The sequence below is a fragment of the Stegodyphus dumicola genome, chromosome 10 (genome assembly GCF_044657685.1).
Source record: "Stegodyphus dumicola isolate Sdum_Otavi_A_Nest chromosome 10, ASM4465768v1".
NCBI classification, from domain to species: domain Eukaryota; kingdom Metazoa; phylum Arthropoda; class Arachnida; order Araneae; family Eresidae; genus Stegodyphus; species Stegodyphus dumicola.
In genome coordinates this window covers 10,535,686-10,679,864 of record NC_140777.1, presented here as the reverse complement: position 1 = coordinate 10,679,864, position 144,179 = coordinate 10,535,686, and the positions used below count along the sequence as shown (strand labels likewise).

General features: G+C 33.5%; 2 protein-coding genes across 2 annotated transcripts; one reads left to right on the top strand and one right to left on the bottom strand.

The window, feature by feature from the left end:
• Window positions 1-10,521: 10,521 nt before the first annotated feature.
• On the bottom strand, window positions 10,522-20,842 carry LOC146994897 (uncharacterized). The gene is made up of 2 exons (XM_085824620.1): window positions 20,655-20,842; window positions 10,522-20,538 (listed from the first exon to the last, which is right to left on the bottom strand). The coding sequence occupies exon 2, from the start codon at window positions 13,872-13,874 to the stop codon at window positions 12,756-12,758; it is 1,119 nt and encodes a 372-aa protein (XP_085680746.1). The 5' UTR covers window positions 13,875-20,538; window positions 20,655-20,842; the 3' UTR covers window positions 10,522-12,755.
• A 35,753-nt stretch (window positions 20,843-56,595) lies between these two features.
• Window positions 56,596-143,346, top strand: LOC146994896 (uncharacterized). The gene is made up of 16 exons (XM_085824619.1): window positions 56,596-56,761; window positions 73,540-73,635; window positions 81,420-81,542; window positions 101,226-101,254; window positions 111,695-111,761; window positions 113,057-113,088; window positions 119,048-119,120; window positions 124,357-124,391; window positions 125,764-125,818; window positions 129,108-129,139; window positions 132,299-132,377; window positions 132,768-132,814; window positions 136,113-136,160; window positions 141,355-141,417; window positions 142,161-142,203; window positions 143,143-143,346. Exons 2-16 carry the CDS (start codon window positions 73,551-73,553, stop codon window positions 143,226-143,228), a joined length of 897 nt encoding a protein of 298 aa, XP_085680745.1. The 5' UTR covers window positions 56,596-56,761; window positions 73,540-73,550; the 3' UTR covers window positions 143,229-143,346.
• Window positions 143,347-144,179: the final 833 nt, after the last annotated feature.

The following is a 144,179-nucleotide window of genomic DNA, read 5'->3' as shown; positions in this document are numbered from 1 at the left end:
CAGAAAATACGAATAAAATTCTGCTGACTTAGCTTCTTTCGCTAGGCGCCCAAAGCTGAAACATGCATACTGTTCATGAACTTTGCAGCTGCTTTTTTAAAACACTTCCAAGTGAAGTGAATATTATGAGTCATGAATTTCGTTACATCTGCTTTTTCGTTTCGAGTGTTTTCATAGTAGCTAAGGGTTGCCATATTCTAACTGAGACTAATTAGAGGAAAAAAAAAGTACCATTTAGAACTGTGGTAGCTACTTTGAAAATGGCTAAAGTTTCTTGCACATACAAAGCATATTGATCGGAAATCGTATCTAATAAAGATATGCGAATACGAACATTGTATTATAATTTTTTTTTACTCGTATTTACTGTATCAGCCCACAATGCAAACGTCGAGAGAATATTTTCCTTAATGGTCCTCAATAATCGGATAAAAGTAACAAGTTTTCTGTGGAGACAGTTGAGGCAAATTTATTATAATTTTATAACGACTTGACCTCAGTTTTATAATTATGTGAAATAAGAAAGAGATATAATTAAGGAAGTACAAATCAGTATAAAATATAACTGACCACAAAAAGGATGAGTCTTGCATCTTTTTTATTATTCACTTTTTAGATTCCACGAACTTTACTGATCTTTTTATCAGAGTAAAATTACGCAATAACAATTACGCCAATTCTATTCATAGCAGTAAAATGTTAGCGTAGGAAGTTTACCAGCTGCCGAGCGGTAAAGTCACTGAATACTGGTAGTTCGGACCGGGGTTCGAGTCCCGGCGACAGGCTGACTGCATGAGTGTTTTCTCCGTGTCTAAACATGTATACGAGCCAATTTCACTTCGGATTTTAACCAATGCAAGCAGTTTTTCTTTTTAAATACGAGAGCTTCCAGATTTTATATTAATCGCATATTGGATTGTTTTTCATTTACAAACACACATTTCAAAAGCATTTCGTCTAACGCAACGCCGCTTTGGGTTAAAAATGTTTAAAAACGGCATATCTTAAGAATTCCCGATAGAAAGTCTCGCAAGCTGGCGATAAAAATGTTTTACTCCCTACAATGTTGCCACTACTCGCTTTGAAATCGTTGAGTTTCTTAATCAAAAATTCCTTAAATTTTTACAAAATATGGAATAGACGATAAAACAAATTCTTATTTCTTGCTTCCTGGTGCCCATGTTCGGGTGAAGAATTATGTTGTTCAAATTTTGTCTCTAGGTACCGTTTTTTTTTTCACAATGCGAGAAACATGCATACATTCATGCAGATTCTTCATTATTTAATTTCTTTAAATATAATACAGGGCGGTAGTATTTGGTGGCAACAATTTAAAAAGTGACACGTCTTTTATAGTGAACCGGCACAAAATGCCTTTTCGAGACTGACAGCCCTTCTAGGCTAAAGCTCCCTTGAGCTTTTTTTTAAAAATTTTTTTAAAGAAAGCTAAACTTCAGTCGGCTTAAGGTAGTTTTTATTAGAATTTACGATTACTTGGATTTAGTGTCAAAATGTGCTTCAGTTTATAATTTTTTTTTGTTATTGTTTATGTCGCGAATATTAAATAATAATAATGAAAAATCTGAAAGGGACAATTTTAACAATCATCTAGAAGGGCTTTTGTTTTAAGCAGAGATTACGAGCAGAGATATCCCATGTGGAATATTGGAACATTTCAAAAAATGTTACATGAATATGCATTTAGACTAACACGGGAACGTTCTGCATCTTTTGTGTATTTAAAATGTAAAAAAATTACAAAATAAAAATAAATACAATTCTATATAATTAGACATATGATGAATTAAATCCATTTTTACTTAAATCAAACATATTTAAATGTAAATAAAAGAATAGTCTTAAGAACTGCATCTATTTCTTTTAAAAAGCTTAGCTTGTTAATTAATAACGGATAAATGAAAGAATAATATCTTACGTTTTTCCGAAAAGCAACAGACTCGAATGAAGAGTGAAACAACGAAAAATTGTCTTTCCCTGACTAAGAGCCCTTTTTGGGCCAAAGAAAGTCAGTGTCACACAGAAAGACAGAGGCAAGACAAAACGCGCCAAACAATTTTCTACAGAAAGACTAAGTTTCAGCTAAGGTTAAATTTTTCTAAATTAAGAATTACATACCTTTGAGTTAGCTGTTACAGTAAACAAGTAATGAAGTAGAAATGAGACTTTCTAAAAAGTTTCAATTTTTTTTTTGGGGGGGGAACTATTTAACCTTGGTAAAATTAAATGAATGTTAATTGGTTAAATTAAATTAGTTGGATTAAATGGAGAAAATATTGGCCCGTAATGCGAAAATAAGAAATAAAAAAGGACAATTTTTTTTTTTAATTCAATCTTTTTCTTAGTCTTTCCCACACCCCACCAGTGCCCGCTCAATACCGGTAGTTCGAATAAAGTTGCAAACTACTCGAACTAGTTAGCTACATTACTACTTCTGGTAGTTTCTCACTTATCTGCAACATGAATATGAGCTAGTTTCCTGAGAAAGTCCTCCACGTATCCGATCCACGGGTCCGATCCCTGAGGCTGATATCCCTACTGTGCTGTGTGTATTCAGTTAACGTAACCTACTTTTTGTAACCCAAATGTGCGGTGCGAGAAAGGCTTAGTTTCAAAACGTTTTACTATGAACGGCGAATCACTTTTTAAATTGTTGCCACCAAATACTCCTGTATTATATTTATAGAAATTAAATTATGAAGAATCTGTATGAATGTATGTATGTTTCTCACATTGTGGAAAAACGACGGTACCTAGAGAGCCATCCAGTTTTGATGTAATGCTCTACCCGAACATGAGTACTTGGACGCCTGAATTTTGAATTTCGAATTTGTTTCATTATTTGTTTCCTACTTTGTAAAACGAATTTTTGAGTAACAACCTCAGCGTCAGTTGCGGAAGAACCTCGGACCACCCCACGGCTGTTCTTCGTTAAAATTGGGGTTGAAATAGAAGTCCAACCTTTGGGGAAAACAACATCACGCAAACTATCCTGTTGCCAGCCCATTCGATTTTGTATTTATGTCACTTAACCTTATCGTTTGGATACTGTTATCGAATTGCCGAAGTCCCTCCAGTTTGTATGCAGAAGCATGAAAAATACATCGGTTGACATGATCAAAGTATTACGGAATGCATTTTTTTTTAAAAAAAGGGTTCTTTTAAATTTTAATCAGTAGAGTTTATTGGTAGAAATGGGTCAAGTGGAATACAGACAGAATTTAGAAGATATTAGATGAATATGCCTTTAGACTAACATAACATATTTTATATATTTGAAAATATATTTAATGTAATTCTGTAAAAATATTGAATGTTTTTTATTAGACATATCATTAATTAAAAGCAATTTTTTAATCAATCCGATTCATAAATAAAAAATTTGAAAAAATCTGGATTTTATATTACGTTCAAAGGGGTGTTTTTTTAACGTTTTGTGTATTACCTTAATTTATTAAATATCAACTTCTTCGCACTTAAACCATAAAATTCAGTCCGAGAGCTATATCGCAAAATATTTAAAAGAACAAGCGTATCTCTAGAATTTTCGATACACAATCTCGCGTGCTGGAGATATTTTTTTTTTCCCCCCCATGTACAGTGTTGCCGTTTTTCGCTTTGCAATCGTTGAGTTTCTTAATGAAAAACTCATAAGTGCTTTACAAAATATGAAATAGATAATGAAACGAATTCCAAATATGGTCTTCCAGACGCCATATTCGGGTGGAGACGAACGTTGTTCGAAATTTGATAGTTCTAAGTACCGTTGTTTTCTCACAATGCAAGAAACATACATACATTTATGCAGTTCTTCATTATTAAATTTCCTTCAGTATAATAGAGATCGATAATATTTGGTGGCAACAATTTCAAAAGTGATTCGCCGTTTATAGTGAATCGACGCAAAATGCCAAAACAAAATTAATAGCCCTTCTGTGCGAACGCACCTTTGGGCTAAAAATCTATTGATGCATCTATTGCATATATTATCATTAAGTTACATCGATGCCAGGAACGGGAAAAATGGGCAGTGCCCTCGTCGGGATTCGAAATCCGGACCGCGTCTTCCGAATACGCGTCGAGCATGCTTCCAGCTACACCGCGAACACACATGCTCAGAGCAGGAAGAAAATATTTTATATGCTTTTAAATACTTTACATTGTTAGTTAATAACAGAAATAATAACTAACAGAACAGAATTAATTAATAACGGAACGGAAAAACGACTGTTATTAAATAACAGTCGTTTTTCCGAATGACAACTGACTCGAATGAAAAGTGAAACAACGCAAAATCCTGTTTCGAGACTAAAAGCCTTCTTGAAACCATCTAGTAAGGTCACAGTTTTTACGTTATATTTTTACATATATATATATATATTCAGCGAGGGATGCCGTCCGAATAAGATTTGGCACACTGCATCGACCAAATAATTTCCAGAAACGTATGAACCCTACATAAATGCGGACAGTCTTTTCCTATTTAAAATTTTACGTAAGTACCTGTTTATATAGTTCTGATTTCTGTTTTGAAGGGCAATATTTTTCTTAGTGTTCAGTGTTATCATTCGGTTAATGTTACCAAAATAGCCATGGACAAACATTGTTGATGTGACTGATTTCATTTGTCTGACAGTAACATCAAAACAAATCCAGGAAATTCATCGTGGCAAGGAATGCCAGATTGCGCCTGTCGTTGGCAAGAGCTTTGAGCACCATACAGGCGACAGTACGGCTCAGTTCCGCCCCCAGTTTCGAAGGAGAGCACCCCTCGGGACGTATCCGGGGTTTCCCACTCCTCTTCCTCTACTTACAATCTTTCAAGAGGCCTTTCGGCTCGCCGCGTATTTAAAGTGACCTCCATGCCGCACAGACACTATACATTTACAAACATCCATGCCTTCTTCGGAACTCGAACCCGGGTCTTTCGGTACGGCACTCAGAGTCACTAACCACTATCCCGGTTGGACAAATGTGATCACATTTAAGAGCGTCTTAGCGTATCTCGGTGGAACGCTGTTTGGACACAACAGGGTGCCTAGGCACTGTTGCCTTAACACTTCTATAACAAGTTAAAAATTCCTAAAATTGTGCACAACATAACTAGATATAATTTACATATGTGTATATATATATATAGAGAGAGAGAGAAAGAACATGTTTTAATTCTAGTTTACAGTACACACAGGATTTGGCGACATTACGATGAAACAGTAAACGCAATAGTTATGAGCAGTAAAGTCATTTTGGCGACAGTTTTCAAAATCGCGCCAAGGCTGTACCATATACTAGGATTTTAACTAGACCATAAATGATATAAAACAGTGGAAGGAAAACTCAAGACATAGAAGTCCAAAAACAGTATAAGAGAATAAAGTAAGCAAAAAATATACTAAGTTTCAGTAATAAAACTTAGGTTTAAAATGGCCATATCTTTAAAATCATAATTATACATTCCGAGTTCAATATTACTAAGATTTCTTAATTTTAAATGAAAGTTTCTTGCCAGGTGGGAATAGAACGTTTTTTCCCGGCCATTTATTATATGTTTGCTACAGTAAAACTTTCTCCCTTCCCAGCTAATCAAATTATTTCTTTTGTCTAAAACTATAAAGTGAAACTCGTGTCAATCTCTAAAAACATCTGTCACAATGTTCACACTTCTAAAACGAAGTGTTTATTTTTAGGGAAAAAAACCACCTGCCTTCGGTTCGAATTTGCTGCTTAATAAGCGATACTACTTTATCCAATGAAATTTTACAGATATTTTTAACCAATTTTTCTAATTGGCTACAAAGTGCGCAATACTATGTGATTGGACATTCTGAGTGATTCCGAGCGATTTCGGAAACGCAGAAAGAATTCCCGCTCATTTCTAGTTCGAACACTGAGATCAACTAGGGCGCATTTACTGATTAACTTTATTATCTATTACTTTACTTATTACTTTATAACTTATTACTTATCATATATTACTTATTTTTATATTATATATATAACCTGATTATTTAACTAACTTTAACTACTTTTTACTAACTTATTTAACTGTATATATTATATATCTAACATTTATATTTTACTTATTTAACTCTATATATTGAACATTTTATATTTATTTAACTTTATATCTTGTATTTAACCTTTTGCTTTATATTATATTTAATTTTATTCATTTATAAGTATTTTAAATTTTTGAGTATATTTAATAAATTTTGGATTGAAAATGAGCGCACTTAGGAGCTCCTCAAGGTAAGGGAATTTTTATCTATTACGTATTATCTATTACGTTGGTGTATTTAGTTATTTCGTTTTATTTGTTTTTTCATCGTTACCGGTTACATATTTCCGAATTCTATCCCTCCTTTTCGAATTTAAATAAAATCGTTGCTGTTTCGTACCGTTTAAATCGTTACTGTATTTGGGTAAAGTGCAGAATCGCCCACTTATTTGTTTGGCGCTTTTTACCAGAGTAAGAAGAATTGAATTTTTGTCAATTTTCTTTGACTTTTTAAGTGAAAATAGCAGAAGCGTAGCTAGGGTTTTCGGCGCCCGGGGACAAGTGACGATTTTGCGCCCCTTTCTCTGTGCGAAGAATGGAAAAGATTTCATTCTAAAATTTCGTAACATCAATTTGGCGCCCCTGAATGCTGCGCCCGGGTACAGACATGGCCAACTACAGGAGTCGGCCATGGTACAGATGTCCCCCCTATCCCCACCCTAGTTACGCCACTGGAAAATAGGTCGATGTGTACATCGATAAAGCCAAAGGAGTGGGCAATGCCACTTTTGTGCAATTCTGGGATTTTTTTTTTAGTGCAAATAGGTCGATGTGTACATGGACACCGAGTACGTGCAGCTCTTCAAAACAAGCAGTGAATGATTCTGGACTCCCCCCCCCCAGTATCTAATAAACTCTTCTTGATATTTACTCAGATTTTTATTACAACTAAAAAGAAGAAATTTAATTAGATGTTTGGCCATCATTCCCATTTTCATTTCATCAAACATCCAAAATTACTTTGAAATGCCGTACATTTTTTGTTGTCAAATAAAATTTTTTCGAATATAGCGATCCGCAAAAATTTGTTCGCCACTCCCAGTTTTCATTGTTTCTTTGTATTCATGTAAACCTGATTAATTCTAAAGTGGTTTAAATTTTGTAAAAAAACATTTTTTTCAATTGCATTTGAAAAAAATAATTTCAGACTTGTCTTTTTAACCAAACAACATGCAACAGAGTATTTTCAAAACGGGAAAGTGCGACTTAATGTGAAAAGCTGTCCAATGTGAAAAATTAGTGTCAAGTGAATTAAGGTATAATATATTATGCCCATAGCTCATATATGTTGATTATTAAACTAAATAGAGACCGATCTATTTCTTCAAACTTCTGTCTTTTACGACTAATTAGTAGACCAGCATATTTAGAGCTTTTCTTGAAAATGACTTTTTTTGGTAAAATCCTAGTATACGTTGCAGCCGTGGCGCGATTTTGAAAATTATCGCCAACACCAAAAATGATCCAAAGAACGTCTATATACTATACACTATATACTATGTGTGTATATAACATAATATATACTATATATAACTATATTTTTTGAATGACCCATTTACTGCTCATCGTATATGTCCCGTTTTTACTGCTCATCCTAAAGTCGCCAAAAGTAGCCAAATCCCGTGGGCACCGGAAACTAGGAAACTAGGATTTTTTTTGTCAAAATGACTGTGTAGAGACGTTAGGTATTTTTTGATAGCAGGAAAGATGGAAAATGAGCAACGCCTTCGCCGGGAATCGAACCACGGACCTTTGGAATACGCGCCCATGCTAAGAAAGCAGGAGAAATATCTTATAACTGGATAGCTAGGAAATGTTGAGAAAATGGTACTGTTCCATTCAAAATAACACATATAATCAGCTTATTTAAATTAAAGTCGTATTTTTTTTTTTTTTTTTCCAGTAAGCTAGAGAAGTGCTGATAACAAATTCACCATATTGAGAAAGTAGTATAATATTTTTAAACAAAATGTTACTGCATATTGACCTGAAATATCAAAGAATGTTTTAAATATTATTTCTATTCGTAAATTTTCTATTTTAAAATAGATTAACTATAATAAAATCAAAGTTTTTAGTTTTCTATAAAAAACATTTCGTAAAACATCCCATGAGATTTGGTGTTTGGTTTGATTAGCTAAAATATTTTGTCCAAAAGCATGTTTTAATTTTTTTGAGATTCATTTAAGTTCTTCATTGCTCGGTCTACCAGACTGTATTTTCTTTGCTCCTGCTCTAATTTTTCTTCTGGACTCTGCCATTGATTGCACTTTAATGTTACCAGTTTTTTTAAGATTTAGTTTATTGGCGTACAAAGATAGAACTTGCTTTGGTGTTGATATTTTATCAAGATGTACATTAATTTTAGAAACAGCATTTAAGAAACCTTCTGAATAATTTTCATTTGCAACTTTAACAAGTTTAGAGAAGTTTGCATTCAATTTTTTAATTTCTGAAGAAAATGCAGAATGGTTTTTCTCTGCTATAAATAAATCTTGAACATGCTTTGATGCATTCATTATCTTGTACTACATCTATGTACATCTATCATGTACCTGTAATTTTAAATGCATCTAATTGACAGTTTTGCACATGAACATTTTTGGCAAATGAGGTATCATCTGATTCAGGAATTGGTGTATTTATCATGCTTTTGAAAAATTCAGGTTATGTATACCCCATTGCCCCATCGAAATCTTTGGGAAGCAGCTTTGGCAGATTTGTGAAATTTACATTCAGTTCCATATGTGCAGCCCAGAGATGTTTGCAGAATTTTCCTTGAGTTCCAGTAGCACAAGTGCACATTTCCATGCCTTACAACAGTATAAAATGTCTTTTCATTTCAGAAGCTGACTCATAGTACATGTTTTGATCAATGTGGTAGACATCTAAGTACTTAGCATTTGCTTTTAATTTAGAAGCCATACAAGGAGGTTTCGTGATTTGATGGTTTGTAAATTCTAGCATTATTTTCATGTAATACTTTCCATAACTAAGCATGCAAATGAAACTAAAGAACACATTGTTAAAAGCTTTACATTTTTCTAGTACAGTATCTTTAAATATCCTTATGAATGATTTAACCATATTGTTTGTAAGAAGAAAAGAAGCCCCCTTTAACAAATTACCCTTTCTCATTTTCTGTTCAAAAGCATTTCAATGAGAGCAAAGTTCTCATATTTAGTAGCAATTGAATTAGATTATGAAGAAATGTGGAATATTTTTCAGTACATGCAAGTTCATTGGGTGCTTGTAAAATATTTCTAAAGCGTACTTCTTTTCCTTTTTACTCCCTAATACGAAGTAAAAGAAGTATTGTATTCTTGAAAAGTTCTGGATATCATATTTCGACGAAAATATCTATTTTGACCACTATCGAAGGCAATTCAATGATGATTCTGCCTGACATTTTGTACATAAGCACAGAATAAAGGACTCTTTTTCCCCAAATCAATTATAAAAATTTATTCAAATTGGTTTCAGGGCAGATTTTTTCATGACATAATGTATGTATGAATGTAACTTGCATAACTCAAAAATGAGTGTCCTCAGAACGTCGAAATTTTAATATAGGACTGCTATAACATGTAGCTGTGCACCTCCCTTATGTGCACAACCACAGTAAGGGGTGTCTACTGTGATTAATCCTTACTTGGAATTTTATCAGCATAAAAGTGTAAGAAATTACAAATGAAATAAAAATAACTTTCAATGTATATTGAACTCTGTGAACGTAATAACAATTACTCGTGGACTTCAACATCATGCTTATTCTTAGCATCATTTTTGAAAATTCCTACAAATTTTTTACAGTGAGGTTTTATGTATTAGCTTTTGTTAAGTTTGTTAGTTTTCAGGTTTGTCAGAGTTTTATTATGGATTTAGGTGAGGAAAATCATCAAGAACTTTATAAAGTCTTAAAAAAAGTTAGAAACTTGAAATGGATTAAAATGGCGTTATCTCATTTTTGACTTTTCCAGTGTTTTAGATCTATGGTTTCTAGACCGTGGATTAGAAAATTAATTTGGTGGGCCCCAAAGCATTTAAAAAAAATTCTTTTTATCTATATAATTGCATATATTTAAATGTAGGATTTGTTAACTAATTTATTTTTATAATTGTTAATGAATTTATATTTCTTTTTCAGTTTATAGTTAATCATATACGGTCTCAACTCTTGATTAATCAAGTCTTGTCAAAATTTTACCATAAAAAGTGTAATTATTGTTGACATAAAATCTCAATTTTCATTGAGACAAAGCAAGATAAATGGAATGAAATGAGAATTGTAATTTAGTTATGAAAGCAGACCAATAATTCAAAAAAATATATTTTATTGTATGCATTCATATTCTTGTCTATAAATATGCAACAGCATATTTATTATTAACTATTGGTAACTATAAAAATATTTGTAAAAATATATAACAGTTACTCATCTCTTAAGAACACGAGTAATTGTTTTTAGGTATAACAGTTACTTACTCAAGGAATTGTTATAATTTGAATATTATGTTTTTTTAATTAATTTAAAATTTTATTAAAAAAATTACGATTTCCTTTCACAATCATATTTTTATTCAAGTGAATACTTTGCAATAGATTCAAATCATTTATTAAAATGTCGTGAAATTTCTCACGAGTTGGTCAAATTATATTTTACCCTTAATACAGATTTTAATGTTTTAATGTTCAACTGCATTTTTTCAATTGGCCATATTTTATCGATACTAGAAAAAACACTTTCTGTTGCTACATTTGTACCTGGAAGGGAGAGTGCGTGTTCTATAATTTTTCAAAATATTTTCATAAGGAATATTATTTTGTTTAAAATGAAGGAATAATTCCGTCCATTTTTTTTGTCTGTGTCCACATTTGCAGACAACCAACATTTATTTTTTTCTTCAGTAACATATCTTTTTACCAATGACACCTCATCAAAATGATCATTTTTGCAAATATTTTTTTTTTTAGAAAATAGTTACTATTATATTAAAAAGATTTTAATGCTATCCAATTCTTTTATATTAGATTTCTGTGCTTTCACAAAAATACTTCAAACTTTCAACATGCACAATATATACATAAAAGTATGAATAGATTTTTGCGATAATATTTTCAAGATCCATTGGAAGTATTGAATAGTACTGTGTAGAATGTGTGTTGCACAATCTACCCCAATAATTTATTGATTCAAATGTTCGTTAAGCTTCGTAAAAACATTATTGATGCCTCTTCTAGTTTTTCCACCAACATTTGCATTAGTGTTATCCTCACAATAGGCAATAATTTTATTGTTTAAATTATTCTTTTTTAAAATAGTACTAATTGAATCAAAAATTATTTGTGAAGTTTCACCTGGCAATGAATCAAAATCTAATATTCTACTTTTGATCCCTGTTTCTGGATCAAAAAGTCTTAACAATTGTGGGAAATAATTTTAAACCTTTGTGGTTGGAAGCATCATAACATATGGATATAAATGTTATCTAATTTTTTCTGAAATTGTGAAAACGAATACAGTGAAAAACATTACAAATAATTGCTTCAGTTTTTGTCCTTGCACATGCAAATTTTTTGTCGTACAATGTTTTGATCATATTCCTTGATGAGATGTAACGACAATGATCGAACACCACTGAGTAAATCTAACTTGTTACATCGCTTAATTTAGTTTACTCTGCATGCATTTTATGTGTTTTTTATTAATGTATTTTTATTTTTATATATTTACTATAATAACTAATAAATAATAGGTAATGTATCTTTACAGTACATTTAAAATAAGGAATGCAGATGTTTAAAAAAAAAAAGTGGGATATTTTTAAAAATCGGTGGGACGTGGGACAGTCCTCCAAAAAGCGGGACTGTCCTGCCAAAATCGAGATGTGTGGCTGTCTATGATGTATGTGCTTAGAGTTGGCCTTGTTTGTAATATTTTGGGTACAGTTCCATTATCAAGACTATAAAAAATCACCAAACAATTGTTAGCAATTACACCAAAAATAGTTATGGTAATTTTAACACAAATAATGAAGTATAATAGTAGAAAAAATTGTTTAGTTTCATATATTACATTTTTATTACAATCCATAAAAAAGTGAAATTGCCAAACATTATTGAAATTAAACATTAGGCACCAAATATTTCATATCTTCTAACACTGCAGAGAATTTTTTGTTTCTGTAAATGTCTCCATATAAACAAAGATAATGGAAGGGCCATGATGGGATTTATTTAGCTCTGTTTAACAGGTGCACTATGTTAACTTCCTTTTGTAGTTAAATTAATCACTCGTAAAATGGTTGTAATAGACAAACATTTAAAGATAAATCTTAATAACCTACATGTAACGTATTCGTAAACGTACATAACATAACAACGTACTTATTGCATCGTACCATTAAACATTTCAAGCGTACATCATCTCAATATCTTTTTTTAAAATTATATCGAACAACATCCAGCAATTAGCTGTTGCCATTTTTCAATAGATATTTTGTCTAATAACAATTAAATAATTTACAATTGTGCTTAAATTCGACCATCCTGACTTTTCAATTGTCCTCAATTGAACCAAATCTTGTCATACATTAAAGCAACAAATAAACAACAAAATATAATAATAGGTAGGAAAAAAATAAAAAGAAATATAATTTAAAAAAAAATTCTATAAGTCTTATACAAAGTCTCTATAGCGCAATGGTTTGTGCACTGTTCGCATGGATCTTTTAAGTTCATCATCGTCTGCGTCATTATCGTCAACGTCTGTATTTCTGGAAATGATAACCTCCAAAGATCTGTTTTTAGCACGTGAATCAGCAACCCATTTTTGATCTGTAAAGTGGACAAGATCTAGATCCTTGACCGCGTGGCTGCTGTTCTTCGTCATTTGCTTCAGTATCTTTACTAGTTCCTTCTCCTTCCATTCTACTTTGACTGCATTCAGTGTCATTCCTATGATAGTGGGTTTTGCTATTAAAGCACCTTTGATAAAATCGTCTAGGATTCCAGTGATTGTCTCTTCCACCTCCTGAAACTCTTTCTTCGTTTTTTTTTTTTTTTTTCTTTCATTTTGTTCATCTTCACTTCCATCACGTCCAACGTTTCGTGGAAGTCCTGTGGATAGATAACTACAATATTGCCTGAAGTAAGGATGACGTAATTGCCTTCGTACGGGCCTTTGAGGTTGTAGTTGCTGCTTATCATCTACATTCTCTTGGCTCTGACTACCATCACTTTCGTCATTTTGTCTTTGCATTGGCATGAAATGGTGTTTAGAAAACAGTTGGCAGTGTCGATTTCTATTTGCAGCTTCATTTCCCTTTTCTCGAACAACTTCAAATGCACCTAATTCACCATATCTCACACTTCGAACGGCACTTTTTGTATTGCTTTTCTTCACTGCAGTTTGGAGAACGAATATATCTTCTGTAGTGTCCATTTTTATGAACTCAGTGCACCTGAGTTCTGAAATATTTAGTGCAAAGCTATCTCTGTATTCATTTGAAAGACGCAATAACTCTTGCTGATGATTAGCGTCGAGATCCGAGCCAATTTTAACTTGGCTTAAACTTATAGGAACTTTTATGTTGTTAATATTTTCCGTTTTTGCTAAGTTCGAGCTTAATTCAGAAATTTCAGTATTTAAACATAGTTCAACTTCTTCTGCTCTCCCAACGCATTGATCTTTTTGGAGCTTAACACTTCTGTCACCATCGTTAATCACTGGTATACAAGTTTCGCCATTTTTAATTTCTAATAAACAGCCGATACCTTCGGAAAGATTTTCTATCATAATTAATCCATTATCTACAGAATCTGTTTGAGAACTGACAAGACTGATTGTATTTTTCTCTAATTAATTTGCCTCAAAAGCTTTAAGGCAGACTCGATTTATTTTTTCACCAATTTGGATTTTACTAAATAGTTCATCTTCCTTATACCCGAAGTGAAATCTTTTTCCTATTCTGACATAAGCGATGTGAGGAAGATCAAGCCATGTCCGTCTGATGATTAGATCAACTGGCTGTGCATTATCAGGTACAAGGTATATATTTATGCCTTGGCCTTTTACATTATCAACTTCAATATCGGCTTTAATCATTGCTATAGAGGTCACTGCAGGCACCCTTTGATTTCCAAAACCGTGCAATTCATTCATAGCAGGTTCTGGTTTCACTTTAAGTTTCTGAGCAACTGAAGTCCTTAAGAGACAACAAGAATTCCCCGTATCAATTAAAGCCTGTACTTCTACAGAATTATTCAGTTTTGCTTTTTTTCAAATATGAATTGTTCTCTTCTAAATTTTCACCAACTTACTCGACAGAATAATTTTTATCATTTAAATGATTATTTTCAGCTTTAGTAACACATTTTTTAGTTTTATGACCTGTATTGTTACATTTTTGGCATGTTACTACTGTTTTGGGCAGCGGAAAGTCCCTTGAGAGAGTGTCCAAAATATTACAGCTGAAGCATTTTGGTTCACCTTTTTCATTATGTGTGATACCGTAGAGTTTTTTCTTTTCGTTGATTGTAGCGACTGGACCATCTTTAAATGAATTTTGTTTGTCGTCAGACCTTTCTTTACGCGGTTGTTTATCGTTGAAAGTTGACTTCAAGGTATCATAATCATCTAGTTTTTCAACTAAATCAGTTGGTGAAATCAACTCAGACCAGATGTCAATAAAATGATCTTTTGCTTCTGGAGACACTTTACGCTTTATCTGATCCGCTACAATAAGGTCGCTAAGTTTCTCAAAAGTATCTACTTTAATTCCGCTTATCCATTCATTAAAAAAAATTTCTTAACTCATACACAAAATTCTTCCATGTGTTTCCTACACTCTTATTGTGCGTAAAAAAGTTTTGGCGAAATTTTTCAGGTGTCATCTTGTACCGTTTTAATAAGATCCTTTTAACTTCTTTATAATCGTTTGCAATCTCATCGGTTTCTCTGGCGATTAACTGAGCAATATCATACGGCAATAAGCCAAACAAATGAGTAACCCATGTATTTTCTGGTATTTCAACTTGTTTAGCCAAACGTTCAAACATGATTAAATATAAACTGATATCATTCTCGTCAGGTTTAAATTTTTGCATCAAACAATGAAGCTCTAACTTTGGATTCATGTGTATACCACTAGCATTTTCATTGGTGCCAGAATTTTTAGATCTACTTTCTGCTTCAATATGTAGTTTTTGCAGTTCAAATTCCATTTCATACTGTCGTTTTCGTTCCTCATATTTTTCTCTGTGCCTACGTTCATCATCTTGACGTTTTCGTTCTTCAATTTCCTCTCTTCGCTTACGTTCTTCAATTTCTTCTTTACGCTTACGTTCTTCAATTTGTTCTTTATGCTTACGTTCTTCAATTTCTTCTTTACGCTTATGTTCTTCAGTTTCTTTTTCTTTTCTTTCATTTATTATAATGTCTAACCATTCTTTGGTGCATTCTTCATTGTACTCTTTGCTAGCCAAAATAATCTTTTTCAAATCGCTCATTTTATGACTCTCATTTATATCATCTCCCAATTCTTCAGCTAATATTCTTAAATCGCATTTCTTTGCCTTACCAAAAATAGACATTTTCGTACTCATTAAAATGCAAATTATATATATATATGCTATTATTATTAACTTCCAGTTAGACAACTTAGTAGAACACAGTTATTGGTATTTTATAAGTTTGCTTGATGTTCTAAATATATTTCAAAATTTAAAGAAATGAAAAAAAATGAACTCTCGTTCCAAAATGATAAAAAAATAACAAAATTAAATTCTATAATAAGTATGTTACATCAATCAATGCACATACCTTGAAATTCAAATTCTTTTCAATTTATTTACGTGTAGCAAATTCTTGTAGCTTTAGGCTTAGGTTTCAGAATAATCCCACTTCTGATTTATGTTAACTTCCTTTTGTAGTTAAATTAATCACTCGTAAAATGGTTGTAAAAGACAAACATTTATTTAAAGATAAATCTTAATAACCTACATGTAACGTATTCGTAAACGTACATAACATAACAAATGTACTTACTGCATTGTACCATTAAACATTTCAAGCGTACATCATCTCAATATCTTTTTTAAAAATTATATAGAACGACATCCAGCAATTAACTGTAGCCATTTCTCAATAGATAGTTTGTCTAATAACAATTAAATAATTTACAATCGTGCTTAAAACTATGACACCCATGTTTGGAGTCCACTAAGTATATTTGATTAACAGTAAAATATTTAAAAATCACCATCTCATAATTCATCTCACATACAGCGGCTCCCAAAAGTGTTCGTACACTTAATGAAATTCAGTGAGATTCAGTGATTTACCATTTAATAAAAATAATATTTGAGAATAGGCATTAATAATATCTAGTATAAATTTCTCTTAAAAATACATTAGTTATTTTATGAACGTAGTTCAAGTTTTTTTGGGGGCGGAATCAATAACAAAGAAATAACAGAAAAGTTGCCTCACAAAAGTATTCATACACTTTAAAGAAATCTGCACATATTACTAAATATTGTTATACTTCTGTTAGTATTTTGTAGGATATCTTTAGGCATTTATGATAACTTTCAAAAGTCTGGGTATAGAGCTCAACAGTTGTTTTTCTAAAAATTTCTACATCATTGCTCCTCCATTCTTCCATCATTTCTGCTTTTAGGTTCGTTTTTCGTTTTTGTGTGTCGTCCTACTCTAACTTCTGATTCTCTCCAAATGTGTTGTACTGGGCTTTAATCTAGTGACTGAGGGAATGTTTTTAGAATTTATGGACAATATAGTGACGCAAAAGAGGAATGTTGAGGGCCACGTGTTTAGAATCTTTATCCTGATTAAAAAAAGTTGTTCTAATAACCAAATTTTGAACAGATAAATTTAAATTATCTTTTAAAATATTTTAAATATTACAATTTTTATGAATTAGAATATTCCTTTGTTCATAATTTTATTGTATGCATTTGGAGTGCATTCAGCTGTCCATTTAATAGCATTATTTCTTAAATCATTTAGTTTGAATGAAGGCTTGATTTTGGTATTTTGAAGGTTCTTTGAGATTATTTCCAGTAGTTCCTCTGGTGTTGTATCTCTTTTTATGTTATTGATGGTCCATTTAGAAGTTCTGTTAGTTTGAATTTTAAGGTTGATGATTTGGTTCAGATTATCATTTTTTTCTAAGAGCTGTGTTAATTTTGTGAATATCTTCTTTATTTTCACAAGAAATTTACTATACTTTCTTCAGGTGCGTAATTTTGTTTATATTAACTTCGATCTTGGAGATTAGGTGAAATTTTTCAAGATTTTCTTGTAGTTGGAGATTATTCATGTTATTCTTCAAAAGGCTTGTTAAGGAAGGAAGCTGTTATTCATGTTATTCTTCAGAAGTCTTATTAAGGAAGGAAGCCGTGTTTGTCTGTTTGGAACATTTATGGGAGAGGTGGCCATATTACAGCAATCGAATGATAATGTGATGGTGGGATTTGGCCTTGCACAGATGCAATTGCTGGAAAGAATTCTAGATTATTGTTAAAGTGTTGGTGCTCTTGCAATATTTTTTAGCTGTTGAGGATGTGTTGTTGAGCTGTTGAGGAAGAAAAATCTAATTGTTCAACATAATCTTGAGGGTTGTGGTAATAATGACATATGTTCTTCGTGAGGATGTTCATTGTTTACGTTATTAAGATATTCCTTTTAATGCTTAATCTTTGAGAAAGTCAATTATGCTTTTAATTTCTTTGTACAGGTCTTTTGGGAGGTACTTTTTTTTTCCTACTATTAACACTTTTGAAGAAATAGCAACAGTTATTGTATTCTAAAATTTGTTGCATCTGGTCTACTTTGGTTATCCATCTTTGGTCATTCTTTCATTTCGAGCAAAGAGGTGGACCAGAGTTTGTTGTTAGATATAAGCATTCGTTTTCTACTCTTGGTTCCAGGGTTAAATATGAAGTAACATCAGAAAAAACTAGTGAGGATATTCTTGAAAGATCTAGATGAGATTTTGGCATTGAGAGGCAACTTCCGAGATATATATAGTATAATTAATGTGTTTAGTGATTATCGATTCTAAAATTAAAATAAAATAATTTGGAGTTGGTGCTGTAAGAATATCTATTAAGGGGGGGGGAATTATAAGGTGTTCAAGAACTGGTATTGTTGCAAATTAAGATTTATCAGTATTTAATAAATGGAAATATTCAATCAATTATTTCAAGCAAATTTGATACTTTATCAGTTACATTGTTGACCATAAAATAAAATCTTGTTAATTTCTTAGCCGTAATATTATGTTAAGTTAGTTGTATGTTACTATATATATAATTGAAAAATAAAGATATTGTTCTATCAAAAATAAAATTAAGCTTAAATATTCTGCATCTGCAAATAATTAAAATTTAAGTATCCTCATCAGAAATAAAAATATATTTCTATGGAATTTGAAATATTAAAAAAATACAATATAAAAAGTTACTAAAATATTAATAACTTTATCAATTTTAAATATTTCAATTTGAAACCTATATACCTGAATAGACAAAAATTTCCTCTGCAGAACTATTATAAAATTATTTTAGTACAGGGTGTGGCAGAGAAACGTCCTTATTTGAAACCCTCGCCATCTAGCAACATTTATTCCAAGAAGGAAGGGGTGGCGCTCATTGAAAAGAGCAGTATCTAACGTTTTATATCATGTAGGTTTAGTACCAATCATGCAGTGGACAAGAGAGGAGCGCTCGTTCCCTGTGGAATCGTACTTTTCAGCGTACTGCATTTTCATCCATATAAATTGGCAGTGGTGCAAAAACTTAATCCATGCGAATTTCTTTCACGAAAAAATGCATGGAAAGCCATTGTTGACAATACGCGTTATGATGCCCTTGTGTTCTTTAGCGATGAGGCTCATTTTCATCTTTCCTGTTGCTGCATGCATTAAGTAAAACATGCGATAATGGAGTGGTACGAATCCCCGAGAATTTCGTGAGCAACCCTTCCATACAGAACATGTGACTGTTTGGTGTGCATTGTCCAGAATGGGCATCATTGGACAATGGTTTTTTGAAAAACATTTCCTTGGACACCTTATCTCCTTACAGAGCGATTGTCAGTGGACAGCACGCTCACCTGATTTAGCCCTGTGTGATTTCTTTTTCTTTTTGTTTGGCTATCTGAAATCTCTAACGTCCAAAAACCCTGGCTCAACTGAAGAAAAATATTCAAGCTGCTATCGACAACATACCTGTTGATATGCTGGTAAAAGTGGAAAGAAACTTCAAAACTTGACTATCTCAATGCATGGACTGGAACAGAGGTTAGTGAAAACGAAAAAATTTCGATTGACAAGTTTAGTCGGTATTCTCGGCACAACAGTTAACGGGACTTGAACAGCAGAACTTTGTAACTGAACAAGAAATTGTGTCTGTTTATAGAATTAAAGAGAAAGTATTATCACATAAAACGAAGCAACTTAAAACAACTTACATTGAAAGAAATACTTAATAAAGTAAACAAATAAATATTAAGCTTTTTTTTTTTTTTTTTTTTTTGTAAATTTTGATACTCTTTAGATTATAATTGTTCTTTATTTCATAAATTAAGGTTTCATATTTTTAATTTTAGAATTTCTGCGTGCCATCTTACGAGATTTAAACTGATGATCTATAATCCGGAAAAATCGATAATCCGGAATCGCCGAAGTCCCGACGAGTCCGGATTAACGACTTTTGACTGTATTACCTAAATGTTATTCTGAATTTTTAATTTTGAAATGACATGCCAAATCATTGATAAGCCACTTCAGCACTAAACATTATTGTAAAATCCAGCTTGGAAATCTTCAATCTTGAAATATCGATGTCTTTTTAGTTGTTGTTCTCACAATCTTGATGTTTTGATAAAAAAAGAGAAAGAAAAAAAAAACTTTCTAATGCACTTTCAGAAGATATAAAACTTGGTTTGTGAAAACTAATATGTAAACAAACACTTAAGAGAAATTGACGGAGCTCAAACTACAGCAAACTTCTTAAGTTATAGCCATAATAATACTTCCTCTATGACATACACTAAAGTTTTCACCAATAGATTTTGAATAACAACAAAAAAAAAAATCATTTGATTCTTTGCATAATCCACCAAAAACCCATTGTAGCCAAAGAACACTCTTGTCATTGTTTTTACGTTGAGTGAAAGCGTCTTTCCTGTGATTAAATAATTTTGTCATCTCTACTTATTTTCAACATAGGCCGGGCAAATCAAATATGTGGCACACACCTCACGCATGTGACCGTTTCAGTTTACAGGTCTATAGTTGTTCATACTCAGTTAGAGTTTAACAAAATTCAGTAGATTTCATCTTATGACATGAAAAATTCATGAACCTCATGTCCATATCCCAGTGGCGTAGCTAGCATAACTGGCGCCTGGGGCACGATACCTTTCTGGCGTCCCCCTAAAAACATATAGTAATGTAATATATAGAATATACTTGTAATAAGAATATAAGACAAAAATAAAAGGTTACAGTACCTAGCTTAAAATATTCTCTAATATATTACGAATACTCACTGCAAGTACTCTTCTACAAAATACTGTTCTGTTTTTCGAGATATATAGGGACACAGGCTGAGGTTAGGCTTGAGATAATTTGAGCGAAAAGAAATTTAAATTTGAGGCAAAAGAATCTTGTTAAAAAACCAAGACTAGAATTGGTTTCGGAAATCTGTCTGTCAGTAGAAAAATCGGACATACTGTCATCTAGAATAAATTAAAGATGTTATTTATTTAACATAATAATTTTTTTAAAAAAAGTACAATTTTCAAACAATTTAAAAGTTAATATATATAAGGTCGCTATATTTAATAATAATATTATAATAAATTAATACAATTAATTATTATGTATACAGTCAAAAGTCGTTAATCCGGACTCGTCGGGACTTCGGCGATTCCGGATTATCGATTTTTCTGAATTATAGATCATCAGTTTAAATCTGGTAAGATGGCATGCAGAAATTCTAAAATTAAAAATATGAAAACATAATTTATAAAATAAAGAACAATTATGATCTAAAGGGTATCAAAATTTACTTTATTAAACATTTCTTTCAATGTAAGCTGTTTAGGTTGCTTCGTTTTTTATGTGTTAATACGGCTTCTTTGCACCCAACTGCATGACCTCTCTCAAATTCTGACATTTGCGCATATCGTTCGTGCATTTGTATATGAAGCATAGTTACTGTCTACCAGAATACACGGAATGAAATTCGTCAAGAATTTATAACCTGGAATCGTAATTTCTCCTCTTAAATACCCTGCCAATTGAGCAGATCAGATGCGCTGTAGCGACAACCGTTTATTCATTGGCAGCCAAAATGTAAAATTTTGCATTTCCCGTCGAAACCTGTTTGCATATCAATTTGTGTCCAAGATGCTTTATATCTTCTCGATGCCTCGTGGTTCGTCGTTTTTTTTTTTTTTTTTTTTTTGTTGTCTAAGAGCTCAAGGTCGAAGAGTTATGAGATTGTACCATTTTTTATCGTTTTAAAATAAAAAGCAGGAGCTATACATGCATTTCATTTAAAAAATTAAAAACATATATCTATTTTAGAAGAATAAAGTGGTCAGAAAAAACGTTTTGTATACGGAGATATTTGATTGATGTACTGCAAGCATAAACATTTATTACACATTTTATCAGACAAATTAAGAAAATAAATGATTGTAAATACAATAATTATTAATTTTAAATACATTTTCCAGAAATCGATCAAAATATAAACTGAATTTTTTTTGAAAAATCTTGTTTGGAGACAATTTTGTGCCCCTCTGCGAGCGGCGCCCGAGTAATCATACACCCCCTTGCCCCCCCCCCCCCCCCCGTCGCTAAGCCACTGCCATATCCTTCAAACTAGTTCTGTGTTTTTAATACTTTCGTCTCATTTTAAGATTCTTCTCTGCAGTGCCATTTCACTGTCCAATACTTGATAAAACTCAGTTTCATCTCCTGGCTCCTTGAGTCTAATATGATGCCTTTTCTTTGGAAATATTGGAAATATTTGGAAATATTTCATCTTCAAGATTTCCAATTAATTTCAAGATTCCAAGATATTATTTTCAATTCAAGCGGTTTCCAAATAGTAAGATCCATAATTAAAATAGCATTATAAAAAAATCTAAAAAAAAAAACCCAATATTTTAGTACCAACTTAAAAATTTAGAACTATCTAAATTTGCGTGCACCATACATTCATTTGCATGCAGAGAAATCTAAATTTATGTGCAGTTTGTTATTAAACATGTGCATCAGATTTGGTGCCATTTGTGCATATACTGTGGCTGGGATTTGGTATGGTCCCAGTAACGGAATTGCACATATGTTTCTTTATTATAGAAAACTTCAATTTTTATTAATATATAATATGGAACTATATTTCTTATTTGTAATACCCCACAATTTTTCTCTTTATTCATTTAGATTGAGCCAGAAACGGGCTATGGATATGGAGGATGCCAGGTAAGATTTTATCCTTTTTCACTTTGCTTGTCTTTGCATACATTCAGTAGAGTTTCCATTATCCAGATTCCCAGCACCTGGATAAGAGAAAATCTACTGAATGTAAATAAATATAAAAAAAACTCAATGTTAAATTTGTATAGAATCTTAAGTGAGGCTTGCTCATGAGCCAGGAAATATGAAATAATAAACATTAAAATAAGTAATGTATTCTTAACATGTACATACTTGCACATGTTGTGCACCCTGTTCTTCGTTATTGCGTGGGATAATTACATAGCTCGAGTTAGTAAAAATATTTCAAATGTGAGTTTTATTTTACCAAACAACAAAGGGCTTACAAATTATGTTTGATGAGTACAGTTCATAATAATTCGATGATTGATGTTGGAACATGGAAAAGAACTGTAAAAAAACCAATAATTGTAAAAGATTACAACATAATGGGAGGAATGTTGACCGCCTGGATCATATGTTATCAAATTATCCTGCTAGAAATAAGCAGAGATATTATTATTTTTCCATTATGCTTTATTTCCTTATAATTTTACTTAATATTCATTGACATTCACCGACTACGAAAATTATGATGTACAAAGAAAACAACATTACATGCTACGAAAAACAGACAGCCGCTGGGGAGAAATTTTCTCAGACAGAGAGGATGGCGAAAGAATTAATAAACTGATGACTAAAATTTAGATGTGCAGAAATAAATATAGTTTTTTTGCAGTGGTAATAAATAAAGATTACATTGTGATGAACGTGCCTTCCCAAACTACAAATCTGCAGAACACTTACATAAAATAAAGTATTCAACTTTACTATAAGTAACAAAATGAAGGTATCTTTCCTGAATGCTTTACTTTTGTATAAAAATTTTTATTCTTCATAGCAGAATGACATTACCATAACATACTGATATTATATTACCTCATAATTATGGCAGAAAGCTTGATCAGAGATAACAGGAAAAATTAAATCATTGGATACGAAATGATTGATTCAAAGTGTCGTCGTCTTGTAAGTGTTGAAGAATTTATGAGTAGGAACAATAGAAGAAGCTTAATTCTGTAGTGTGGTTTTTCAGTCAGAAATATTGTCCTAGCTCTGCAACATTTATCACTGCTGTAAAGAAAACTGATTTTCGATAGAATTCAGATCTATGATATGTGACACTCGCATATCATCCTGAAGGCAATACACTGACTCATGAAAGATAAAAATACTTGATTTTTGGCAGTGGCAACACATTTCTTAAAAGTCGCTAGGTTTGTAGACTAAATTGAAAAAAGAAAAAGCTTTCAGATTTTACATTATGCCCAAAAGGGCATTTTTTAAGGTTTTGTGTGTTACCTTTATTTATTAAATATTTATGTTCTCCACACCTAAATCATAAAATTAAATTCAATGGCATTATAGCAAAACAATTTTAAAATGAGCTTTAGATTTTCTGATACACAGTCTCGCACGCTGGAGTTAAAAATGTTTTTTTTTCCCACATGTTGTGTCGCCATTGCTTGTTTTGAAATCATTGAGTTTGTTAATCAAAAACTCAATGATTTCAAATTACTGAATGATTCATTGTGTTACAAGATGTTAAATCAATAATAAGACAAATTCTAAATTAGGGCTTCCAGATGCCCATATTCGGTGGAGGATTATGTTTTTCAAAATTGCATGGCTGTAGGTACTGTTGTTTTATCATAGTGTGTGAAATATACATATATTTACGCAGATTCTTCATTATTTTAATTTCGTTAAATATAACACAGAGTGATAATATTTGGTGGCAACAATTTGAAAAGTGAACCAACATTTATAGTGGAATCAACACAAAATGCCAAAATGTAATCAATAGCCTTTTTGGGCTAATGCACTTTGTGCTAAAAAAAAAAAAAAAAGAAAGAAGAAAAATACTACCTTTCTGAAATAATATGACTATAATGCTTCCATGAATTATATAACTTCTTGTAAAATAAATCTTAAAATTTGACAGTCTTCAAATATTGAATTGTTCTTGAAAATCAAATTTAAATCACTACATTATTTTATTATTTTTGCAGTAAATCATTACAGTAAAATTTTACTTCATGAATAAGAGAATTGTGCTGCTAGCAAGGCTACACTTAAAGGAGCTTCGTAGGGGTCAAAATTAATTTAAATAAGCTATTTGTGTGGTGCAAGTATATTATTCGACCTGTGTTAATGCTAAGTTTAGAATTAGGTCTGATTTTTGGTCTTTGTTTTAATGGATATACTAGTAACAGATTAAATATATGAACAACATTAAATGCTGCATATGATATGTTTCGAAAATTGAGAACTGCAAATAACATGCCACAATTTCTTTTCTAATTTGAAAAGTTCATGCCAAATTAAGTATTAGAATTATGCCTAGTTATTTAAAAAGTATGGCTGTTGATTATTTGATCATAATAAAGAATTATAAAGAAATATATTAATGTACAAAATAATTACATAAAAAGAATAAAATAATACCAGAATAATAAAAAATTATTATACCCATTTTCAGGCATCTTGTAATTTAATTCTTATAATTGTAATTGAATCACCTTATAACTGTAATCTCATTAGTCTTTCTTTTGGGAAAACAAATCATTAATGTAATTTTTTTTTGTAAAATATACTGTAAACGATGTCAGTTTCATGCAAGTGTAGTCTAATTTTATTGAAAGTCATACAGATTTATGAATCATTTCATGTGTATTGAACACTTGTTAATGTTTTATGCATCTCTTGCTGAATCAGTTTACTTTATACATGACAGGAAGCATAATAAGTAATTGCTGAGATTCTGAAGTGAATATTTACTTTCATCGTATACAACGTAAATAAAACCAGTTAAAAAAAATATGCTCAAATTTGTCTTGTAAAAGTTATCAGAACTGCAAGGAGACTGAAAATCTATTTTGAATTCACTGAAGAGTTTTCTCAAATTTAGAACCACAAAGTTTTAATTTGCTTACGGTATAACAAAGAATGTTTGAAAAGGTCTCTGCAAGCTTATTTTATTGCATATTTATTCTTGCATATACATCCAAACATGAAATTCCTTAAAATAAATTATATAACATTATGAAAATGGCTTTTGGGTAGTAATGAGGGTATTTAAAATTCTCCTGATTATAAATGTCCCTTACTTCTGTAATTTGTTGTTATTTAAATTCAGTTTTTTTGAGGGGAACCTTGGTTTGACTCTAATTACACTTACTCATGCATGAAATATAAATGCATATGGGGTGATTCAAAACTATATGTCAAAAATGTAAAGGCAGGTAGAGGGGACCTAAATGAGCATATTTCGTATAGGAATGTGTATGCAGTAATGGTTTCTTGAGCGGGCAGAGAGTGCTAATGATCGTGGCATGTAAAAGCTGAATTCTTCATTTCCTGCACAGATCTCAAGCAAAATGCATTGTTACACCAGTAAGGAGCTTGCTGACATGCATTTCATGTATGGAGCTACTTAAGGAAATGGATTAGCTGCTCAAAACATGCACAGGGCAGTTGGATCGTAGAACATTTGAGCATCAGCATCGGGAATTAAGCATAAGTGGATTATTTTATGTGTCCAGGAACATCAGAAATCACTTGGGCACTGTCTACGGCCAGCATTGGATAGGACGGGACCAGTGGCGTAGCTAGGGTGGGGCAAAGGGGGACATCTGTCCCTGGGCGCAACATCCAGGGGGTGCCAAATTGATGGTACGAAATTTTAGAATGAAGTGTTTTGCTTTCCTGCCACACAGAAGGGGGCGCTGGAAACCCTAGCTACGCCTCTGGACGGGACTGACCAGTTCCCTAGCATTGTGTGTTCTCCTGATTTAATCTGCTTGGATTTCTTCTTTTGGGTTCACATTAAAAGCCTTGCGTACCAGAGTCCCATCACATCTGCAGAAGTTCTTGTTGCCTGCTTGTCTGTTGCTCTGGATATTTGCTCAACATGCCTGACGTCTTTTCTAATGTACGCCAATCCAAGTGCCGCTGCTGTGAATCTTGTCTCGCTGTTGGTGGCCGCTTTTTCGGGCAACTATTGTAAACTTTTTAATAATTTTTTCTTTTGTCTTTACACGTGTTTTCAGTTTCCTATGATTCATATTGCTTTACATGGTAGCGCTTTAATGCGGTATTACTGCATGCACATGCCTATACGAAATCTGCTAATTCAGGTCACCTCTGCCTTTATATTTTTGCATATAGTTTTGAACCACCCTGTGTAAATAGTCTTCTTAAAACAAAATATTAATGGAAAATTTCAGACAGTAGCTTTATAAGAAGCTTTTAGGTGATATTCTTATTTAAATTATTATTTATAATTATCTTATTATTTGGCCTGTATCATTATGAAAAGCTTCCATTGGGTCTTTTCATTTTTTGGAAAAACATTCATTGTTTATGTAAGATAGCTGATTGTTGAAATAGCCTTTTATATTTTTGCTGATTTGAAAAGTGAATTTATAAACACAGTCAAAAGTCTTAAATCCGGACTCGTCGGGACTTCGCCGATTCCGGATTATCGGTTTTCCGGATTATAGATCATCAGCTTAAATCTGGTACGATGGCATGCAGAAATTATAAATTAAAAATATGAAACTGTAATTTATGAAATAAAGAGCAATTATTATCAAAATTTACAAAAAAAAAAAAAAAAAAAAAAAAAAAAAAAAAAGCTTAATATTTATTTGTCTACATTACTAAACATTTCTTTCAATGTGCGCATGCGTAAAGCATACATTACACATAGTCAAAATTAGAAAATTGCAACCAGAAAGCTATTTGATGTGTATTCCTGATATTTATAATGATGAGAAATTTGATTTAAATCATATCAAAGACGGAGTACATCGAGATAAAATACTACATTTAGTAAGGAATTATAAGCTGAATAAAACAAAAACATCTACCCTGAAGATGAGGATAGTGCTGACAGATCAACTTCCAGTTCATTGCGCACCGTGATGTCCCCCCCCCCCACAGAGCGGCATGAAATTGATAAACAGATTTCGGAATGGTTAGAGAAACAAAGGATATGCCTTTATCCATTTTTTGCAGCAATTCCACTTTTTGTTTGATGGACATCGAAACATGCTTTCGCTTTGTAGATCCTTTGGCACCTCCAGAATCAGAAATATCAGAAATTCTTTTTGACATAATCGAAGTTCAAGTATATTTTTATAAAATTGCTCTAACAGTCTACAAAAAATAATAAGCCGGATCCAATTAGAATATTAAGGAACAACGCAATCTGCAACTTTAACTGAAATAGATAATTAAATATCTTAGGTGAGCTTGTACCGTCCGTTATACATTAAACGTGCATGCGTAAATGTATTATGTGCGTGCATAAACACATATGCGCACACGTAAAGGTATTATTCGCATGCGTAGATGCATTATGCATTTACACATGCGCAGAAAGTTTGTGTTATATATGTTGTTTCATCAAGCATAGATAAATTACTGTTTATTTATAAGATTAAATTAGATTACTTTATACATAAGAGAGACATTGACGTTACATAGCTGGCGGCAAGCGACGAGAGTGTGTCGCAGCACAAATACCGTGCACTTGCCTAGCTAGTCAGGTTAGAGGCACTGCCATCTATCGGCAAGCAAGGTAATTAATATCTAACATGCCCTTTTTATTTATAGAACAAGACTAGTGGATGTTACTAACTTAGTACAATAATTATTTTACATCATTACTTACTTAGCAGTTAACTTAAGAAAACATTTTGACATTAAATTATTGCTTAACAGTTGACATTAGAGAACATAGCAAAATTACATACCTGGATGACTCACTTAAATCTTTAAAATTGTGACTTACTAATTAAACTGATATTTTAGAGTTCTGAACAGATCATTAAATTCCATAATTAGTCTATAAATAAAGTATAAGTTTTTAGCATCAATAAGTTCTTCCTAATTGTCTCTATATCAAAGAGGTTTTATTCTATTTCTACTTGATCGTCTTAACATTGGTTCAGTGGACACATTTCCTGCAATTTGAGAATGTTTAATAGAATCATTTTCCTGGTCCTTAGGTGGATCCTGCCTATCATTATCTACAAGAACAGGTTGATCCAGTGTTGATTGATCAAGTCCAAACAAATCTTCTGCTGTCCTGTTCCACTCTGTCATTTCACATGTAGACTTGTCTTTACGAATGTGATGTCGGTTTCTCCTATACACAGTTCCATCATTCCCTTTTATGACATAAGATCTTGGTTGAGGACCTGTCTTCATGATCATACCCTGTTTCCAAGGCCCTTTTCTATTTGAACCACACTTTATCATTTTCATGAAGTTTTGGAAGCTGGATTGCATGTTTATTGGCATATTTCTTTTGCACCATCTGCCTTTTTTCTAAGGCTCTACTTGCATCTTTTATTTGAAATTTTGGTTGCAATGCTTTAGGATGTGATGGCAGAAAAGATCTCAGTCTTCTTACCATTAATAATTCAGCCAGGAATGGCAAATCTTTTGCACGTTGAATTCTATAATCTAGCAAAACAATATACAAGTCATTTCCTTCTTCCACAGCTTTGCTCGGAGACTTCTTGAGAGTTTGGACTGATTTTTTAATTGGCCCATTTTCTCTAGGAAAATGTGGTGATGTGATGTTATGCATAACACCCCATTCTTCAAGAAATTTCCGCAATGCTTCCGAGTTGTACGGTGGTCCCCCATCAGTGATGAGCTTCTCTGGTATTCCATGTGTTGCAAAAATGGACTTCATAACGGTCATTACAGCTTGAGCAGTTATACTTTTAATTGGTTTCAGCTCTACATATTTTGAAAAGTAGTCTATCAGTAACATATTTTTGTTCTTTCAGGTAAAAGAAATCACAGGCAACTTTTTGCTAGGGCCTCTCTGGTAGATCACAGTCTAAAAGAACTTCTTTCTCATTAGCGTGTTGATATTTCTGACATATCGCACATTTAGAAACATATTCTTCCACATCTTTGTTGATGTTAGTCCAGCAAAAATATTCTCTAGCTTTACTAGAAACTATACCTTTGTAAGACACATGCAGTTTTTTCATAATTTCATTTCTAAGAGATGCTGGCACAACTAGTCGTTGTCCTCGACAAATTATTCCATCCTTTGTTGTATAAAGCTCTTCTTTGCAATGCCAGTAAGGTTGTGCTGCTGGACTTGTTTGCTTCTTTCTGCCCATCCATTTTTGTATGTGAAATAACACATCTTGCAATTCAGGGTCCTTTTCTGTCATTTTTACAATTTCCTGCCATTTTGTTGGAGAGGCTTGTGTTAAATTAACAGTAGGTTCTTGGCTGAAGGTGTCATCAAAGATGTCAACAGTTGACAGTGCTCTAGACAGGGCATTGGCTTATGGCAGGTTATTTCTGCATATTCACAAATAAGCTAGTTATTCAATCAATCACATTTATTTACAATTGACATAGCTAAAGAAAAGAACATTCTACCAAAACATATCACGTCGTGTTTATGCACACTAGAAATAACAGCACAGGCATGAGGAAGACTAAATCACAAGAATCAGTTCACTTCACTTGAGAAAAAAGTACAGAATTTAGTTTCAGCACTGCTATACATGAAAACACAAACAGTTAACATTTAATTTAAAAGTTCGTTGCATGGTTGCTGCAGGCTATTAGCAGTTCTTTTCCTGGGACATATTCCAACTTCAAATCATACCTCTTCAGTTTGAGGAGCATGTGCTGTAGACAAGGTGAGATTGAATCATAAGGTTTCTTACTAAGGCCTAGAAATTGTTTGTGATCAGTCTGCACTGTTATATGTCTTCCGTACGTATAGTAGTTGAAATGCTCTTAACCCATATACAATTGCTAATAGTTCTTTTTCAATCTGCACATACCTTTGCTGCATTTCTGTCAATGATGCTTGCTGCGTTTCTGTCCATGATGCTTATCCAAAAGCAACAGCTTGATTATTTTGTAGAAGAACAGCTACAATTCCATATATACTGGTGTCTACTGACGCAGTTACAGGTTTGCTTTTCGTCAAAATACTGTAAACATGAAGCTTGCACAATCATCTGGTTTAGGTGCTCATAGTCACTTTGGATGTTTTCATCCCATAACCATTCGCTGTCTTTTCTCAAAAGTTGCCTTAACGAATGAGTTAGATTTGACAACTGAGGTGTGAATTTTGTCACCTTTCCTAGAAATCGCTGCAAGTTTTCTTGGTCTTTTGGTTCTGCAAACTTTTAATTGCTTGGATCTTCTTCGGATCATGTGGAATACCTTTATCAGACAGTACATGTCCTAAATAAGTCACAGAGGTCCGAGATAGCTGTGTCTTCTTGATGTTAAATTTTAGATTAGCACTCCTGGCTATCGTAAGTGTCTTCCGCACCAACTTGCAATGTTCTTTGACAGATGACAATCCTAGGGCTAAATCATCAAAATACGGATTTATCTCATACTCATTGCGAAAAATCTCCTCCATGGCCCTTTGAAATTCCTCAGGTGCATTGTTCAGACCGAAAGGAAGAATAAAAAATCTGAATCTTTCCCAGGGCGTTGTAATGTTGTCAAGTATGAAGATTCCTCATCAAGCGGTATTTGCCAAAATCCATTCTTAAGATCCAAAATATTAAATATTTTACATCCTTGTAGTTTTGTCAAAAGGGCTTCTGCTGTATGAATTGTCTTTGAATTGCTGTAGTGAGATCTTTGAATAGCCTCTTTAAGGTGACTTGGATCTAGACAAATGTAACTTTTTGTGTAGTTTGTTGAACTTGATAACTTTAATACTTTCAAAGTAGACTCAACTAATGAGTATATCTCAAGAATTTAAAGTTTTATTATACATTTTTAAGCAGTTCACATGACATTCAGCTAGCAGAGTAACATGTGCATCACAACAGCGGAATCGCATAGCATGAACACCATTAAAGTTATAGTTATTTACAGTTATAGTTGTAGTTATTTTAAATATACATCACATCCCTTCCTCCAGTTTATAAACAATAATAAAAATACCAAATAATATCAATGCAAGTAAATCCACAATATGGCATACAAGAACAAAAAAGTTACATAAAAATGATATATGCAATACATTACATTATTTTATTCTATGACAAAGTCTCTATATCTTGAAGGTTGTCTAATCAACCGTCCACTTCTTGTTATTGTATTATTGGATAGATTATTCTGTTGATTTCGTATATTAACAGGCACGGAAACATTCTCAGGGTTCCATTTGAATTTTCCTCTTTATTTAATACTATATCATCATATCATTTTTAACTTTGTAAGGTGATTTTGAAAATTTTATATGGCGTCTGTTTCTTCACAATATTTCCCCATTTGAATTTCTTACAATATAGGATCTAGGAGCTTTATGTTATGAAATTATTTCACCTTTATCCCATTGCCCAGTTCTAAAGTTGAACAAGGTTATGCTATCTCCAGGTTTTAACTCAGGCAGTTTCTGTGCGGTTCTATCATAATAATATTTTTGCCTAGCTTGAAGTGCACGAAATTTAGAATAAGGTTTGTTTATCTTAGTATTTAACAATTTATTACTGATAGGTAATTTTGTCCTTAATCTTCTGTTAAGTAACAGTTGTGCAGGAGACAAATTTATTCCACTAATTGGGATATTTCGATATTCCATTAAGCCTACACTTATATCTTGCACTTTCCTCATGATATTTTTCACTATTCCCACAGCTTTTTCAGCCAATCCATTACTTTGAGGATATCTGGGACTACTAAATTTAAGTTCAAAATCCCAATCTTCAAGAAATTTCTTAAATAAGTAGCTATTACAGGGATTATTGTCGCAAACGACTTCATTTGCAATACCATACCTGGCAAAGATGCATTTTAACTTTATCATAATTTCATTTGCTGTCTTATCTTTTATGTTAGAAACCTAAATCCATTTAGAGTAATAATCGATAACTACTAAGTAATTTTGATTACCAAATTGCAAGATATCAAGGGCAATTTTTTCAAATGGTTTAGTTGGAATTTCATGTTGCATTAGAGGTTCTTTTTGATTTCTATTTCTGAACTTTTCACATATTTCACATTTGGAAACAAGCTGCTCAATGTCATTTGTCATACCTGGCCAGTAAAAAATTTCACGGGCTCTACTTTTACATTTCTCAATTCCAAAGTGTGCTTCATGAATTAATTGCAACATATCTTTTCTCAAACCATAAGGTACAACTAATTTTTCATTAATAAATAACAAGTCGTCATTAATATAAAGATCATTTTTAACTTTAAAGTATTTACACTACTATCTACTTTTTTGTAACATTTAGGCCAACCCTCTTTAATATATTTCATAACTATTTGCAAATCTGGATCTGATTCAGTTTCTTTCCTAAATTGCACCACTCTTCTTTCGCTCATAGGCAAATATTTCGAAATAATGTGAACAACATTTAGCATTTCAGGATCATCACTGATAGTTTCATTCACAGGATATGCACGTGACAAAGTGTCAGCAAAAAGCATTTGATTACCTGGAACATAATTTATCTCAAAATCATACTTTAGTAATTTTAAGATCATCCTTTGCATTCTAGACGAGATTTTATGCAATGGTTTCTTAACAATTGCCATTAACGGTTTATGATCACTTTGTATTGTGACTTTCTGTCCATAAACAAAATTGTGTTACTTTTCAAAAGAAAATGCTATGGCCAATAGCTCTTTTTCGATCTGTGCATAGTGTTTTTCACTGTTAGTCAGGCTGCGAGACACAAATGATACATTATTACCCTTTTGAATTAAACACGATCCTAGGCCATCCTTCGAACTATCACACTGTATAATTATATCCTCATTACCACTGAAAACTTTTAAAATTGGAGCTTTGGTTAGCAGTTGTTTGATGTTGTTAAATGACTTCCTGAGTTTCTCCCCAATTAAATTCTACCTTTTCTTGAATGATTTCTCTTAAAGGAGCAGTAACTTTAGATACATTAGGTATGAGTTTTGACAGAAAATATAACATTATTAACACCCTCCTTACTTCCGTTTTTTTATTTTGGTGTTGGCATATCAATAATTGCTTTAATATGACTAGGATCAGCTTTTACACCTGACTCAGAAATAATTTGGCCTACATATTTGACTTCCGGTACCCTATATTGTAATTTATCAGGATTAAATTTTATATTTAGAGACCTAGCTGTTTCAAGAACTGTAGAGATAATTATATCATGAGTAACCTCATCAGATCCTGCAATTATGATATCATCAAAATAAACTTCCACACCCTCAATATCACCAAATAATTTTTGGTTTCTTTTTTCTGAAATATTTCTGGGGCAGAGGATATTCCAAATGGCATTTTATTAAATCTATATCTTCCATAAGGAGTATTAAATATACATAGTTCAGGTGGTACATAGTCCTCATCTAGTGGTACATGCCAAAATCCATCTTTTAAATCTACAACTGAAAATACTTTTTTTACCTTCTAACCTACTAATTATATCATCTGGAGAAGGAATTTGATAGTGTTTCCTTTTAATTACTTTATTTAGATCTCTAGGATCCAAGCATAATCTCAGACTCCCATTAGGTTTTTCAACTATAACCAAACTTTGAACCCAATCAGTTGGTTTATTTACTTTCGATACTATCCCTTCTCTTTCAAGTTTATCTAAAGTATCTTTTAATTTAGGCTGTAAAGCCTGAGGAACATGTCTTGAGGGGTGTATTACAGGTATTGCATCATCTTTAAGGGTTATATGATATGTTTCGTCAGGAAATTGCCCTGTACCTGTAAATACATCTTTATACTGAGCAATTAAATCATTTTTATTAATGATATTGCACTTTAAGGAATCAATCCTTTCAATTAGCTTTAATGCAGAACAAGCTATTAACCTTAATATAGGCTTACATCTTACACCAAGAACATAAAACTGTAAAGGTACATTCTTAAGCCTTTTAGTTGAACAATTAATTATAAGAGTACCTTCTGGTTTTAACTTAAAATTACCATATGCAGTTAAGAACAAATCAGTTAAAACATAAAGGCAAAATATTTACTTCTGCACCAGTATCTAACTTAAAATCAACCTTGAAAGACTTATTATTTACATACATTGTAATACTTTTCACCCATGTTTCACTTACCTTGTGAATATCCTTATTTACTTCATCAATAGAATTTGTTAGATCTTTGATTGATTTTGCACTTATTTTAAATTCACTATGCCCGTTTACTGGTGGATCTATCATTACAGAGTCAACAAATACACTATGTTCATTATATATACTAAGTTCATTATTTGGTATTCCAACTTCATAAATGTTCTTGGGACATCTCTCGGCAAAATGGTTCTTTACTTTGCATTTCGCACACGTCTTTCCGAAAGCTGGACAGTCCCGATATTTGTACCTTCTTCCGCACTTCTTGCAGTCATATTCTAGTGCTGATTGCTTCTGCTGCGACAACAATTTCGGTGGCACTGACTATTTTCTATATTTCTTCACGTTGTTCACAGTCGCTGGATCATCTTTCATGTTCCAGAGTTGCTCTTTGCTTGTTTCAGCGGCACAGACTATTTCTATAGCTTTTTCTAATCTTAGGTTAGATTCTTGAAGCAAACGTTTGGTCAGACTCTTATCCCGAATGCCCAATACAATACGGTCGCGAATCAATCCATTTTCTTGTTCAGCAAACTCACAAGTTGATGCTAAAGTCTTTAACTGAGTGACATAACATTCAGTTATTTGTCTTTCTTGCTGGCTACACAAAAAGAATTTGTAACGTTCATATACAATATTCTGCCGTGGTGAACAATAATCTTCAAAAGACTTTAAGACCTCTTCGTACTTCTCCTTATTCTCAGGTGGCTTAAATCGAAACATGTTATAAATTTCGAGTCCTTCAGTACCGAGTAAATTCAAAAGGATTGCAATTTTAGTCTTATCTGGCTTGGCATCTTTTTCCGTTGCAAGTAAATAGTTTTCTAGCTCTTGCTTCCATTTTTTCCTCTTTTCTTTAACATTTCCGACAGAAAATGTTAGCGGAGCAGGTGGTCTGAAATCCATTTTGCTCCTGACACCATGTAACTTTTTGTGTAGTTTGTTGAATTTGATAACTTCAATACTTTCAAAGTAGACTCAACTAATGAGTATATCTCAAGTATTCAAAGTTTTATTATACATTTTTAAGCAGTTCACATGACATTCAGCTAGCACAGTAACACGTGCATCACAACAACGGAATCGCATAGCATGAATGCCATTAAAGTTATAGTTATTTACAGTTACAGTTATAGTTGTAGTTATTTTAAATATACATCACAACAAATTTTCAATTTCTTTGACGTATTTATCACAACCATGTAGCTCACCCATTCTGTAGGCTCATCAACTTTGGCTATGATGCCAATTTCCACCATTATGTTTAGCTCCTGTTTTACTTTTTCATGCAAAGCAAGTGGCACTGGCTATGATGCTAGTTTCAACATTCTATTTACCTCCTGCTTTATTTTTTCATGCAAAGCAAGTGGCATTTTATGTGGTGCTGCAACATGAGGTGTGAAATTTTCTTTTATTTTTATCTTTACTGTGCAATTTAGTTTTCTCACACCAGTAAACACATCTGCAAATTCCCACATCACTTGCTCTAGTGTCTCTTCATTTTGTTTCGTTTCCTGCTTGACTTGATACACCCTTTCAATCAGACCCAAGTCTATGGAGATTTTGTTCTTGCTCATTTCAGTGGCTTGTGCTTTGCTATGTTGGCCGCCTTGAATTCACTGATGATATTCTGCAGCGTCTTTTTCGCTCTATTTGTCTCTCATATTAGCCATTCTTGAAACCCTTTATCTGAGAGGCCTTGCACTATTTTATCATGGAGCATTCTATCTTGCGCTTGCCCATAGTTGCAATCTACTATTGCACATCGTAGCCTTGAGTAAAAGTCCTGGAATTTCTCTCCTTTCTCTTGCTTTATTTCCAGGAACTTGAATGATGCATAAATCTCATTTTGATAATCTGCAAAATATTTGTTGAATTCTTGTAGCACTTGTTTCAAGGACACTTCACTGCTGCCCACTTCTGGCTCCAAATCAAACAATCAATATTGCTTTTTTAATTCGTCACCGCAAACATGTAGAAAAAGCACAGTTTTTGTGCTTTCTGACTCTTAGCTATATCTTAATGCCTCGATATAGTCCTTGAAGTCTTCCTTCCAGTGTCTTCAAGCTTCAGAAGAGTTTGATCCAGCGTCAAATGGTGACAATGTGGGCAGGTTGTGCACCATTTTGATTCCAAGTTTTTCAGATGCATGTAATCCTTAAAATATTAATTTATGCATTAAATTTGTGAGCAGGGTTAATTCTGACGCCACCTTTTATATGTTAACTCGTCAAACACAGATAAATTAGTACTGTTTATATATAAGATTAAGCTAGATTACTTATACATAAGAGAGACATTGATGCTACGTAGCGGTGGCAAGTGACGAAAGTGTGATGCAGCACAATCACCATAAACTTCCCTGGCTACAGTAAGGGTAGAGGCACTGCCATCTATCGGCTAGTACTGTAATTAATATCTAACAGATGCTTAAATATTTTTTTTATAAAATTATATACACAAAAACTAGTATTGAAATTAATGTGCATCAGAAGTTATAAACCATTCAAGTCTGACAACTGGGGGAAAAAATGAGAAAAACTTTGAAAGTAGGAAATATGAATAGAAAGAAAGATAAAAAAGAGATCATAATCTTTTTCAATTTTTTTTCTTACTGAACCATTATCATGAGTTACATGTAAAAACATTGTGTAGCCAAGTTTTCAAACAGGAACTGGCGTGAAATATACAATGCTCATAAGATGGAGTAATTTTTACCTCAGCCAACTCGCTCTTTTTGCTTTTATGAGTAAATTTTACATGTGGCTACAACATAAAGTTTTTTCGTAAAACTAGAAATTCTAATGGACTTCAGGCTTTTGACTTCCTATACCTTCATTTTTGCCATCTTTGTCATGTGCTTGCCTTGAGAATTGCAGAACTTGTTCACACAATAAAACGGGGAAGAGTGTGACGTGCCTATAACTAATGGCTTGAGAGCTCTCATCTAGAGGGGAGTAAAAACAAAAGCATACATTTCTTTTTGTTTTCTGCTTACTTGAAGTTTGGGTGTATGCAACACTGAATTCAGCTGTTCTATCTGCTTCTATCTGCTGTTCTATCTGTATGATATATGTATATACAAGGTAGAGAAGGGCCTTAAAAACTTAGAAGATGGATTTTATTGTATGTATCCATCTTATTTTAAGTTTAAATATATAAATATAGTTCAGCAAGATATTCAAGCACCCCCCTCATGCGACAGCATATTTACGCCACTGTCTGTAAGGTTAATAATTCGCTGAACTGACCTTTGCAAAAGCCAAATTGTTGATTATTTTGATACGTCAATTATCAAGAAAAAATTGCAGCCTGCTGTGTATAATTCTCTCAAAACCTTAACCAGTAGGAGAGAGGAGACTGATAAGGCAATAATTTTGATATAATTTGAGCTTTTGCCAGATTTTTTTCATGAGAAGTATAATGGGAATTTTCCGGCATTTTGTATAGTAATCTAAATCAAGACAACTGTCAAAAATGTTGACCAAATATTTGATGCAGTTTCGAGGCAGCACCTTGAGAGATTTATTGTTGACATTGTCATAACCAGGTGCTTATCTTTTCTTGAGATTTTTTATGATACTGCTTACTTCATTAATATCTGCATGAGAGATGCAGTCAATGTAATTTTGTGATTTCAGGTTAATAATTGTTTCTATGACTTCCCTGCGAGTTTCTTCATCTTCATTTTCTTTGGAATTAGTAAAAACGTGTTCTGAGTAGTCAGGCATTAGTTCAGATTTGTTCTTCTGAGTAAATAATTCCAGAACTTGTTTCAAGAGAACAAATGGAATTAGTAGTGGATCTAATGGCTTTAGAAGTGACCAAAACTGCATTTGGATCTTGATTTATGTTATCAATGCACAGTTCCCATTTTTCATAATTATGGTTTTAGATAAGTTGTCTAATTTCTTTATTTAATCTGTTGAGCTGGATTTTTATCCTGGGGTTCAGATATCTTTGACATTTTTTTCTTATTCGATTTCTTGTTTTAATTTTGTTTTTGATATTGCAGGGAAGGATAGTTGTATTTGTTGACATTAATTTGTCTGGTAGCATTGTTAATGGAATTATGTATATCTTTAAAGATACTGATATTATCTTTTATTAATTTCATCATTTATTTCTAGATTTTTATTAATTTTTGAAAAATATTCCAATTGATGTAATGTTTATTTTTGAAGTAATTTTGGTAGAAGTAATGTAGACTGTAGTAATTGGGAAGATGGTCTGAGTTAAAATCAAATATTTCATGAAGACTAAGATAATACGAGGGCTATCCAGAAAGTAGATTACGTTTCCGTCTGTGTCCGCTAGGGGCGGGGCTAGCGCGGCCATCTTGGGGTCAGAGCGTTGCGCAGCTCAGTCTGCATCTAGCCGTGCTAGTGAGAGGTTCGTGCTGTGCTCCGTTCAGATACTGTGACGGTTTGAAATGTCTGCGTTAATTGAAAATCCTGCGAGGTGCGCTCAGTAATAAGGTTTCTGACTGCAAAAAACTGTAAACCGATAGAAATCTATCGGCAGCTTCGTGAAGTGTATGGGGACAACATTATCACTGAAGGTGGAGTGCGTCAGTGGGTCATAAGATATCAAAATGGCCGAACCAATGTTCACGACGAAGATCGAAGTGGGAGACCCAGCATAGTGACCGCCGAACTTCTCGAAAAAGTCGATGCTAAAGTCCGTGAAAATCGAAATTTCACAATAACGGAACTTTCTTTGAGTTTTCCACAAATTTCGCGAAGTTTGTTGCACGAAATCATCAGCGAAAAGCTTGGTTACCACAAGTTTTGTGCAAGATGGAAGGCAAGAAGAGGTAACGAAGTGGTTGAAGGCGCAGGCGGCCGAATTTTTCGACGAAGGAATTTCCAAGCTCGTACATCGCTACGATAAATGCCTTAATTTGTATGGTAACTATGTAGAAAAGTAGTATTTGAGTGTGGCTTTCATCTGTATATAATAAAATTTGTTTCCTATACTTTGTTTATTTTTTTATTCCAAAACATAATCTACTTTCTGGATAGCCCTCGTAGATAGACTAAGATAAGACTTTTGTTTACCAGAATATCTGAATATTAGTTGTATTATTAGCAGCTAGGTGGGTTGGTTCATCCAGAGACAGAGAATAAGACTAGTTTTATTATTTTGCAGGATATAATTTTGGAGATGAATACTACTGTGATTCGATTTTTGACAATACTATAAACTATAAACTTGGAAAACTATAAATGATGAATCAGATTTCAAATTGTTGCCACCATCATGCCCTGTATTATATTAAAAGAAATTAAATAATGAAGAATCTGCATGAATGTATGTATGTTTCTCATATTGCGAAAAAAAATGGTACCTTGAGCCATTAAAATTTGAATAACGTAATCTTCCATAGAATATGGGCATGTAGAAGGCCTAATTTGAATTTAAAATTTGTTTTATTATCGATTTCTTATTTTTAACACTTCAAAAATTTTTAATTGAAAGCCTAAATGATTTCAAAGCAAGAAATGGCACACTGGGGGGGGGATTATCTCCAGTGCCTGTATCAGAAATTCTAAAGATATGCTCACTTTAAAATTATTTTGCGATATTGCTGTTGAACTGGATTTTATGGTTTGAGTATGTAAAACATGATATTTCATAAATAAAGGTAGCACACAAAACTTTAAAGAAAGCCCCTTTAAACATAATTTAAAATCTGAAATCCTTCAGATTTTTATTTTTTTTTTATTTTCAATATTTAGAACACTTGTTTGGATGATTGTACATAGAAATAATGAGAATCAGTCTAATGCTATTGTTGTTACTATAAATCAGCACTCCAATATTCCTGTGTCGTTAAGTGCTAGAGAATTTTATATACTTTACAATGAAAATGGTGCTAACACCTCTGATATTATGTAGTATCTTTTCTCATGATGATGTAGTTTTTAAAGTTGTCAAATGGATTTAAATGTGACTCGTTATGCACATAACATCAACACTGCGAGTGCTCAAGAACTTTTCAACTTTTTTTTTGTCTTTTTAAACAATTAGCTTTGAAGAAGGTAAAATCTGTGTATCTGTAAACAGCACTGTTGTTAAAAATTTGAGACACCATTAAATGCGCTCATTTGTGAAAAATTGTCAAACATGAATTCCTGCCTGCATTTTTTTTTAAAGTTCATACCCAAGTAGCACGGCAATGTCATAACGACATTGCAAACTGGTCGGGAGTCATGTTGAAAAAACGTTGCAATATGTCGTTTTAAAGACGCCCAGATGTCCGCAAAACTCCACTGTTTTGCAACTGTTGCAAAGGCACTTTTATTACGTCTTTGCATATAAGGTTTTTGTCTCATAGACGTCGTTATTGCGTCTTTCGCAGGTGATATTTTGGTAGTGAAAGCATCGTATCACAATGTCTTAACGATGCCTAAATATTTGCAAAATTCCACCTTTTTGAAAGAGTCCTTGAAATCAGATGAATCTTGCTTATTTGTTTGTCTCCATTCCTAACGCCAGACTTCATCAGATTATGGCCCCCAGCATGCTATAACTGCACGGAAAAAGTTGATATAAACATTAGCAGCAGTTCGTAAGCCTAACTCGGCAGTTCTTAAGCCTTACTTCAGTCGGCAAATTAGTTCACAAAAATGGAAGTTGCAAAGATATCAGTTAAGCCATTATGCAGAAAAAGTGATAGGCCTATTTGGAAATATCGAATTAAGTTTGTATTAAATTATCACAAAAACGCTTTAGAAGTCATGGAAGGAAAATTGAAGAAGGCAATGGAGCCTGATCATGCGGCCGTCGAAGAGATTCGAAATGGATTGAGATGACATAAAGGTTTTTAGTAAAGAAAATAATTGTGCTATGATGGTTCTTATGAACTCCATGACTGAAGATACTTTACAAAAGGTAATAAGATTCGACAGCACAAGAGACATTTGGCTGGAACTTCACAAAGTATTCAAAGATTTGTCCGATAATCAACTTTATAACATATGTTTACAGTTCTTCAAATTCAGTTGGTTAAATGATGATATGGCAGCTCACTTATCAAAATTGAAAAATCTATTGAATGAACTGAACAGTGGACTTGAAAATAAGGAATAAAATAGACGGCCAGAAATGCTGTTGATATTATTGATGAAAATATTGGATACTCTTCCTCCCAGTTATCATACTTTCAAATCAAGTTGGTTACTTCTTAGTGTGGAAAAGAGAACTTTAGACGAATTAATCACACAATTGTGCATCCATGAAAGAGAACTAAGGAAAGATTCAAATTTTTTAGAAACTTTAGATTAGGAAGCATTGATAGCAAATTCGGAATTTAAGCTGAAATCATCTATTAACAAGAAAAACAATAGCAAGTGCAATTATTGCCACCAGAGAGGACATTGGATTAGAACATGCAAGAAATGGATAGCTGATGGAAAACCACCAAAACCTAGTCCACATGCAGGGCCAAACAAAGGAAGGTAAGAACAGTGTTGCTGCAAATATGATTGGTTTATTGATAATGGAGGCCTCAAGAGCATGTTATGAATAACAATCACTACTTTCTAGACTTTGAAAAATTTAAGCTTCCCCATAGCATCACTGTAGCAAATGGAAAGTCATTACCAGCAATTGGAAAAGGCACTGTCAAGATAATGACCATTGTAAATGGGATGAATCAAATCAGAAATCTTGAAAATGTCTGGTATGTTCCAGAAATAAGTAAATATCTATTTTCCGTGTTAGCATCTCAAGATAAAAACAAGAACAGTGTATTTAAATCAACATTTAAGGATTGCTATTTAAAAATAGATGGTGAAATAGTTCTGCATGGTACAAGAAATGCTGATGGGGGCCTCTTCAAAGCCATGATGAAGACCTTAGTTCCTGAAACTCACATTGACATAAACATGACTGAGAATAATGAATCAACTCTCCAACTTTATCATGAACGTTGGGGGTCACCCAGATGAAAAGCATGTAAAGGCCATTGTTGAGAAAGAGTTGAATATTAAGTTTGATATGAAATTATGTGAAGCTTGTGTATATGGAAAAGCCCACCATTTAAAGTTTGGAACCAGGAAAGAGTTACAAAAGCTGGAGAATTGTTCTCGACTGACATTTGCGGGCCATTTGATCAATCATTTAGGAAATACTGTTACTTTGCAATCTTCAAAGATGCCTACACCAAATTTCGATACTGTTTTTTCTTAAAGCATATATCAGAAGTAAAAGATGTGCTTAAAAATTTTCTATCTCATGCTAAGAACTTAGGACATTAGGTTAAAGAAATCTTCCGTGACAATGGTGGAGAATTTGACAATTAAGCCATTCAAAAGATCTTGAACAAGTATGAAAACTCCCAGAGGCTCACTGCTGCATATACAGCAGTACAGAATGGCAGTGCTGAACGAGAGAACAGAACAGTTCTAGAAATGGGCAGAACTCTTAAATACTCAAATGAAGAAGTGGACTTTCCAGCTTCCCTATGGGCAGAGTTTGTGAGTACTTCAGTTTATATACTGAATAGCACAGGCAAGTCTTCAGTTCCTAATTTAAGTCCTTATGAATTATGGAAGGGAAAGAAACCCAGAATAAAACACATGCGTATCATTGGATCGATTTGCTGTGCTCATGTCCCATTTCAGAAGAGGAGAAAGAAGGAAAAAGGCAACTAAAGGCTATCTCCTTGGGTATGATGGAGATGAAAGGTACCGAATTTACATCAACCAGTACATAACCAGTACAGTTATCTGCTCTTGAGATGTCATATGTAAAGAGAAACCGTTCATAACAGGAAACATTATAACATTGCCCTGCAACAGGTTTTTGAAAGAAACTTGTCTCAAGATGGTGGAGCTGAAAACAAAGTAATAGACAAAGGCTGTCAACAGGAAAAGAAGGAAGTGGAGGATACACCAGAAAAGGAGGCTCGACCCAGAAGACAAATTTCAGTATCTAAGTGGACAAAGGATTATGTCATGGAAAATTCAGAGATTTATGAAGAAATTCCTCTAGAAATAAATGGAATTACAAGTGGAAAGCAGTGCAGCTGACAATCTAAGAAACAGAAATATGAAGGCTCAAGAAAGCTTTCCAGAATGATGCTGAAACTTTAGAAGAGGCATTAATTAGTCCAGAATGCAGAAAAATGGTAGTTAGCCATGGAAGAAGAGTTGGAAAATTTAAAATGAAATGACTCTTTACCAAAGTGTCTATGCCAGTGAGCTCTTAGAAACAACTAATATGCAAGACGCTAAAGGAGCATCAACACCATTAGATCTAGGCATGAAATATGTAACAGCCACTAAGGATAACATGCTGAAGGAGCATTAAAATATAGGCAGGCTGTTGGAGGACTCTTGTACCTACCTAACAGGAGGAACAAGGCCGGATTTAGCTTTTGTTACTAATTACATGAACCAATTCAATAATTGCCCAAGCAAGGAACATTGGGCTGCCATATAACATATCCTTCGTTACCTAAACCAGACCAAGGAATTAAAGCTGACTTTCCAAAAGACTGAAAAGGATTTGGAATTGTTCTGCGATTCTGATTGGCTGGTGATAAAATTGATAGACAGTCATTTAGTGGCTATGTGGTATTACTAGCAGGTGGAGCTGTCTCACGGAGCAGTAACAAACAACAGATAACTGCAGTGTCAACAGTTGAAGCTGAGTACCTCTTGATGTGCCACACAGCCAAGGAAGTACTGTGATTCCAAAAATGTTTAAAGGAAAATGTGGGAGAAAAATTTTAAAATTTTCCACAAAACTTATTTGTTGATAATCAGGGTGCCATTTCTTTAGCTAAAAATTATGTCACTTCATAGTGTAACAAATATATTGAACTCAGGAATTTTTTCTTGAGAAAGAAGTATTTGAACTTTACCTATGTGCCTTCTAGTTGAAATGCAGCAGACATGTTGACAAAGAGTGTGCAAAAGAAAGCCTTGTTAAATCAAAGGTTCAGTCAAGGACTGAGGGAAATTTAATCAAGGGGGATTGTTGCAAATAACTTTTAATTTGTGATTATATTTCCCATTTGTATTTTGCAACGTGTGTTGCAAGACAATTTTTATTTTCTTGTTGTTTGGCAACGTTTTCAGTTGTCACCTGTTTGCTTTACCATGCTTACCATGTAACATTTACTATGCATATAATGATTTTTTATTTTAATATATGTTAATCCAGATGAATCTCTGCTTATTTATTTGTCACCATTCCTAACACCAGACTTCATCAATTATGTCCTTGTGTTACATATTGATTTACACAGAAAAATAAGCTTAATAATTAACCTTTTGAAGATGGGATGGCCATTATAGTGTCCATAGAGTCCTCTGTTTGAAATGATGGTATTGTCCACTTTAGTGGCCATGTCTTTTCCCCCCATTTTCCAGGCTGAAGGAGTGGGTGAAATGTCAAATCTGACGTCCCTGGGGTTTTAACCACTTATCTCTTTCAGAGGTCTTTGTGTTAAGAATCTAGTTTTTCCCAATTTTTCCCTTTTAGTCCTTGTAGCTACATAGCTACAGAATTTGCGATAACTGCGTTTGTAAATTATAAACAGAGCCTTGTGTTGCTTTAGAATTTTGCATATTTTCGTAAGTTTTTTAGGAATTATTTCACATTTTTCTAGCAATATGCCGAAAAGGGAAAGAGGTCTGACTGAAGAAGAAATACGGAAACTTCTTTAAGAGCTTGATGATAAAATATATACACATACATATATCTGTATGTTTATACATGCAAACACATATATATAAATGCATATGTGTGCCTGTGTGTGTACATGTACGTGTCTGTGTATACGTTATTTCTATTTAAGGGCATGCATGCTTTCCGCTTTATGTGCATATCTGCACTTATACCATATTATATCATTGCAGACATACCTACTATATGGATATGTAGGTATACATTTCCATAAACAAATATAAATTCCCACCTACTTGTATAAATGTACAAGCACTTTTTCTCCCATCTTATCAGTTCATTCTTAACAGTTCTGTCTGTCTGTATTTTCATATACTATATCTGTTTATGCTGAAGTGAACTTTGCACACGGAAGTTTGCTGTGATGGTATTGTTATTCAAACAAATCACAAGAACATATAGATTTTGTGTCAAAGAAACAACAGTAGTTTTACAATTTCAGTCTGAAACCTGGAAATCGTAAATACACTAAAACTAGTCAATCAGTTTTAAAGGTCATCTCTAGCCATTAGATTCCAGATGTACTGATGTACTGTTATTTTAAAATGTACCTCCATATCAGTGTCTCGATTTCGCGGTCAAATAATTTTGAAGTAAGATGTTCAGAATGTATTAGAGTAGCATTTGTGAAATTTCACTATCCGTTGAGCTCCGAGAATACAAACAGGATGTAAAAGCTCTCGAATAATGTACAAATCATTGTTCTAAGACAACTCAGGTTCCCCATCTGAATTTCTGAACCTTGACCTTTTAAGTGATTGAATTGTTCTGTTTCCATATCGACATCTACAGGTGTAAACACTGATTCAGAAACAGATACTTGTGAAATTGTAACTAAATAAATACCGAGCAAACTGAAAATAATACCTCTTAAGAGTTTGTTAACTTCACCATTCTTTTGTGATCATACAAGTGAAATTGCATTGTGTATTAAGCATCCAGGACCGTGCCGTGAGAGGATTGATAAACAAGAGGTAAATGCAAAATACAATAAGAAAAACATATAAAAAGATATAAAGAAAACATAAGAAATAGGTTTCCAGATTAAAATACAAGTTTATTTAAGTTCCTGAACAATTAAAATTAAATTTCACATCCTAGGAACTCGATACTCAATTTTCTTATTTCAGTTACACATGTGAACTAATCAATTTATATCATTTACACACTTAAATCAAGGATTTGCAAATCTACTTTAAGACCCATTTAATTTATCTTGAACTACTGCTGTAATTTTTAAGATGTTAAAAAAAAAAAAAAAAAAAAAAAAAAAAAAACATTATCTGAAATTTAACATCTATACTAAGGATGATTTCACAATGATTTCACAAACAAATGATATTTTTATACCATAATTAACTTATTAAGATTTTCATTTTTGTTCCTTTAAGAAAGGCAGGGAAAAGGGGCGATGATTTTTAGCCATTTAGAATTAATTTATAGATTAATTTTTAAATTCAAGAGAAAGTTTCTGGAATGTTCTTAAGATCATAGGAATAAATAAAAACACAAGAAAAACTTATCTTTAAGTAGACATCTTGAAGTGAAGGAGAACTTTAACTCTATCCTTACAACACCTGGCAAATCCACACCACAGAGAACTCGAACGGCACGACAATAAATTGCATCAGCTACACCGTCCATTCTCACGCCTGCTACTGGTTTCCATAGAAGAAATTATTCCCACTGGAAGCAAGAGAACAGCTTGCACCACACGGCTGTCTGCCTAGACTCTCAGCTCCACCAAGGAAAACGTAGACAGTTAAGCTAGGTATTTTAGAGAACGGCTAACTCAGGTTTTCATTTGTCTAAGGTGACATAATTCCTTCTGTTTTCAAGTCGAAGTTCAGAGGACATCGTCCTGACCTTTGCCGACACAGACATAGACCAAAGTCTCTGTTAATTTTAGTTATTCGCTCAACAGTTTTTTTTCCCCTCACATTTTTGCGAAAACCCGCGGCCGGGGAGCATAAATGCCGCTCCCCGCCGGAAGCACTGCTCGATGATGAACTACTTTTTCTCCTTTCTACTGCTCATCCCAAGTTCGAAGTCCAAGTCTTAGTCAAAAAAGTGAGTCCCAAAGTGATTCAAACTCGAATTTTCCTCGTCTCCTTCTCAAACACGGGCTCCCACAATGGCTTCATTTATCGCCCCCTTAATTTGGACAAGCTTTTGCCACATCTTGCTTACTCCCCAAATATTGCCCCAAGTGATTTTCACTTATTTCGTGCCTTACAAAATTTTTACTTGGAAAAAAAAATTCTAAACGGGATGTACACTATTAGTAACTTTAAAGTTTTTTTGCATCAGAACCGGAGTCTTTCTACAGTAATGGCATAAAAAAGCTGCCTGTAAGATGGCGAGACATTGTAGATAATGGAGGAAAATATATAATTGATTAAAAGGTTATATTGTGTTTCTTTTATATTATTTAAAAATTTACCAAAAAATGGGCACGAACTTGTAGTGTCGTGTGGCGTCAATTTGTCAGCACCTGTGGTAGTGACTGCTACTAAGTGTAAATTTACACAGACACGTAAGAAGGGTTTAAAGCCCTTTTTATTCAACTTTAAAAATAACAGCTGCGTCCACTTGACGCTCACAAACTACTCCGACCCGGCGGTTAACTGAAACAGAACATAAAACTGAACAATAATGACTGGATGAATAAAATAGCAAGATCACTATCCACGAGGCTCTGAGATCTTAAACTAACCTAACCGCGTTCTAAAATACCACTGAGATTCAATGAGCTTACTAATTAACACTTTACCAACCGGTAGCAGTTGAAACATACTATGCCCTTTCACCGCCCGCTCAGCCGCAGACCGTCTGAGACACTGGCTCGGTTTCGGCCTATTTATTACCTGACGTGCGGGAATATATGTGCTTTTCTTAAACTCTGGTAAAATTGTATGCTTCGTGTTATTGTAGGGTAACAAAATTGAATAAAATCTTTTACTTTAATCATTAGTGTTAAACAATATTTATTTTATCTATTACAAACGTTTTCAGTTTATTATTTACGTAAAATATACCATAATCCATATAACAATATTTGTTGACAAAAGAAGTGGTTTAATAATTTTTTAAACTATTATAGCGCTCGAAACAGTTACCTTTGTGTAGTGGGACGTTGCAGTATTTACAAGCGAAACCTGTTCTGCTTAGTTTTTTTTTACTTGCACAAACTCTGCATTGTCGTAGGGGTTGTTTACATTGACCGCTGGTCACTATATTTACTAGTTTATGCTTTCCGAAATTTGCTAGTCTTCTGGGATGATCAAATGGGGATGTGGTTCTTGTGTGTTCGAAATTAGGTAGATCCTTACCTTGTTCTTCAGTTTCGCAGTCTTCTATCAATGAAAGTGCCGCTTTGTGCAGAAAGTTTTTATATGTAATCTTCTGTCCGTTCAGAGTTGTATCTACTTTAAAGGAGTTAAAAAGTGCACAATTGATGAAGAACATTACGACACGTTTCGTCCATTTTTTTTTGTTTTCCTAAAAATGGAGTAATAGGACAGATATTGATTTGCATGATCTACGCCCTTCATATATTTATTATAATCTATTATTGAAATAGGCTTCTGTATGGGGCAATCTGATCTCCTGCTTCTGTTTCTAGATTCCGCCATTTGTGCAGAATGTATTGTCGATATCATGTTTACATTCCTTTTGCCATTATTCCATACTTGTAATAAAATATGGCTATTTCTAAGAAATTGATGTTAGTCTGTTGAAAGCTTGACCGTTTGAAGTATTTGAGGAAGACCTCTGTTCTTTCGAATCATCCTGCACACTCGCAATTTATTTTTTAAAAAATTTTTAGCTATGTTGACACTATTATAATAATTATCTTGATATATATGGTGCCACACGTTCTTATACGGTCCAATGACCGATAATACTGTCTATTCTAATTTTTTTCCATCAGCAGCATACACACAAAAGTTGGATACGTATCCTGTACAAGCTCTAACCAGTATTCCATATTTTGTAATTTTTGCCGGATTATATGTTTTGATTGACAGTCTACCTCTCCACGGAATTAAACCTTCATCTAGAGACAATTTTTGATCTGGTTTATATACGTTATTAGGTTTTTTCTTGAAATAGTCAATGACGGGCTGGACCTTCACCAGCCTATGCAAATTGGGAGAAATATCGTTATTATTACAAAAATGCCAGCTTTGCATTATTTGTAAAAATCTGTTCCTGCTCATAACCTTCGAGAAGAATGGCATTTCAATAGATGGGTCTGTAGACCAATAATCGTAGAGAACATCCTTCTTTACTTGTCCCATGAGAATGATCAGGCCCAAACATTTCTTCATTTCAGTCACTGTGACATCTTTCCATTTTTTTCGTTTTTGATGTAATTCTATATTTTTCCACAATTTGATAATGATATTTATTAGACCCCCTCACGAAGTGCTCAATCAGGTCACTTCCAATGAATAAATTCACAATATACATTACGCTTTCGGAGGAACTTGGCACAATTTTTACGCCAGAGCTGCAGCCTTCGAAAAGTTCCAAAATTGTACTCTTGTCGTTCATTGACCATGTATGATTGTTGTCTTCAACATTATTATTCATGTCCTCATCTTCTGAATCACTGTATATTAACGGTACAGGACGTCGCTTTTGAATGGCTATACTACTGCTATCACTTTCGTCATCAGTACTACTTGCTGAACGGCAGTCAAGACAATCTGACAGGTCGTCGAGAGAAAACTCGCCGAGACTATCCTTTGCATTCATTTCTAAGGGCTAAAGCTTACAAAAAAGCACCGATTATCTGAATAAAGAATGTGAAATGCTTGCTGCTTGTCAATCTAACCTAACCAAATCTAACAGAAAGATCAAAAGTCGATTAATCGACAACCAGTCGGTAAGCGCTGGGGATCAAAAGTCGATTAATCGATGACTGGTCGGTAAGCGCTGGGGAGCAAACGTTGATTAATCGATGGCTGGTCGGTATGTGCTGAGAACAAAACGTCGATTAATCAACGGCCGGTCGGTAAAGTGTTAAGCAGTTGAAGATTCAGCAAAAACTGCCGAGATAGGCACACAGGCCGAAATGCACGGTTCTTAAATTTCTACCTAGCAACCTTCACATTCGCGATTCAAGAAGCACACCTACAATCTCGTTTACCTTCTATTTAAACTCAACTTACTTCTGCTAAAATTTGAATATACTGCGTGCTCTACTACAATTTACATACTCTAGCATTGGCAATTCTAGGGGAAAGTGAAGGCTTGACAGGAAAGATAGTTTAAACTTAAAATAAATGTTAGTTAAAATAAATATAAACCCTACAAACTTAATAACTTTATAGATTATTTCCATTTTTAAATATTTTGCTATAATATTTATTAGTTTTTAGTTATTTTAACAAAATTTTAAACAATTATTTAGCACATATTTTTAGTACTAATTAAATTTAATAAATCAAAAGTATTTATATTAAATTTATATTTCACTGGATAAATCTACCTTAGATTAATATATTTAGATGAAATAAAGTAATGAAACATTGCAAAATAAATCTTATGCGGACTTCAGGTTCTTGAAAGGGCAGATTTTAGTCTTCTTTCATTCTAAAAGTTATGCTGATGAACTATGAAAAAAATGCTAACGAGGTCATATTATAATGTTTCAGCAACGTCGACAAATTGCCAAGATGCAACGGCAGATATTATGCGTCTTCGCAACATTGTAAAGACGTCGCAAAAGTTACCACGACCATTTTGCAACCACTTGGACCAGTTTGCAACGTCATGTGCTACTTGGGTACGAGCAATATCGAACTCTTATAATAACTGCTTTGAAATACAAGTACTTGGAACCAGGTGATAACATCATTGCAGTTGTTTGCTTTTTCGTGTGAGATGTTTGGACTTTGTTTAATCATCCTTCTAGAAATGATTTGCATTTTTGGTGGTTTTATCTTACAGGACTGTACAAGTTTCAGGATTCGTGGATAGCTTATAGATCTTAAAGCATTCTAACTGGCATGATCAGACCATGATCTTGACGGGCTTTTGGTTCAAGAATTGACCTTGCCCGATGGCAAGGTAATTCTCGAAATTGGGAATTATGGTTATGTACTCGACTTACAGGTTATCCATATGGCAGAAATGCAAATGGGGGCACCTATATCTATGTGAAATGTTTGATCTTCTCAAACAGCCGATTTCAATGTTCTGGGAGCGACAGTAACCAAAATTTGCATTCAAATTTCTTCTCCACTCACTAATAGCTGTTTTTGCTTGCTTGCCTCCACAATCAGCTGCATGTGGAAGGGCTATTTTTCTCGTTAGTGATTTTGACAAACTGTTAAATGTTAACATTTACAGACAGTGAAAAATCTGAAGCTTAGCTGACAGCCTTACTATACAGTTCACATCAAGTAACAACATCTAGTGTAGTTTTCTGGTTATACAGGGAAACATGCATGCAGGTGTTGAAAAATTTTTAACTCAAATTCATGTGCCTGACGTAAGGCCTACTGATCCCATGGTGGTTCTAGAATTTATTGAAAAACTGAAGTGTAAAAAGGCCCAGGCATAGATTCTATTTTGAATTGCATGATCAAAAACTTTGCCATAATGTTTATAGTTTAGATCTACTTTCCCGATTGTTGGAAAATTGCAACAGTTGTCCCCATTCCTAAACCACGACAAAATTTAAATGTACCGCTCTATTACAAGCTAGCTCAATTACAACTTTTTTTTTTTTAAATTCTCGTAAATGCCTGAATGAATTCAGCTGTGATCAAAATGTGATTATTCTGGAAGTTTGGCTTTCGATCTCAACTACACCACGATCTCAACTACACCACGGTACACCAGTTACTCCACGTAGTTGAATTCATTCACAAAGGCTTTCGTAAACAAGAGAAAACTGGAATTGAATTGTCTATCTTAACATAGTCAAATGCCTTTGATGTAGCCAACGCACAAATGTGAAGGTTGGTCTTCTTTAGTTATGGTACATTTTCAAGTGATTTTCCCCGTATTTTAGGCAGCATTCCGGGTTGTTCCTTGAGTGTCGCCGAATCTTCGGCATCGGAAGCATTGCTAGGTGAATAAGTCTGTGCTGGTAGCTAGATGAATATACATTTAAACTAATATGGGAACATTAGGTATATCTGAAAAGTGAAAAAATATATATTATAAATTATTCTGTGTGAATGAAATGTTTTTAATTTTTTATATCATGAATTTTTATTTAACTGAATCAGATTCAAAAGTAAAAAAAAAATTAAGAACTGCATCGTTTGCTATTAAATATCTTAGCTTATTCATCAGTAACAGAGATTAACTTTAAAACATAAATATCTTATATTTTTCCGAATGAGCATGCACAACACGTTAAGGTGAAGCAACACAAAATTTCAAGACTATTGGTCCATTTGGGCTAATAAACTCATCTCTAATTTCTAAAGTTTTTCAAATTATTGATGCTAATAACTCTTTTTCTTGATCCATTGAATATTTATGTAAGAAAATAGTATATAATAATGTTATAATTTATATTGTAGTTTTCATAATTGCTGAGCAGTATTCTTTATAAATTCTTCTGTTTAAACAAATAATAACCTATATTCTGTTACTTAGGTCCTCAAAAAGACTTTGCACGCTGCCCCGTGCACCAATATGCACGCTGACCACATTTCAGCAGCCGGAAGCGAGGATCCGAGGGAGGGTGATTCGCACCCTAGACCCCTCGGAATACCCCGTGGCGCAGATATGCTCCCTGTCGAGGCATTTCCCAGGTAAAATTAATACTTTATTGTATAATTTTTTCTAAATATTGTTGCTTGCATACAGGTTCATAATAATACAGAGTTCATACAGTCCTTAAGAGTCCTTAAAAGTCCTTAGATTTTTTGGAATTGATTTTTGGTCCTTAAAAGTCCTTAATTTTGGCCAAACTCGGCAGAAGGTCCTTAATTTTAATCATCTGAAATTTATGTCTGGTTTTACGACTGCCATTTTGAGTGTGAATTAGCATTTTGGAGGAATATTTTTGGCAATTCACCGACATATATGATTATCTTTTGAATGGGTTCATGGGTTATAATTTGTTTCTATTTCTAATATAAATGATAGGATACTCGAGTTTCTAAGCAAGAAATGAAACATAAGCATTTCGAAATTCGTTTACTAAAGAGCTTTTAAACAACTTTTCACTTTTGGGGATGTGAATTCTTTTATTAAACGGTTCTAAATTTTGCGACTTATCAATATTTTGGCGATTTTGAGATCAGTTTCTATAGGACATTTTTAGTTCCGAGATCTGAGAAATTTTCGACTATTTTTTTTAGAACATTGTAACATTGATAAATATCATTAAATAATGGTAATGTATTGTAATTATTTTAAAGAAATAACATTAAAGTAAAGCATTTTTATTTTTCGCTTCCGTATTATAAATTCCATTTTGGCCACTTATACAATATCTTGAATCTGAAAAAATAAACAAGGTATAATGTTATAAAGCACAATTTACAAAACATTTCTTAGCAAAAGGAAAATAGCTATGTAATTAATTAAAATTTTTTTCTTTTTAATTTTTTTATGGTAAGAGTTTTCCCATGTTATTGTCTCATATGCATCAGTTTTCTCTGAAATTAATTTTACATTTCCCCCTCTGATTTTTTTCTCAAAATATTTCTGGATCTTTGTTGTTATAGAATTCGTAGGAGTAATTTTTGACATTGCAGCTTGGAAGGTTTAGAAGAAAGCAAGATTTATAGACCCACAATTCTAGAAGATTCGAGAAATATGTGACAAAATTTGAAATGTCTCCATGGTATCAACATGTAATGGATGCATTTTACAGAAAGTTTGCAATGAATTTCTTACTTTATGGAGAACATCTGGAAGAACAATGAAAACATATATTTGAATGTTTTACTTCTGATACTAGAATCTTTTAACATGTTTATCATCCCTTTATTTTCTCTACTTTTCACTAGACTCAAGCATGGAAAATATTAAAAATGCTTCTAATCTTAGCACATGGGCAGGCATTACAAAAAGGGATTTTTTTATTAACAAAGAAATTGAAAACTTACAATTTAAAAGATTCATCTAATATGTCCTAATGCATCATACATATAGCTGGCATTAGGCATTTTCCCACCTGATGCAATCTCTGTGGATCCTAAATTCTGCTTCCAATGCCTCCTCGAAATTCTAAAAGTTCTGCTATGTCTAGATTTTGTTGTTTGGTGTGCCACTAAATTCTAAAAATTCTGCCACATCGGCTCTGTAATCGGCCTTTACCGTATATATTTCATATTTCTTCTTAATGTTCATATTACTAAAGAAATAAAATTAGCCACTTTTTCTATACATTCTAAATGCATTTAGTGTTTTTTAGAATAACAGAAATCCTTAATTAAATCCAAAAATTCTAAAATGAAAAGGAAACATGTTGAAGAAAGAAACGGTATACATAAAGAAAATTATTCTTCTAAGATATGTGCAGTTATTATTATTATGTAAATTACCCAATTGTTTATGGTCTCAGCTTTTACTATATTTTCCCGTTTCTGTTTCCCTATATGATAGAGTTACTGAGCCAGATTAAATTAAATTGTATAGTCTTTCACCACTACTCCACATTATTAGGCCCACCAGCGGCCGAGCGGTAAAGACGCTGAACACTGGTAGTTCGGTCTGAGGTTCGAATCCCGCGAACGGGCTGGCTGCTTGGGCGTTTTCGTGGTTTTCCCCATGTGTAACGTGTATACGAGCCAGTTTCCCTTAGAAAGTCCTCCACGAAAGGCATCCCTCCCTTTAGGCAGATAGCCCTCGTGTGCTTTGCCATAATTAAATACACCACACCACACCACATTATTAGTTTGACTGTTCTTGTTTAATTATCTCACCATGAGCTGTACTTGATTTTGTTAGCATCAGAACGTGCCTTTATGTTCTAAGTTCTTTTTAAATAAGCCTCTTATTTAAACCGTTGTCTGATATTGTAGTTACTTTCAGACATAGCGATAATATGCTTCACATCTGCCGGAGGTTTGGGACTATTTAACTTTTAGCAAATAAAGTAAACCCTCGTAGGTACATTATGGAGAGGTTGACAAGTTAGGAGGTAAAGCATGCAGAAACTAGCAAGGGCAGTGGTTTGCATATTAAGACAAATCTCTAAATGTTAGAAAAGATGCTTAAAGCGAAGGAAATCAATATAATCTAGCCAAAATATTTGGGAAGGCTTTAAATTAAAACGACGAATAAATACATGGTTGCCACGCTACCTGGAAAACCGGGAAAATCGGAAAAAGTCAGGGAATTCGGAAATTGACCAAAAAATTCAGGGAATTTAAGTGTTTTAGTCAAAATCTGGAAAAGTCAGGGAATTTCATACAACGATCCCGCCAAAAAAGGCGAGTTTTGCGCCGACGTCGGAAGAGATAACTTTTTTGGCGAATTGTGTATCACGTGAGTGTCATTCGGGCAGCTGGCATAGAGCCAATTTTCGCAGCTCCAATTTGATTGTGTTTTAGAAAGGCAAATCAAGTTTCCCGCAACTTTTGGTTTTCAGTAACCTCGAGAATCGCATGTGCAGTGCATGAACTAAAGAAAGTACCTGTTCTCGTATAAAACAAAATGGGTTTAATCCTAGTATACGGTACCATGAAGGTTAGAATAAAAAATATGTATTGTAAAGAAAGAAAACCTCTCTGCAACAGACGTGGCTCCGTTCCATCATAGAGGGAAACAGCTGTGCGTGCGCGATATATGTGTCGCCAAAGCTCGAAACCGGTGTCGAAGTTCGAAGGTCACGTTATCAAGAATTCATAAAATGAATATCGTTTAAAATTTCTTTAAACTCTAATCTAAAGGAAAAGAAAATATCTTTTGGCGCAAGTAAATTAATTCATGGATTAGTTATTTTGAGGAAAAAAAAAAAAAAAAACTACGAAAATCCGTTTTTAAAATTATTGCGAAAAATCCAAGAAAAAATGTTCTTTGATAAAACGTTTCTTCTTGGATTTTTCGCAATAATTTAAAAATGGATTTTTGTAGTTTTCTTTTTTGTCAAAGAACGTTTCTTCTTAACACGTGTTTCTCAATTTCCTGTACACATCGGGGAGAGGGAAATTCTGGCCGCCAGGTTCCGTCGCTAAATCCCTTGGCAAATTTTCTCTCCGCTTTCTAGCCGCGTAGTAGCATTTACGTGTATGGAACCTTTTCTTTACATAGACGTTCTTTGGTTAGAATAATCTCCATGTATAGTACAGCGGGATTTGGCGACATGATGGTGAGCAGTAAACGAGTCATTTTGTTCTTGGCGACAATTTTCAAAATCGTGCGAAAGCCGTACCGTATACTAGAATTTTACCGCAAAATCTTTTTTTTTTTCTTTTCTTTTTAATAAATACCTTGTCATTTTGCAGTAAAATAAAAAAAATAGTAATCAGTCATCTAGGCTAACCATGTAATATAACTATATTTGCTAAAATATCGTTGATTATTCTAATTCAATTTTTAAGCAGTTATCTTTATTTTTATGTTATTCATATCATTTAATGTTGCTTCTTCCCTCTAAATTTATTTATCATTAGTAAATAATATTTCCAAATTTCAAGAAATTTTCTCTGGCGCTTAATCCTGAAATTAATTCTAGCAGTATGATGACATCACGAAATTTAATAATGCACATATTTTTTCCTTATGTATGCTGCGAAATAAATATAAAATACCTCAGTTTAGTAAAAAAAATATCATTAAATAGATTTCTTTCTTTCATTTAGCTGCAGAATGTCTGCAAAAAAAGCCTTATTTTATTCCAGATTGGGAAGATTCTAATCTCAATCTTCAGTGGAGAAAACAACTCCTATTATAATTATATTTGTGTTTTCAAGTGTTAAGGTGCCTTTTAAGAAGACACCAACGCAAATTAAATTTACCTAAAATCTAACCTAACTTTTAGCATTGCATTGTGATTTATAAGAACCGGATTAGCCTCGTGTTGAACTGATGATGATCATGAGTAATAATTAAATAAAACGTACAATTGTTATCCAATGTATATATCTTAAATTTTATTAAGTTTCTTAAGTGGAAAAGTAAACAAAATTATCAAACAAAGTGTACTAAGAATAATTGAGAATAAATGTCCTCTGAGATTTATTGAATAATTAAGTGAATTTGCTACACAGTACAAGTAATACCATAATTAATTTACCTCTTAGCACAGCCAACGTACATTACACGGATAGACTGGAATTTTCTCGAAACATACCTGGAAAACCTGGAAAAGTCAGGGAATTTCATTCTCCTGTTTGAGTGGCAACCCTGTAAATATTTTGTTGAGTGTTTTTGTTACAAAACATAAATGTTTTGTAACTTTTAATGTGTAATAATACTAATATCATTTAAGAATCAATGCCATAAATTACATGTATTTTAAACTATGAAATTTTATTAAATTTTGATTTTAGTAGGGCTTTTTTAATAGATTTTGTTCAAAAATAAAATTTAATAGTAGTCATGTAAATCCATAATGACTAAGGGTATCAAACTACCTAATTTAATCATTTATAACTAACTACTTACCCTTAAAAATTATCTCTACACATTGTCTCATATGCATCAGTTTTCTCTGAAATTAATTTTACATTTTCCCCCTCTGATTTTTTTCTCAAAATATTTCTGGATCTTTGTTGTTATAGAATTTGTAGGAGTAATTTTTCTTTAGGATTTTAGACATTGCAGCTTGGAAGGTTTAGAAGAAAGCAAGATTTATAGACCCACAATTCTAGAAGATTCGAGAAAATATGTGACAAAATTTGAAATGTCTCCATGGTATCAACACGTAATGGATGCGTTTTACAGAAAGCTTGCAATAAATTTCTTACTTTATGGAGAACATAATATTTGAATGTTTTACTTCTGATACTATTAAGCGAGTTATTGCTTTTCATTAATACCCACTGTGGTCACAAGGTAAAATACAAAATGTAAAAATTTGAGTAAAACTTATTCTTTGCATCTAGTGAAATTAAAATAATACAAAATAACTTATCACCTCTGGTGCTTTAATGGCTTATTGGAACCTTTAAGTATATTAACTGGGTTATAATCCCTGGAACTCTACACGAACCTATGACACTAACTGCATTAAACAGAGCCTGACTAACTTTCAACACTTGCTAACCATGCCTAGATCAGGCCTTTCAGGTTTGTTCTAATCAGCAGGTCTCTCTCTAAACAAGTAGCAGTGGTGACAACATTCAGTCTTTTGTTATGAATCATGCTGATTTTTATGATCTTACTTCTCATTTTAACCTATGCCATTTGACATAAAATCTACGTGCTATTTACTAAACCTCTAGACTGACCAAGTGTGTGACATAATGAGACATTAAAAAAAATCAACATAAAGCTTAGTGTTAGTAAACGTAAATGTCACTTCTTTCAAATATGTCCAATAAGTGTAAAATATTTACTGCGACTTGATCAGCTGTTTAAAGTTTATTTTATTTTCAAACTTATTAATAATTATGTTAATTCATGTGTAGTAATAATGCACACTACTTAGGGATCTATTTATTTTTAGGATGTTATTACAAATGTGAAATGCAGGCATCAATAATATTTTTAATTGAATTTATTCAGTTTGCATTTGCTCATGGGTCCTTAATTTTTTTCATTAATGGTCCTTAAAAGTACTTAATTTCTGTGTGCAGAAATGTGTACGAACTCTGTAATAGATGGAGAGTCCACCAGCGGCCGAGTGTTAAAGTCACTGAATACTGGTAGTTCGGTCTGAGGTTCGAATCCCGCGAACGGGCTGGCTGCATGGGTGTTTTCGTGGTTTTTTCCCATGTGTAACGTGTATACGAGCCAGTTTCCCTTAGAAAGTCCTCTACGAAGGCATCCCTTTCCTTAGGCAGATAGCCTTAGTGTGCTTTGTCATAATTAAATAAACCAAAACCAAACCAAACCATAATAAATTGAATGAATAAGCCCGATAGAAGGTTAATAAAATTTATTCTTATCAAAAGAAATGTAATAGATTGCTCAAATTTTCCTTAGAGATATTCGTACAAGTGTTCACAGTATCACGCAGTATAATCAGTCGTTATACTCAGGGCTGTGGAGTCTGTAGGGAAAATGACTGACTCTGACTCCTGGAATTTTAATGACTCTCATTCCTTCATATATATATATATGTAAACATATAACATGGGTTACAGCTTATTTTTTTAATGTAATAGAAGTAATAGATTCTACAGGAAAAAAAAATTGAGCAAATCATATATATTAAATAACATTTATTATGAAATGGAAAAACTGGCATTAGTTATTTCTAAGAAACAGTACAACTTCGGCAAGATTTTCTTTGTTGGAGGGCCATAGATCAGATTTGATAAACTTCAGAGCTGAGAACTTTCCAGACTAACTTGAGTAGGAGGAAGAGCTATTACTGTTAGGCCTACTTCTTTTAACTTTTCAGGATAGATTTTTATATTTCTCTATTTCTTCAAAGGCCATGTAGAAATCTTGTTTGTATTTTTTCATTTTTCTATCTAAAGGCTGTTTTTTTTTTTTTTTTTTTTTTTTTTTTTTTTTAATTTTTATTTTCATTCGCTTTGCTTAGCCTTTTAAGTATTATCCAAAAATATTTCTCAAAATCTAATTTATCAATGGAAAAGAATGATAGAGACTCAATTGCTACTTTTGCAGTTTGACTGTCCTGATTCGAATTCTCCAATTGTTCTAAGAATGATTTCATTCTTAATGAAAGTTCATAGATGACTTTTTTGCCTTTTCACTTCCTAAGAATGGCATCAATTTTAGGAGTTGTTGCTCCTATTGCTGCTTACCTAAATTTAGCAGTGAGATTTGTAATTAAATGGACCAGTTTAATCATTAAGAGCAAATATCACATCCATCCTCCTCCCTTATATTTATTTATTAATAGGTCAATAAAATAGAAAATAACCATTTATTAATGTATACAGTGCATAAATAAAAATAACTCAGCTTGTCATTAATTTTTTTCAATTCATTTTAATTTTATTTCGAATTCAAACTGTCCAACGAAAACTGGATTCATAGTAGACCTGATTCTAGTGACAACAGTTCCGACTCCTTTTACCCCAAAATCTGCCCGACTCCGATTCCGACTCCATGACTCCACATCCTTGGTTATACAGTCAAAACTCGTTAATCCGGACTCGTCAGGATTTCGGCGATTCCGGATTATCGATTTTTCCGGATTATAGATCATCAGTTTAAATCTGGTAAGATGGCATGCAGAAATTATAAAATTAAAAATATGAAACCATAATTTATGAAATAAAGAACGGTTATGATCTAAAGGGTATCAAAATTTACAAAAAAAAGCTTAATATTTATTTGTTTACTTTACTTTCTTCGCTATCGGAAGCGAATTGTAATGATGAGGAATTTGATTTAAATCATATCAAAGACGGAGTACATCAAGATGAAATACTACATTTAGTAAGGAATTAAAAGCCAAATAAAATAAAAACATCTGCCCTGAGGATAAGGATAGTGCTGGCAGATCAACTTCCAATTCATTGCATGCTGCGGCGTCCCCCTGCGGCAGAGCTTTGTGAAATTGATAAACAGATTTCGGAATGGTTAGATAAACAAAGGATATGCCTTTATCCATTCTTTGCAGCAATTCCACTTTTTGTTTAATGGACTTCGAAATATACTTTCAAGCTTACTTTTATAAAATTGCTCTAACAGTCTGAAAAAAATAATAAGCCGGATCCAATTCGAAGATTAAGGAACAACGCAATCTGCAACACTAACTGAATTAGATAATTTTAGCTTAGCTTATACCATCCGTTATACATTAAACACGCATGCATAAATGTATTTTGGGCCTGCGCACACGTATATTCGCAGCTGTAAAGGTCTTACGCGCATGAGTCAACACGACACATGCACAGAAAGTTTGTAGCTTTGAGGTTCGGATTATGGATGTCCGAATTAATGAGTTTTGACTGTATGTACGAGGGCCATCCAGGAAGTAGATTACGTTTCCGTCTGTGTCCGCTAGGGGCGGGGCTAGCGCGGCCATCTTGGGGTCAGAGCGTTGCGCAGCTCAGTCTGCATCTAGCCGTGCTAGTGAGAGGTTCGTGCTGTGCTCCGTTCAGATACTGTGACGGTTTGAAATGTCTGCGTTAATTGAAAATCCCGCGAGCTGCGAGGTGCGCTCAGTAATAAGGTTTCTGACTGCAAAAAACTGTAAACCGATAGAAATCTATCGGCAGCTTCATGAAGTGTATGGGGACAACATTATCACTGAAGGTGGAGTGCGTCAGTGGGTCATAAGGTTTCAAAATGGCCGAACCAATGTTCACGACGAAGATCGAAGTGGGAGACCCAGCATAGTGACCGCCGAACTTCTCGAAAAAGTCGATGCTAAAGTCCGTGAAAATCGAAATTTCACAATAACGGAACTTTCTTTGAGTTTTCCACAAATTTCGCGAAGTTTGTTGCACAAAATCATCAGCGAAAAGCTTGGTTACCACAAGTTTTGTGCAAGATGGAAGGCAAGAAGAGGTAACGAAGTGGTTGAAGGCGCAGGCGGCCGAATTTTTCGACGAAGGAATTTCCAAGCTCGTACATCGCTACGATAAATGCCTTAATTTGTATGGTGACTATGTAGAAAAGTAGTATTTGAGTGTGGCTTTGATCTGTATATAATAAAATTTGTTTCCTATACTTTGTTTATTTTTTATTCCAAAACGTAATCTACTTTCTGGATAGCCCTCGTACTTAACTATTAAAAATGTTACAATACAATGCAATGCAAAAAGAAACCTAATCCAATCTTACGCTGAACAGCTAACTAAACAGTTGAACTGAGATGTTCTGTCTCTGGCATTTTTTAGCATTTTAATTGGTTACGAGAAGTTTCGAGTAATTTCTTTGCTTCAAGAAGCAAGAATCTTAAGAAATCTCAAGAGATTTCTAGAAACTACCAAGAGGAATTACAGTTGAAGCTAGCATAGTACAGTCAAAAGTCGTTAATTCGGACACCCATAATCCGGACCTACAAACTTTCTGGGCATGCGTCGCGTTGAAGCATGCGCGTAAGACCTTTACCGCTGTGAATTTGCGTGTGCGCGTGCGCAAAATACGTTTACAAATGCGTGTTTAATGTATAACGGACGGCATAAGCTAAGCTAAAATTATCTAATTATCTATTTCAGTTAATGTTGCAGATTGCGTTGTTCCTTAATCTTTGAATTGGATCCGGATTATTATTTTTTGCAGACTGTTAGAGCAATTTTATAAAAGGAAGCTTGAACTTTCGATTATGTCAAATAGAATTTCCAATATATATTTACTAATATGTAAAGGATATACAAAGCGAAAGTATCTTTCGGAGTCCATTAAACAAAAAGTGGAATTGCTGCAAAAAATGGATAAAGGTATAATCCTTTGTTTATTTAAACTTTAACGTTTGTTTATCTAAACTTTGTTTATCTTTAACGCCACGGCACTATGGCTATAGCAAGGCGCTAACCTGTCGCAATGAATGACTTTAGGCTCAGAGATCGATGACCTTACAGATCTGAACCATGACGTCGCTCAGCCTGTTTAGGACTGTGTAAGGACCATCCCAAGGTGACTAGTTTAGGACCGAGTCCTTTCCATTGAATCAGATTCCACAACCACACCATGTCTCCTTTGTTGAATCGATGTCCTGTAGCTCTGGTGTCGCATCGGTCTTCATCTTCTTCGTCACCAAGTTGACTTGCTCTTGACTAGTGCTCAAAATTGTGCATCACTTCAAGCTGTGCCTCAAGATCTTGGATGTACTCTTCGGGTGATTGAAGGCACATCCTGAGGTGGTGACCAAACAAGACATTGCAAGGCAGACGAAGGTCATGACCAAAGAGCATCTGAGATGTGGAATAGCTGGTAGTCTCGTGGACTAGTAGCTAGGATCTTCTGGATAGAAGAAAGCTAATGCATAGGTGCAATAATACTATTCAGAAGATTTCTTCTGGATATCCAGAAATATGATGAACATGAACTTACTTCCTAGGTGGCTGTCTAGGGGCTTGAAATGACTAATCCAACTTTGTATTTCTGGTACAAGACACTTTTGAATATGGAATGAGTCTCAGAGTGCTCAATATTGTTTTGTTCTCGGACTGTAGATCACACTTTTGTTTCAGGTAGGTTTTGTGTTTGAAGACTGCATTTAAGTCAATTATGGGTTTAATTTTGCCATTTTCTAGGTGGATTTTCCTGACTTCTTTGTCACTCCATGGGTCTCAATTAGCCAATGCTGATGTTGTAATTTGTCTTGTGACCGAATTAAGCAGAAGGATTTCTTCTGATGGTGGATAGTTATGTCCTCAAAGGCTGAATGCAGTTTGTTATTTTTAAAGAGAAAGGAAAAATTGCATTTCCTTAGAAAGTCCAGTTCGAGTATAATGATCGCCACATATACCATGTGATAGTAGGCAGCATTTCCAAACATGATGTTTACATTTAACTTCCCATCTATGTGTATTTTATCACCAGATGCCACATATAGGAAAGCTTCTAAATGAGGATCAGGATGTATCTAAAAGTACAGAATGGTGTCCAAATGAGTTCATCTTTAAACTGTTGAGATAAATCTTTCTGAATGAGGGTAACATTTGCTCCTGTATCGATCACCATTTTGGAAAGAACTCCATTAATATGGCCCATGATAAAAAGTCCATTTTTGCCACCACTCACTGCAGAAATCTGAAGTGCTCAAAAATGTGGCTTCTCATGATCTGGCAACCTCCACCCTGCGAGATGGCCACCTCCCGTCTTTGGGTGTTCTGATCAGTGCTGAAACGTGGAGTATAATATCGACTCGGAGCTTTTGTGATGGAAAGTGACATGAACAGTTCCATTAACTCTTTAGCCGCACACCTCTGTGGTATTGAAAGCCTTTCACAGGTATAGCCATGGCGAACTGCCACTTCAACTCCAAAGCAGATATGATAGATTCGTTTGTGTGCTCCGCTGAGTTCTTCAGGAGAATGGTGCATTCATTTCCTCTCGTGTCCTGGCTTTTACAAATTGCATGAAACAAACCATTCCTTCACACTGTTAGGTCTGTGGGCAGGGATGAGTTACAGGCTGTAGGCTGAGATATGGTTACTGCCACTAGCTAATCTTCGTCCTTGACCGGTTTCAGGCATATGGCATTGTTGGAGAGTTCTCTTGTGATAGAACGTACCTGAACCTTCTGAAACCATATATGAACCATGCATACAGTGTTCACTTGTTCCTCCTCATCATCTCATGCCTAGGTTAAATCAAAGACTTCCTCAACATATTTGTGAGCCATACTGTTACGCCTTGCACAAAAGTAATAAAGATTGAAATGCCAATTTTTTTATTTGCATTTTATGCAGTAAATTCTCTGAATTCCCACAAAGGCTGACCTCCTGGACCTAATACCATGGACAATGTAGTGAGTTTTACTGCTACCAAAAGTATGAACTAAGTTTCCGTGCATTTGAAATAAACGAGGGGGTTGTCGTAAGACAGACGATGTTCAGTGGTCAAAATGACCCCTACCGCCGTTCTAGTGTTAAATAATGTTTGTATATTTTTCCTCTTAATTTATGATTTCTTTCTTACTAAACAATGTAGCTTTATATCAAGAAACAGTTAGGAATTTTATCAATAATTTTCGGTATTTAATAGGACCTTAATTATGCTGGTGCGTTGCCAGTTGTCAATTCTGTAAAGAGGTCCATAAGACCTCTTTTCTACTTATTAGAAATATTTTGTAAAAGTTGAAAAAGTAGAAAAATATCAGATTATCAGAAAATGATAGGGAATGTATGTATTTTAGCATATGATTCTCACAGCATAAAGGAAAGGGGAAAGGTGATAATGAACTTGACGGAATTCATATGTACTGAAATATTGATTTGGGATTACCAAGAGAACATCTGTCCTAACTGTTATCATCTGCAGTAAGTAAAATACATCTATAAAATAAACTATTTCTGAAAAAAAAATAAGCATGAAAAAGACTGCATCTACCTTCTTTGCAGTATTTTCTTAATAAATAGATAATTGCAAACAGAGGAACAACAACTTATGTAGACATTACAAAGTAGTGAGACCACCCAGGGTTTATCCCTCTGGGAGATAGTATGAATGCAATTGAAAATTCCTTATCAGTGAATGTTTTTCACGGCTTATTTGACAATGCCTCCAGCAGAAAGAGGGATAAAAGTAAAGGGGACAAAATGACTCCTGTCCGCCATTCTAGGAATACATGCCATTATTTCAAAAACTAACAAACCTAGAATGCTGAAATTTGTTTTACAAATATTTGTTATATATTTAGGAAAAGTAAAAAAATTCCAAATGATTTCTTCCAATAAAGCAAATGTAATCAACGGTAAAAAATGTTCAGTGGTCAAAATGACCTCTACTGCCGTTCTAGTGTTAAATAATGTTTGTATATTTTTCCTCTTATTTTATGATTTGTTTCTTGCTAAACAATATAGCTTTATATCAAGAAACAGTTAGGAATTTTATCAATAATTTTCTTTATTTAATAGGACCTTAATTATACTGGTGTGTTGCCAATGCATATTTGAATATTGGCTTCCTTTGACCTTTAACTTTCCTCAAGGCTTAATTTCTAAAATTAGAAGTACCTGAGCCCTATGGAAGACTGTCAGGAAAAAAACAAAATGAAATAAATAAGTAAAATGGGTAGAAAGTAATTAATAATTAATTATTAAAATTGAATAATTAATGATTAGAGTAATTAAAAATTAATATTAAAATTTAATAGAATGTAAAGACATAAATAAAAACATAATAAGTTATTAAATAAATGGTGAATAATTAAATATTAAAATAAAGTATGAGACCTTGACTTATTTGGGAGCTTTGTAACAGCTTTAAATAATATTAAAATCATGTAGATTAAATAATTTAAATAGATGAACATTAAGGTATTTGTGAATGGCAATATTTGAAACCAGACTCAAGTGCCTCGTGCGACTCTCGCACGAAGAATGTAATTTATTTTTAAATGATAGAATATGTTTTCTTTTCTTGTTTGTATGTCGCCATTTTTTTGAGTGTTAAATAAAAGTTATTGCTGTGTTCCATCATTGGAGTTGCTTCATTTCGCCAAAGAAGTATTACAGTCATAATTATTTTGGAGGCACCAACCGAGATCGAATAATCGTGCGTATTTTTATTTCATTAGTTCATCACTGAACATAATATTAGTGATACCAGATTATTACTTCCTGTTAATATTGAATTGCTTTATTTTATTAGTTCATCACTGAACACAATATTAGCAATACCAGATTATTACTTTCTGTTAATATTGAATTGCTTTATTTTATTAGTTCATCACTGAACGCAATATTAGTGATACCAGGTTATTACTTCCTGTTGATATTGAATTGCCTTATTTTATTAGTTCATCACTGAACGTTATATTAGTGATACCAGATTATTACTTCCTGTTGATATTAAATTGCCTTATTTTATTAGTTCATCACTGAACGTAACTTCCTGTTAATATTGAATTGTCTTATTTTATTAGTTCATCACTGAACATAGTATTAGTGATACCAGATTATTACTTCCTGTTAATAATAAATTATCTTATTTTATTACCGTATTTGATATTATATTTAATATTCATTTTAGTTGTCCATACGGTAGATATATATATTTCTCTATGTTATTATTCTTATTTTAATCACAATTAATGTGGTAGGGAGAATGAACTTCATATAATTTAAATATTTCATTTTTGAGCTATTTTGAGGAAAAATAAGGAACACAGTGTTCGTTAATTTTAAACATAGAAACAATGTCTTCTAGAACTAGAATAGTACTGAATCTCCTGCTAATCTTAACAGAATTAGTGCAAAACCAGAGGATAAATTTCTATTAACTTATACTAGTATGGGTTACGTCAATGGTCATAAAATTCCTATATTAAGGGATTCAGGTGCTAGTATTGATATAGTTTATCGCAAATACATCACGCCGGAAATGCTGACAGGTGAAAATGTGTGGGTCCAACAGCCATTAGATTTGAATCCAACCTGTTTACCATTGGCTGAGATCGAACTAAACTGCGATCTTGGGCGAGTAATAACTAAGGCTGCCATTATTAGAAATGAACTCGACAAAGGAAGGTATTTATTAGGCAATCGAACTTTTGCACTGTTGAATAAACAAGGAAAGGAACCTGATAGTTGTCCTCACCAGGTTAATGCTGTCTCTACTAGAGCTCAAAAGAAAAGAGAAATAGCTGAAGAGAAGATCTTGGAACCGATGAAGGAAGAAAATAAAGCATCCAGAGATGTTTTTGAAGAAGAAGATAATTTACCGGAGCTAAATTCGGAAGATGAAACTTTCTTGAAACTGGTAAACATTGACTCAGAAGAAATTGCACAACTCCAGCTTGCTGATAAGGAACTGTCTAAAATCATCCAAGAAGTTAAAGAAGGTACATGCAAAAATGAGAACTATAGTCTGACAGGAAAAGAACTTTAGTTAAAAAAACGACGGATAAAATGGGCTTTGAAAGACAGCTTGTCTTTATACCTGAAAAACTCAAGTTGTCAATTATAAAGATGTGCCACGAAGGAACTTCTGGTCATTTGGGTGTCAAAAAGACCAAAGACAGACTTGCTAGATATTTTTATTGGACAAGGTGTTACAAAGAAACCGAAGATTTTGTAAGAACCTGCGATGCTTGTCAGTGCGCTGGAAAAGGAAATGACAAAAAGAAGGCTCCAATGACATTAGTACCAGTAATTTCTGAAATATTCACTAAAATAAATGTCGATGCCGTTGGTCCGCTACCTATTTCAAAGACTGGAAAAAAATATATTATTACAGCTCTGTGTATGTCGTCCAAATATCCAGATGCTGTTGCGGTGACAGACATTTCTTCGCCATCTGTGATTGATGCTTTCTTACAGGTTTTCAGTCGTATGGGTTTCCCAAAAGTGATCCAAACAGATCAGGGGACCTCTTTCGTCAGTGCTTTGACAGAGGAATTTTTGGAGCGTTTCGGCATTAAACATGTAAGAAGCTCTGTGTATCATCCGCAGAGTAATCCCGTTGAGCGATTCCATAGAACGCTAAAAAGGGTGTTAAGAGTCGTATGTATAGGAGCGACTTCGGATTGGGAGAATTATCTACCATCAGTTCTTTTTGCTCTCAGAACAGTCACACACGAAAGCACTGGTTTTACACCAGCAGAATTAGTTCATGGTAAAAACCTACGAACGCCAGTCACTTTACCTTATGAGCAGTGGCTAGAACCGATTGAAGAAAGTAATAATGTTGTCAGTTATGTTTTCGAATTTATTAATCGAATGAAGAAATGCCAAGAACTTGCCGTGGAAAACATGAAAGAAGCTCAACAACGGAGGAAAACATGGTACGATCGAAACGCAGTGAAAAGAGAATTTACTAGAGGAGATTTAGTTCTTGTTTTATCAACGAATCGTCAAAGTAAACTAGAAGTACAGTGGAAAGGACCTGGAAAAATAGAGCAGAAAATTTCAGAAACCAATTACATTGTAAGTTTCGAAGAACAAAATGAGCCAAATCAAGTATATCACATTAACATGCTTAAACCATATTACAAAAGACCAGAAATGATTAATATGATAACTGAAGTGGAAGGAGACTTAGAAATGGACATTCCTCATTTACCTTCCAATCCAAGTATATTAAATTTCTCAGACATCATAGAGGAGAATGAACTCGAGAAAAGGTTGAAATCCGAGCAAATAGAAGATTTACGAAAGATTTTATGGAAATATTCTGGTTGTTTTTCAAATAATCCTGGACTAACAAACTTAGTTTGTCACGATATTGAGCTATTAAATAACAAACCAATACAAATAAAGCCATACAGACTGTCACCCCGACAGACTGAAATTCTCAAAAAGGAAATACAGAAAATGCTCGATCTTAAAATTATAGAGCCGGGAGAATCGGACTATACATCTCCCATGATTTTGATAGAATCTTCATCAAAGGATCCTCGGCCTTGTATTGATTATCGTAAACTCAATGCTGTTACTAAAACTGAATACTATCCTTTGCCTAATATTGAAGAACGTATCGAAACTGTAGCAAAAGCAAAATATATTACCCTATTTATCTAGAGGCTACTGGCAAATTCCGTTAACAGAAAGAGCCCAAAGATATGCAAAATTTGTAACTAGTTTTGGAAGTTTCAGGCCTCTACGTTTACCCTTTGGATTAAAAAATGCCCCGTATTTTTTTAGCAAAGTTATGACTAAAGTCCTGGCTGGATGCGAAGGTTTCGCTGTACGATACCTGGATGACATTGCCATTTACTCAGAAAACTGGGAAGAGCACCTTAAAAACTTAACTTCTGTTCTAGAAAGAATACAGAAAGCAAATTTACGACTAAAACCATCAAAATGTAAATTTGCACAAGATCAAGTGAGATACCTAGGCCATGTTGTGGGACAAGGACAACGAACCCCGGATGAAGTAAAGATCCTGGCTGTAAAGGAGTATCCTACACCTAAAACCAAAACAGAAGTACGTGCTTTTTTAGGACTGGTAGGGTATTATCGCCAGTACATACCAAGATTTTCAGAAATTGCTTCACCCCTCACGGATGCTTTGAAGGGGGTAACAAAAAAAAGGAAATATTCAATGGTCTGAAATATGGGACAAAGCTTTTAAAAATTTAAAAGAGTTGCTATGCAAGAAACCAATTCTGTATGCTCCCGATTTGAATAAAAGGTTTATTATACAAACCGATGCCTCAGACAATGGCATGGGTATAGTACTATGCCAATTAGATGATGAACAACGTGAACATCATATCTTGTATATAAGCAAAAAATTTACTAAGTTTGAAAAGAATTATTGTACTACTGAAAAGGAGTGCGCTGCTATCATCTACGCTATCAAGAAACTGCATTTTTATCTGGATGGTCAGCAAGAATTCTTGATTCAAACTGATCATAATCCTTTGGTCTGGCTACAATCCAATGCCAAATGTAACTCTAGATTGATGCGCTGGGCACTCTCATTACAACCTTATAATTTTAAGGTCATTCATCGCAAAGGATCTTTGCACAAGAACGTAGATGTTCTGAGTAGAATTAAGTAATGTAACTCTTAGTGTATGTAACCACGTTTAGAATTAATTTTATTATTTAATGTATGCTCAACTAATGTATTTGAACGTTTTCCATTTCTTTCTTTTTAAATGTGGTGTAAAAGTATTGTTTAAAACTTAAATTTTTTTGGCCTGAAATTTAGAAATTTATAAGAGAAATAACCTTTTCTCTTTAAGCATTCGAGCAAGCCGAGCTTATAAACTTTTGAAATTTACAGAACTTTTCCCTTCGGTAAAAGTCTCTCCGTTGGGGGAGAGGTTGTAACAGCTTTAAATAATATTAAAATCTTGTAGATTAAATAATTTAAATAGATGAACATTAAGGTATTTGTGAATGGCAATATTTGAAACCAGACTCGAGTGCCTCGTGCGACTCTCGCACGAAGAATGTAATTTATTTTTAAATGATAGAATATATTTTCTTTTCTTGTTTGTATGTCGCCATTTTTTTGAGTGTTAAATAAAAGTTATTGCTGTGTTCCATCATTGGAGTTGCTTCATTTCGCCAAAGAAGTATTACAGCTTCAGCTGGAATTACAATTTTGCACAAAAAATAAGAATTAGCTGTACTGGTCTCCAGTTTAATTTAAGCTCTGAATATAATGTACTACTGCAAGGGTTAATAGAAATGAAGACCATTCTTCTTCCAGCACACCAATAAAAATTGTTAAAAAAGTTAAAGCGTCACCAATGAAAGTATAGAGAATGTTATAACCAGCAGCAGAATATAGAGAAAATTTTAACGGATGAAAAAAAAGAAGTGTCCAACATTTTCTGACTATGATTTCCTCTGAATATAATTCTAGCTGTCAAGCAGAATATGACAGGAGAACAAACTTTCACCGAATCCGAAGGTTAGTTGAAAAAAAAAAAAAAAAAAAAGTAACAAGTGACAATTTTCATTTCCCGTCTTTGATTACATCATTCCAAAAGTCTGCATGTGCTATTTTCCGCAGGAAGACACTAGTGTAGGAACGAAAAATTTACCTGCTCTCATAAATTAATTGTACTTTCTGGAGAATAACCCCTTAACATGTAGGTGGGAGCTTCTCTTTCCTTAAAAATCTTGACCTCCATCCAAGGGCTCATTTCCCAAAGAAAGAGAATTATGCATTCAGAAGTTAGAATCAATTTTTAATATAATTTTATTTCTGAAAATAAAATTTTCAAGATCAAATTTCTACTGAAATTGCTGTTCTGTTACATTAAAGTGCCAAAGCCTTCTTATTTAGAGCTCCAGTGTGCTCTGGCTAGAATTAGGATTTATTCCCAAAACTAAGAAGCATCGGAGCCAGCTCTGACTTTCCTTTCATTGACTGCCTTTAAAATTTCATCAAGCCCTGGCTTTTAGTTTGAGAATCGTGTAAAATAATGCTGGGGCTTATTTTCAAGAAATATTTTGGGTGAATAAAGCATTATTATTAGTGTACACTCAGATTTTACATTATGCCCAAAGAGGCATTTTTTTAAATATTTTGTGGGTTACCTTCATTTATTAAATATCATGTTCTTTGCACTTAAACCATAAAATTGAGTTCAACAGCAATATCCCAAAATAATTTTAAAATGAGCATATCCTTTAGAATTACCGATATGCAGTCTCACATGCTGGAGATAAATTTTTTTTTCTATACTGCCATTGCTTGCTTTGAAACCCTTGAGCTTTTTAATTAAAAATTTGTTAACATTTTACAAAATATGAAATGGATAATAAAAATTCTAATTCTCTTCTAATGAATATTTCTAATTAGACATCTCATGATTTTAATGCATGTTTATATAAATCAGTATCATTAAAAAGTAGAAAAATGTATTCATAACTGTGTTTATTGCTTTTAAATTGCTTTTTTATTATGCAATAAATGTCTAGATCAAATTTGAAAGTATTTTAGACTTAACTGAATGGCAATATGCTAGCAAGTGGAAGATAAAAGTTTTCTATTTGAGGCAGAAGCAACACATTGCTTTCGTAGAACCGAGTTTCGAAGTTAAAATTGAAAGATAAACATCCTCCACTTTTCGAATGACAACAGTCTGCAGATAAAAATAAAAATGCTTTAATTTGAACAGCGTTTCCACTGTTCGTATTCAAATTGTTGACATAGTTAATTAAAAATTCATTAAACGTTTATAAAATATGAAATAAAAACAGTTGAATAAATTCTAAATTCCGGCTTGCAGGTGTACACGTTTGGGTGGAGGACTAGGTTATTCAAAATTTGATGGCTGTAAATATTGTCGATATTTTTTGCAATGCAAGGAATATGCATACATACATGTAGACTCTTCAATATTTAATAATGAGACAGGGTGAAAATATTTGGTAGCAACAATATGAAGCGCGATACGTCATTTATAGTGAATCGCCACAAAATCTCATTTCGAGACTAATAACCCTTTTTGGGCTAAATAGCATTAACAATTTACCTACATTTTAAGCATGTACAATTTACAAAATATGAAATGGATAATAAAAAAAATTCCAAATTTTGCCTTCCGGATGCCCATATACAGATGGAAACGTCCGTTATTCGAAATTGGTTAGCTCTAGTTACCGTCGTTTTATCACAATGCGAGAAACATGCATACATGTATGCAGATTCTTCATAATTTTTTTAATATAGTACAAGTCTTTAATATTTGGGGGCAGCAGTTTAAAAAGTAAACCAACATTTTTTCAACAGTTTTCAACACAAAATGCCAAAATGAAATTAATAGCCCTTCTGGGCTAACGCCTCCCCCCCCAAAATAACTGCTACTGTTACATTAAGAAGTTTGTAATTATCTTGTTTTAATTACAACTATATATTCATGACACATTTAGTTAAAATTTTTGTTATTAATGGTGATGAATAAATTTTCATTTATAGGGAGCAACATCATGATAAAGCTCCGACAGCTCGCCAGGGAGCGAGAGGAGGAAGAGCGCAGGGAGCGAGAGGAAGAGGAACGTGCACAGGAAGCAGGTTAGCATATTTGTGATATGATAATTAAAAAGACAAAAATAAAAATTGTAAATGATATCTTCAAAAGCAATGTATATTAATTTTTGAGTGTATTGTTTGTAAAAAGGGAATAAATAAAATAGATATGTTAAACAGTTAAAGGTTTACAGCATTTAAATACAATAACCTACATTCAGAATGCAAAATGAATGGAAGAACCAGGTAATCAACAAAAATATTCAAATTGTATAATTTTGTAAGAGTCCTTTCAATTATGTTAAAATCAATGGGGGTAATTCTGAAACTATGCACTTTGTTTTTATGTGTCCAGTTGTACATTACTTTACATGCTAATTCATAGAACTGTAAAAAATGGAAGAAGATTGAGATGACGTATTGTGCCCTTTGACCATATAAGCGCAATTAAATTAAGATTTAAAATAAGCCTATTTATTAAACCTTCCATAACTGTAAGATTAAGCAATTATTTCTTCCTAAGCATGCATGATATCTGTCGGTCGCAAATTTGTGTTGCAAGTTTTCACGAGGTCGAAAGGGAAAAACCCTTTTTTTCTTCCTACTTCAATGACAGCCAGCGCCATCTGTGTCTCGTACATCAAAATGAAGAGATTTGTGTTTAATGTTTGAATGATGTATTTCACAACACTCCCACCTTTTTGATTTTCTGAAGCAAAATCAAAAATCAAATAATGGTATCCTTAGTACAGGAACACACTTCTAGAGGGTACAATTTACGTACAGGACGAATCAGTATGCCATTTCTAGTTTTCACTTTTACAACTCTTACACGTCCATCTCTGCTTGTACAAAGTTCTTGGACATGAGCAATTGGCCAGTTCAATCTTTTAAGGTTCTCATAACCTATTAGCACGATGTCTCCAACTTTTAATTCACAGTCCTTCTGTCCATGCTTTTGTACTAACTGTCCAAGGTAATCCTTGCAGAAACAACTACGAAATTGTTCTCGAAGTTCCTGGCAGAAACGCTGACGAGCCAAGAGTTTATTTCGATCTAAAGTATCCAAATCTGCTGTACCTGAAACCTTCATGTCCTGTAAGAACATGGAAGGCGTTAATGGTAGAAGATCCTCAGAGTCATTTGACACATAAGTAAGTGGTCGACAGTTTATTATGGCTTCCACATCACAGATGATGGTGAGTAACTCTTCGTAATTGACTGCAGCTTGTCCTAAGACTCTCACAATCAAATTCTTGGTTGTGCGGATTAGACGCTCCCACCATCCGCCCCACCAAGCAGCAGTGGGAGGAATAAACTTCCAAGTGATGGGATGCAAAGTTTCCTGAGCAATTACCTTTACCCAGTCAACCTTTTCCAGCAATGCAGATGTACCGACGAAATTTGTGCCGTTGTCTGAGTAAACTGTAGATGGCCGACCTCTTCTGGCTATGAACCGACGAAACGCTTGAATGAAGCTTTTGGTACTTACGGATGTCACTAGTTCCAAATGTACACATCTATATACAGTACACATAAACAGTACTACCAAGGTTTTGTTTTTATTTTTGAGAATCAGAGGGCCACATAAATCTATGCCGGTAACTTCAAATGCGAAAGTATCTCAAACTCTGTCTAATGGTAATTGAATGGGTGCAGTAGTTGGAGGTTTGATGAAAATCGTTTACAACGGATGCACTGTTTCACCACCGATCTAATTCGGCGTCTTGCACCAATGATCCAGAATTCTTCTCTAATTATAACAGTTAATGCTTGTACGCCGGCATGAGAATGCTTTAAATGGTAATCTCTAATTAAACAGTCAACAATATAATGCTTAGAAGGTAATAAAATAGGGTACCGGAATGCATAAGAATCATCTCGTTCGGTGATTTTCGTTTTTACTCTTCTTAAGCCACTCTGATCTCGTATGGTCAAAAGAATGTTGATGGAGTCTCCAGTCTCTGGAAAACTCTCCCCCTGAACAAGTGAAAGAAGTATAATTTTAGATTCCTTTATCTCGGAAGCAGACAGAAAAGGCTCTTTATTTACAATTTTCTTTTGACAATTTTTGATAAGTCTCTTTATCCAACCTAAAACTCTTAACATTTTTGAAACTTTAGAAAACTTCTCACACCACTTAACTTTATCCGCTTTTGTAGTTATACTAAGATTTACATTTAAATTTATGCTTTTCCTGCGCTCTGAAAAAAAACTAAAGTTTCATTTGGCTTAACCTCTAATTTTGGCCAGCTATCTCTAGGGTCTTTGAGCCAAACAGGCCCTCTCCACCAATTTAATTCGAAAAACTGAAGAGGGGAACAACCACGAGAAGGTAAATCAGCTGGGTTAGAATGACCCTATACATATGACCACTGATTTGCTTTAGTGAAAGCGCAAATTTCCTTCACGCGATTGCCCACAAAAGTCCCCCACGCATCATTTCTTTGAATCCAAGATATGGCCGTGGTGGAGTCGGTCCAAAAATATTTCGGGATGTCATCTAATGTAAGAGCTTCTGTCACATATTTGGAAAGACGCACGCCCAAAAGACAGGCCATAAGTTCTAGACGGGGAATAGTAAGTTCTTTTAAGGGTGCGACTCTTGACTTAGCCATTACAAAACTGACTAATGTTTCTTCTTTAGTTTCACATCTCAAAAATATTACCGTGGCATAAGCATGCTGGCTAGCATCACAAAATACATGAAGTGTCCAGGAACTTCTATCTCCAAAACCTATACGTCGCGGTATTCTCAACATATTCAAAATTTGTAATTTATTATACCACCTCAAAAATTTACTTTTGATACTATCTGGTAATGGAGTATCCCAGTCTGCTTTTATCGCCCAAATTTCCTGTAGCAGTAACTTTGCAGGCAATAAAACAGGTGTCAAGAAACCCAAAGGATCAAACATTGTCTGCGTTACTGACAAAACCTCTCTTTTAGACAAATTATCCGAAACCAATACAGTCTTAATTTCAATATAAAGGTTATCTTCTATTCGGTCCCACATAATTCCTAAAACTGGTACAAAATTCTCCATTGTGGACTCAGGGCACAAAGTACTTTGGGTTAGTTCCACATCTTTTTCTTACTGGGCCATAGGTCCACATATGTAAGTCCATTTTTGCTTCAGCTAATATTTCAGTAGAATATTTCACAAAATTCACAAGCTCCTTTTCGTTATCAACAGAAGTCACACAATTATCAATATAAAAGGATTTATTTAATTTCTGAGCAATAGAACTTTGTTCCTTTGGTACTTGTGCCAAATGAACTGAAATAACCGCTCCTAATAGAAAAGGGCTAGACTTTACTCTAAAAACTACCCTCGTATGGCGGAAAACCTTCAGTACATTATCTTTCTCCCACCATAAAAATCTTAAAAAATCCCTATCTTCTTTCCGTAATTCAATCTCTAAAAATGCACGCCGGATATCAGAGTTTACGCCAATGCATTTTTCTCTAAATCTTAACAAAATTGAAGGGATTTCTTCTATTAAATTTGGTCCTTTTACTAAGTAATCATCAAGGGAGGGCAATCTATTAACTTTACATGATGCATCAAAAAAAGGTCTTATCTTAGTTGAGACACTGTCTGGTTTAAATACTGGGTGATGCGGTAAGTAGTGCCCTTTATAATTCAGTTCATTGTCTGGTACTATTTCAGTTACACCCTCCTCCATCCATTCATTAAAAATTCTATCATATTCTTCATATTTATGTAAAGACTTGAGTTTTCGGGTGACACTGAACAATCTTTTTTCTGCTACATGACGATTTGATGGCAATTCTGCATTATATACTAACCAAGGTAATCCGACACAGTAACGACCATCTTCGTTTCTGTAAAGAGAGTTTAAAAATTGTTTGTGGGCAATTTCTTCCTCAGCAGTGTCAGTTGAATTATGGTGAGCATTTAATATTCCGATCGTTTCTAAACTCCAAAGATCGGAGATTTTAAAGTCGTGACCTACTAAACTTGCACACAAAATGGAAGCATCTTTATCTTTGTGATTAACAAATTCCTCCGATACACCACAAACTGTCCAACCAAGTTTCGTACAAACTGCAGTTAGTCCTCCTTTTAATTGTTTTACTGATCCCGTGAGAAGTTTTCCATAAATATCACTACCGATGAGCATTTCTATTTTTGGACAATCTGCTCCCAGATCCGACAACCAAATGTTGTTTCGTTTTAATTCTTTTAATATCGGATCCTTGGGTACCCGAGGTATATCCCCACATATTATGTCTTGATCTAAAAATTCAAATTCTAGATCTGAATACTTACGCGGACTGGCTGAACATAATTTTACCAAATATTTGTTATGCATCTTTGCCTCTGTTCTGGCACCTCCAAATAAAGTAAGAGCAACATTTTCTTTGGAAATAATTGGTAACCCCAATTCAGTGGCTAATGATTTCAAAATATACGATTACTGGGAACCACAATCTAAGAGTACTCTAACATCTTTATGCTTTTTGACACCAGCTACTCTTACGCATAAAGTCATTAAAGCTACGTCAGCGGTACAAGTTTGCCTGGCTGTAGCCGTATGTATGTTGTCTATTTCTGATTTTTCTGTAGGAGGTTCAGTTTCATTATTAATGTCCGGACACAAAATAACTGAGTGTGATTTACCACAAGCAAAACACCTAACAAACTGTTTACAGAACTTTGCCATATGATTTGGTTCCAAGCATTTTAAACAGCATTTTTTCTCCTTAACTTTAGAAATCCTTTCATTAAGAGATAATGAACGCGCATCGTAACAATTTTTACTATCATGCATTTTACCACAAAAAATACATGCATATTCTCTGGTTGTAAGAAAACCTGTGGCAGTGGGAACATTTCCCTGTTTCTTAAATTTAAATTTACCTTTTGTTTCCCTCTTTGCTTTATCATGATATCTTCCTTTACGACTAACACCATCGAGTCCATTACGCGCCAATTTTAATCTCTCCTCACCCTCCACTTCAGACTTTAAAAATTTCATTAAGTTGGTATATCGAGAAAGATCAGTTCCTTCAGGCTGGTTAAAGAGCGAACTTCTTTGCCATGCCTTTAAAACATCCTCTGTGAGACACGATTCCACCATCGGAAATAACCATGATGTGTTTTCGCTCGATTTAAGACCTAAAGACTCTAAGGCTCTCAACTGAGCTTCAATTTTATCATACAGTTTATCAAGAGGTAATTTATCCTTGTGATCTGCCTTCACATTAGAAACGATTAATTTAATTAGTTCCCTAACATACACTTCTACTAATAATTCAGGTTTCCCAAAACGTTCCTTCAAAGCTAAAACAGCTTTATCATAATTTTCAGAAGTCACCGGATAGCTTTCAATAAATTCTTTAGCACATGATCCGGGCTTCATATGAATCAAATAGGAAAATTTGTCACTTTCATATAAATCAGGGTCAGTGTGAATTTTTTCAAACTGCGACCAAAACGGTAGCCAATTTATCAATTCCCCATCAAACTTCTTAAGTTCGATTTTCGGAAGTCTATACTGTTTAATTTTACTACAACAAATACCAGCACCATCATTTGGTCTTGTTTCTAAATTGATTTCATCTGAAAATTGCAATTTTTCATTAATTTGCCGAGTTAGTGTTATGAAATCATCAGAATACACCTCGCGACTTTCGATTTCTTTAGTAACATCATCCTCTAAAGTTTTCCTGTCTTCAGTTAACAAATCAAGAATTTTATCATCTACATTTTTTATATCTGAATATACATTTTGTAGTTTAGTAAGTTTATCTCGTACTAAATCTACAGAAAAATCTTCTTTTACTAACTCCGTTTTTAAAATATTAGCAGTTTTTGCAAAAGAAGTGCGTAAACCTGCCCGTTTAAGTTTCAAAGCCTTTAAAGCTTCCATAGTTAACTTTCAAAATAAAACAAACTGCTTTACAAAAAATAGTTTCGAATTTAAACTTAATTATACTTTAATACATCAAAAACTATCTATAACCATTAAAATAATTTTTTTTAAAAGTTTATTTCTTAGAGTCCTGTCGCGGATGCCACTTTAAGTTATTACTAAAACATAGTCTTATCATTAAATATCATTAAAATAAAAAGACTTCCTTCACTCATCCCAGATACCGAGCAATCCAGAAAAACTAAAGACAAAACTTGCTCACTTACCTGGGTAGTGTGATGTTGAATCTGAATAAAAACTCTAAGAAGTTGATTTATCTAATTATATTCTCTCTACACTACAAAATATATACATTTTTTAACAATTGTCGGGAAATTTTTCTGGCCCCGAAAGTTATTACACATCTTAATCAGTTCACATCACGAGGTCGAAAGGGAAAAACCCTTTTTTTCTTCCTACTTCAATGACAGCCAGCGCCATCTGTGTCTCGTACATCCAAATGAAGAGATTTGTGTTTAATGTTTGAATGATGTATTTCACAACAACTGACAATCTTTATTGAAATTTGCCCACATGAATCTTTTCATGATTAATATTCTTGTACTTCTAATCCCTGTATGAGATTGGGTAGGAATAGAGGAAAATATTTGTCTGCGAAAGTTTGAGGGGGGATGTATGGGCGGTTACTGTTTGCAGAGACATCGCAGAAAATCAATTTGTCAGTGCCTGAATGGGAATCTGAACCATTCTCAGCCTCCGGTTGTTTCTTAAAATTTTTAACTCTTCATCATCTTAAAATTCTGCACTAGTTGCATAATCAGTTGGAGACGGTATTAATTCTGGAAAGAGCATCTGCAACAACACTTCCCTCTCCATTGACAAAGCGAATATTTGTTGAAAATTAAGCAATGTAACTCGATTGTCTTGCTTGTCTGGGAGAGGCTTTGTCTAAATGCTGTTGAAAAGTGAGGGTGATAGGTTTGTGGGCTATATACTCGTAAATGTTGAAATTGGCAAATTATAAAGTTGGTTGTGGGCATAAGTGCTTTTGCCCTTGGGCTTGTAGCAAGTAATACCAACCCATTTCTTGCCTCAGCCCTTTTTAGAAGATCTTCCATGAACTCCTTACATTTTACATAATATACAGCATACAACATAATCATAATACAAACAACTGCATGTAAATATAGCTAAGATAATTAGGAACAAAAGTTTTTCTAAAAAGATTGTTATTAGATTTATGCTTTTATTATTTTTTGTGCTGCTGTTATTTTTAATTTTATAAACATGTTTCAAGAAGCACAGATTCTTACCGCACATAAAGTTCGATATTACTTAAAATGTGATGGCTGTGGTCTAATCTACTGATGCAATTTTTAAAAATATTTAATCTAAAATTCTTCATTCTTTCAAATTTCATTGTAAAGTATTCAGCTTGTTTCTTGTTTTCTAATGTAAATTATTGGCTTGACTTAAGTCTTCCATTGTATATTGCAATTATTGTATAAAGATTTATATATTTAAAAATAATATAATTGGTTTGTAAAATATATTAAATAATTTTCGTATATTTTTCCTCTTATAGTATGATTTCTTTCTTACTACACGATATAGCTTTATATCAAGAAAGAATTATGAATTTTATCAATAATTTTTCGTAATTAATAGGGTCTTAATGATGGTGGTGTGTGGCCAATGCATATTTGCCTATCTGCTTCCTTTCACCTTTAAATTTCCTTTCATGGACTAGCTTTAAAATTTTATTGAGCCTTGGCTTTTAGTTTGAAAATCGTGGAAAATTATGCTGGGCTAATTTTTCTATTAGATTTTTGTAGTCTGAGAAATATTTTGAGGGAATAAAACATTATTACTAGTGTACACAGTTAAAAAAAATTGCTTTTATATCAAGAAATTTGTAATTACAGCACGGGAGGAACACATGCAAGAAGAAGACGCACAGGAGGAAGACACGTGGGAAGAGGACACATCTGAAGAAGAGGTGTTGGAGGAAGAATGCGCGTCTTCCGTAGAAGACATGCAACAAGCAGGTTAGCATATTTCTGTTTTGAGAATCTGATAAAAGAGTACTCAGTCTTGTTTGGTGTGGAACACTCATGCTGTGCACTGTCATCATGAAAGTTTGAGTTATCTGAAACTATTCATTTTCTTTAAACATCAAGCGGATTTTATATTTTGCAAATACAGTCAAAAGTCGTTAATCCGGACTCGTCGGGACTTCGGTGATTCCGGATTATCGATTTTTCCAGATTATAGATCATCAGTTTAAATATGGTGAGATGGCATGCAGAAATTACAAAATTAAAAATATGAAACCGCAATTTATGAAATAAAGAACAATTATGATCTAAAGGGTATCAAAATCTACAAAAAGAAAAAGCTTAACATTTATTTGTTTACTTTATTAAACATATCTTTCAATGTAAGTTGTTTAAGTTGCTTCGTTTCATGTGATAATATTTTCTCTTTAATTCTATCAAACATACATAATTTCTTGTTTAGTTACAAAGTTCCGCTGTTCAAGTCCTATAATTGCTGTGTTGAGAATACCGACGAATTTGTCAATCGAAATTTTTTCATTTTCAATAACCTCTGGGTCACTTTCTTCACTATCGGAAGCGAATTATAATGACAAGGATCTTGATTTAAATCATATCAAAGACGAACTACATCGAGATGAAATACTACATTTAGTAAGGAATTATAAGCGAAATAAAATAAAAACATCTACCCTGAAGATTAGGATAGTGCTGACAGATCAACTTCCAATTCATTGTGCGCCGCAGCGTGAAATTGATAAACAGATTTCGGATTTCGAAACATACTTTCGCTTTGTAGATCCTTTACATATTAGTAAATATATATCGGGAATTCTATTTGATATAATCGAAAGTTCAAGCTTACTTTTATAAAATTGCTCTAACAGTCTGCAAAAAATAATAAGGCGGATCCAATTCGAAGATTAAGGAACAACGCAATCTGAAACGTTAACTGAATTAGATAATTTTAGCTTAGCTTATACCGTCCGTTATACATTAAACTCGCATGCGTAAACGTATTGCCTCTCAAGTTCCCAGATCTCAATCCTTGTGATTATTTGTTGTGGGGTTATCTAAAATTGCAAGTCTACTCCTGTCCGATCTCATTAGGGATGTTAAAAGACAACACCGGATGGCTATTTTTCAACCATATCTACACATATGCTGTACAGTACTGTTGATGTTGTACAGGTATTCTTGATGAATGATGGCCGACATGTTGAACATTTCTTGTGAAGAAGAAAGTCTTTGCTAAAGATCAGTTGTTAAGCTCATTATTGCTTTTGCTATCATATGGAGCACCATCTGTTGGACATTTTAAGCACAGCACTGAACATGTTTGAACTTACACCTAGCGATTCCAAGCTTCTAATATTAATTTGAATTTTATCAAACAATTTCCGAAAATTCACTATGTCACTAGAACGTTTAAGTGTGGGTATTTCTAGTAACTATTTCATGTGTGTGTTTATCAAAACCGCTTTCCTTCCAAATCTTTTTTCAAGCAACGAAACGTTTTTTTTTTTTTTTTTTTTTTTTTTTTTTTTTTTTTTAATAATTGTCACTTGAAATAGAAAAACCATCTATAGTTTCTAAAGCAGTTCTAGCCAAATGGGCTTTAAGTAACTGAATTTACTAACATTGTCAAGTGATTTGTTATTATGTATTGATGTTTCGAATGAGTTCCAGAATCCAGCCAATCACTTAACTTTCCATAAAATTTTGGAATCGTTATTTTAGGTAATTTTACATTAAGGATGAGGAAATTTCACATGAGGTTTGAATCCAAATTAAGTGATGAATGGGAAGAGCCTAATGAGTTTTATTCATTTGATTCAGACATTGTAAATATTTGTTTGCTCTGAATGTCCATGTAATGATTTTTTCTCTGTATTCTTTGGCGGATTGAATCTCTTTATGAAGATCTTTGGGATCTGTTAATTTTTCTACTTCAGTATCCACAAATTTAAGACTTTCAAAAATTTTTCGTTTAATTGTTTTAAGTAAAACTCATGCTCACTATCAGCGGCAGTTACTTCTGTTTTTTTAATTTCTGCTTCAATTTTTGAACAAAGTTTTGTAACTTACGCTTTTAATGTTGAACATTTTCGAGTACACAATGTTAATGCTTCAGTAGCCATTTTACTTAATTTATGTTACATTTATATGCTTAATTCAATACTAAATATGATATTCAAATATATTTCAGAAAAATTATATTACATAAAATACATGTCACCATCCCGGCGAGGCATACCATGTTAAAAAATTAACTTAGTAATTTTTTTATTTTCTTTAAAGGTTTTTATTTCAATAGGAATATTAAAATTCTGCCTACCTTTCCTTCCCGGGGTGACTGTATCTCCTTCAATGTTGAATCAACATTCAAATAAAAAAGAGCACAACTAAGGGGCCATGCGTAGATGAACACTAGAATATTAAAAAAAATAAATAAATATTGCAATTCAAATTTTATCTCTCAAGAATACCAAGGGTTCGTACAGTCCTTAAAAGTCCTTAAGTTTTTTGGAATCGATATTTGGTCCTTAAAAGTCCTTAATTTTGGCCAAAATCAGCAGAAGGTCCTTAATTTTAATCATCAGAAATATCTGTCTGTTTCTACAACTGCCATTTTGAGTGTGAATTATCATTTTGGAGGAATATATTTGGCGATTCACTAACATATATGGTTATCTTTTGAATGGGTTCATGGGTTATAATTTGTTCCTATTTCTAATATAAATTGTGGGGTACTGGAGTTTCTAAGCAAGAAGTGAAACATAAGCATTTCGGAATTAATTTTTTTTCTAAGAAGAGCTCTTAAACAACTTTTTGCCTTTATTAAATGGTTCTGAATTTGGCAACTTATCAACATTTTGGCGATTTTAAGATCAGTTTCTATAAAAAGTTTTTAATTCCGAGATCTGGGAATTTTTCGAAAATTGTTATTAAAACATTGTAACGTTGATAAATTTCACTGAAATAATAATAATATATTGAAATTATATTTAAAAATAACATTAAAATAAAACATTTTTATTTTTTGCTGTCATATTATAAAGTTTTATTTTGGCAACTTATAATACAGTATTTTGAGTCTGAAAAATAAAAAAGGTATAATGTATAGAAAATGTATGTATAAAGCATAATTTACAAAACAGTTCTTAGCAAAAGCAAAATTAGCTATATACACTGGTTATCATAAATTAAGGAAAAATCACAAAAATAGCGATAACTCCCTCAAAAATAAGCCAAACCGAACCAAACGTGTAAAATTTGAATATGTTGCCAAGTAAGAGTAGCTGAATAGAACTTCAATATGCAAATTTGTGGCGCTGCACTCGGAATATGTCATCTGCGAGGAGCATAAAAGTCCATGTTTGAGAGCAAGCCCACATATTTCACTGTGATAGTGACATCAGAAATCTGAGATAGCCGATTCGTAACAATGATCTCCAGGCATCATTTGCCTGCAGAACTACAATAGAAAGCCATTGGGAGACTAGAGGCAGGACAAAGTCAAACAGAAGTAGCCAGATGGCTAAATGGGAGTCCTTCTGTGGTTCATAGACTTTGAAGGCAATCCCAAATCACAGATTCGGCACCTAGGAGGTTAAGCCAAGGACGGCCAACTGCTACAACGATTGCCAATGGCCGATATTTGACATTATGTGCACTCAGGAATAGAACCTCTACTCCAAGACTTCTTAGATCCTCTCTTGCTGCAGCCACTGGTAGGTTGGTGTCAATGTCAACTGTACGTAGAAGGCTTCACGGAGGTGGTCTGTATGCGAGGCGAACAACCATTTGCGTGCCACTCAAGTCACGCCATAGCAGGGACTGTTTGCAGTGTGCACGACAAAATGTCCACTGGACGTTTGAGCAATGGAGGACTATTCTCTTTACGGATGAGTCCAGGTTTAGTCTAGAACGCGATAGTAGGCGTTATTTGATATGGAGAGAACCTGGAACCCATTATCATCCGTCAAACATCCGTGAAAAGAGATGCATACGGAGGAAGCAGTGTCTGTGTTTGGGGTGGCATCTCTTTGGGTGGACGCACAGACATCCATGTTTTTCCAAGGGGAACCGTGAATGCTCATGTTTATAGAGATGACATCCTTGATGATTATGTGCGCCCATATGCCGGGGCAATAGGTGATGCTTTCCTGTTACAGGATGACAAAGCAAGACCACACGGGGCTTGCATCGTATATGATTATATTCAACAGGAAACAATTATGCGCATGGAGTGGCCAGCTCGATCCCTGGACTTGAATCATATTGAGCACATTTGGGATGCTTTAGGGAGACATCTAGCTGCTCTCAATCTGCCCCCTCAGACCCTTGTTTCGCTTGCAACTGCTTTGCAAGAGCAATGGCTCTCGCTTCCTATGGAACTATAGACCGCGTAATTGAAAGCATCACACATCGCTGTATTGCTTCTAGAGGCGATCATATTCCATATTGAAGGTATAGCAAACTGATATCTTCGATTTGTTCATTTTATACATCCCCGGGCTTGAATCATATTGAGCACGTTTGGATTGCTTTAGGGAGACGTCTAGCTGCTCTCAATCTGCCCCCTTAGACCCTTGCCGCACTTACAACTGCTTTGCAAGAGCAATGGCTCTCGCTTCCTATGGAACTGATAGACCGCATAATTGAAAGCATCACACATCGCTGAATGTGCTGTATTGCTTCTAGCGGCAACAATATTCCATATTGAAGGTACTATTACTATAGCAAACTGACATCTTCGATTTGTTCATTTTATACATGTGCTAATTTCTATACTACCATAATTGTCTGGTAATTTCTTTTTATGTTATTTGATACCTTACTATGTGTTGTATATTGTGGGTAAGTTTCATAAAATTCTACATGTAACTTTTTCAGTAATCGTGATTTTTGCGATTTTTCCTTAATTTATGATAACTAGTGTAGTTAATTAAAAATGTCGTTTTTAAAATTTTTTCATAAAATTTTTTCATTTCTTCTGAATGTTCATATTACTAAAGTAATAAAATTAGCTGCTTTTTCTAAAGGTTCTAAATGCATGTTTTTAAAATTTGTTTTGGAATAGCAGAAATTTTTAATTAAATCCAAAAATTCTAAAATGAAAATGAAACCTGTTGAAGAAAAAAACTAAACACATGAAGAAAATTATTCTTCAAAGATATGTACAGTTATTATGTAAATTACCCAGTTGTTCATGATTTCAGCCTTCACTAGAAATTCCTGTTTTTATTTCCTCATATGATAGAGTTACTGAGCCAGATTAAATTAAAATTAAATTGTATAATCTTTGACCACTAAAAGTTTAAATTTGACTGTTCTTATTTAATAACGTCACTGTGAGCTGTAATTGATTTTGTTAGCATCAGAACATGTCTTTATGTTCTAATTTCTTTTTAAAGAGGCTTATTTAAACCTTTGTCTGATATTATAATTACTTTCAGACATAGTAATAATTTGCTTCATATCTGTCGGGGGGTTTGGAACTTTTTAACTTTTAGCAGATCAAGTAAACCCTCATAAGTATATTGTGGAGAAGTTGACAAGTTAGCAGATAAAGCATGCAGAAACTAGTCAGAGCATTGGTTTGCGTATTCAGACAAATTTTTGATTGTTAGAAAAGATGCTTAAGGAGGAGGAAATCGATAAAAATTTGAAAAAATGTCTGGGAAGGCTTCAAATCAAAATGACACATAAATATTTTGTTGAGTTTTGTTGTTATAAGACATAAATGTTTTGTAACAACAACACTTTCAAAACTTGCTAACTGTGCCTACTACAGGCCTTTCAGGTTTGTTCTAATCAGCAGGTCTCTCTCTAGACAAGCAACAGCGGTGACAACATTCAGTCCTTTGTTATGAATCATGCGGATTATGATCTTACTTCTCATTTGAACCTATGATGCTTTACATAAAATCTACCTGCTATTTACTAAACCTCTAGATTGAACAAGTATGTGACAAAATGAGACATAAAAATATCAACATAAATCTAACTGTTAGTAAAATATAAATGTCACTTATCTTCTTTCAAATATGTCCAACTATTATAAGTGTAAAATATTTAATGCTACTTGTAAATTGCATAAAGTTTATTTTATTCTCAAATTTTAATTAATTTCAAACTTTCCATGGTTATTAATTCATGTTTAATAGTTTAATAATAATGTGTCATACTTAGGGATCTATTTTATTTTTAGAATGGTATTACAAAAGTGAAATTCAGGCATAGATAATATTTCTAATTGAATTTATTCAGTTCTCATTTGCTCATAGGTCCTTAATTTTTTCATTAATGGTCCTTAAAAGTCCTTTATTTCCGTATGTAGAAATGTGTATGAACCCTCATATGAATACGTCGTCAGCATATCATGGAATACATCCTTTTCACCGCTTGTTTGAAGTGCGTTTGAAATAGTTTAGTTGTTTAGATGAGTTGCACTGTGCGTTTCACAAACTATAACTATGCATGACATTTTAAAGACCCTGTTTTTAACAAAATGATGAAAAAATGTATTTCAAAGTAGCAGTGGAATTTAATTTAATATCAAACTATCAAGAAACATAAATTAAATAAGTAATTTCGTAACTCTGCCCCTCTCAAGGACTGCATGTCCTGGGCAGTACAACCCTTGGTCAGAAGCCAAATTCGATACAAACAAGACATAATGAAACAAACAAATAGCATAACTAAAGGAAGAATTATTTACTCTATATACAAGTTATATACACAAATTAAACACATAACAATTTTAAATTATACAAATTAAAGTTCGGGATGAATTTCAATCTGTATTTTCATTAAGTTATACCCGGGTCAAATACGTTTTCACTGCAGTTCTCAGATGTATTCCTGTTTTGTATATCACAGTCCTTTCAGACTTTTTATCCACGGGAATATCTGAAACAGTTTGTTCATCACTCTGTACTTTATCGTCATCATGTGTACAGTTCACCTCAATACTTTTAGCAGATGCTACATGCTACCTCTATTTCCTGAATGCCAGTTGCGATGTTTGCTCCAGGGTCATGAATAGAATTCAATCCTTTACAACCAAGAGTATCCTGGTTTGGAATCAAGTCCTTGTCTGCACAACCTGCATTATGAGGCACACTCGTAGATTGCAAAGTGGGTGAATTTTCTTGCAATACTGAAGCCCTCTGCATAAGTTGTACATCAGCTTCTTCCATATCAGCATCACATGAACTTTCAGATGGTTCAATACTTGCTAACTATGACTTTGTAACTTCACTATCAGTTTCTACGATCTTGACAGTCATATTTTCACTTTCTTCTATCACTATTTCAGGCACTTTGGAATCCAAACTTTATTTTTGTGAATTATTTTTTTACCTCTTTCAGAAGCTTTACAAGCTACTTCTTTTATTTCTTCATCTTTACAAACAGTATTATCACTTTCTTCCAGTTCAACTTCAGACTCTTGAGGTTGAGAATCGTCTTTCCTTTTCTTCATCTTTTAGTTCTGTTTCTTCAATCTTGTAAGATGTTTCATCTCTTATTTCTTTTATCTTTCTTGGATTTTCTCGGACACTTCACCAGCTGCTTCCTTCATTTCTTCATCCTTTGATTCTTTGGATGCCACTTCTGTCATTTCAAAATCTTGTGGCTACAATTTTCTTTCTAAACTCCATGATGTCGCTTCTAATCTCCTTTTGCTTCACTATTATCCATTGCAGTTGCTCTTGCAGATTGTCTTGTCTGGCTTTTATCTTGGCTTTCAGCTTTTATCTCGGATAAGAAGTCCATCAAAGTCTTCATTTCCTCCGCCATGGCTTTCCTCTGCAGGCGGGTCACTAGCATTCACTTGCAAATCACACTTCTGACATGTTTTTCTCTTCACATACAGGTTTGAAGATTTGGAGTGAATAACAATGGCACTTAATGAAGTATCCAAACACAATTTATTAGCCAGTATTATTATTCAAGACAGCTCCAATAGCACATTTACAGTCGAAGAATACAATAAACACTCTGGCACAATCGGTGACACAGCCTTCAGGCTATAATGGTGGAGACAGCTTCAGGGCAAAGCTCCAGAGTAAAGCTCTTGACTTGGTTCAGTCGTTCTTGGAACTTCACATACTCTTGAGACTTTCCATGCAACAACTTGCAGTACACTCGATGATACACTAGAGTACAGCTTCCGACTCAGTTCAGTTGTTCCCGGAGCTTAACATATTCTAAGATGAAACTTGACAATGCACTAGACTCTCATGAAGCTATCGATGACCAGCTCAGCACTAGACTTTAAGACACTCGCGAGCTCACTGACTGTCAGTTCGCTAGATGAGACGTAAACTCTGCATGGACCAACTGAGTCTCTGTGTACCAGCAGGGCTCATACAGCTTTTGGCTTGTGTTGGAGAACATTCTGGGCTAAACCAGTAAGAATTCAATCCAGAAGGTTCTCCATCCGTCTGTGGTATATCACCAATTTGTTTGACAAATGTGGCAACCCTAAACCTGCCTTGTGGGGAAGCTATCTTACCGTGCCTGGACATTTCATAACAATACATTATCTTTTACTAAACTAAGTAAAGTATGAGATAAACTGTTGTCTGCAATCAGGGCAATTTTTGTGTCATCAGTAAACCAACCGAATTCAAATATTGCCGAGCGTTGGGTGTGAAATGATTTTCAAACCAGGCATTTATTAATGCTTCTCTTATCCATGCTCTTTTATTTGCACAATATATAGTGGGGAAAATCTTTATTCATCTAAATTCTCGATGCCGTAAATTTTTACCCAATTATGAAAAGCTTACACTTGTGCGTTCCTGCAGCATTCGTGCATGCTAAAATTGTTAGTCTTGAAGAGTCACTTGGAAGTAAATGTGTAAGTAAAGAATTAATAATATTTTCTTCAGTTAGTCTCCAAGAATATAACTGTCATTTTCTTATTTATCTGTCCACTGTGAAATTAACAAATTATATTGATAACTAATTCTTTAACCCTTTAACTGCTTAAGACATGTTTAAACGTTTTTGGAATTTCTTTAAAAATGCTTAAGACGTCTTTACACGAATTTCAAATCGCACGAAAAATGCTTAAGACATGTATACACGAAGCCCCAATTTCGCGAAGATTGCTTAAGACGTGTTTAGACGATGCGATCTGGTCTTCCTTCCCCTACCTTTCTGCAGGTGGCTGTCAGTTGACACAAAGCTCTTAATAGGGTGTGAAGTCTCTTTCAAAAGAGCACTTTAGGAAAACGTCCTTAGAGTGAAGTATCTTTGTCAGACAGCAGGTATGTATTATCTGTGTGCCAACTAAAAGTTTGCAAAAGAAGATAAATCGTTTTACAACTGTTTGCCTTGTGGTACTTTATACAAATGAAAGTCAAACAGGATCCGACGTTGTTATAGTACATTGCCGAATTTTAGTAGAAACAAGAAAAAATAAGAATTGTAATGGAGGACGCCTTTATGCCTATATGTTATAGAATCAAATATTTTATTTTTGTATTGAAAAATGATTACAATTTCTGATTCGTCAGGAAACAATATAAAATGTTGCAACCAGCTTTCTTGTTGTTTGCCTTCGTATTTCAAATGCGCGTTATTATAATGTTATATTCTTCTTTTTACATTCTTAAATGTTAAAACTGTGCTTTCAGCATGCCTGAGTTTTGTACTCGTATGTGTGGCTCTATGCTCCGTAGAAATGGCGAACTGACATATAAAAATTATATGAATGTTGAAAGGAAGATATTCTACTCGAAACTTCAACTAAATGGAATAAATGAATACGCCAAAGGAATTTCTAGAAATATTTGTTTTAAAAATTTTATTATTAAGATTTTAAATACAAAATGTTTTGAAATCTAAAGAAAAAAATATGTAATCCTTGAAACATTTTTGGAAAGAAATCTATCGATATAAAATCTCTTAAAATTAATGGAGTGTAAATTAATTAAAACAGTTAGTGTACGGAAGGGTTAGATATACTGCGCACAAAAAATTACAGTCAGAAGATCAATTATTTAAAGATATAAATTAATTACATTAAAAGAATTTAAAATAAATTAACATCTGTCCAAATGTCAATGCTAACAGCAATAGCACGAATGAAAGTTATTCTTTAAATTCCGAACTTAGTTCATCCGTCAGTATGCAATGATTGTGTCTTTGCGATTACTTTTCTTATAGATACTACAAAAGGCCGCCAACGAAGTAGCGGTAAAATCGTTGAATACTAATAGTTTGAAGTGGGTTCAAATCCTGATGAATGGATTGCCTGCATACCAGTTTTAGCGAATGTTTGTTGCGCATGTTTAATGTGAATATGAGACAATTTATTTAGTTTTTCATGATGACGTGAGCCTTGACAACGAGTCCTCGCTCGGGTTGTGTTTGGTTTGGCTTGTTAGATTATTAAGCACATGAAGGCGATCTGTCTAAGGGGAGGTATGCTTTCGTGACAGATTTTCTAAGGGAAACACTCTCGCACTGCAAAAAGTTAAAACCATAAAAACGCCCATGCAGTCAGCTTGTTCACGGGGGTTTGAATGCAGGTCAAACTACCAGTATTTTAAGAGAAGCAATTCCAAGAATGTTTAATTATTTTATTTAGTTTGTCATAAGCTAAATAAAATAATTAAACATTCTTGAAATCTCTTCACTTTACTGAAATGGCAATAACTTTGAATTATACTATGCTACTACTTTTCCTCTAATATGAAATTTTGAACTTTTCCGTTATCGGACAGCCCACCAGGGAGTGAGCGGAGTCTAACGGAACAATTGGTGGTTCTGTCCGGGGTTCGAATCCCGGGAAACGAGCTGGTTGCCAGGATGATATTCTTAGTTTTCCATATGTGTAACATGTATGCAAGCTAATTTCCGTTAGGCAGTCCTCGAACGAAGGCATCCTTCACCTTAGGCAAATAACCATCGAGTACTTTGCCATAATCAAATAAACCTTTATCCATAACATGCTTCAAATATTTTTATGTTGAAAAGTTCATGCGCCAAAGTTGGGCCCCGTTGAATGAAATATGTTGTTTATTTTTTCTTTGTTTTTTATAACAACAATGTTCTTGTTTTCAGAATTTGAATTATCATAAAATTCTTTTAATAATATGCGATTCTATTTTGTTTTTTTGTTTAATGAAAAATTAATTTAAGCGACAAATCTCTTACATTTAGAAAAATTTTCGATTTTCGAAACGAGTTGCTGTCAAAAGCGCATCTTCTCATTGCTGCATATATTTATTTAAAGCAAACTGCTTGGCGCGTGTGCTTTTATATTTGAAAAGATTCAGAGAATTTTCAACATGGAAATAAAGTTATTAATTTTACTGAATTTTGTGGATTCTTTGTGTTTTGAGGTAAAAGTCAAACCATCAGATATATGACAACCTTAAAATAAGGGTATATATAATCAGGATTTTGCGGCCAGACATTCCCAGCGAAATACGTTACAAAAAATTATCTATGTAGAATTAATGTATATTCCGTTTAGTATTTTAATTTATCAGTGTTATTACACATCAGTTTATCAGTGTAAGTTATATCGAGTTTTAGTTGTGTTCGATATAAGAATTTTATTTGGTTTATATAAATCCGATTCGTTTAATAATATTATATTTATTAAATACTATTTATTAGGTTTCCAAATCTGTCACACCCAATCAATAGCCTCCTGGCTACGATATCTGATTATCGCTATTTCGACTCATATTCGAACCCAAACAAACGAACTGGTTGAATTTTGTGATTTGCCCTATGTGTAACATGAACATGAGTACGTTTTACTTAGAAAGTCGTCCATGGAGACATTCATTGCCTTCGGCTGATGGGTCTCATTTCCTTTGCCATACTCAAAAAATCTAAAAAATTTTCAAAAAGACTAACAGATGCATGTAACAAAATAAAATTAAGTAAATGCATATAAGAAAATAAAATTAAGTAAATGCATATAAAAAATAAAATTAAGTAAATGCATATAAGAAAATAAAATTAAGTAAATGCATATAAGAAAATAAAATTAAGTAAATGCATATAAAAAAACTGAAGTAAATGAATATAACGAAAAAAAAATGAAGTAAAACAAATTTTTAATAATTTTTCAATACAGTAGTTTTTAAATTGCTTGTTTTAAAATTTTATTTCATTTTTATGTATGTACTGTCTGTCTACGGTAAGAACAGCTCCCGCCACGGTGTCTGGCGAGTGGCGGTCGCTATAGTAACAGGGCTAGTATATTTCAAATAGGAACGAACCAAGGGTTGCTTTATTGTTATTTTGTTTTTGGCGACTGTTGGCTTAAGGGAAGTTTATCATTCGTCTTCTCGGCTTCATTCCAGCTGCACGCATCTTTTCTTAAGCCTTATCTTATTACTATTAGCTATTTTTATTCTCGTTGTTATATCTTTTGTGCTCGCATTTGCTCAAATTCTTCTATTTATCTTGATTTTCGTAGTGCTTTGTTAATCGCCAATTTTTTAAAATGCCCTTCCAGTTTAAGAAAGGTCAACCTTTAAAGTCTCAGTCACGTCAAATCGTGTATAATGTCGCAGAATTTTACGCTTCTGAAGCTTCGGCGAACTCTTTAGTAGTTCCTCTTCCTTAAGTTTTGAAGAGCAAAGTATCAACAATGGGTGAAAATAAACTTCTGAATACACTTGGAAAGAAATGTAAAAGCCCTGCTAATCATAAGTGTGAAATTGACGATTTTGACAAATGCGTTCTACGGCAGACAATACAAGACTTTTATATCAAAGAAAAGAAAGTGCCATCTGTGCGGAAATTACTGCCTGTCTTAAGGCAAAAAATAGACTTCCCGTGGCAAAAAGACTCTTTGTGCAAAGTTTTGTGTTCAACGAATTTTCGTTGGAATGCGTAGGAAAAAAAAAATTCTTACTGAAAGACCTCACATTGTATTTTGGAGGAACAATTATTTACACGAAATGAGAAAACTCGGAGCAAGTGAACGCCACATTGTTTACATCGATGAAACATGGATTGACAGCAATTTAGCTTTTAAGAAATGTTGGCAACATGATACGGTTTTGGGCGCACAGCCAGTTTGCCTTAGCAAGCCCTCCATGAAGGCATCCCTCCTCTTAGGCATTTAACCCTGGGGGCTTTCCGTAATCATATAAACCAACCCAAACCACTGGTAATTAAGGAAAAAGCAGTTTTGATTTTAATTCACCTTCGCTTCCTTCCGCCATTAAATTAACCAGCTTTTGGTTTAGTTTAAAGGTATGGGAAAAGAAGAAATGTTCGCAAAAAGTATTTATTGAGAGCATGGGTATGTAAAAAAACGCTTTTACTTTCAAGATGATTCCCTATACATTTAATGATGAAATTTTTAGTCATTATTAAAGCACAAGCAATAAATTAACAGAAAATTTTGAAATAAAAACATAGCAGAACGTCATTTAAAGACTGAAGAAATTGCTTTGAATGTTCACGGTAGATCAGCTAGAGGGGAGAACTATAAAAATTAAATTTATTTTATATTTATGAAGTGCATCTATACTACATTACAGAGAATGGTGCAATCAAGTAGATTTCTAAGATGTCATCTATGATTTTGCAAGCAAACAAATAAACAAAAAAGAAGCAAAAAGCAAAATAATAGCATGATTTTTTTAAATGTCAAAATTAAAATTTTTCTTCAAAAATAAACACGGATTTTTAAATTTATTTCCCTACAAGTTTATTTTTACTCATTGTACATCTAGAGGGATGGCAAATTCAGCGACTTGTACCTCACACGGCAAAATCAAAGACCGTTTCTTGACTGCAAAAGCTTTATCTACGCCATCGAATTTTCATTTTCGGAAATTGGATGTCGGGGTCGACGCAAAGGGTCAATGATAATTTTACTTGAAACTAAAACAAAATGTGAATATCGCCAAATCATCTTTAAATGCGCCAAGGTGGCAAACTCAGAAGTAAGTCTTCAAGACACCCCTATGAAAAATGGGTTAGGGCTCGTTTCTACGGCAACAGACAGCTACAGACAAACTGGCGAGAGCTGTTCTTACCATAGACAAACAGTACTAATATACAGTGTATGTGTGCGAAAGTGTGCTTGTTCGGCATATCCATATATATTAATTAAATAAATCTGATTTGAAAATGCATGCACTAACGCACTATTCTCGTAATTTTAAAAACACTAAAGTATTGTCTGAGAAAAATATTTATAAAGAAAATTAAATTTCGTCTCCTTTCTCGGTGCTGTGTAAAAAATTTAAATAAGCTTAATTTTTTTCTTCTTTATTAAAAACAAATTAGTTTCTTTTCATCTATATATGAAAAATAACAAAATCTTGCTGTCAGAATGGAAATTCTTAAAAATATAAAACTTGTTTTTTTCGAAAAAAAGTTTCTGAGAAATTTCTCTAGGTCATCAGGTAGTAACAGGACCACTGATTGCTTTGTTTGAAAAACCCGATGAAGTGGATGATTTTACCCCCAAAAGGTTTTCTTTAACAAAGCAGATGCGGTCCAAATGGCTTTTCTGAGAAGCGTTCGTATTTGAATAGCTTGAAGCTTGAAAGCTTGTGTTGGAAGATGTTCCCGAAGTCAGACAGCAATAAAATTTGTTATAGATATTTCTCTCTCTCTCTGTGAGTTCTTGAAATCTTGGAATGGGTGAAAGTTTATTTTGTTTTACATATATAAGGAAACTGCATGTAAAGCAAAATAATTCAAGGCACCCATTGTATGTTAATCATTGTACGTCCCCTCAGCTCTTCGGTAGGGTATTAAGAAAAGAAATTCCTATACTGCTTTTGTATTACTTGTATAGTGAAAGATTTGAAAAAAATAGCTTCATATGAAAAGTTTTTCTCCGATGAACGAATACAGCTGAAACATGTTTCTGTCTTCAAGTATATCCACAAAACATGAAATAGTATTGTACTCTTTTGTATTCTATTGCATTTTTATATTACTTCGTGGTAAATGTTTTTATTCTTAAATTTTTCTCTCTCTTTTCTTATTATACACAAGCACTCTTTCAAATATGGCTGACCTATGAACCTAAATTTTTTATACTATAAAATTTTATATAAAAATTAGCCGTTATCATTAGACACAGCTTTGTGTATATTATATTCTTGAATACATGCCTGCAATTAATACTAAGAATACTATTGATAAAATTCGTGATATAATTAATAATGAAAATACTGTTTAAGCTAAAAACCGATTTGAATCTTTTTTTTCATTATAGGGTAACATGAGCCAAATAATTTTCGTTAGAAATATACAATTATGCTAACTTGACACATCAGATAGAAAATATTTTATCGTCATCATCGGCTATGATAAAAGATTTTTACGCTTATGATTTTGGATTATGATAAAGCACACAGGACCTATTTGTCTAAGGGAAAGGAAGTCTTCAGGGTAGATTTTTTTTTTTTTGTGGGAAACAAACTGTTAATTCACAATCAATTGTACTTATGAAAAACCCCTAAACCTCCCATGCAGCGGCTAGAATTTACCGGTGCTCAGCTGTCTTACCGCTTGGAGACTAGTTGGCTTTCTGAACTTACGCAATATCTATCTGAATTTGAATATTTGCATAAAAAACGAGCAAAATAAAATGACACATTGTAAATAGTACATTTTACTGAAATCAAACTTTCTTTGAAAAAGGAAAATTAATTGTAAGGAATAAGATGAATGCATTTAATTAAACGGCGGGCAATAACAGCGCTGATCATATGTTTCGTATAGGAAATCATTTTCTTCGTGTTATCGTATAACGGAAAATATCCACAGATTATATTTTACAGTTTTTAAGAAGTCATGGGTTATCTGCTTTAAGAGAACACCTTTGTGGGCAATTTTCTAAATAAAATTGGCTTGAATTCACGTTACGCATCGAGAAAATCATAAATACCACAAGCAGCTAAACTGTTCGGTTGCCAACAACAAAATGCCAACATCCAGCAATCTTATTCACTCAACTATAGTGAACTTAAACTAATGTTTGTATATTATTAGTAGTATTAAAATAACGAAAATATTTATTCTAATAAAAATTTTTGTTTGAATATCCTCCCTAGTAAGGTATTTCCTTTGGTTGGAGATTTGTCAACAATAAATGCTATGTTTAAACAAGACATTTATTTAGAGCATAATGCTTCAAAAATGTATGCTGGGATCCCTAGAAAAAAATATATCGCCGGAAAATATATCTCCGAAAAAATATTTAATTATTCATATTCTTATGATTAATTATTAAATAATTAATAACTTTTATAATTATTAAATGAAATGCTTATTTATACTTTACCAAATGTACAGCAACACTCTTTCTTTACAAAAATACCATATTGAATAAATTATATTGTAAGCTAATAAGTAACAACATTGCTTTGTTTAATTAAGATACAATAACAAGCCGAACAAACATTAAATTGGAAGTCAAACAACAAAAATCAGCGTTATATTTTCAAATTTGCACAATCTAATTTTCATTATATCTTATCTCGTTCATTTGCACTTTTGCAGCTGAAGATGATGGTTCGGTAAAACCATCGAAACTAGTCCTGTGAAAATTTGAAAATATAACACTGATTTTTGTTCTTTGACTTCCAAATTAATTGCTTTGTTTGTTATTAATATGTCTCATCCTTCCTATTTCAGATAAAATTTACTAGTGTTTCTTGGACAGGAAAGCAAGAATTTTTAATTTGAATCCATAAATTTATGATACACTGAAAACGGTTTCATGTTATAATTCCCTTTCTGAATATCTTGAATGTATATGAAAAAGTAAAATGCAAATTTAATATTAATATTACCACCCTTAAAAACACCCAAATATTTCGTTTATTACTCTCTTAAAACTACGTAATAATTAAGGAAAAAACAAATTATTTAAAATAATTATTAGTTGCCTGCAGTTGAAGAATATAGGAAAATGCAGAAAGTTTTAAAGATTTTTAATTAATGACAAAAATACAGAAAATCGGAAATAATACGAAATGTTTCAGCAATATCTCAGAAGGAATGAAAATTGCACCAGATATTTGTCAGAATATAATTTTAGTGATAGCAGTTTAATCAGTCTGCATTGAAATTCCGGTGATAATCAGTGACATACAGATTTAGGTTACTTAGGTTAAAAATGCGTAATAATTTAAAATTTAACCGGGTAAATTTTAAAACCAATTTATTTGAAAACTATCAGCTTCGCTGCGAGCCTTCGTCTGGCTTTTAAATGTACCGGAAAAATGGCTGAAGGGAACTCCAAATGTTAAATTTAAAAACTGCGTAGGATTTTGCTCTGCAGAACAACTTCATAAAAAAAGTTATTACGTATAACAAAATTACAATGAAATAAGCAATGTCCCTTAATACAAATATTAATTATCCTAATAAATAAATTAACCAAATTCCCTTTGCAAAATCTTAAGAACTCAAATGGTATAAAGGAGGTTAATAACTTTGTTTCCTAAAAAAATCAGTCAAAACTTTTCAATATCTTAAAAACAGTGAAATGAGCAATAAATAAAATAAAGGAATGCAAAAAACAAAAAATTCTGAAAGCAAAGTATAATTAATGATATTTTATCTTATGTTTGTTTTCAAGGGAAAAAATTGCAATGAAATAAGCTATATCCCTTAATACAAATATTAATTGTCCTAATTAAAAAATTAACCAACTTTCTGTAGAAGAACAAAAATCACGTAAAAATTTTCAATATCTTATAAACAGTGAAATAAGCAAAAAAATGACATGAAAGCAACTCAAAAAACATAAAATTCCGCACAGAATTTTACTCCACAGAACAACTTTATCCCAAAAAAAAAAAAAAAAAAAAAAAAAAAAAATTATATTTATATAAAAATGACAATGAAATATGCCAATCTCTTAAAAACAGTGACATAAGAAATACGATGAAAAATTGTTGCCAAACCCATATTTCTAAAAGAATGAAACTATTCAAAATGATGTGATTTCATCAAAAATCTATCAACAACAATAAGACAGGAAAATTGTTGCCCAAATCACATTTTTAAAGATGTGAGATGTGAGAAATGTACTCGGAAGCTTCATTTAAAAAATCTTTTAAAAATACAAAATATTATCATTTTTCCAAAATTCTTTTTGTAAAAGCATTCGCAAGGATGAAAGTTTAACGTGTCCAAAAATCAAAGAAAAATAATCTGTACATTTTTAAAAATAAACTTTTTTAGAAAAAATCCCATTGAAAAAGTGTTAAGCTCCCTTTGTTAAATAAATTCGTATTAAATCGATTTATTGAAACACGAAATTTATTTTAAGTTTGTAAAATAGCTAAGTGCCTACGTTTCATGACGATGTGAAAATGGAGTGTGTAGAGTAAAATCTCGCTTTCCTATAGCCTATTATGTTTCAAAATGACACGATTTCGTTACAAAACATGAAATAAAAAAAATTCAAATTCGAATTTCGAAAAAATCGCTTCGAAGTGCACTGGCTCTTGTGTAGATGTACCTATGTACCAAATTTCGTAGCCGTGGGTCTATTAGCTTACGCACAGCGCGAACGAAAGGCACGCACACACAGACAGACTCTTTCTTTTATTATATGTAGAGAAGATATGTAGAGATAAGATTGTTTAAGGGAAGGAAACTTTCAAGTTTCGCAGCTGTAGCCTGCGGCATTAAGACGATCATCACGGAGAGTCTAGCCTTTTGCAATTCTCTTGAGAGCTCACAGGTACTGAACAATATATAGCAATCAATCTCACTTAGCGGAATCATTGAAGTAAAATTCTGGGAGGGATGGGAAATAACAAAAGAACTGCTTGACAATTTTCAGAGGTTTAGGATTTTTTTCGCGACATTTTACGGGAAGTTCGGTCCAAAACTAGCGACAGTTTTAAAGAGATTCGCAGATAATCACTCGACAGGCTAAGGGTTAAAGCAGCAGTTGTCATTCCTTTAAACAAAAACCCTTACCATAATCAAAGTGTTTACTGTTATATATATATATATATATATATATATATATATGTGTGTGTGTGTGTGTGATGTACCAGCTTTTGTCAGGAATAAATAAATTGTTGAAGAATCATCAATGTAGTCGTAGCTTAAATTATCAGACGATAGTTTTAAAAAACAGAATCCATTTATTATATTTCAGGAAAAAATAGCAATTACAAAATTCATATATCCGGAGTAAATAAAAAGAATTACTAATAACTTTTTGTAGGAAGTTTACTGCATCGTGACATTTAAGAAAAAGCCTCGATATTCCTTTTGCGAGTCTTTTTTGTAGCCTCTGGAAAGGCGGAGCTTCCATGAAATGACGTCAGCCAATCCAGTTCACTTGAAATATTTCCAGAACATTCTAAAACTGTACGTGTAGAAAAGGCGGGAAAAACAACTTGACTGCAGGGCTGTGGATTTAATTCCACGTACTTTCAAATAAAAGAACGTCGCCATTAAAAACAAAAAGAACATACAGTTAGAATTTTAAGATTATTCTTGACTATGGAATTTTATTATTACATATATATATATAAACTTTGAATTTTGTATGTCATGAATTGGTCTTTCCATTTATATTTAAAACTATGGCTTTCCAGTACATATCTCTGTACATATATCTTTTTTTTTTTTTTTTTTTTTTTAAATTTCAGGTAATATATTAGTTCTTTTCTTTTATAGGGATTCAGGAAAGAATGACGACAGATGAGGTTTGTATGATTATAATTAAACTTATCTAAGGCATTATCAATTTGTTTGCTGTGTATGTTGTCATCTAAGAGCAGTGGTCTCAAACATAAATTGAATGTGGGCCTAATGCACGATCTGGAAAAAGCTTATTCCAAATAATTCTAAATATGTTCAGCACACCTACGGCCAAGTCGCTGAACACTGGTAGTTCAGTTGGAGGTTCGAAAGCCACATACAGGTTGGCTGCATGGGCATTTTCAGGGTTTTCCTCAGGTGTAATGTGTATACAAACCAGTTTTTCTTAGAAAGTCCTCCACAAATTGCCATTGTCACATAAACCAACCAAACCATCTAATTAAGTTGAATTAATGACTAACTTACTTCAGCTAAAAATAATCATTTTAAAAAATATTTCCAGCTGGACAAAATGTGAGAGCAAATAAAGACAACTTATTCTCTTTCTTATACTTATTAAGTTTTCCTTTGATGTATGTAAAAAAAAAATCCATATATTTGTTCATCAAAGAGTGAATTTCTTTATTTTTGACTACAGATTTCAGCTGCACCCACCTGATAAACATCAGTCACTCATTTTTTTCATAATTATTATCAACTGCACAGAAAAAATGTTCACATCTAAATATATACTCAAAGTGATTGTTCTTATTGCAAAAATTCACATATGAGGATATTTTATTTTTTTTAGAAGTATGAATAAAACTTAGTCATATGTATGTATAGCTTGAAATGTTTGAAAAATTTATATGCATTAAAAATACACTCACGTTTGTGAAAATTGCAACACCAAGAAGGAAATCGTCATAATTGAATGCAATTTAATACACAGTTGAGTGGTAGTGGTACAAATAAATGATTAAATGTTCAAAGCAAACAAACAAGAACAAGAGATCAGAATCAGTATTTTGTGTGGCCACCACGCGCCGCAATAAGTGCTGCTACAGGACGTGGCATGGAGTCAAACAAAGTTTGAATGTCTGACTGAGGAAGAGCATTCCATATCGTTTGTACGCGTACCCAAAGTTCGTCTGCAGACGCAACAGGACGAGGATCACGAGCAAGACGCCGACCAATGACATCCCACACATGTTCAATTGGCGACATATCCGGGGAACACGCAGGCCAAGGAAGAAGCTGTACCTGCTGCGCTGCAAAGAAGGATTTAACAATCCGAGCAGTATGAGGGCGGGCATTGTCCTGTTGAAATACAGCGCCTGGCAAGCTTTGAAGGAAGGGAACAGCTTCGGGCTGTAGAACTTCACGGATATACCGGTTGCTGTTCAGATTGCCCACAATTCGTAACAATTGAGATCGTCTATGATATGCTATGGCGCTCCAGACCATAACTCCGGGTGTTCGTCCACTGTGGCGTTCGATAATGCACTCCGGAAGGTGGCGTTCACCGGCATAGCGTCTGACACGAATGCGGCCATCATGGTACCACAAATTAAAGCGGGATTCGTCAGAAAACACGACATGCTGCCAATCAGCATGCCAGTCTCTATGCTGATTGGCCCATTGTAGCCGCAGGTGGCGATGGTCGTGCGTTAGGGGGATCCTGTATAAAGGAGTCCGTGCGCGCAGTCCACACTGCAGCAGACGTCTACGAATTGATGAAGCACACAATGAAACACCTGTAGCTATTGACCACAGTGCTGCCAATTGTCTAGAGGAAGCTGTACGGTCCGTCCGCGCCATGCGGACCAGGTGTCTATCATCGCGAGCTGACGTCACATTTCGGGGTCCACTAACGGATTTCCGAGTTGTCCGACACTCGTCCGTCCACTGCTTCCAAACGCGCATCACTGTGCTGCTGTTACGCTGCACACGAGAGGCTACTGCACGATACGACAATCCAGCTTCACGAAGGCCGATGATTCTCCCTCGTTCAAACTCTGTAAGTTGTTCAAATCTCGCTCTCTTTCGTCGACGAGGCATAAGTACAGATTGAGTTAACGTTTACCACTAGCAGATAACCACCGATAACCATACACGCCTCGCTACAGCCGTCTATTTATTCGGATCCATCAGCCGTTCAGAGGGTGCTGCTCAGCATACGCATGCGCTACGGATTTGCAATTCTAATCATTTGCATATCATGCGCTACTTTGCATTTCCTGAAAATTTCAGCTCACTTGCGTAAGTCCTTCATGGTGTTGCAATTTTCACAAACGTGAGTGTATATATTTATATGAATTATATTAAATAAATTAGTTCTGTTTGTGAATTTTTTGGGCAGTTTTTATACTCGTTTTGAATCATAAGCAAAATGATATAAAACAGGACTCTGAATCAAAGTCTTGTCATAATAATGCTAATTCAGTTGATGGGTATATATTCATAAGCTATGCGAAATTGCTTCAGGGGGTTACTTGCAGCCTGCAGGCTACCAGTTTGAGATGACTGCCTTAGAAAAGGTTTTCTTTCTTGTTAATATACATTCAAAAGTCTTTAATCCGGACTCGGCGGGACTTCAGCGATTCCGGCTTATCGGTTTTTCTGAATTATAGATCATCAGTTTAAATCTGGTAAGGTGGCATGCAGAAATTATAAAATTAAAAACATGAAACAGTAATTTATGAAATAAAGAGCAAGTATGATCTAAAGGGTATCAAAATTTACAAAAAAAAAAAAAGCTTACTATTTATTTGTTTATTTTATTAAATATTTCTTTCAACGCGCGCATGCGTAAAGTTTACATTACGCATAGTCAAAATTAGAAAATTGCAACCAGAAAACTATTTGATGGGTATTCGTGATATTTATAATGACGAGGAATTTGATTTAAATCATATCAAAGACGGAGTACATCGAGATGAAATACTACATTTAGTAAGGAATTATAAGCCAAATAAAATAAAAATGTGCCCTGAAGATAAGGATAGTTTTGACAGATCAACTTCCAGTTCATTGTGCGCTGCAATGCCCCCCCCCCCCCGTCAGAGCAGCGTGAAATTGATAAACAGATTTTGGAATGTTAGAGAAACAAAGGATATGCCTTTATCCATTTTTTGCAGCAATTCCACTTTTTGTTTGATGGACATTGGAACATGCTTTCGCTTTGTAGATCCTTTGGCAGCTCCAGAATCGGGAATATCATAAATTCTTTTTGACATAATCGAAAGTTCAAGCTTACTTTTATAAAATTGCTCTAACAGTCTAATAAATAATAAGCTGGATCCAATTAGAAGATTAAGGAACAACGCTATCTGCAACATTAACTGAAATAGATAATTAGATAATTTTAGCTTAGCTTATACCATCCATTATACATTAAACGCGCATGCGTAAACGTATTATGTGCAAGCATAAAGGCATTATGCTCATGCTTTAACGCATTATGCAGATACACATGCACAGAAACTTTATAGCTTTGAGGTCGGAATTATAGATCATTCCGGATTAAGGGCATCCGGATTAAAGACTTTTGACTGTACTTCCTTTTCAAAGATAATCAAAATGAGATGATTTATTGCATTTAAGATTCAACATTTTGACTGCTATTTCTATCACACTTAAAGTTCTGGACACGACACATTATTTATTATATTGTTATGAATTAACTATGTAAAAAAAAGCAATAGATGCAGGTCGTGAGAATATTATTTCTTAATTTTTTTAGTATAATTGATTGAAATAAATATTCATTTTAATCATGAATTTTTATTTAAGTAAGATTAAAGTATTAAATACTTTTATAGAATTATATAAAGTATTTTTTCACATTTTAAATCTACTGAAAATACATAATATGCCTCAATGAATATTCATCTAATTTCCTATAAAATGTTTTGCTATTCCACCTGGGCTGTGTCTGTCCACAGTCTCGACTGATAAACTGTATTAAGTTTAAGAAGATCCCTTTTGAGGAACTGTTAAATTTAAACCTTTTCAATATTATTTTTCTTTTCTGTCTTGTTCAATGTTTCATTATTTAATAAAACCAATGTACTATAAAGAAAATGCACTGTGTATTGAGTTTGTACTCTTCTCAACTTGTAAAACAACAGGCAATTTAAATGAACAGACAGTCACTGATAAATACGCTGCACACTATTAAATACACTGCTGGCCATTAAAATTGCAATGCCAGAAAGGTATGATATGACGAACATCAAAATCATATGAAAGGAAGAAGAGGTTGGGATATGTGAATGATTAGTATTTCAGTGTATTTAGACAATACAGGAGGGAGAAATACATCTGAAGCACTGCATAAAAGAAAAGTTGTGTATTTCTCATTTGGAAAGTGCTTTTTAAGATAGGAGTTAGCTCAGAATATCATTTTATGTCTTGAATAATAATAAGAAATGCTTACCAGCAAGTGTCGTAATTCGGTAGAGGCAGGATCGTTGCCTATCTAGTGTGTGGATTATCGTTCCGTGGTATTGTCTGTCGCCCTGGTTGGCATCGAACCACTGTCATGCGAATAAAGAATCAGTGAGTTGTCGAGGTTCATATTGAACGGCATGCATGATCTCGGCGCCCTCCCATGACTAGTGCGCGAGAGGACAGACATAGTGCGAGGTCAGCCCTGTGAATCCATACAACCATATTACGGACCATTAGTCAAGAACTGGGCATGTTTGTAGCATGCATAGTATCTGTTCCTATGGTGTGTTGACGTTTGCAGCAGCATGGACTATCAGCATGGCAACCATTACTTTGGCTTCTCTTGACAATGCAGCATAGAGAGAGATGGCAACTCTGATGTGACGAATGATGAAGCTGGATACCGGAGTGGCACAGTGTCATCTTTTCTGATGAGTCTAGATTCTGCGTGCAGTATTCTGATGGCCATAAACATAAGTGGAGGTTCCGAAGCAACCACACGTCACCTGCTTGCATTCTGTAAAGATTTAAAAAAAGGTGAATCAGAGGCCGATGATAACTAAGTAGAGGCTTTATTAAAAGATGGAATTTCACGCACATGGCACAGCACGTTTCTACATATCACACCATGACCAAGAACCACTACAACTGTTGCCAGATCAACCTAAGCAAAACTATAAAACAGTTACGGTTAAAATACATGACATTAAAACAAGAACGGGGAGTACGTGTGATTATTCTCAACACCCTCCCTTAATCACATATTATTTTACATTTATCTCTTAAATAACATAATCTTGGTTTAGGCAACCATTTAGTAAACAAATCAGCTAACTGATTTTCACTAGAAACATATACAAGATTTATATCATACAATTTTACAATATCCCTAATATACTTTAATTTAATGTCCAAACGTTTTAGTATAGCACAATTACTTTTATTTAATATTGCTTTAATTACAGACTGATTATCCTCATAAACTGAAACTTTAATATTGTCGACTCCTAAAATTTCTTTAGATACATTATAAAATACAGTTAGGTCTTAAACAGCTTTTGCTAAAGCCAAAATTTCTGCCTCAGTAGAGGACAGAGCAATAGATGTTTGCTTTTTAACAGACCAAGTTACAGGACAATCATTAAAGAAAATAATATACCCTGAAATAGATTTTCTATCATTTGTATCTGACCCCCAATCAGCATCAACATAAACATTTAACATAATATCAACACTATTAGATTTACAAAATAATAATTTCAATTCAGATGTCCCTTTTAAATATCGAAGAATTTGCTTCAGACCAGCCCAAGCATTGTTAGTGGGTTGTTCTTGTATCTGACTCAGACAGTTCACAGAAAACAGAATATCAGGACGAGTTGTCATAGACAGATACAGCAAAGCACCTACAAGTTCACGATAAGGGCCATGAAATCTTTCACCATTCACAAAATTTGATGAAGTTGACTTAGGCACTAGAGGAGTATCAGATGGCTTACAATCTAACATTCTAAATCTATTTAACAATTTTTCAACATAAGATTTTTGGCCTAAAGTAAGTTTGTTCTGTGAATATTCAAAACTTATTCCAAGAAATTCATTTGCAACTTCAGCCTTGGACATCTCAAATTCATTTCTAAGTAATTCAATCATAATTTTTACCTCTGAATCATTAAAACCAGCAATTAACAAGTCATCCACATACAGCACAATAAATATTTCACTCTGTTTAGTTCTTCTTACAAAAGTACATGCTTCACAGTTAAGTTGTTGGAAGTTTAACAGAATTATAAAATCAGTAAATCTCTTGAACCACTGCCTCGGTGCTTGCTTAAGTCCATAAAGACTCTTAAGAAGCTTGCACACACGACCACTGTTGTCACTGTAGCCCATTGGTTGTTCCATGTAGATTGTTTCTTGGAGATCACCATTCAGAAATGCAGTCTTTACATCTAATGCATAGATTTCAAGATTCTTTTGAACAATGATAGCCAGCACAAGTCGAAGTGATGATGTACTAATTACAGGAGCATAGGTCTCAAAGTAATCAATACCTGGCTTCTGTTCAAAGCCACGAGCAACCAATCTAGCTTTGTAAACATTGTTTCGTTTGATGCGCAACACCCATTTACAGGATATTGGCTTTTCATCCTTTGGCAAGTTGACTAACTCCCACACTTTATTTTTATTAAGAGAAGCTATTTCCTCATCCATGGCTTTCCTCCATAGGACTTGCTCTTCTGTTGGCAATGATGTTATATCCTCATATGTTACTGTATCAACAGTTGCCACATTAGCTTCATACACAAAGTAATCATTCAACTTTACAGGTAATTTTATATTTCTTCTTTGCCTAGTAATTTCTTCATGACTTTCTTCAAGATTTCTGGGTTCTACATCACTTGAATCATATACTACTTCATCTTTAGCAGGATCTTTACTTTCTATGGAAAAATCATCTTGAACTGAGATACATTTCTTTTTCTCTTCATTAAACAACACATTTCGAGAAACCACAACATGATTTGTGACTGGGCCCAGTAAACGATAACCCATGGTAGAGTATCCAATAAAAATCATCTTTTTTGATTTTGGATCCAATTTCTTTCTTAAGTTATCAGGAACTCTCATGTATGCATCAGATCCAAACACCTTAATAATATTCAAATCAGGCGGCTTCCCATATTTGAGCTTATAAGGTGCATTTTCAACAGTCTGATTTGGAATTCTATTCTTAAGATATGCAGCTGTCTGTACAGCATAACCCCAGAAGGGTTTAGAAAGCTTTGCTTCACATATTAGAGCTCGGGCCTTCTCTAAAAGATATCTGTTGGCTCTCTCAGCCACACCATTTAAAGGAGGTGAATATGGAGGAGCAGGATCTATCATAACACCATTTTTCTTGCAATGATGAGCTAGTTCACCAGACACGTATTCCTTGGCATTATCACACCGAATTTTGTAGACATCAGAATTCTGCTTTAGGAACAATTTAAACACTTCATTTATGTCACTTTTGTGCTTTAAGAGATGCACTTCAGTAAATGTAGAAAAATCGTCTATGATTGTAGCAAAATACTTTTCACCTTCCCTAGTGGGTGGATCAATGGGACCACATATGTCAGTGTGTACCATTCTCATCGGCACATGCTCTCTGCTTCTAGGACCTTTGTTCATAGGAGTGTTGGAATGTTTTTTGCTAATATGCACTCTTCACAAAAGCTTGAAGGTGACTCCGATACTGGCAAACCCATTTCTTTTAATATTTTATCAGATGAGTGCCCCATGCGCCTGTGCCATAATTCTGCACTATGATTTGCAATGTATGTTGAAGCTTTAACAGGTTCAAATTGACTCACATACTGTCCTTTTTCATTGAGTTTAGCAAACTTAAATTTTTCATTCCTCTTTTCACTAACAGCTACATCATTCTTAAAAATTACACTGTAACCTGCTTTTTGAATATTCTTCACAGATATTAATTGACCGTTCAACTCAGGCACATATAACACATCTTTAAGTAATATTTCTCTTCCATTTAATGTTCCAGGTACTGTACCAATACCTTCTACCTTTAAAACATCATTTTTCGAAGCACATGCAACAGTTCCAGAAAAAGGTTTAATTTCTTCAAACCACTCACCTTTATTACACATGTTTGTAGATGCTCCAGAATCCAGAATGAAATTTCCAACAGGCTCACCAACCATGAATGTTACTGCAGCTGATTCTCTATAATCTGATTTATGCTTAAATCTGCAATCCTTCCTGTAATGCCCTGGGCGTCCACATCCAAAACAAACTAATTTTTTCTTGCAAAGCCTGGCAATATGACCTTTACTTTTACATTTGCGGCAGATGATATCACGCTTATCGGCGCTAAAAGCTACGTTATTACTTGAGCCAGAAATACGAGAATCGCAAGAATTTCTCTCACCTTGCAATTCTTCAGCATTCAAGAGCCTTTGCATAACAAAGTCCAGCGTAAGCATTTCATTTGGCTGGTTCTCAATCGTCGATTTAATAATGTCGTACTCAGAAGGTAGCAACATTAACAAATAAATAATCACATCCATATCTTTGACTTCAGCACCCGAAAGCCGCAGTTCATTTACGATAGCCAACAGTTCATTAATATGTGACTGCATACTGCAATCTCAGCGTTTCTTCAGTGTCGATAATTTCTTTTGTACTAATATTTGACTAACTGCACTCACCTTATGGTATTTATTCTTTAAACTGCTCCAAATTTCACATGCAGAAGATTCACTCAACATGGTCGCCAATATGGCATCATCTAGAAGGGTTAGCAGCAATGCGTAAGCCTTTTTTGCATCTTTGATTTCAGCAACTTTCGTTTCATCCGCTTCAACGTCTAAATATTTATCAAGTTCTTTGGCTGCAAACACAGCTTCTACACGGCGCTTAAACAGAGAAAAGTTTTTACTGTTAAACGGCTCAACACAATACTTTGTGTTCTCATCACGTGCTGCCATTTCAAATTTCACTTAACGCGCGATTCCGTTCCAAACAAATAAGTTCCACAAAACAAATATAACTGCTTCGCCTCTAGTGTGTTCAATATCAGAACCACGCTCTGCTGTAAAGATTTAAAAAAAGGTGAATCAGAGGCCGATGATAATTAAGTAGAGGCTTTATTAAAAGATGGAATTTCACGCACATGGCACAGCACGTTTCTACATATCACACCATGACCAAGAACCACTGCAACTGTTGCCAGATCAACCTAAGCAAAACTATAAAACAGTTACGGTTAAAATACATGACATTAAAACAAGAACGGGGAGTATGTGTGATTATTCTCAACACATTCAATATCCACATAGGGGCCCTGCACCTGTTGTGATAGTTTGGGTAGCCATTAGGTACACAACATGCACATTTCTAGTTTGGATTGATGATAATTTGAACAAAGATCAATACATTTCTGACATCTTATGTCTAGTAGTTGTGCAGTATCTTTGATGTCTGCCACAAACGCCATCTTCCAATAAGATAATGCCAGATCTCAAGTTACATGTAGTGTTCTGACCTACCTTGATACACAGGGTATTCAATTGCTGTCCTGGTCTGCAGATCTGTCACCCATTGAAAACTTTGTCATGGGTTGCTGAGAGAATGGGCCGCCAACCCCCTTAATATGGTTGATGTTAATGAGTTGGCCATTTCTCTCACCCAGGCTCAGTTTGATGCCATGCCTAACCGGGTAAGGACCGTTTTTGCTGCCAAGGCTGGCAGCTGTTTCTACTTACCTTATAAACCCTTAAAATGTCTACAGATTTAATGATTTTGTCTCAATGCCATACCACTTACGTATACTATCTTTTTTGTATTTGCTTTCCTTCTTGGTGCTGCAATTTCAGTGGCCAGCAGTGTATATTTATGAGAGTGAGAACTAAGTAAAAATGTAAGAAAGGATGATTTTATAGATAACACACCTTATATTATATCTATCGGTGAGTTGAGTGTTGGTTGCTAGGAGCTGTTAAAGACTGGCTTTCCATCTTGGGATGGCTCGTGATACGATGTTTTAATGCAAAATAATTTTGACTGAGCATTCTGAATTCAGATAGATGCAAAAATCTGCTTTTACTACAACAAATAGTACATGTGTACTCATGTCACATTAAAAAATTCTTTTTTGTCAATTTCCATTTTGAACAGTTGTCTATGCCTGTCTTTTCGTTATTCAGAGTAATGAATCTTATTTCAAAGCAGTTCAGCAAACGAGACTTGAGTGAACTGGCTTGGAAATAAAAATTTTTTTGAAATATTCTCTTCTGTTGACCAGCATCTCTACTGTATAAGTTTCCAGCTTTTGTCGCCTGTAGGCTCTACTTACATTGTCAAATACTGTGCAGAAGCCCTGGTATAAGAGAAACTCTTTTTAGAATTTCTTTCGGTAAGCAAACAGATATACAAGTGTAATTTTTTCGTAAAAGTGCAGTGGTGTAAACTATTATAAAGCAAAGAATATCTATGTTAGAGATTATATGAAGTGCAATAAACTGCTTTCAAACTTACTGAAGTTTTTATTTAAATGTAAACATTATTTATACAGACTCTAATCCTGATTTTATCCTTTTCAGGACATCTGCAAGCTCCTGGATCCCTGCAGTGAAGTGCAGAGGACTTTAGAAAGAGCCCTCACAAGAGGTAATTAAGAGTAAAATGGCATATGCCAGAATTGAATCTTTTGTATGTAGTCAAAAGTCGTTAATCCGGACTTGTCGGAACTTCGGTGATTCCGGATTATCGATTTTTCCAGATTATAGATCATCAGTTTAAATCTGGTAAAATGGCATGCAGAAATTATAAAATTAAAAATATGAAACCGTAATTTACGAAATAAAGAACAATTATGATCTAAAGGGTATCAAAATTTACACAAAAAAAAGCTTAATATTTATTTGTTTACTTTATTAAACATTTCTTTCAGTGTAAGTTGTTTAAGTTGCTTCTTTTTTTATGTGATAATACATTCTCTTTAATTCCATAAATAGACATAATTTCTTGTTCAGTTACAAAGTTCCGCTGTTCAAGTCCTATAATTGCTGTGTCGAGAATACCGACTAATTTGTCAATCGAAATTTTTTTGTTTTGAATAACCTCTGTCACTTTCCTGGTTTGATTTAAATCATATCAAAGACGGAGTACATCGAGAGGAAATACCACATTTAGTAAGCAATTGTAAGCCAAATAAAATAAAAACATCTGCCCTTAAGATAAGGATAGTGTTGACAGATCAACTTCCAATTCATTGCGCTCTGTGGTGTTAAAGATAAACAAAGGATATGACTTTATCCATTTTTTGCAGCAATTCCACTTTTTGTTTAACGGACTCCGAAAGATACTTTCGCTTTGTGTATATCCTTTACATATTAGTAAATATATATCGGAAATTCTATTTGAAATAATCGAATGTTCAAGGTTACTTTTATAAAATTGCTCTAACAGTCTGCAAAAAATAATAAGCCGGATCCAATTCGAAGATTAAGGAACAACGCAATCTGCAACATTAACTGAAATAGATAATTAGATAATTTTAGCTTAGCTTATTCCGTCTGTTATATATTAAACGTGCATTCGTAAACGTATTTTGCTCACACGCAAATTCGCAGCTGTAAAGGTCTTACGCGCATGCATCAATGCGACTCATGCGCAGAAAGTTTGTAGCTTTCAGGTCCGGATTATAGATCATTCCGGATTATGCGTGTCTGAATTAACGACTTTTGACTGTATTTAGTGTCTTAATATGTTCAAAAAGTGTTTACTGTTTTTTCTGCAATTTCGAATTTTATATATCACCAATTGGCCACCACCGTGGCTGCTATATTTATGTAAAAATATTTTTTGTAGGAAAAATATTCTTTTTTTTTAAACTCAAAATCAGTCTATATCTTTTTAAAATTGCAGATAATATATTGATTTTTTTTTCTTTTTCTTTATAGAGAGCATACCACATCAGCTCTCCTTGCAAGAGGTTTGTATAATTATAATGAATCTTTTCCAAGACATCTATTTCATTCTTATCTATTTCATTAGATGTTCTCATCTAAGAGCTGTGGTCTCAAACATAAACTGAATTTGGCCAAATGCACGATTTGAAAGAATCTTCCAAATGAGTCAATGATTTACTTAAGCTATAAATAAATGATTTACAAATTATTTCCAAGTACTTCTGGCTACAGATTTGAACTGTAATACCTGCTGAATGATCAGTCAATCTCATTCTTTTTTTATTAATTATCAACTGTATAGAAAAAATGTTTACATCTAAATGTACATTCAAACAAAGTGATTTTTCTTTTTGTGAATTTTTTTACGCAATTTTCATACTTATTTTTAATAAGTACAATAGTGAAAAACTGGACTCTTGAATCATTAAAGTCTTGAACTTTCTCTTCATTAAAGTCTTGTGATAGTAATGCTAATTAAACTGCTGAGAATATATTTGCAAGCTATGTGAAACTACTTTAGGTATTCACATGCAGCTTGTAGGCCACCATGTTGAGACGACTGCCTTAGAAAAGTTTTCTTTTTTGTTAATATACTTTATTTTCAAAGATGCTCAAATGAGATGTTTTATTGTACTTCAGATTCAACACATTGACTGCTATTTCTATCCCACTAAAAGTACTTGACAGGCCACATTATTTATTGTATAGTTATGAATTGACAAACTATATAAAAGCAGTAGATGCTGTTCATAAGAATATTATTTCTTTAATTTTTTAATATAATTGATTTAATTAAATATTGATTTAAGTCATAATTTTTTTTTAAAATCAATCATATTAAAACATAAAAAATATTTTTATAGAATTACATAACACATTTTTTCACTTTTTAAGTGGTCAGAAAGTGCATAATATTTCCAGAGTTGCCAACTCTCCCGATTTTCGACCGCTCTCCCGTCAACCCGATTTCTCATGATTTTTATGGAACTTGGCTTAATACTTTCTTATATAAACAAAAAAAAAAAAAAAAAAGGATGGTTTTGGACGTCTGAAAGCAATTGAATTTTCTCTAAATTATTAAAAAACAAAACCTTGCGAATCAGATAACTTCTGCTTTGTGAGGGAGAGAATATACGTATCCAGAAACATCGTTCTCCAGTTCTCCAATGGGTATCGAGCATGGTGGAAGGGCGGATGTTCTCAAACATGTGCGTACACAAAAACACAAGGACAACATGAGTTGTTTTGAAAAAAAAAAAAAAAAACGGAAAATTAAATTTTCTTTGAAACCAAAAAGTTATTAATGCAAAATGTCTGTTCTCTGCCTTTTTACTTGAGCACAACCTGCCACTGAATGCATAGGATCACGCTGCAGCTTTATTTAGAAAAATGTTTCGTGATAGTGAAATCGCTAAGAAATACTCAAGTGTAAGAACCAAAACAGGTGCAATTGTTAAAGAAATGGGCTTGAAAAATAAATCTTCAGTTGTTGATTGCATTAAAACAACTCCGTTCTGCCTCTCTACGGATGGAAGCAATAATACCGATTCAAAACTGTATCCAATTGTTGTTTCTTTTTTTAATCTAGAGTCTTCAGAAATTGAGTGCAGTTTATTTTCTGTCCCCACTTTAGAAGGACATTTGACAAGTTTTAATATAGCACAGCTAATTATTAAAACTTTAAAAAAAAATGCAGTCCCTCTAGATAATTGCTTAGCACTTGGTGCCGATAATGCACCAGTAATGGTAGGCTTGAAGACTGGTGTTGCAAGCATCTTAAGAAAGGCAAATTCAGATTTGCAGATTATGAGGTGCATCTGTCACCTCTTAGATTTAGCAGCTGAAAAAGGGTAGCTTCTTTACAAATAAATGTGGATGAACGCATTGTTGATATTTATTATTATCTTGAAAGGAGTTCTAAAAGGAAGGAAAAATTGAAACAGTTCCAAAAGCAGCATAACAGCAGTTTATAATTAGAAAACTTGGATGAAGTTATAAAATCAGCTAGGTTGACACCCAGTGGAGTTTAATTGGAAAACTGAAAGGTGCTGATGGAATTTTAAAATATAGTGAACTGTCTAGAATTATGTTGGCCATCTTGAGAGTTCCCCATAGTAATGCGGAGTGTGAGAGGATTTTCAGTGTTGTTGCGAAAACGAGGACTAAATTTAGATCTAATATTAACGATGACACATTAGAAAAACTTTTATTAGCAAAAGCAAGCCTACATGGCAATTGCTATGAACAAAATTATGAAGTTTCTTTCTTAAAGAAAGCAAAATCTGCCACTGTTTATAACATTTGTACGAAAACTGATTAAAGTGTCTTTTTTTTTTTTTTTTTTTTTTTTTTTTTTTTGGTTTTCTTAAACGATGCAAGTAATAAAAATGTTTTTTATGTGTAAGGTATTTTTGTGTTGCTTGCATTTAAGAAATAGTTACTATTTAAACTTAATTCATTATTAAAAACTATATTTTTGTCATTTAAAAAGTCTTTTTAACATTGAGAAAAATCTCCTGATTTTTTAAAAAAATCTCCTGATTTTTGAGTGTCAAAGGTTGGCATGTATGTATTTCTCATGCCAGTCTAAATAAATATTCATCTAATTTCATGTGAAATGTTTTGCATTTCCACCTGGACTGTGTCTGTCACAGTCTTAACCTATAAACCGTAATAAATAAAAAAATATTTCTTTTGAGCAGTTGTTAAAATCTGAACCCTTTCATTTGACCCACCTTTTTTTCTTTCCTGTCTCATTCAGAGTTATTTAATAAAACTAAAGTCCATATAAAGAAAATGCTCTCTATATTGAGTATGTACTCCGCTCAATTGATAAGGGGATAGGCAATTTAAATAAACAGATAGCTGCTGATTAAATATGTGGTACATTATTAAATATGTTTATGAATGGGACAACTTAATAAAAATGTAAGAAAGAATAAATGTATAGGAAACGCATTTATTATAAAAAATTCATTTTTACACATGTCTTTCAGAATAAAAAACAGAGATGCATTAAAGAATTTTGTCAGAATTTTAATAAAGACTGTAGATATCTTGAGTCTGTGGGAAACTAAATTTGTTACTTGATAGATGAGGTTATGGGAGATTTTCCCCAGGTTTCCCTAGTGAATGTACAATAGCTAAAGTTAAAGGTCTATCAACAATGTATCCCCATCATGTTCTAGTGGATTCAGTTCTGAGCACCATTCCATATGGTCTGTTATTTCCTCCTCATGTATGAACTTGAATGAACTTGGCCATTTTGATGTGTAAAAAAGGGAGGAATTGCCAGTGGCAGCAGTACAAGAAATTACCAATATTTCAAGAATTTCTCGAGTGTTGCATTCTGTCCAGATCAGAAGTCATTGATTAGCCGTCTGTGGGCCAAATCTGGATTTCTTGTTGAAGAAAGCTTGGCTGTGCGTTAGTCAAAGCTCATACTTTTTAAGAGCAGTTTCTTCAAGCTTTAAACTGCTCTGAAGACAGAAATGCGTACGACTAGCCCATACATGGAAAGACCTTTGTAAATTCTTTGTGTAAGCTTCTTGTAATAGCCAGTGGAAGCTTGCTTTGCAGCTGGGTGGCAATTTTGTCTCCTGTTCAGAGGCACCATTATTTTTAGAAAATGAGGGTCATTCTTTGAAGTGGAAACTTGTGAAAGACATTGACCAATATGCCTATAAATGCTTCCTACCTCTTGGAACCAGGTTAGGTAATTACCTCTTAGCTCACTGAAATGTTGGATGCTAGGATCTGTTTGCGACTGACTTTCCATCTTGCTGTGGCTCATCACATGTTATTTTAACGCAAAATCATTTTGACTCAGGATTCTGATCTGAAGTGGATGCAAAAATCTGCTGTTACTACAATAAAGATACAAGTATACAGATTTAAAAGACACACCCCTTTTAGACATTCAGGTCACATTAAAAAAGTATCTTCATTGTTAATTTGCATTTTAATATGCTTTCTAGGCCTCTCTTTCCAGTATGCAGAGTAATGAATTTTATTTCAAAGCAGTTCAGTAAACAACGTTTTAGTGAACTAGTTTGAAATAAAATATATTTTGAAAATTTTTCTTCTGTTGACCAGCACCTCCAGTATATGTTTCCAGTTTTTGTGGCCCATAGGCTCTACTTGCATTGTGTAAAACTGTACATGAAGCCCCTGTGTAAGAGTATATATATATATATACAGCCCCTACAGAGTAATATACAAATATTGTGTTTATAAAGTCCCGGTCGACCCATTTTGATGTTTAATAACTCATAAAATAATAAAGATAGATTAATTTATTCAAAAGTGGTCGTACCAGCCTTGAAGGCGATCCGTTAGAGAGACATCCAAAAACTGCATCAACACCGGAAATCATCGGAAAAATACAAGACATGGTATTGGAAGACCGTCGATTGACTGAAAGAGATTTAACAGAGGCTTTAGGCATTTCATTGGGCACAGTGAGCAATATTTTAAGTGTTAATTTGGATTTCAAAAAACTCTGTGCAAAATGGGTGCCGCATTCTCTAATGATGGAGCAAAAACACATTCGGATGCGACTTTTGCGACATTTGGAGCGTTTTAAGAAGAATAAAAGCGACTTTATCCGTCAATTTATCACAATGGATGAGACCTGGGTCTACCATCATAATCCTGAATCAAAACAGGAGGCTAAGGAGTGGTGTGAACCCGGCTCTTCGGCGCCGAAGCGAGTTTGTGTGCAAAAATCAGCCAAGAAGGTCTTAGCATCAGTTTTTTTGGGATGTGAAAGGAATTTTGTTCATAGATTACCTTCAAACTGGCAAAACAATTAATTTGGATTATTATTGTAGCCTTTTGAATCAATTAGACGAAAACATTCATGAAAGAAGACCCGGATTACAAAAGAAGAAAATCATTTTCCACCAAGATAACGTACCTGCACACACAGCTCAAAAAACCATTGCTAAAATAACTGAATTGAAGTACGAATTGTTGCAACATCCAGCCTATTCACCAGATTTAGCTCCCTCCGACTTCTGGCTCTTTCCACACCTCAAACAATATCTCCGTAGAAAACAATTTCCTTCAAACGAAGAGGTAATAGCTGCCGTGGAGGGATGTTTTGCAGAGCTGCCGAAAAACCAATACAGTCAAGGGATCCATAAATTAGAAGACCGATAGAATAAGTGTATTGAAGTTGAGGGAAGCTACGTTGAAAAAGTCATTTTTACAAATAAAAACGGAAATGAAGAAACCAATTTCGGTAAGCAAAAGCAAATACAAGTGCAGGTCTCTTGTAACAGTAGAGTAGTGTAAGCTTAGAAAACAAAGAATATACAAGATGTGGCTATTAATTTCCAGGACTGCTTTAATAACATCAGAACAGATGATGTGTAAAAATGTAACCTTTTAATATGTTTTGAAATAATTTCCATTTGCCGTAACACACTTCTGTGCTCGGCTGTATAAGTTGTGGAAACAACTTTTAAAGTCCTCTTTCGGAAGCCTCTTCAATGTTGACGTCACATTGTTCTTGATGTCTTCAATTTCCACAAAGCATGTTCCTTTCATCACAGTTTTGAGTTTGGGAATTGTTCGATCATACTCTTTTGACTTGGTCCCCACAGACTTCTTTTTGTTTCCCAAATTCAAAGCTGTGATCAAAAGAAACAGTTTGTGGATGTTGAAGACATCAAGAAGAACGTGATGTCGACATTGAAGAGGCTTCCGAAAGGGAACTTTAAAAGTTGTTTCCACAATTTATACAGCCAAGCACAAAAGTGTGTTACGGCAGATGGGGATTACTTCGAAACATATTAAAAGGTTACGTTTTTCACATCATTTGTTCTGGTTTTATTAGAGCAGTCCTGAAAATTAATAGCCACAACTTGTATGTATTTAGGGCTTATATAAAATTAATACTTTAAAATTTACTGAAGTTTTCATTTAAATGTAAACATAATTTATACAACACTTTAATTTTGATTTTATTCTTTTCAGTGCAAAGAACTGCACTTGAAATTGAACATGATTGACGAATGGGAGGAGCAATTAGAGGCCCTCATCGAAGCAGGTAATTTAGAGTAAAAATTTTTTTAGCATATGCTGGAATCTTTCATGTATATTTATTGTTATTTTCTTCTTTTTAACTCGATTTTTAGTGCATTATTTTCCAATTGGCTTTAGTTAATCTTGTAATGGTAATAAAAGTTTCAGTAAAATCAAGCTGCTTCAGATGCATTGAACCTTCTTAGATATGAACTCATAGAATTTTACATTACATCATCCTTCTTCTAAAGAAGTATTTGTGCTAGAGACATAGAATAAGAACTTAGTTCCAAGAAGAATTAAGCAAACTGTTTTATTGATAAAGCTTTAGGTGAACAAAAAACATGATTCTGTTCATGTTTTAAAACTCTGTGGCTTCTTTGCAGTCAGTTAGCAGAAAGTTTACATTTGAATTTAAATTCATTCAATACTGGTTGGATGCTTGCAAAATTGATGCTTGCATTGAACCAATGCTTGCATTGAACCAATGCTTGCAAAATAGGTTCATAGTTGACAGGAATGACATCAGTAACCATTTGATGTGAGAAAGAGACTGGACAATTTTTTTTCACCATTCACATGTGATGCATATCAGTAGTGAATTGACCTATGAAATTAAGTGTTATTAATTTGGCAAGGGGGAAAATTGTTATACTTTTGTGAGTGCCTTACGTTCTGTAAACACTGTAAAGCTCTTTCCTTCAAACAGATATCTGAAGGATTTAATAGTGTCAAATATTGTAAAAACCTCTCTGTCCAATATATTATATTTCTTTTCATTATGACTCAATTTTCTGGAAAAGTATCCTAGTGGCTCCCATGTATATAATTTTTTTTTTTTTTTTGTCTGGGTGGACAGAAACTGTAACTTGTGCCATAAGCTGTTTACAAGACTCAAAAGTGTTTCAGTGTCTTTTGACCAATCTAAGAATATTTTGTCATTTTTCTTACAACTTCCCAGTGTACCATTTAAAGGAAGTTGAACTTCACCACATGATTTAAAAACTTCTTTTAGAAATTAAGAATTTTCAAAAAATGTCAGAGTTCAAAAATAGTTTTTGTCTTCAGAAAATCTTGGATAACTTCAAAAGGAATGATTCTACAGGTACTTTCATCAATTATGTAACCTAAGAATTTTATGCATCCTGCATTTAGGAAGGTTGACAGTCAAATTATACTTTTTTTTTCCTTATAAAAACTTCTTTGATATTACGGATATATTCTTTGAGAGATGATGAAGGAATCAAAATATTGTTTCTCTATATTGTAAACAGTAATTTAAATGTGACAAAATTTGATCTAGTAATCTTTGTGTAGTTTGCATAGCCTTATGTAAGGCAAATGTTATGTAGTTAAACTGAAATAATCCACAAGGAGTAACTATTGCCATTTTTGGTATGTCCTCTTTATTCATTGGTACTTGGTGATACACTTTTTTGAGGTATAATGTAGAAAAAAATAGCGTTATTGTTTAAAGTAGATGTAAAATCATATTGATGCCTCATTGGGCAATTATCTGGAATGGTGATTGAATTTCATTTACAGTAGTTGCAGCGAGGTCGTAAAGACCCATCCGATTTTTTTACGATGTGCAGAGGGCTACTCCATCAGCTTTTAGAAGGACTACAAATTCCTTTTCATACTAAATAAGCAAAATCTGCTTTTGGAGCAGCCAGTTTGTGAGGCACTGGGCATCTAGTTTTATTAAGTGTGTAATACCACAAGTATTTGTATCCAAAAGCTGTTTTAAAACATCTTAAAAGAGAGAATCATATTTTTAGGTAAATAGCTAACTATATGTAAAGTTGGTAAAACTAATTTTGGACAATATCTCTGGATATCTTGCCATCTGACTATCAACTGTTTGGGGGATTTCAAATTAACAGCTTGGTTTCTGTTGATTATTAAACACCAATTTGCAAAGAATTATTAAGCAATGAATAAAGAATTATTAAACACCAAATTGTATATATGTACATAGTGTTTAGAATGACTAATCTAAGCAATGAACACTGAACGTACAAAACAGATGGTAAGAGAGGTTCTTTGCACTCCACCAGAGATAAGATTGCTGTTGGACATGCTTTAGAAGGAGAAATCAGGACATGATGACTATGTTGAAGAATTGAATAGAAAAATTCTACGGCTTCCTTACCTACCAAATCTTCTGTTTTCCATTCCATTTACCAATCATGTCTTTATGTTTTGAGAATGCCCAGAGAATCATGTCTGTATGTTTTGCTGACTATAAATTATGAAAGCGATGGCCTTTTATGTATGATGTTCAGTATCTCCACTACATTCTTGCTGAGTTGTTATTTTATATGGGACATTCAAAATATCCAGACGGTTGACGTCCATGCTTTCCTCTAAGCTTTATTCCTTGGAGAACGATGGCCTTTCAAAATGGCTCTCCCTACTTTTAGGTTTGTTTTTTCCAAGAAGTCCTTTGAAGGTCCTTTATGGTTATAAAACAGAACATTGTATCAGGCTTTCTTCATCCCATGGCATGAGCAATTAAACTATTATTGGCATGAACAATTAAACATTTGTGAGGCTATTTGATGTTCAAACTTTTCACTTGAAATTTGCCTTCAATTTCGCTTTCGAAACTAGATACTGCTTTACAGAAGCCTTGATTTCCATCAAATGCTTCTACTCTATATTGTGTACAGTGTGTTAAAAAGGAATTATCCAAACTAATATTAATAAAGATGTTCTCCTATATAAGAGTTATTCTTCCCAGACATTCTTATTATCTTGTACGCCATCTGATTTTATACACTACAAAGTCCGAATTCTGGACTTGTTGAGACTTCGGTGATTCCGGATTTAGGATTTTTCCAGATATTAGATCATCAATTTGAATCTGGTAAGATGGCATGCAGAAATTATACAATTAAAAATATGAAATCGTAATTTATGAAATAAAGAACAATTATGATCTAAAGGGTATCAAAATGTACAAAAAAAAAGCTTAATATTTATTTTTTTACTTTATTAAACGTTTCTTTCAGTGTCAGTTGTTTAAGTTGCTTCCACAAAAAATTCAAAAAGTTCCTTTTTCTTTTTTCTTATGTCATATACAGTCGAGTTTCTAATCCCATACATAATTTTGAGACAGATATGTGTTTATCCATTTTTTGCAGCAATTCCACTTTTTGTTTTGTTTAATGGACATCGAAAGATGTTTTCGCTTTGTAGATCCATAGGCAGCCCCAGAATTGGAAACTCTTTTCGACATAATCGAAAGTTCAAGCTTATTTTACTAAAATTTAACTAATTCAAGCTTATTTTTCTAAAATTTAAATAACAGTCTGCAAAAAATAATAAGCTGCAGCAAATTAGAAGATTAGAGAGCAACACAGTCTATTACATTAACTGAAATGCTTTGGAATCAGTAAAGATAATTTTAGTTTAGCTTAATAGCATCTGTTATACATTATTGGCTGTGTATTACAAGATTGGCAATAAAAGCCAAGTTGTTTCGCTAAATTTGTCTTCCTCCTACTGCGTACTGAATTAAGCCTGAATTTTATTAGTTATTTACTATACCTATGTTTATTTCTTGTACATGCTTCAAACTAATCCAAGTCCTAAATAAATAAACTCCCACATATACTTAAGGCTTTAACTAGGGCTGGCGCTCGATACCGCCCGGTGCAGTCTCTTGGGGTCCTAAATTCTGCTACAAAGCATCTTCCCAAGTTCTAAATTTCCAGCATGCCTAAACTTTGGATCCCAGTGCTTTTTCTAAATCACAAATACTTCTCATCCCTTAATTTTGCCACTCGGTGCTTCCCTGAATTCCAAAAATTTCATCTTCCTTAAATTTTGCTGTCCGATGCCAACATAGTAATCTTTTGGCCTGTGAGTTTCATTAACAAAATCTATTTTTAGCATATGAAAAGAAATTTTTGTTGAATTTTTCCTCATCAAAATTTCTTAGAACATTTAAAAATCTATAATCATCGCCAAGCCTAATGTTAGCATAAAGGGTTGCCATACTCTTAATATTCAATTACTAAGTTTAGACATCACAGCATGAGTTATTATTGAAGCTGTCATGTATTGATAAACATGTGGTGATGAAAGCAAAATATAATAAATAATGACTCGCCAGGCCAGCGTCAGGGATATAAAATAGGTGAATGTTTCGGTTTGAGATGTATGCCAAGGAGATACTCAGCTATGGAGCCAAATTATTAATCTCACAAATTTATGCTTACATGATTCTTTTTCCATAACGAGATTTTTATTTAGTGCCTAAGTGATATTAAGAATTGAAATTTTTAAGTGGAAAATCTCCACATGTTTTATTATGGAAGGAAAAATCAAATGCGCATGTGTAAAGCGTACAAAAAAAAAAAAATTGTTTGTGGCTTTGAAGACCAGATTTTAGATCATTCCGGATAATGGACGTCCGGATTTCGGACTTTGTGCTGTACTCCGTCAGCTACAAAAAAGAAAAGTAAATAATTTTTTTAACAAATAGTGGTGAATACACTAAATTTATACCATTCACAAGTACACACAGTATTAGTTTGACCCTAGGAAGCAGTAAAACACACAGCAAAACTGTATTTATGCGAGTTTTGAGAAGCTTCAAGCAGATTTCAGAAATTTTAATCGAAAAGTTTACACTTATGCGTTCCTGCAGTATTTGTACATGCAAAAATTGTTAGTCTTGAAGAGTCACTGGGAAGTACATAGATTGGGAACTGCTGATTTAGAAGTTAGAATTTTATATCTAAATTATGTTTCTGTTTGTTGGAATTTTACATACTGTATGGTGTACATTCTAACATAGAGAATGACTATTGTCTGCCTTTTCACAATACGAGGCCATCTTTGTTTCTCTGACTCTGCCCCCCCAAAAAAATGTAACATGTTTGTAATTGGTTACAGTAATATTAATAATTTATTCTTCAGTTAAGTCACAGTAATATTAATAATTTATTCTTCAGTTAGTCTCCAAAAAACTTTCATTTCCTCTTTTATATAAATTAACAAGTTCTATTTGTAACTATTTCTCTAAAGCAGCAGCACCTTTAAACAAAAACCCTTAGCATTTTCAGTGTTTACTGTTGTTTCTGCAGTTTTGAATTTTGTATGTCACCAATTGCTCTTGTCATTGATATTTAAAACCATTTCCGCTATATTTGTATAGAGATAATTTAAGCATTATTTTACTCATAATCAGTACATATGTTTCTTTAAATTTCAGATACCTTGATTCTTTTTTTTCTTTTTTTTTACAGAGGATGCAGAGACTAGAAGGCATGTCTTTCAGAAGGTTTGTATAAATATAATGCAACTTTTCGAAGACATTATCCATTTGATTTTCTGTAAATGTTGTTATTGAAGAGGAGTAGTCTCAAACATAAATTGAATTTGGCCAAATGCAAGATTTAAAAGCGTCTTGTTGCAAATAATTCTAGCATGTTGAATTAATGACTAACTTACTTACTTAAGTTAAAAATAAACAGTTTTCAATTTATTTCAAAGTTTTTCTGGCTACAGATTTGAGCTGCAATGCCTAATAACCATCAGTCAATCTAATTCTTTTTGTATTGATTTTCAGCTGTGCGGAAAAAATGTTCACTTATAAATCTACACTCAAACAAAGTAATTTTCCTTATTGCAAAAATTCACAACTGAGGATTTTTTTTTTTTTTTTTTTTTTTTTGATAAGTATGAATAAAATTTAGTCATATCTGTAGCTTGAAATGTTTGAAAAAATGTATACAAATAAAATATATATATTTACATGAATTATATTAAATGAATTAATTCTGTTTCTGAAATTTTTTGGGCAGTTCTCGTGTGTATTTTTAATAAGGAAAATAAAGTAAAAGTGGACTGTGAATCATTAAAATTTTGAACTTTCTCTTCAAAGTCTTGTCATAATAATGCTTATTAAATTGCTGAGAATATATTCCTGAGCCATGTGAAACTGCTTCAAGGGAACATGTGCAGCCGGCAAACCACCAGTTTGAGACAACTGCCTTGGAAAACCTTTCTTTCTGTTAATATACTTTGTTTTAAAAGAGATTATCAAAATGAGACGTTTTATTGTGTTTAAGATTCAACACTTACTGTCCCACTAAAAATTCAGGACAGGCCACATTATTTATTCTATTGTTATGATTTAATGACTAAAGTATAAAGCAGTTGATGCAATTATTAAGAATATTGTTTCTTTAATTTTTTAATAAATGATTTAAATAAAAATATATTTAATTAATGAATTTTCATTTAAATGAATTGGATTAAAATGTTAAATAAATTCTATATTAATTAAAATGTTAAATAAATTCTATAATAGAATTATATAATGTTTTTTTTTTTTTTCCATCATGTGATACTGTGCAGAAGCCCTGGTGTAAGCAAAACTCTCTCTCTCTCTCTTTTTTTAATATATATATATATTTCTTCTAGTAAGCAAACACAAATACAAGTGAAGTTTTTGTACAAGCAAACTGGTGTCAACTATTTGAAAGCAAAGAATATGTGTATAAGAGATTATATGAAGTGCAATATATTGCACATATATAGTATAATAATATATATGAAATATATGCAATGCTTTCAAAGTTACTGAAATTTTTATTTAAATCTTAAAAAAAAAATATACAGCACTTCAATTCTAATTTTCTCCTTTTCAGATCCTCAAACTCTGCAAGACATGCCAGTTACTTCTCGAAAGAGTAGTAAATGGAGGTAATTAAGAGATTTTTTTTTTTTTTGGCTTATGCTGGAACTGAATCTTTTATATATATTTATTGTCATTTTATTCTTTTTTAACTCGATGGTTAGTATATTATTTCCCAATTGGGTTTTGTTAATCGTGTAATGGGACTTCGGCTATTCCAGATTAGGGGTTTTTCCGAATTATACACTGGTGTGCAAAAATGAAGGACGAAGTCGAAAAATTAGCATATCAGCTGAACGAAGAGGCAGAGCGGACAGAAAGACCAATCAGGAGATTAAGTAAGGTGATGTATGGTAGCACATGCACAGATATGTAGGTAGACGTAATAGGTGTGTCTGAGTAGTATAAAGCATGTTGTCGGTGTAAGATCAGTATTTCTGGCAAAGAGATTGCATGCCCTATAGCAGTTAAAATCACACCGAGTTGCTGCCTCAGCGAGAAATGGTGAATAATCAATCTGTTAGATGACATCTGGATGCTTTTACCCGACGTCGAATCATTGGGAAGTTGAAGGAAGGCCGCAGTGTGACAAGTGTGGCTGCAGATTCAGAATTGCTCACAGCATCGTTTCACGACTTTGGAGACAATTTCAAACTACAGGAACAGCTATCCGGGGGTTTAGTAGTGGTCGTCCATGAGGAACCACACCTGCAGATGACCGGTATATTGCCTTACAGGCCAGAAGAAACAGGCAGGAGAAATCGCTAGACACAGGCGACTGGACGACCGATATCGCGTTTTACCGTGGCCAGAAGACTGCACGGTGGTGGTCTGTTTGCACGACGCCCTGTACGGTGTGTACCTCTAACGCCTGCCCATCGGAGAAGGCGTTCTCTGTGATGCTGGGAACACTGGAATTGGAGAGACAATGAATGGGGACGAGTACTCTTTACAGATGAGAGCAGATTCAGTCTGAGTAGCGATTCTCATCGGATACTCATCTGGAGAGAGCGGCGAAGCGGCAATCATCCCTCGAACATCATTGAAAGGGACAGGTATGGAGGTGGCGGTGTTCTCGTTTGGGGAGGCATCATGCTTGGTAGTCCTACAGACCTTCACATCTTCGACGCAGGTTCAGTCAATGGGACCCGTTATTGTAATGAGATTCTTCTTCCATATGTGCGTCTTTTTAGAGGAGCTATGGGTCCGCAGTTCCTTTTCATGGACGACAATGCACCATGTCATCGCACAGTAGCTGCCAAATAGCACTTGGAGAGTGAGGATATTGAACGTATGGATTGGCCGGCACGATCTCCGGATCTCAGTCCCATCGAGCATGTATGGGATTTTCTAGGCAGACGCTTGGCAGCTCGTATCTTGCCACCAGTAATGATTCCAGAGCTTCGATTGGCGCTGCAAGACGAATGGGCAGCAATGTCTCAACAACTCATTGACCCCCTCATTCTCAGCATGGGCAGACGCTGTGAAACCTGCCTAGCAGTCAGGGGAGATCATATCCCCTATTAAATACTGGATGTTTCTTGCTGGACACAGGGATGTTTCGGCCTTCAGTCGCATTGCGCTCCATGCTACTTTTTCAATAAAGCTTCTTTTTATCCCTCTGATTTCTCTTTTAGTAAGTGTTGCTTACATTACTCATGTCCTTACATATTGGGGATCTTACGGTATTAAATGTGTTGATTTGGAAAGCTTTTGTACAAAGTTATATTGAAAAAAACCATCTCGTCCTTAATTTTTGCACACCAGTGTAAGTCATCAGTTTAAATCTATGATCTATTATCAGTTTAAATCTAAATCTATTATCTTAAGATGGCATGCAGAAATTATAAAATTAAAAATATGAAACCGTAATTTATGAAATAAAGAGCAATTATGATCTAAAGGGTATCAAAATTTGCAAAAAAAAGCTTATTATTTATTTGTTTACTTTATTAACCATTTCTTTCAATGCGCGCATGCGTAAAGCATACATTATGCATAATCGAAATCAGAAAATTGCAACCAGGAAACTATTTGATGTGTGTTCGTGATATTTATAATGACAAGGAATTTGATTTAAATCATATGAAAGGCAGAATACATCGAGATGAAATACTACATTTAGTAAGGAATTATAACCCGAATAAAATAAAAGCATCTGCTCTGAAGATAAGAAAAGTGCTGACAGATAAATTTCCAGTTCATTGCCCCCCCGCCCACAGAGCAGTGTGAAATTGATAAACAGATTTCAGAATGGTTATAGAAACAAAGGATATGCCTTTATCCATTTTTTGCAGCAATTCCACTTTTTGTTTGATGGACATCGAAACGTGCTTTCGCTTTGTAGATCCTTTTATGGCTCCAGAATCGGAAACTCGTTTTGACATAATCAAAAGTTCAATCTTACTTTTTATAAAATTGCTCTAACAGTCTGCAAAAAATAATACGCCGGATCCAATTAGAAGATTAAGGAACAATGCTATCTGCAACATTAACTGAAATACATAATTAGATAATTTTAGCTTAGCTTATACCGTCCATTATACATTAAACGTGCATGCGTAAACGTATTATGTGCAAGCGTAAAGGCATTATGCGCATGCTTTAACGCATTATGCAGATACGCATGCACAGAAACTTTATAGCTTTGAGGTCCGAATTATAGATCATTCCGGATTAAGGGCATCCGGATTAAAGACTTTTGACTGTACTTCCTTTTCAAAGATAATCAAAATGAGATGACTTATTGCATTTAAGATTCAACATTTTGACTGCTATTATTTGGCTGCAAAAAATAATAAGCCGGATCCAATTAGAAGATTAAGGAACAACAGAATCTGCAACATTAACTGAATTAGATAATTAGATAATTTTAGCCTAGCTTATACCATCCGTTATGCATTAAACTTGCACACATAAGCGTATCATGTGCATGCATAAAGGTATTACGCATGCGCAGAAAGTTTGTAGCTTTGAGGTCCGGATTATAGATCATTCTGGATTATCGACGTTCGGATTAAAGGCTTTGTACTGTATAAATTTCTTTTATATAAATCATATTGATAACTAATTCTCTAAAGCAGCAGATGTCATTCCTTTAAACAAAAACCCTTAGCATTTTAAAACAGTGTTTAACTTGTGTGTAAACAAGTAACTTGTAACTTTTTAAAGAATTTTTTCTGCAATTTCGAATTTTATATGTAGCCAATTATGTCACTTTTGCCATTGATATTTAAAACCATGGCCACTATATTTGTATACAGATATTTTTCAGTAAGAAAACAAGCCTATTTTTTACTTGAAATCAGTACATATCTGTCTTTAACTTTCAGATAATAGCTTAATTTTTTTTTTCAGAGCTTCAGGCAGAAATGGAGTACCTGATGAAGGTGTGTATAATTATGATAAACTTTTCTATGATATTATCCATTTTATTTTCTGTGAGTATTATCATCTGAGAGGAGTTGTCTCAAATATAAGTTGAATGTGGGCCTGATGCATAAAATCGGCTTATTCAAAATAATTCTTGTTATAAAATTAACAAACAGAGTAATGGCTAATTTTTGGACTTTATTAACAAAAAAGGTAAAGAGAACTTACGTACGTCTTATTGTTTACATGACTTATTGTTACATATAAAACATAATAATACAGCAAAACAATGATGCCACTTAAACTGCACATAATACCAATTAAATGCTTGATTTTCAACAATTCTAATGATGTTGAATTAATGGTTAACTTACTTATGGTAAAAATAAACAGCTTAGAAAATATTTCCAAGTGGCCAAAACTTGAGTAGAAATAATGACAACTTATTCCTCTTTCTTTTATTTATTAAGCTTTGCTTCAGCCTATACTGAAAAACATATATCTATACATCAATAAGTGAATTTCTTTATTTTTGGCTACTGATTTGAGCTGCAACACCTGATATATGACCATCAGTGTCTCATTCTTTTCTTATTAAATTTCAACAGCTCAGAAAAAATGTTCACACGTAAATGTATGCTCAAATAAAATTATTATTCTTATTTTCAATAATTCACAACTGAGGGTATTTTATATTTTTGATAAGAATGAATAAAATTTAGTCAGATCTGTAGCTTGAAATCTTTGAAAAAGTCTACTTCCATTTATGAGTATTTTTGAGTGATTCCCATATTTGTTTTGAAGGGTAAGCAAAATAATGTAAAAGTCGAATATGAATCATTGAAACCTTGAACTTCATCTTTAAAGTCTTGTCATAATAATGTTTATTACATTGCTGAGAATATATTCCCAAGCCATGTGAAACTGCTAGCCAGCAGGCCACCAGTTTGAGACAGCTGCCTTGGAAAACTTTTCTTTTTGTTAATATGCTTTGTTTTAAAAGATTATCAAAATGAGACATTGTATTGTATTTAAGATTCAACACTTGACTGCCACTCTAAAAGCTCAGGACAGGCCACATTATTATATTGTTATGAATTAATGAACTAAACTATAAAGCAGTTGATGCGATTATTAAGAATATTGTTTGTTTAATTTTTAATGTAAATGATTTAAATAAAAATACATTTAAATAATGAATTTTCGTATAAATGAATCAGATTAAAATGTTAAATATTTTTATAGAATTATATAACTTATTTTTTTTTCCACTTTTGAAAACTACATAAAATTTCTCATGTTAGTCTAAATGAATATTCATCTAATTTCCCATGAAATGTTTTGTTATTCCACCTGGGCACTGTCTGGTGAAAATCTCAACTGATAAACTGTAATAAATTTAAAATGATCCCTTTTGAGCAGTTGTTAAAATCTGAACCTTTTCAATTCTTATCTTTCTTGTTCAATGTTTCCTTATTTAATAAAACTGGCGTCAATATAAAGAAAACGCTTTGTAAATTGAGTATGTACTCTGCTCAATTGATAAGGGGATAGGTAATTTAAATAAACAGACAGCTGCTGATAAATATGTGGTACACTATTAAATATATTTATGAATGTGGGAACTTAATAAAAATGTGAGAAAGTATAAATTTACAGGAAACCCAACTATTATAAAAAATTCATTATTATACGTGTCTTTCAGAGAAAAAAGAGATACACACTAAGGAATTTTGTCAGAATTTTAATAAAGATTGTAGATATCTTGAGTCTGTGGGAAACTAAATTTGTTACATGATAGATGAGGTTATGGGAGATTTTCCCCAGATTTCCCTACTGAATGTACAATAGATAAAGTTAAAAGTCTATCAACGGTGGATTCAGTTCTGAGCACCATTCCATAAGCTCTGTTATTTCCTCATGCGTTCAAGTTAATGAACTTGGCAATTTTGATGTATAAAAAAGATGGAATCATCAGTGGCAGCAGTACAAGGCATTACCAAGATTTTAAGAATTTCTTCTCTGTGCATTTGAGCCATCAGGAGACAGATTCTGAATGATGTAGAAGTCAGTACATCCATATATGCTGAAACAAACCTGTTATTTTCAGCTAAACGAGCTGCACTAAATTGTATTGAGTGTCGCATTTTGTCCAGATCAGAAGTCATGATTTAGCTGTCTCTGACCAAATCTGGATTACTTGGAGTAAAAAGCTTGGTTGGGCATTTCATCCAGTTCCAGAGTTTAGTTTTTTCGTATATATATGTGCTATATGAATTTCAAAATTTTGAAATGTTAGAAATTTCACCTCTCAGTTTGTGCTCCAGCTCTACCCAGAGCACTCAGCTCAATTCATCGCTCATAGTACCACCTTATGTGATTAAGTTCAGTTTCTTCAAACTTTACTTCAAGGCACCTGAAAATACATTTGTAAATTATTTGTGTAAGCTTCTTTTAACAGCCACTTGTAATAGCAAGCTTTTTTTGCAGTTGCATGACATTTTGTCACCTCTTCAGTGGGACCATTATTAGCAAATAAGGTCATTCTTTGAAGTAGTAACTTGTGAAAGACATTGACCAAAATCTCTTGGTATCAAATTAGGTGGTTGCTTCTTAGCTCATTCGAATGTTGGATGCTAATATCTGTTGATGTCTGGCTTTCCATCTTGCTGTGGCTCATCGTAGGATGTTTTAATGTGAAATCCTTCTGACTCCGGACTCTGATCTGAAGTGGATGGAAAAATCTGCTGTCTATACAATAAATGGTACATGTATATAGGTTTAAAAGAAACATTCATTTTAAGAGACTTTCATATCACATTAAAAAAGTGTCTTAATTGTAAACATTGTGTTTGCATTTTAAACAGCTTTCAGTGCCTGCTTTTTCGTTATCCAGAGTAATGAATTTCATTTCAAAGCAGTTCAGTAAACAACACTTTACTGAATTGGTTAGAAATAAAATATATTTTGAAACCTTTTTTTCTGTTGGCCAGCATATGTACTGTATGAGTTTCCAATTTTTCTTACCTATAAGCTCTATTTGCATTGAGTAATGCTGTGCATCTGTGTTAGAGATTATATGAAGTGCAATAAAATGATTTCAAAGTTACTGAAGTTTTTAGTTGAATGTAAGAGTAATTTATACAGCATTCTAATTGGAATTTTATCCTTTTCAGGTGTTGAAAAAGGTGCTTGGATTTAAAAAAGATTTCGATGATTTCCTGATGAGGGAAGCAGATGCCCTGCTGGATGCAGGTAATTAATAGTAATTTTTTTTGGCACATGTGGTAATTTAATGTTTAATATAGTGTCATTTTCTTCTTTTTTAACTCAATATTTAGTGTATTGTTTTCTATCTGGCATCTTGAATGCATTTTAATATGCATTTTTGTTGATCATATTTTGTTAATCATACAGAAAAGCTGATGATACAGATAAAGTATTGACAATTTAAAATAAATTTCTATTTTCAATTGTTTATAATTTTGGTTTTAATTAATTAATTAATTTTTTAAATGAAGTGCCTTTCCCAAGAATCTATTTCTTTGTTAGATTCCATGTTAATGTTAATTTTTTGTTGAATATTCATTTTTGTTAAACACGCGTCATACATACAGGAAAGATTGATTTTTTTTTTATTTAAAGGAAAGGGACCTTATCATCAGGAAAGACAGCCAGAAGAGGAGGATGAGGTAATTTTTCAATTAATATTTTTCTAAAGCATATATATCTAAAAAATTCATGAGTTTTGACTTATTTTAAACATTCAAAGTATATTTTAATTGCTGCAGCTGTATTTTTAGCAAGGAAAAACTTGGTACTTTTTACAAGTATTGTATTTAGGAAATCCTTAGTAGATTTATTATTCATTTTACTATGAAGACTTAAACAAAAAAAAATTTCTATTTTTATAAAACAGAAATATTAGTAGTTCTTAAATACCATAATCTTACCTAAGCAGTTTCTCTTTTCAAATTTTAAAGAAAATTTAGCTTACATTTCTCATGATCTTAAGGCTTTAGCAGCATATATTTTGCTTTAATGTCAATTCTCATGCACTTGTGGTCAGATGCTGGTTGTACGCACAGTTGTATATGCTGGTTGTATGCACAATTGAAATTTTTAGTACTGGCAAGTACATTAATCTTCAACACTATTTCATTTTTGTAAAAATCTCTCTCTCGGTGAACAGAAAACTAGTGTCGTAACTGTAAATGTTGTTTAGAAACCTGAAGCATCCTTAATGGGGATTTCTACCTAGCTGCAGGTAGTTTGAGGCTAAAATACTACATGGAACCTTTGTTTTATAGACTCCATAGAACGTCTTGTTTTATCGAAAATAGTGCTTTTCAGTGGTATGGTAATAATGCTGTACAATATACAGTACACTCCCAATTATCCGCGGAATTGGGTGGCGCGGCCGCCACGGATAATCCGAAAAAAGCTGAAAACGGGAATAGCAAAAGAGAAAACAGTCATTCCAACTTTGAAAAATCGTTTTATGTGCAGTAAAATGTAAAATAAACAGCAGTAAATGTTTAACTAACGCTTAATATTTTAGTATATCACTCAAAACTAACCTAAAATGCATTTTGTTAATGAAAACAGAAAAGTGCTTTGTATACTTATGAGAGGCGTCAAGGATACACAGAAAAATTAATACATATGTACTGTTCTAATACTGTAATGTATTATGTATTTACATAAGCATAACTGTAAAACTACATCTTTTTGAAGAAATCAGTTATTTGTGTATCTGAACTTTTAGGGAATATATTTCAGAATCAAATGTATCATTGTCAGTTCCATTTAATTAAAATTCTGAGGTCTTTCGTGTGGATAAGTTCTTCATAATGTAGCATAGTATAACACAATGCAGTGGTTTATGTAGTCTAAGAACTTAGCCCTAAAGATGTGTAATTAAGTCAATCCTAATGGAGTCTATGCCACACCTGAATACTTTAATTATTAGTTTGTAATGACTGACACAATGAGCCGTATGTGGAACTGCCTTTCTCAAAAGACTTCATGAAAGATATGAAGGGTATTTTTTATTACACTCACGTTTGTGAAAATTGCAACCCCAAGAAGGAATCGTCATAATTGAATGCAATTTAATACACAGTTGAGTGGTAGTGGTACAAATAAATGATTAAATGTTCAAAGCAAACAAACAAGAACAAGAGATCAGAATCAGTATTTTGTGTGGCCACCACGCGCCGCAATAAGTGCTGCTACAGGACGTGGCATGGAGTCAAACAAAGTTTGAATGTCTGACTGAGGAAGAGCATTCCATATCGTTTGTACGCGTACCCAAAGTTCGTCTGCAGACGCAACAGGACGAGGATCACAAGCAAGACGCCGACCAATGACATCCCACACATGTTCAATTGGCGACATATCCGGGGAACACGCAGGCCAAGGAAGAAGCTGTACCTGCTGCGCTGCAAAGAAGGATTTAACAATCCGAGCAGTATGAGGGCGGGCATTGTCCTGTTGAAATACAGCGCCTGGTAAGCTTTGAAGGAAGGAAACAGCTTCGGGCAGTAGAACTTCACGGATATACCGGTTGCTGTTCAGATTGCCCACAATTCGTAGCAATTGAGATCGTCTATGATATGCTATGGCGCCCCAGACCATAACTCCGGGTGTTCGTCCACTGTGGCGTTCGATAATGCACTCCGGAAGGTGGCGTTCACCGGCATAGCGTCTGACACGAATGCGGCCATCATGGTACCACAAATTAAAGCGGGATTCGTCAGAAAACACGACATGCTGCCAATCAGCATGCCAGTCTCTATGCTGATTGGCCCATTGTAGCCGCAGGCGGCGATGTTCGTGCGTTAGGGGGATCCTGTATAAAGGAGTCCGTGCGCGCAGTCCACACTGCAGCAGACGTCTATGAATTGATGAAGCACACAATGAAACACCTGTAGCTATTGACCACAGTGCTGCCAATTGTCTAGAGGAAGCTGTACGGTCCGTCCGCGCCATGCGGACCAGGTGTCTATCATCGCGAGCTGACGTCACATTTCGGGGTCCACTCCCGGATTTCCCAGTTGTCCGACACTCGTCCGTCCACTGCTTCCAAACGTGCATCACTGTGCTGCTGTTACGCTGCACACGAGAGGCTACTGCACGATACGACAATCCAGCTTCAAGAAGGCCGATGATTCTCCTTCATTCAAACTCTGTAAGTTGTTCAAATCTCGCTCTCTTTCGTCGACGAGGCATAAGTACAGATTGAGTTAACGTTTACCACTAGCAGATAACCACCGATAACCATACACGCCTCGCTACAGCCGTCTATTTATTCGGATCCATCAGCCGTTCAGAGGGCGCTGCTCAGCATACGCATACGCTACGGATTTGCAATTCTAATTATTTGCATATCATGCGCTACTTTGCATTTCCTGAAAATTTCAGCTCACTCGCGTAAGTCCTTCATGGTGTTGCAATTTTCACAAACGTGAGTGTATTTAGTGTTAATAAAAAGATGTTTGTAGGTATTCTGTTGTAATATCTTATTTGACATTTGTTATTGCTGCACTGATCTCATAGATACATATCTGATGCCTTTTAATTTGATTCTGCAAATGTTTTTCGATTTTAAGCATGCAGAATTCCAAATGTGTAATGCTGTTTGAATGCTTAATGAAGCTATTATGAGGTCAGGAAATATAGAACAAAAAAAACTGTATCAAAAGTACGCCCCATTCATCAGACTCCTGTTTTCATTCTCCTTTCAAAGTCCGATGGACATAGCTCAGGACAAATGCACACAAAGCTGTTTAAAAAAGCTCAAAAATTCACTTCCAGCAATGCAGAACTTTTCATAATTTATATTAGTTTTTACTTAATGTCAGTATCTCATAAAAATTGGCATACTGCTTTCTCAAGGTTTTTGACATCCGATTGTAAATGTAAAAAACATTTTTAATATGTGCAATAACTGTTGAAAATTTCTAAATATATTTGTTACTTTTGCAGGTTATAGCATGGCCTCTGAATCTTCTACCTCCTGCTCTATGGTCCGAAGTAAGTTTTCTGCATCGTCAGATATATATATTATAAGAAGAACAATTAAATATTCATCAATTCAGAATCTGATTGATGTTTTTAATTCATAATTTAACTAATGTTTTCCTCAAGATTTGATTTAGCTTTTTTATCAGTAGTCAGCTTAGTGTAAGAGCTTTTAGTAGACATCAGTGCTTAGTCATAATTTCCAAGCTGAAGATAAGTCTCGTTTATTGGAAGCATTATTTTGTTATGTTAATGTTTAAATAATGTAACGTTCTTTATGGTTATTGCAAGGAATCATTTCTTTTTAATAGAAGGTAATTTTGAGGTGTGTGTGGATGAGTTCTTTATAGTGTTGCATAGTTTAGCAAAATGTAGCAGTAAAAAATATAAAATAATAGCCTAGAAATTTCCTCTTATTTTTCTTTTTATAAGGAATGCATAATTTTCCTAAATAGAAATATGTGAAAAAATTTTACGTATTTAAATATATAGTCTTTTACATTTAAAAATGACACAACAGGAATATTTGGGTTATTTACAACATTTTTTTAAGTGGAAGTATATATATCTGTGATAAACAGACAAGCAGTTGTGCAAGCAAAGACCAGGGAAGAAGTTTTGCTAGATTTTTTTATTGAATTTTTACAACAGAATCTTATGTGCAGGTTGGCTTATATTTGGAAATTTTGGTACTCTATTAAATGATTGCTGCTGTTCCTTTAAGTATTGTTTTCTTGCACTTTTTCCAGTGTTGTTTTCCAATAATAACAATTCTATTTTCTGTTGTCATGTATTTTCGTCTAGCAAATATTTCATACATCGAATACTCTATATTTCATAATTTCATTTCTTGTGTTATTGTGGACTTTAATATTTTACCGATATTTATTAAAAATTATGAGTTTAAATAAATATAGGTAAAATATTGAATTTTATTCTTGTTTTATTTTCTTTTGTCATTTAGAAACATTTTTTCCATGCCATTCTTTTAGAAAAAGAAGCTCAGTTTTGGGAAATGACAATACAGATGTGTGGTTTTATGATCGATGGCTAGTTACCATTATGACATGAAAATGCTTTTTTAAAATTTGAGAAAAAATAATAAAAATTTTGAAATAAATTTTGTTTACTTTTGAATAGAAGCACAATATAACAATATGCACATAAATGACACATAGGGTACCATTTTTGTTTGGAATCTGAAATCTTAGGGAATAAACTTAGGGGAGTCTACTGTGAGAGGATGATAGAGGAAAACATTTGCTTGGGTATCATTGTATCATACACCAAGAACAGCTATGTGCGAAAGAACTAGGATTTGACCGCCTAATGAAAGTAGTGAGCGATGTAATCAATTTTATTCCCTCACATGCTTTTTAAACCACAGTCAATTTAAGGAAATCCTAGAACACACAGATGCATCACATAGTGATCTCATTTATTACTCTGAAGTACGATGGTTGAGCCGTAGAGAAGCTTTGAAAAGGCTTGCTGATTTGATTGATGAAATAATACAGTCAAAAGTCGTTAATCCGGATTCGTCGGGACTTCGGCCATTCCGGATTATAGATCATCAGTTTAAATCTGGTAAGATGGCATGCAGAAATTATAAAATTAAAAATATGAAACTGTAATTTATAAAATAAAGAACAATTATGATCTAAAGGGTATCAAAATTTACAAAAAAAAGCTTAATATTTATTTGTTTACTTTATTAAACATTTCTTTCAATGTAAGTTGTTTAAGTTGCTTCGTTTTATGTGATAATACTTTCTCTTTAATTCTCTAAACAGACATAATTTCTTGTTCAGTTACAAAGTTCCGCTGTTCAAGTCCTATAATTGCTGTGTCGAGAATACCGACTAATTTGTCAATCGAAATTTTTTCGTTTTCAATAACCTCTGTGTCACTTTCTTCACTATCGGAAGCGAATTACAATGACGAGGAATTGGATTTAAATCATATCAAAGACGGAGTACATCGAGATTAAATACTACATTTAGTAAGGAATTATAAGCCAAATAAAATAAAAACATCTGCCCTGAAGATAAGGATACTGCTGACAGATCAACTTCCTAATCATTGCGTGCCGCAGCGTCCCCCACCCAGAGCAGTGTGAAATTGATAAACAGATTTTGGAATGGTTAGAGAAACAAAGACTATGCCTTTATCCATTTTGTGCAGCAATTCCACTTTTTGTTTAATGGACTTCGAAACATACTTTCGCTTTGTAGATCCTTTACATATTATAGTAAATATATATCGGAAATTCTATTTGACATAATCGAAAGTTCAAGCTTACTTTTATAAAACTGCTCTAACAATCTGCAAAAAATAATAAGCCGGATCGAATTCGAAGATTAAAGAACAACGCAATCTGCAGCATTAACTGCATTAGATAATTTTAGCTTAGCTTATACCATTCATTATACATTAAACGCGCATGCGTAAATGTATTATGCGCATGCACACATGCATATTCGCAGCCATAAGGGTCAACACGACGCATGTGCAGAAAGTCTGTAGCATTGAGGTCCGGACTATAGATCATTCCGGATTATGGGTGTCCGAATTAACGACTTTTGACTTTACCATTCCTTGATGAAAATGGCAAGCAAATTAGGATGCTAAAGGAACCATCTTTTAAGTGTGACTTAGCATTTTTAGTTGATGTGAGAGCTATTCTGAATGACCTAAAAAAAAAAAAAAAAAAAAGATGGGAAAAAAAAACCAATTCATCAATCACCTGGCCAATGCAGTATCTGCTTTCAAACTAAAACTCCAGCTGTTCTCAAAGTAACGCTTGGCTGTCAAAATGTTGTCAATTTTTTTTTACTTGAAGAAACTCAGAAAATTTTCTAGATAAACAACTGGCTTATTCAGATCAAATATAGAGGCTGCTTATTTCTTTTGAAAAGCGATTTACAGACTTTGAGTTGCACGAGGTTAAATTTAAACTGGTCAGGGATCCATTGTAGTCGAAGAAGGTCGAGAAGATGTTCAATGAGAACTTATCGATTTTGTAGTTGAAGAAGGTCCAGAAGATGTTCAATGAGAACTTATCGATTTACAAACTTCTGACTTATGCAAATCCAGATTCCATGATTTAGATATTCTGTACTTTTATAGAACTCCACCTGCCGAATTTTTTCACTTAAAAATAATGCAAGCAGATTTGCTTCCATGTTTGGTAGCACATATATTTGTGAACAAACATTTTCTCTTATGAATCTAAAAAAAGTTAAAATTAAGAAATAAAGTGTCAGATCAATACTTGCAATCTGTGTTATGACTATCAAGAACTAACTTTAACCAAATATATCAAAAATTTTTCATAAAATTCAGTCTCAACCATCACACTAATGTATTTAACTATGTAATATATATGCTAACTTGTACACATTTTTCTTAAAAAATTTGTATACAAGTATTAAATTCTCATGCACAAAAGCTGAACTGGGTGTTTTGGGACCAGTAGTACATGCAAGGGAAACCCCATCCCTTTTAGTTTACATACACACATAATGGTCTCCAAATCAATTTTAATCTGATTACATGTCTGAATTTCAAATTAAATGACTTATTGCATTGAACCACCCCCCCTTCCTAAAAATGTTTTGTATATGCTTTGGCCCTCGGCAACCAAGTTGTTTCTGTTAGTGGCAACTTCTGCTAAAAAACATTTTGCATCCCTACTTTAAAGTATTTTTCCGCATTTACTTTGCACATGTGCATACCTGTTTCTTAGATTGTAAAAATTTCTATATATTTAGCTATATTTCACATAAGATACTTAACACATTTTGCAAAATAATGTTGACTGCAGAAAAATAGTTCTTCAGAATGTCCATTATGCAGTTATTTTTAAGATTTTGCAGTGATGTTTGGATTGCAGTTAGATTTTCTTTATTGTATGTTCAGTGTAAGAGATTTCAAAACCTTCCGCTTGAAATATCTGATAGTTTAACTAACATTTATGAAAAAAAAAATGAATTTAAAACTGGAGAGTTCTATGGGTGGGAGTTTTCAAAATGTTGCTTTTATAGATTCTAATAGTTTACCGACATTTATTTAAAATTATGAATTCATTTGTTTTATTTAGTTTTGTGATTTAGATGCATGTTTTTCATTCAATTCTTTCAGAAAAAGAAAATCTTTTTTGAGAAATGAGAGTACACATGTGTGGTTTTTATGATCTGTAGACAGTCACCATCCTGACATCAAAATGTTTTTTGAAAATTAAAAGAAAATGAATTTAATAATAAAAATTTTGAAAGATATTTTGTTTATTTTTTAATAGGATCTCAGTATACGAACAGACATATAAATAACATATAGTTTTTTTTTTTTTTTTTTTTTTTTTTTTTTTTTTTTTTGTATGGAAGCTAAGCGTTTAAGGGGATAAATTTCAGAAGCAATAAATGTATCAATTCAATTCTATTTAATTCATAATTCTGAGGTCTTTTGTGTGGATAAGTTCTTCATAATGTAGCACAATAGAACAATGTAGTGGTAAGGGAACATAATGTAGTTGCCTGAGAACTTTTCCCTGAAGATGTGTAAATAAGTAAATTCTAATGGAGTCTATGCCACATCTGCGACTTAACACTGACTGACACAATGAGTCGTTCGTGGAACTGTCTTTCTCAAAACACAGAAAGGAAGTCTTCACGAAAGACGTGAAGGGTATCTTTCCAGATTACTTAGTGTTAATAAAAAGATCTTTGTAGGTCTTTTATTGTAATACCTTATTGACACTTATTATTGCTGCAGTGAGCTCATAGATGCATGTCTGATAGCTCTTAATTTGATTCCGCATGTTATTTAGCACAATGTTTTTCGAATGCAGAATGCATGCAGAATTCCAGATGTGTAATGCTATTTGAATGCTTAAACACAGAACAACAAAATAGTATCAAAAGCAATGTGTCATTCATCAGACTTCATTTCTCATTCTCCTTTCAAAATCTAATGGACATTGCTCAGGACAAATGCACACAAAGCTGTTTAAAAAACTCAAAAATTCACATCCAGCAATGTAGAATGTTTTTGTAATTTATATTTGTTTTTACTTGATGTGAATATCGCATAAAAATCGGCGTACTGCTTTCTCAATATTTTTGCCATCCGAGTGTAATTGTATGAAATGTTTGTAATATGTGCACTAACTATTGAAAGTTTCTCAATATGTTTGTTACTTTTACAGCGAGGGGCATCCGTTTTCCAACCACCTTCTCCACCTCCACTTACACCACCTCGTCCACCTAAGGTAAGTTTTGTTCATCTTCATGTATATTATAAGAAGTACGATTAAGTATCTGTCAATTAAGGTTTTGAATGTTTTTAATTGATAATTTAACTAAAGTTCTTAAGATTTGATATAACTTATCAGTAGAGATTTTTTATCAGTAGTCAGCTTAGCGTACGAGCTTTTAGTAGACATCTGTGCTTAGTTTTAATTTCCCATCTGAAATTAAGTCTTGTTTATTGGAAGTATTATTTTGTTAGGTTAATATTTAAATAATGTAAAGTACAGTAACTCTTTTTATGGTTTTTGCAAGGAATCATTCCTTTTATAGACATAATGAGTCGTCCGTGGAACTGACTTTCTCATCCTCTACAGCTTTAATAACTAAAGACGAGAAAGATTAAGCACAAAATTGAATTAAAAAAGTATCAAAATACTTTGTTTAGAAAGAGAAAATAGTCAATTCTATTTAATTCATTATTTTGGGGTCTTAAGTTCTGCATAATATAGGATAGTATAACAAAATCTGACATGCATGGCTCAACGTAAATGCACACGAAACTTTTGAACTCGAAAAATTCACTTCCAGCAACTCCTAATTTTTTCATACTTTATGTTAGTTTTACGTCAGGTCAATACACTCATAAAACTTGCATGCACCAATCTCTAGATTTTGATATGTGATTGTAAATGTAATAAAAGTTTTTAATATGCGCACTATTTATTCTGTTAGTTGTTTCTAAGTATATTTGTTACTTTTATAGGGCAAGAGGAAGAGGGAAGATTCTTCTGCGTCATTGCCCCCAAGTAAGTTATTTTTTGCAGCAGAATATGAAGTAAACGGTGGTTCCTAATCTGGTAGCATTTTAGATACCTTGCATTTAATGAGAACGATATTCAGGGTTGCCACGCTATCTGGGTGACCACAAAAGAAGAGTTGTAACTGTAAATGTTGTTTATAAACCTGAAGCATCATTAATAGGGATTTCTACAAATCTGTGCGTTTGAGTCTAAAAATGCTAAATGATAAATTTTTTCTATAGAATCCGTACAGCATCTCATTTTATCCAAAATAAGTGCATTTCTACAGTATGTTAATATGTAGTAAGGCGGATCCTTAAGAAGTAATTATTTTTCCACAATATTTATTCTGCTGATATTTTTTACATTGTAAAAGTTTCTATATATTGGACACAGCATACTTTGAAAAATATTGTTGACTATACAAAACTAAATCTTAAGAATTTCCATCATACCTTGAACATGCTTATCTCGAAGTTTATGCAATCATGTTTTTAACTGCAATTAAAAACTGCAGAATTCTATGTGGTGGGAGATTTCAAAATGTTGCTTTTATAGATTCGAATAGTTTACCGGTATTTATTTAAAATTTTGAATTCATTTCTGTTATTTAGTTTTGTGATTCAGACATGTGTTTTGCATACCATTCTTTTAGTAAAAGAAACTCAGTTTTTGAAATGGCAATACAAATGTGTGATTTTATGATTTGTGGGCAGTTACCATTATGACATCAAAATGCTTTTCTGAACTTTGAGAGAAATTAAATTTAATAAAATTTTTAAATTTCATTTACTTTTAAATAGAATCTCAACATAGCAGCATAAATATAAATGAAATGCTGTAATCTCAAGTTTTTGATATGTGATTGTAAATGTGAGAAATATTTGTAATATGTGCACTAACTATTCTAATAGTTGTTTCTAAATACATTTGTTACTTTTATAGGGCAACAAAAAGAAAAGCAGGATTTTCTCCACACCATCCACCTCCTCTTATCCGGGTCCATCATTCGGTGGAGAAGCAAGCGGTGAACAAAGTGATGTTATGAGGTTTTTGTTTGGGGACCATTTGGCATCCCTGTGTGAAGAGCGCCCGAGGCAGCATACACCCCCTTGCACCCCGCTCGCTACACCACTGTCATCATTCCCATCCCAAGTAAGTTTTGTACATCTTCATATATATTGTTTACAACAGAACTAGAATTAAATAATTGTTTTAATCTGGTAACATGATAGTTCCATTTCAGGTAACTTATATAAAAGATTTTATTTCTTGTTTAAAAGCTTTGTTACAGTGAGTCATCAGGGCAGTGATGAGGTCCCAGTGACCAGGGCACAAAGTCAGGTCCCTGGGACGAGGGCATCATTAATTTTAAGACAAATTTAATTAAATTTAATTTTATGTAATTTAATTTGCTTCATATTTTTCAATTTTTAATGGAAATATTTCGAGTTTTTATGTACTTTTGCGTTGCCGCGAAGTGAGAATTGAATTGAATGAGAAATATATCTCAAATTGAAGGAATTCAGTTTAAATGAAATGTAGCAAAAAATGTGTATACTGTAATATGCTATACGAGAAAGTCATGTGGTGTCCACATCAGAATTTCTTATGAGAATTTTCCTTAAATAGAAAAGGCAGAGAAATGTATAGAATGTTATATTTTGTAAGTTATAATGTTTTATATTTAAAAAGACCAAAACATGAATATTTGGGTCAAAATATTTTTGTAACTGGAAGTATGTATATCTGTGGTAAGCAAACAGTTGTGCAGGTAAAGGCCAGGGAAGGAATTTTGCTGTTTTTGTCATGTAACTTGATTTATGATGCAATTTGCACATATGTGTCTTCAGTTTTGATTGTGTTTTTACAAAAAATCTTGGCCTATCTACAGGTTGGCTTATACACTGGTTATCATAAATTAAGGAAAAATCACAAAAATAGTGATAACTCCCTCAAAAATAAGCCAAACTGTGTAAAAT

Coding starts and splice junctions, on each gene's coding strand:
- LOC146994897 (XM_085824620.1), bottom strand. CDS start 13,874: ATGATAGAAAATCTTTCCGAAGGTATCGGCTGTTTATTAGAAATTAAA.
- LOC146994896 (XM_085824619.1), top strand. CDS start 73,551: ATGATAAAGCTCCGACAGCTCGCCAGGGAGCGAGAGGAGGAAGAGCGC. Junction 132,378..132,767: donor AGATGCCCTGCTGGATGCAG/GTAATTAATAGT, acceptor TTTTATTTAAAG/GAAAGGGACCTTATCATCAG. Junction 136,161..141,354: donor CTCCTGCTCTATGGTCCGAA/GTAAGTTTTCTG, acceptor TTACTTTTACAG/CGAGGGGCATCCGTTTTCCA.